The 144,179-nt window shown below is 38.7% G+C and overlaps 3 protein-coding genes, 1 long non-coding RNA gene and 1 pseudogene across 6 annotated transcripts in view; 1 reads left to right on the plus strand and 4 right to left on the minus strand.

Moving 5' to 3' along the window:
- Window positions 1–29,746: 29,746 nt before the first annotated feature.
- On the minus strand, window positions 29,747–41,322 carry C4H7orf25 (chromosome 4 C7orf25 homolog). Its single transcript, XM_019715197.3, has 2 exons — window positions 40,984–41,322; window positions 29,747–40,042 (listed from the first exon to the last, which is right to left on the minus strand). Exon 2 carries the CDS (start codon window positions 40,019–40,021, stop codon window positions 38,762–38,764), a length of 1,260 nt encoding a protein of 419 aa, XP_019570756.2. The 5' UTR covers window positions 40,022–40,042; window positions 40,984–41,322; the 3' UTR covers window positions 29,747–38,761.
- Window positions 41,323–42,013: 691 nt separating this feature from the next.
- PSMA2 (proteasome 20S subunit alpha 2) lies at window positions 42,014–63,323 on the minus strand. Of its 3 annotated transcripts, none has more exons than XM_074340519.2 (8): window positions 63,187–63,323; window positions 58,929–59,005; window positions 58,084–58,216; window positions 55,989–56,111; window positions 54,578–54,659; window positions 53,114–53,187; window positions 46,974–47,031; window positions 42,014–42,425 (listed from the first exon to the last, which is right to left on the minus strand). In XM_074340519.2, the coding sequence occupies exons 1-8, from the start codon at window positions 63,285–63,287 to the stop codon at window positions 42,321–42,323; spliced, it is 753 nt and encodes a 250-aa protein (XP_074196620.1). In that variant the 5' UTR covers window positions 63,288–63,323; the 3' UTR covers window positions 42,014–42,320. The 3 variants fall into 3 exon arrangements, with proteins under 3 accessions (XP_074196620.1, XP_074196621.1, XP_019570758.1); XM_074340520.2 differs by lacking the exon at window positions 42,014–42,425 and adding an exon at window positions 42,426–42,458 and having other exon boundaries at window positions 63,187–63,322; XM_019715199.3 differs by lacking the exon at window positions 42,014–42,425 and adding an exon at window positions 46,609–46,885 and having other exon boundaries at window positions 63,187–63,322.
- A 69-nt stretch (window positions 63,324–63,392) lies between these two features.
- On the plus strand, window positions 63,393–76,057 carry MRPL32 (mitochondrial ribosomal protein L32). The gene is made up of 3 exons (XM_019715200.3): window positions 63,393–63,596; window positions 65,009–65,190; window positions 75,520–76,057. Exons 1-3 carry the CDS (start codon window positions 63,467–63,469, stop codon window positions 75,772–75,774), a joined length of 567 nt encoding a protein of 188 aa, XP_019570759.1. The 5' UTR covers window positions 63,393–63,466; the 3' UTR covers window positions 75,775–76,057.
- A 23,906-nt stretch (window positions 76,058–99,963) lies between these two features.
- Window positions 99,964–144,179, minus strand: part of LOC148758379 (uncharacterized) — a 71,241-nt gene continuing 27,025 nt past the window's right edge. Inside the window, exons 2-3 of the long non-coding RNA XR_016021111.1 lie at window positions 109,252–109,471; window positions 99,964–102,660 (exon numbers count right to left, since the gene is read on the minus strand). This is a non-coding gene — a long non-coding RNA (uncharacterized LOC148758379). The remainder of the gene's footprint in view (window positions 102,661–109,251; window positions 109,472–144,179) is intronic.
- LOC109436558 (dihydroxyacetone phosphate acyltransferase-like) lies at window positions 128,947–136,093 on the minus strand (annotated as a pseudogene).

Raw genomic sequence — 144,179 nt, forward strand, 5'->3', positions numbered from 1 at the left:
AAAGTGAGGATGGGGAAAAGGAATAAAATGAATTAATTAAAATAAAACAAGAAAAGGGCCCCACATGGATCAAGAATGAGAATGAACTGAGGAGTATGATTAACACAAGTCTCTGTGTTTTTGGTTAGAAGGACGGGAACAGAAGGAAGGGTAAGCAAGGGCAATGGTATTCGACCCCAAAATACTTGACTCCCACCTCTGTGAGATGGGGCTTTATTTAATATCTCTTACCTTGTTTCTATATCAAGAATGGAGAAATACTCCCTGTACATCATGTTGTGGTTAGTCAGTGACTCAGCCTCTGAACAGCATCTGGCACATGGGCTGGAGTCCAGCGCTAGTTCCTTTCTCTCCTCATACTCCCAGTTCCTGGGTACCTGCCTGGTCCTACCCAGGAAGACTTGGGCGAGCTCCTCCAGGTACAGTCTACTACCAGGGTGTGGGGGGGACTCAATATGAATGGAGTGACATCTGCAGGATGCCCCTTTGCTCCAGGCCTCTGATTGCACTTGAGCAACTAATGGCAGGGATGGCTCTTTATAAGGTCCAATTTGACTGGCATCAAAATCATCTGAGGTAGTTTTGTAAATGAAGATTCCTGGCTGCGGATCCCAAGAATGAGCATGTTTAGCCAACTCTCCAGATAATTTTGATGTACTTTATAATTTGAGAACCAATTATATAGGATGCAAAGGAGACAAAAAAGACTAGAATGACAAACTTTGGGGTTTTTTCATGCAAATGTTTGAAAATGTTAATTTTGCAGTTCATTATTGATAAGAAATATGTTCAGATTAAAATGTCATGTGAAAAGTAACACTGGCCCACAGTCCCTTATCTGAAATTCTGACACTCACAAAGCCCTTAAAACCACATAAAACCAATTTCATGTGGCTGAAAAACTTGGACTGAACTGAGGAGAAACTATTTATATTCTTTACATTCCACACTTAATGTGGCTATTTATCTGCTTTGCTGCTGAAAATTAATGTGTTTTTCTTCTTTAAACAGAGTCCTGCCCCAGATGCCATTAGTGGGTACATAGTACGTGTTATAATGCCTTTTCCTAAAATCCAAAGTATTCTGAAATCCAAAATACATCTGACTGCAAAGATTTGAGGTATGGGATTGTGGCCTGTTCCAGGAGAAGAATAGAGTGCACTAGTATATAACTTCTTGTCCACCATCAGCTGTTCTTGACTAATCCTAGTTCTTTCCACTCCTTCAGAAGGATCTAGGGCTTCGATTATGGAACAGTCCACCTGGAGTTGTGCTTGAGGAGCCCCTGCAGCCCAGGCAGCTTAGGATGTGTTGATTCCTGCATTTGGTTTGCACACTTGTCAGTGACATTGTTTGCTCACTCTCTTCTGCTGAGTCTCCAGAAAGAAAGTAGCTTACTAGAACTTTCCCCACATTTTTCCAGAGTTCATCAAATTTCCTCAGAAGAAAGCTCTTTCTACAAAGCAAACAGAAGAGCCACCAACTTCCCTCCGCTCTGGCCTCATCAGACCCATGAGCAACAGAGGCACTGCCTCTGCATCCTTAGGAAGCAACATCCTGCAAGTCTCGATTTTCATCTCTGTGATAATTCTCCTTATCGTCAGTCCCAGTATGAACAGGCACACCCAGCTCCCTGATCTGAGAGTTATCTACTGAAAACAATATAGATTTGCTCAAACATATCATCTGCCCTTTTAAAAGGTGCAACACCTCCAAAGCAGAATCAGGAGAAGCCAGGCTAAGAAATGAAATAAATGCCCAAACAGAGAAGAACGCAGATTCTACCTAATCTTAAGAAAGACCGTGTGAACTAAAGGAATGAAATGTAGGTGTACAGGATTTGTTTCCAGTACCTCTCAGGAGAGCAGTACGAGCTGTTATAAGTGTCCATTTAACTCAGGTGCCCGTGTTCCTAGCGGACTCCTAAGGTACTTGGGTGTCATCAAGTCCCTGATGACAAGATCAGCAGCTGACAAGAGCATTCTGGATGGCTTGATAGTCATACGCTTGTGGACGAAAACAGAGGTCCTATAGAAAGTAACCTCACATGGTGATTTCATCATAAATCTCTAACTGGGCAGGTCATGGTGGGTTGTCCCACCCCAGGCCTGTAACTTTCCAGGGAAAGGTTTATCTTGTGCTTCTAGCTTAACGCACCTTTGAAATAAGTGCAACCACCTGCAAGAAAGCACATAATTTGTTAACTGTCCTATAATCCAATCCCCACTTTGTGCTTGTAACACATAAGCCTACAGTTGGGCAAAATCATTTAACATTATGAATACACTGTTGAGTATCAATTATTTACTGGGCGGCTGACTGAGAGCTGCGGCCCAGCACCACGTGCCGCTGGCTGGGGAAAAGACCAAAATTCGAAGTATGGTTTCTACGAATGTGTATCACTTTCACTATCGCTTTCGAACCATGGAAAAGTCAAACCATGGTAAATCGTAAAACATCTGTACTTTGTAGATTTTAACTTTTTTTCTCTTCTTCTTTTTCTTTTTCTTTTCACCTCCTAGACCATGCTATGCCTGATTTCTTCACTAATGGATGTGACCAGGATTTTGAATCAAGGTGATTAAACTGGATTGTCCACCACATTCACAGGTGCCTCTTATATATCAGTGGCTGTCTGCATATCTATGGCTGTTTAGATAACTCCCTTCTCTCTCTGAAGCCAAAGAGCATTTCCTCCCTGTCCCACAGCTGCTATCCTCACCTGTCACTATCCTCTCCTTTAGACCTCATACCTAGTTGTAGGGCCAGGCATTCCTAGTCTCCTGAAGGCAGATTTTGGAGAATAGAAAGAGATAAGACAATGAAAAGAGAAAGCGAGAGCAAGCCCCTACTTTCCCCCCATTTTGACCCCCACCACTTCTGTGCTGTTCTCAGGAGTGGCCAGGGGGAGTGGGGGAGGGAAAGAGGAAGGCATATAGAAAAGAGAGAAGCACTCACAGAGAAAACCCTTCTTTGAGCCCCATCATCTCCAGCCTCATCCACCTGCTCCTTGCTCACACCTCTGGGACCCAGGAGCCCAACCCCAGGACTCTCAACCAAGTGTTTGGACATGGAAGTACCGGTCCCCTCTGCCTGGGAGGTATTCTCTGGCTCCCAATTCCAATCTCAAATCACAGTCTACAAATGACCTTTTAGAGCATAGTGCTTAGTAAATAGCTACTATTTACATTCCGCCTTACGTCCTGGTATGCATATATTTATACTTCCATAGTAAGTACAATTGTTTTCTATTATGTATTAAATATAGCTATTTGAGTCCATCAGTGTCATTATTTACATTTGAAGACAAGCTCCATCATTTTAACCATACACTTATTTTAAAAAACAACTCTCTTTGCTATCTACATTTTTATAATGACATTTGGATAATTTTATTGTATTACTGTTACAAATGTTCAAATTAATATATATATACATATATATACACATACCTATATCTATATCTATATATCTATCTATAGATATATATAGTGATCTTCATATATATATATATATGAAATTTACAACAAGAAATTGTATATAATATATTGCATGCAATATATATTTTACATGTATATGAAATATTAAATATCACCCTAAAAGACACAAAAAGACTGGAAGAAAGTTGTTGACAATGGGACTGGAATTATGGGGTATTTTAAAGTCCTTTCTACTTTCAATGATTTCCAAATTTCTTGTTATAACACATATTACTTTTTTAATCAAAAAAATAAACATAACCATATATTTTAATATAGTAATGCCCATTAACTCTGAAATCCTGGCTAAAACAAGTAAAACAAGGGCACTTTTAGGCAAATGTTCTACGCTTGGATTTCAAAAGCAGGGATATCAAATATGACAGGAATTTGGAAATTGTCATTGGAGTAGAAACCTATAATTATGAGACTAAAATAAAGGTCTCTTTCCAGGGGCTATCAGTGGTAGGAAAAAAAAGATCTACCATATTCTTAGAAAAGCAAACATATATATATATATATATATATATATATATATATATATATATATATATACATATATATATATATGTATATATATATATATGATTGATACATATATCAAGTAATAGGAAGTGTCACTTGGTAAAGTCTTACATTCTTGGTCAACTTCCTGATTTAAAGACATACATTTCATCATTTTTGAAGATACATGTAACACAATTCTGTTATGCAAATGTCCCCATCCTCCGTGGTTCTATCTGTTTTCAGCAGAGCTGTATTGTAGCAGACAGTAAGAATGAGAGTGAGCAGGAATAAGGAGAGCTGGTCCCTAGTTTCAATGGCGTGACTAAGGACCCTGTCATTGTGTGTTTGTCACTCATTGGCCAGAGCCTCAGCTTTTCACCTGAAAACTGAGTTCAACAGTACTGAGCACCTCAGTGTGCTGTCACAAGTGTCCTATACCTGTTAAAGGGCACCCTCTGAACTTGCAACCTCTCATGTAGCTGTGACTTCTCTTTCCCTCTCACTGAAAAATGAACCATTTGGAGCATGCAGAGGCCCCAAGGGAGCAGACAGTACTCTCAACTAGCTTTGGGAAGACACTTCCAAACAGAGATTCAAGAAGAGTCATAAAGGGTAACAATGTTTTATGATGCGAGAAATTTTGATGGATGCAAAGGAGAGAGTAGAGGAAAAAGAAATCCATTTGGAGGAATACTTGTTTGTCCCCTTTCCCAAAGAAATGGGCTGTTGAAGGAATAAAGTGAGAGCATTTCACAAAGCAGTCCCCATTAATACCAGTACACACTGACACAGAGTCATCGTGTTTGGGACAACTAGAACACAACAAGCTCCCAGGTGAAGTTCTTAAAGAGGCCACTCAAAGCATCTGGCTACAGCTCCTATTTCCTCTCCATGACTCAGAGACAGCCATCCACAGGCAGGAAACTGAGGGACTTAGGGACATCCTGGCAGTTTCCAGTTCATCTGCAAGTAAAGATCTGTGGCTGCTGTGCCTGGCTCTTCAGACACCTTACTAAGATATTGTGATAAGAAAGCTGCTGGTAGGGAGATCCAGGATATAGGTTGTGTGTATTTTCCCAGGTGTAGGATGGGATTACCACAGAGAAATGTGAAATCTTTCAGTAGAGCACACTGGGCTAGTCATAGCAGGGATATCTGCAACCAAAAGTTTAAAAGGTTTCTATGATGTCTATGATAGAGATAAACTCCACAACAGTGAGACCTTGTAGAAGGTTCAGATACACATTAGGGCCTGGGGATGTTGAAAACAGTATTTTAAGGGAAAACTAAAGTGTTTGTAAACCAAATTTGCTCCCTCACATTTCCTGGCTATCTAGCCCAGATAGCTAATTAATGAGCCATTTCATAATACCAGTCTTCATGTCCTTTTGACTTTCTTTTTGTTTATGTAAAGATGTCTTGAACAATCTCCAGAAGAAGGAAGTTTCTCTGACATAATCAGCATGATCAAGTCAGTCTCAAAAGCTAAGTCACAAAAAGATTGGATTGAATAGATAACAGAAACTTAAGCAAGGAAACCAAAAATTATTTTAGTAGAATGATAAATTTTTTCTCCATTTAGAATTTCCACAGAATTTTTTAAATTAAAGTTTATTGGGGTGACAATCATTAGTAAAGTTACAAAGATTTCAGATGTACAATTCTGTAATACATCATCTATATATCACATTGTGTGTTCACCACCCAGTCAATTCTCCTTCCATTACCATATATTTGATCCCTTTTACCCTCATCAACCACCCCCCGCCCCCCTTACCCTCTGGTAACCACTAAACTGTTGTCTGTGTCCATGAGTTTTTGTTTCTTCATTTGTTTGTCTTTTGTTGTTTTCAGTTTTAAATACCACATATCAGTGAAATCATATGGTTCTTGACTTTTTCTGTCTGACTTAATTTCGCTTAGCATTATAATCTCAAGATCCATCCCTGTTGTTGCAAATGGTACTATTTCATCTTTTCTTATGGCCAAAGAGTAGTCCATTGTGTATATATACCACAATTTCTTTATCCATTCATCTATCAAAGAACACTTTGGTTGTTTCCATGTCTTGGCCACTGTAAATAAAGCTGCAATGAACATTGGAGCACATGTCTTTATGGATAAATGTTTTCAGAATTTTTCAGTAGATACCCAGGAGAGGGATTGCTGGGTCATATGGTAATTCTATTCTTAATTTTTAGAGGAACCTCAAAAAATCATCTGCATTCCCACCAACGTGTATGAGGGTTCCTTTTCCTCCACAGCCTTTTCGACACTTGTTACTATTTATCTTGCTCATCATAGCCAGTGTAACTGGTGTGAGGTGATATCTCATTGTGGTTTTTATTTGCATTTCTCTGATAATTAGTGATGTTGAGCATTTTTTCATATGTGTATTTGCCATTTGTATGTCCTCTTTGGAGAAATATCTCTTCAGGTCCTCTGTCCATGTTTTAATCGGATTGTGTGTTTTTTGCTGTTGAGTTGTATGAGTTCCTTATACATTTTGGATATTAGCCCCTTATTGGAGGCATTGTTTGCAAAAATCCTCTCCCACTCTGTTGGTTGCCTCTTTATTTTGTCGATGGTTTCTTTTGTTGTGCAGAAGATTTTAAGTTTGATGTACTCCCATTCATTTGTTTTAGCTTTTACTCCCTGTGCCTTTGAAATCAAATTCATAAAATCCTCTTTGAACCCAAGGTCCATAAGTTTAGTACCTATGTTTTTTTCTTCTATGCATTTTATTGTTTCAGGTCTTATTTTTAGGTTTTTCGTCCATTTTGAGTTAATTTTTGTACATGGTGACAGACAGCAGTCTAGTTTCATCCTTTTGCATGTGGCTTTCCAATTCTCCGAGCACCATTTGTTGAAGAGGCTGTCTTTCCTCCATTGTATGTTTTTTACTTCTTTGTCAAAAATTATCTGTCCATATTTATATGGGTTTATTTCTGGGTTCTCAATTCTATTCCACTGGTCTGTGTGTCTGCTTTTCTGCCATTACCAGAGTGTTTTGATTCTTCTTGTCCTGTTGTACAAACTGAAGTCAGGGAGAGTGATACCTCCAGCATTGTTCTTTTTTCTTTGCATTGATTTGGCTATTTGGGGTCTTTTATGGTTCCAAACAAATCTAATGATTTTTTGTCCTACTTCCTTTAAAAATGCCATTGGGATTTTGATGGGAATTGCATTAAATCTGTACATTGCTTTGGGTAATATGGCCATTTTAACTATGTTGATTCTTCCAATCCATGAGCACGGAGTGTCTTTCCATTTCTTTATGTTTTCTTCAATTTCTTTTAAAGGTATCTTACAGTTTTCAGTATATATGTCTTTCACATCCTTGGTTAAGTTTATTCCTAGGTATTTTATTCTTTCTGTTGCAATTGCAAAATGAATTGTTTTTTTAATTTGTTTTTCTGAGATTTCATTGTTAGTATATAGGAATGCAATGGACTTTTGTACATTGATTTTGTAGCCAGCAACTTTACTGTATTTGTTGATTGTTTCTAATAGCTTTTTGGTGGAGTCTTGGGGTTTTCTATATATAGCATCATGTCATCTGCGAAGAGTGATAATTTAACTTCTTCATTCCCCATTTGGATGCCTTTTATTTCTTTCTTTTGCCTGCCTGCTCTTGCTAGGATTTCCAATACTATGTTTAAAAGCGTAGCTGATAGGGAACAGCCCTATATGTTCCTCAATGTAGAGCAAAAGGCTTCAGTTTTTCACCAGTAATTATATTAGCTGAGAGTTTGTCATATATGGTCTTTATTATGTTAAGGTATTTTCATTCTATACCCATTTTATGAACTGTTTTAAACATAAATGATTCTTGTACCTTGTCAAACGCTTTTTCTGCATCAATTGATATGATCATATGATTTTTGTCCTTTATCTTGTTTATGTGGTGTATCACATTGATTGATTTGCATATGTTGAGCCATGCTTGTACCTCTGGGATGAACCCCACTTGGCCGTGAAGTATAATGTTTTTAATGTGTGTTGCATTCGATTTGCTAGAATTCTGTTTAGGATATTTGCATCTGTATTCATCAGAGATATTGGTCTGTAATTTCTTTTTCTTGTGTTATCCTTACCAGGTTTTGGTATCAGGGTAATGTTGGCCTCATAAAATGAGTTAGGGAGTACTGCCTCTTCTTCAATTTTTTGAAAGAGTTTGAGTAAGACAGGTGTTATATCCTCTTTGAATGTTTGGCAGAATTCACTAGTGAAGTCATCTGGTCCCAGACTTCTGCTTTTGGGAAGGTTTTGGATGACTGATTCAATTTCGTTACTGTTGATCACTCTATTTAGATTTCCAGTTCTTCATAATTCAGCCTAGGAAGGCTAAGTGTTTCTAAGAACTTGTCCATTTCTTCTGGGTTATTGAATTTTGTCACAGATAGTCCTTCACAGTATTCTTGGATGAGCCTCTGTATTTCTGTGGCATCTGTGATAACTTCCCCTCTTTCATTTCTGATTTTGTTTATTTGTGTCCTTTCTCTTTTTATCTTAGTGAGTCTAGCCAAGGGTTTGTCAATTTTATTACTGTTTTCAAAGAACCAGTTCTTTGTTCCAATTAATTTTTTCTATTGTCTTGTTCTTCTCTGTGTCATTTAGTTCTGCCCTGATTTTTATTATTTCCTTCCTTCTACTGACTTTGGGTTTCATTTGTTCTTTTTCTAGTTCTTTAAGGTATAACGTGAAGTTGTTTACCTGGGATTTTTCTTGTTTCTTGAGTTAGGCCTGTAATTATATGAATTTCCCCCTTAAAACTGCTTTTGCTGCATCTCAAAAATTTTGGTAGGATGTATTTTCATTGTCATTTTTTTCTATGTATCTTTTGCTCTCTCCTCTTATTTCTTCTTTGACTCAGTTGTTCTTTAAAAGTGTGTTGTTTAAATAAAGGACAAAAATCATATGATTATATCAATTGATGCAGAAAAAGCATTTGACAAGATACAACATCCATTTATGATTAAAACACTTAATAAAATGGGTATAGAAGGAAAATACCTTAACATAATAAAGGCCATATATGACAAGCCCTCTGCTAATCTCATAATTAATGGAGAAAAACTGAAGCCCTTTGCTCTACATTCAGGAACACTACAGGGATGTCCCCTATCACCTCTGCTTTTCAACATAGTGTTGGAAGTCCTTGCCAGAGCAATCAGGCAAGAGAAAGAAATAAAAGGCATCCAAATTGGGAATGAAGAAGTTAAATTATCACTCTTTGCAGATGACATGATGCTATATATAGAAAACCCTAAAGACTCCACCAAAAAGCTATTAGAAACAATCAACGAATACAGTCAAGTTGCCGGCTACAAAATCAACGCACAAAAGTCCATTGCCTTCCTATATACTAACAATGAAATCTCAGAAAAAGAAATACAAAAAACAATTCCTTTTGCAATTGCAGCAAAAAGAATAAAATACCTAGGAATAAACTTAGCCAAGGATGTGAAAGACCTATATGCTGAAAACTATAAGACATTTTTGAAAGAAATTGAAGAAGACACAAAGAAATGGAGACATTCTGTGCTCATGGATTGGAAGAATCAACATAGTTAAAATGGCCATATTACCCAAAGCAATATACAGATTCAATGCAATCCCCATCAAAATCCCAATGGCATATTTTAAAGAAATAGAACAAAAAATCATCAGATTTGTTTGGAACCACAAAAGACCCCGAATAGCCAAAGCAAACTTAAGAAAAAAGAACAATAATGGAGGTATCACACTTCCTGACTTTGGCTTGTACTACAGGGCCACAATAATCAAAACAGCATGGTATTGGCAGAAAAACAGACACATAGACCAATGGAATAGAATTGAGAACCCAGAAATAAAACCACGTAAATATGGACAGATAATTTTTGACAAAGAAGCTAAAAACATACAATGGAGCAAAGACAGCCTCTTCAATAAATGGTGCTGGGAGAATTGGATAGCCACGTGCAAAAGAATGAGACTGGACTGCTATTTGTCACCATGTACCAAAGATAATTCAAAATGGATCAAAGACTTAAGCATAAGACCTGACACAATAAACTGCATAGAAGAAAACATAGGTACTAAACTTATGGACCTTGGATTCAAAGAGCATTTTATGAACTTGACTCCAAAGGCAATGGAAGTAAAAGCTAAAATAAACGAATAGGACTATATGAAACTTAAAAGCTTCTGCACAGCGAAAGAAACCATTGACAAAATGAAGAGGCAACCAACTGAATGGGAGAAGATTTTTGCAAACAGTGCCTCCGATAAGGGGCTAGTATCCAGAATATACAAGGAACTCATGCAACTCAACAACAAAAAAACAAACAACCCAATTGAAAAATGGGCAGAGGACTTGAAGAGACATTTCTCCAAAGAGGACATACAAATGGCAAATAGACATATGAAAAAATGCTCAACATCACTAATCATCAGAGAAATGCAAATCAAAACCACAATGAGATATCACCTCACCCCAGTCAGAATGGCTATCATCAACAAGACAAATAATAACAAATGTTGGAGAGGCTGTGGAGAAAAAGGAACCCTCATACACTGTTGGTGGGAATGCAGACTGGTGCAGCCGTTATGGAAGGCAGTGTGGAGGGTCCTCAAAGAATTACGAATAGAATTGCCATATGACCCAGCAATCCCTCTCCTGGGTATCTACCCCAAAAATCTGAAAACATTTAGAGATAAAGACACGTGTGCTCCAATGTTCATTGCAGCTTTGTTTACAGTGGCCAAGACATGGAAACAACCAAAATGTCCTTCGATAGATGAATGGATAAAGAAGTTGTGGTATATATACACAATGGAATACTATTCGGCAGTAAGAAAAGATGATATAGGAACATTTGTGACAACATGGATGGATCTTGAGAGAGTAATGCTGAGCGAAATAAGTCAGACAGAAAAAGCAGAGAACCATGTGATTTCACTGATATGTGGTATATAAACCAAAAACAACAAAAGAACAAGACAAACAAATGAGAAACAGAAACTCATAGACACAGACAATAGTTTAGTGGTTGCCAGAGGGTAAGGGGGGCGGGGGGTGGGGGGTGGGAGTTGAGGGTAAGGGGGATCGAATATATGGTGATGGAAGGAGAACTGACTCTGGGTGTTGAACACACAATGGGATTTATAGATGATGTAATACAGAATTGTACACCTGAAATCTATGTAATTTTACTAACAATTGTCACCCCAATAAATTTAATAAAATAAAATTAGAAAAAAAAAAGTGTGTTGTTTAATCTCCACATATTTGTGTTTTTTCCTGCTTGATTTTTGCAGTTGATATCCAATTTCAAAGCCTTATGTTCAGAGACTATTCTTGGCATGATGTCAATATTCTTAAATTTGTGGCAGCTAGTTTTATGTCCCAATATATGGCCTATCTTTGAGAATGTTCCACGTATAGTAGAATAGAATATATAGTCTGATGTTCCAGAATGAAGTGCTCTATAAATGTCAATTATGTCCATTTCATCTAATGTGTCATTTAGGGCTGCTGTTACGTTATTTATTTTCTGTTTGGATGATCTATCCATAGCTGTCAATGATGTATTTAAGTCCCCTAGTATAATTGTGTTTTGGTCAATTTCTCCCTTTAGTTTCTGTTAGTAGTTGCTTGGTATATTTCAGAGCTCCCTGATTGGGGGCATATATATTGATGACTGTTATTTCTTCTTGTTGCATAGTCCTATGTATCATTATGAAATGTCCATCTTTGTCTCTTATTATCTTTTTTAATCCTGAAGTCTGTTTCATCTGATATCAGAATGATTACACCTGCTTTTCTCTGGATACTATTTGCTTGGAGTGTCTGTTTCCACTCTTTCACTTTGAGTCTATATTTGTCCTTGTAGCTGAGATGTGTCTCGTGGAGGCAGCGTAAGTTTGGGTTTACTTTTTTGATCCAATAATCTACTCTGTGGCCTTTAATGGGTGAGTTCAGTCCATTTACATTTAGGGTTATTATCGATATATGAGGATTTCCTGTTATACTATCTTTTGTTTCCTGGTAGGACTGTGTTTCCATTGTTTCTTTGACTTTTTGTTGCTGTCTATTATTTATTTCACTATGCTTGTATTCTATGATTTTCCCTGTTTCTTCTTTTATTATATTACATATTTCAGTTCTGGATTTTTTTTTTTTTTTGAGTGGTTACCATTAAGTTTACATAAAAGAAAGCTTCATATTTTGAGTGCCCCATTTTCTTCAGCATACTTACTTTCTCCATTCCTTTATGCTGGTTCAGCCTTTTACTCTCCTCCCTTTTATGTTTTTGTTGTAACAAATTATCCCTACTTATGCTGTGAGTTGATATCTGTACTGCAGTGGCAAGTTTTCTTTTTCCTCTTTTTCTTTAAGTATTTTTTTTTTCTTCTTTACCCTGTATGTTATGTTTAAGCATATAGTGTCTTATTTGGTGTAGGGGTTGCCATTTCCTGCTACTGTCTGTCAGTTTGTAATACTACTAATGGTTTTGTATTCTTTTGCTTTTTTTGTTTCAGGTTGAATAACCTCCTTCAGTATTTCTTGTACTGCAGGTCATGTGTTAGAAAATTTCCCCAGCTTCTTTATGTCTGGAAAAGTCTTTATTCCACAAAGCTATCTAAAGGATATCTTCGCTGGATGTATTATTCTTGGCTCATAGTTTCTCTCTTTCAATAGTTTGAATATTTGAGTCCACTCCCTCATGGCTTGTACAGTTTCTGCTAAAATCTGATGATTACCTAATGGGCTTTCCTTTATAGGTTACCGTCTTCTTTTCCCTGGCTGCCTTGAAGATTCTTTCTTTGTCGTTAATTTTTGACAGGCTTCAATACAATATGCCTTGGAGAAGGCCTGCTGGGATTGAGGTAATTAAGTGTTCTATTAGCTTCTTGGATTCGAGGATCCAGTTCTTTCCACATGTTTGGGAAGTTCTCGTCGACTATTTGTTTGAACATACTCGCTGTTCCCTTCTCCCTTGTTTCTCCACACCAGTGAGTATGCCCATTATTCTCATATTGGTCTTTCTGATGGAGTCAGAAAGTTCTTGTAGAGTTCTTTCATTTCTTTTAACTCTCAAGAATCACTCTTCTTCCATCTGTGTTATTTCCAGATTTCTATCTTCGATGTCAAATTTCTTTCCTCCATCTGGTCACCTATATTACGTAAGCTGGCTATTTTCTCTTCATTTCTTTTTTTTTACTTTTAAAGTTTATTGGGGAGACAATTGTTAGTAAAACTACATAGATTTCAGGTGTACAATTCTGTATTATATCATCTATAAATCCCATTGTGTGTTCACCACCCAGAGTCAGTTCTCCTTCCATCACCATATATTTGATCCCCCTTACACTCATCTTCCACCCCCATCCCCCCTTACCCTCTGATAAACACTAAACTATTGTCTGTGTCTATGAGTTTTCGTTTCTCATTCATTTGTCTTGTTCTTTTGTTGTTTTTGGTTTATATACCACATATCAGTGAAATCACATGGTTCTCTGCTTTTTCTGTCTGACTTATTTCGCTCAGCATTATACTCTCAAGATCCATCCATGTTGTCACAAATGTTCCCGTATCATCTTTTCTTACCGCCGAATAGTATTCCATTGTGTATATATACCACAACTTCTTTATCCATTCATCTATTGAAGGACATTTTGGTTGTTTCCATGTCTTGGCCACCATTAATAAAGCTGTAATGAAAGTTGGAGCACACGTGTCTTTATGTATAAATGTTTTCAGATTTTTGGGGTAGATACCCAGGAGAGGGATTGCTGGGTCATATGGTAATTCTGTTTGTAATTTTTTGAGGAACCTCCACACTGCCTTCCATAGTGGCTGCACCAGTCTGCATTCCCACAAACAGTGCATAAGAGTTCCTTTTTCTCCACAACCTTTCCAACACTTGTGATTGTTTGTTTTGTTGATGATAGCCATTCTAACAGGGGTGAGGGGGATATGTCATTGTGGTTTTTATTTGCATTTCCCTGATGATTAGTGATGTTCAGCATTTTTTCATGTGTCTATCTGCCATTTGTATGTCTTCTTTGGAGAAATGTCTCTTCAGGTCGTCTGCCATTTTTCAATTGGGTTGTTTGTTTTTTTGTTGTTGAGTTGCATGAGTTCCTTGTGTACTTTGGATATTAGCCCTTTATCGGAGGCACTGTTTGCAAAAATCTTCTCCCATTCAGTTGGTGGCTTCTTTATTTTGTCAATGGTTTCTTTTGCTGTGCAGAAGCTTTTAAGTTTCATATAGTCCCATTCATTTATTTTAGCTTTTACTTCTTTTGCCTTTGGAGTCAAATTCATAAAAGTCTCTTTGAACCCAAGGTCCATAAGTTTAGTACTTATGTTTTCTTCTATGCAATTTATTGTGTCAGGTCTTATGCATAAGTCTTTGATCCATTTTGAATTAATTTTTGTACATGGCAACAGATAGCAGTCCAGTTTCATTCTTTTCAACGTGGCTATCCAGTTCTGCCAGCACCATTTATCGAAGAGGATGTCTTTTCTCCACTGTATGTTTTTTTCTTCTTTGTCAAAAATTATCTGTCCATATTTATGTGGTTTTATTTCTGGGTTCTCAATTCTATTCCATTGGTCTATGTGTCTGTTTTTCTGCCAGTACCATGCTGTTTTGATTATTGTAGCCCTGTAGTACAAGCTAAAGTCAGGGAGTGTGATATCTACAGTATTGTTCTTTTTTCTTAAGATTTCTTTGGCTATTCGGGGTCTTTTGTGGTTCCAAACAAATCTGATGATTTTTTGTTCTATTTCTTTAAAATATGCCATTGGGATTTTGATGGGGATTGCATTAAATCTGTATATTGCTTTCGGTAATATGGCCATTTTAACTATGTAGATTCCTCCAATCCATGCGCACGGAATGTCTTTCCATTTCTTTGTGTCTTCTTCAATTTCTTTCAAAAAAGTCTTATAGTTTTCAGCATATAGGTCTTTCACATCCTTGGTTAAGTTTATTCCTAGGTATTTTATTCTTTTTGCTGCAATTGCAAAAGGAATTGTTTTTTGTATTTCTTTTTCTGAGATTTCATTGTTCGTATATAGGAGTGCAATGGGCTTTTGTACGTTGATTTTTGTGGCAGGCAACTTTACTGTGTTTGTTGGTTGTTTCTAATGGCTTTTTGGTGGAGTCTTTAAGGTTTTCTATATATAGCATGATGTCATCTGAAAAGAGTGACAATTTAACTTCTTAATTCCTCATTTGGAAGCCTTTTATTTCTCTCTCTTGCCTGATTCTCTGGCAAGGACTTCCAAAATATGTTGAAAAGCAGAGGTGATAGGGGACAGCCCTGTCATGTTTCTGAACGTAGAGCAAAGGGCTTCAGTTTTTCACCATTAATTATGAGGTTAGCTGAGCGTTTGTCATATATGGCCTTTATTATGTTAGGGCATTTTCCTTCTATACCTATTTATTAAGTGTTTTAATCATAAATGGATGTTGTATCTTGTCACATGCTTTTTCTACGTCAATTGATATAATTATATGATTTTTGCCCTTTATTTTGTTTATGTGATGTATCACATTGATGGATTTGCGGATGTTGAACCATCCTTGTGCGCTGGGGATGAACCACACTTGGTCGTGATGAATAATCTTTTTAATGCATTGTTTTATTCGATTTGCTAGAATTTTGTTTAGGATTTTTACATCTGTATTCATCAGAGATATTGGTCTGTAGTATTTTTTTTTTGTGTTGTCATTACCAGGTATTGGTATCAGGGTAATGTTGGCTTCATAAAATGAGTTAGGGAGTACTGTCTCTTCTTCTTTTTTTTTGAAGAGTTTGAGCAGGATTGGTATTAGATCCACTTTAAAAGTTTGGCAGAATTCACTAGTGAAGCCATCTGGTCCCGGACTTTTGCTTTGGGTAAGGCTGTGTCTCCACTATTTCTTTGCCTTTTGTTGTTGTCTATTATTTCTGTGTGGTGGTATTCTGTGATGTTTCCCTCTGTTTCTTCTTTCATTACAGTATATATTTCAGTTCTGGATTTCTTTTTTGACTGGTTACCCTTAAGTTTATGTAAAAGTAAGTTTGATATTTAGAGTATTCCATTATCTTCAGCACGCTTACTTTCTCCATTCCCATATTCCGGTTCAGGCCTTTACTCTCCCCCTTTTTGAGTTTTGGTTGCCACAAATTGTCCCTGTTGATGGTGGTCGAATAGCCTCCTTTAGTATTTCTTGTAGTGCAGATCGTGTATTAGAAATTCCCTCAGCTTCTGTATGTCTGGAAAGGTCTTTATTCCTCCTTCATATTTAAAGGATATCTTTGCTGGATATATTATTCTTGGCTCATGATTTCTCTCTTTCAATAGTTTGAATATTTGGTTCCATTCCCTCCTGCCTTGTAGAGTTTCTGCTGAAAAATCTGATGATAATATAATGGGCTTTCCTTTGTAAGTTACCGTCTTGTTTTCCTTGGCTGCCTTGAGGATCTTTCTTTGTCGTTGATTTTAGACAGCTTCAATACAATATGCCTTGGAGAAGGCCTGTTGGGATTGAGGTAACTAGGTGTTCTATTTGCTTCTTGGATTCGAGGATCCAGTTCTGTCCACAAATTTGGAAAGTTCTCATCGACAATTTGTTTGAATATATTCTCTGTTCCCCTCTCTCTTTCTTCTCCTTCTGGTATGCCCATTATTCTTATATTGCTCTTTCTGATGGAGTCAGAAAGTTCTTGTTGAGTTCTTTCATTTCTTTTAAGTCTCAAGTCTCTTTCTTCTTCCATCTGTGTCATTTCCAGGTTTCTATCTTCGATGTCACTGATTCTTTCCTCCATCTGGTCAACTCTACTACCTAAGCTGGTTATTTCATTCTTAATTTCTTCTATTGAGGTCTTAATCTCCAGAAATTCTATTTGGTTCTTTTTTAAAATTTCAATCTGTTTCATAAAATGCTCATGCTGTTCTTTGATTGAGTTTCTGAGTTCATTTAACTGCCTATCTGTGTTTTCTTGTATCTCGTTGAGTTTTTTCAGAACTGCAATCTTGAATTCTCTGTCACTTAAGTCACTCATTTCTGTATCTTTAAGTGCCTTCTCTGGAGATTTTTCACTTTCTTTCTGAGCAATTTTGTTGCGTTGGTTATTCATGGCAATTACTTGTTTACTATTTCTCTTCCTAGACATCTACAGTAGTGACTTCTGCAACAGGTTGATAGGAAGATTTCTTTCTTTTGTCTTGCAGTACTTGTTGGTAGAATGTTTTATTTTTTCTCCAACTGCAGCCTATTTTTCTTCTCTCACACAGTAGTGCTGTGTTTTCTCTGCACTATTCCACCTTCTCACACAATGGGGTGATTCCCTGGGAGACGGGCTTCTCCTCTGTTAATAGTTCGTCTAGGTCACAGGGCGCAGTGTCCCGGGGGGTATGCGGAGAGCTTTTGATGTTCCAAAGCTCTTCCAGCTCCTGATTCAGAGCCCGTATGTTACAGCAGTACTGTTTACTCCTGCAGGGATCTGCCCAGATAGGTGGGGCCAGGGGCGGGGTGAGTTGTGAGAGGTGGCCCAGAGCAATGGCGGCGACCACCACCACAGCTGATCCTGCTTCCACAGCTCCGTCCCCTTTGCCGGAAGTAGTTGGGCTGTGAATTTGTGTCTGCGGTCCACAGTTCTCAAAACAGCAAATTTTTTGTTGTTTTGATGTGACACTGCTACTGTTTCGCTTCTAGCACTGGGCAGGTGGGGGCGGGGCGAGCTCTGGGAGGGTAGGGAGGGGGCGGCTAGTCTCAGTGCCTAAGGCTCCGTTCTCTGCTCGGCAGTGTGGGCTTAAACCACCATTTTCACCCTTTTTCCCTCAGTCTTTTCTCCGAGGTCTCTGCCGTGAGCGTTAGGTTCAGCCGTGTTATATGCTGTCCCCTCAGCCCTGTGGGCCATAAGTGGAGCCCTAGCAGTCCGTGTTCTTCCCTCTCCTGCAGCTGCGGTAGTTCCGGGAAGCAGCGGGCTCGGAGCACTGAGCTATGTCTGCGTCCTGCGCCCGCGCGGCTCCGTCTCTGCGCACTTCTCCCTTTCCTCCTCCCCCCACTCGCGCAAATCTCCCACCTGTAGGTGATTTCAGTCAGTAGTGGGCCTCTTCGTCTTGCCTGTCTGCTGTGCAGGGAGTCCTTTGTGGAGTTTTTGTTGTTCGATTCTTTGTAAATTCCAGGGGAGCTTTACAGAGGCTCACCTCACTCCGCCATTTTTCCGGAACTCCACATTTGACATTTTCATAATTAAAATATTGGAGGAAAGTAGCAGTTTTTATTGAGTATCGATATACTAAGCATTGGGGATAGCAGTGCCATCCAAGCCAATATGCTGTCTTTATCAGTGTCGTGCGGGGTGGCCCCCGGGGTCTCTGATCCCGCTCCCCTCATAAGAACGCAGGATGTGGCCAGGTCCAAAAGGAACACCCATGGAGCCATAGCTAGGGAAGTCATACCCAGTATGGTCTCACTGGAGGCTGGGTTCACAGGACGTACAATCTGCTCTCTGCTTTTCTGCCAACCGACCGACGACTCTCCTCCACTCTCCTCGACTCTGCTCCTCTACTCTCCTTGACTCTCTTCCATAGCCACAGCAGTTATATTAGTGGCCAATGGCTCAATAGTTACAGCTGACGGCCAACCAGCCACAGCTGACGGCCATCTACCACCCGAGCCAGCACCCCTCCATATGAGGCCGAGAGCCTGGAAACTGATCTTTGGGGCTCTGTCCCCACACATTTCTACCATTCTGCTTCTAGCACTGGAAGGGTGGGAGGGGTTGGCTAGACTCCATGCCTAAGGCTTCCATCCTTTGCTCAGCAGTGAGGACTTAAACAGCCATTTTCACCCTTCTTTCCTCAGTCTTTGCACTGAGGTCTCTGCTGTGAGCATTGGGTTCAGCTCTGTTATATGCTGATCCCTCAGGCAGAACTGTGGGCTATAAGGGGAGCACTAGCAGTCTGAATTCTTTCCTCTCCCATGGCTGCTGTAGCTCTGGAGTGCAGGGAGCTCAGAGCAACGAGCTCCAGTCGGCTACTGCACCTGCGTAGCATGTATCTCCCCATTTCCCACTTCCCTCCTCCCCGCTCACCCAATTTGCCCACCTTTAGATGATTTCAGTTGTGCGTCTCTTAGTCTTGCCTGTCTACTGCACCAGGAGTCCTTTGTGCAATTACAGTTGTTCAATTTGTTGTAAATTGCAGGGAGATTTCAAGAGGCTCACCTCACACTGCCATTTGTATAATGTAATCTCTCTTATTCACCCAGATTTTTAAAAATGTGCTTGACATAGCAGACACTCTGATTTTAACTTCCTGTCTAGTAAAGTGAAAAATATTTAATTATCATACAAATGTCTATTTATTAATATTATAAGTCTTATGGAAAATATATTGCTACTTTGAAACTGGACCACACTATTTTTAAATCCTTAATGGTATTCTAAAACTTCAAGGAAGAAAACTAATAAAACTTTCAGAAGTGTGCATCCACAGATTCTAAGGGTGATGGTGGGATTTCTTTTCAGAAAGTCCCTTGTTTTGTCTTTGTTCAGGCTTCATTATCTTAGAGATAAAAGGCATATAGGCAGTGACTTCAGTTATCACCATATAATGGTGAATCCCTCCAAAAATATTCTATTTACAACATGCAAAAATGCCCTGTAAAAAAGGAAATGTACGATTCTACAGGACAATAAAAAAATAAAAAACAAGCAAACATTTGTTTCCTTTGAAGAGGTTGTCCCTTTGCCCTAGGATGCCTGAAGACAGGTTTTTGGACTTGACATGATTAGGGCCCAAGATATACACATTTAATTTGGGGGGAGAAGGAAGGAAGCAAATTCTAAAGCAATATTTATAGTGTTTTTAATGATAATGTAGCATCTTTGATGAACATAACTAGAAGGATGTATAACCAAATGGCTCATAGAGAAAATCCTTGAGGGTGAGACTAAGGGGGTCTTATTTTACATATGTCTATAAAGCTTCCATTTTTAAACTTTTATAAAAACAGCAGTCATGGGGGTAAACATGTTTAATTTGGCTTTATTTTGAGGCACTCTACACTACGGGTATTGGAAATAGTTTGAGTTTGATTTTTTCATTTCAAAGTGCAGACTTACCCATACAAATGAAACCAGCAGAGGAATCTGCCCAGCAACCACTTATGCAAGAAAAGCTTGGCCCTTGTGGAAGTGCAAAAGGTGGGCACTGTACAGTGAGAGGAGTGTGCTGTAGGGCTCACTCCACCATGCCTCTACTCCCCCAGTCCTGCTGTAAACATCCCTTCATCCATCAGGCCCATGGGACAACTGTGAAGATGGAGGGAGCACTGAGTTAGGAAAGGGGCAGGAGTGCTTTGCCAGCCTGCCTTGATTAATAAAATTCATTAACCTGGGAATGTTCACAGTCTGCCCAATTCTTGCCTGCCTAAGAGAGTCATGGATTATTAGCCTCTGCTCCCCATTTTATTCCTTTATCCAACATTCCCAATCCACTCCCACACAGTTTCCCCACATCTAAATGGGGAAAGTCTGCCCCAGTTCCTAGGTAATGGCAGCAAAAAGAGGAAAAGCAGTTAGAGAAAGAAGGGGAGCTCTGAGACCGAGAAAGAATGGGGTGGGGTAGGGAGAGCCACATGGAGAAAGGGTAGAATTTAGGAGGATGAGGACGGTATGTGGGGAATGAAAGACTGTAGATTGAGGGTGTGTAAAAGAATGGAAAGTATCATAAAGAGATAGTCAAAGTGCTTCTGGGGTTGAAGAACTGAATCCCCTCGACGTCCTTGCTCATGATTTCTGCCTATTGGAATGTGTTCAGTGTGCCTCTGAGGCTTGGCCATTGGGCCACGGAGGTGACAAGAACTCAGGAAGGGCATGAGGTGTCTGGCACACAGGAAAATGAGCCCATGGTCCTGGGAAGGTGGCCCAATTGATGCAGATGAGAAAATCCTCTGAGGGCTGGGAAGGATCCAAACCCTGGGAATGGTACTAAGTCAGGAGAAATTATTAACTGGATTTGGAAAGAAATATCCAATTTAGAGAAGTGGGAATGGAGAGTGAGTTCAGACAATACACATCATCTATCACTTTCATACCTCTATCTTCTGGACACATCCTCCCAGACAGGATAAATTTGGAGGTCGATCCCCCATGCCCCACTAAGGAAAGGTGGAAGGAAGGGTGGATGATTAATGATTGCCTGGGCTGACTTAAGTCACAGACATTTACGAGTGAAACACAATATTGACTATCAGCTGCTGAAGCAAGATAATTCACGGCAGCAATTCTTCTTGCCTACATTTGCTCTCTTTAATATCTAGCCCAGAACCTGAATTGAGTTTCTCCCAATTTGGAATTTTTTATTTCCTAGTCACAGTGAACCCTTCAGTGAAGCTGATATTTTCAGAGCAAATGAATTTATGTTTGAGTCCTTAAAAAAAATATAGTGCTTTCACATTGTAGTTGACTTTTGGCGGCCAGACATCCTAGCTCTCTATAAACCATATTTTAGAATATTGTAATGAGCATTTTCTACATTACCAAGTAGTGAACACTGTTAGGGTGGTTTCTCAGTGTCTGAAAATAGGTGGTTGCCCTTAATTCTTAAAATATTACACTTGGGCTTTGGACTTAGAAGACCCGAGCTTCAGGTTCCACTAACTCGGGCAAGTTACTTACCTCTGACCATTAATTCCCATCTATGAAAAGCATATAAGAATAACAATTCACAGAGCTTTTGTCCGGACTAAATGAGATAATGGACAGAGAAGTGTCTGACACTGATCCACTATTCCAAACACGGTTCCAAACAATCCTTTTTGTTTTCTTCCCTTTCACATTCTTAATTTGCTTTGAAAACCTGTTTTCCCCCATCAACAATGCAATAACTCTAGATGAGCATTTTGGAATCATAGGTAATTTTAAATTATTAGTGTATGTATTAATTAGAGTTAATTATTATAATTATTGTAATCAGTATTAAATTGCATGATAATGATTACTATCTTCTTTTCAATATACCCACATAAAATCAGATGCCTTTGTTCAGTCCCTGGTCTGACCATAATTTTACCAATAGTCTATCCTAAACCTATTAAACCATTACAATGATTCTCAGTCCTCCTTCTGGCTTTCATTCCTCATCTGCCTTTGGACCACATATGTAGACTGCACCTTCCTGAGATGGATTATGTAGATTTGTCATATCCTCTTTTTATTAACACTTTTTTTTCAAGTTAAAATGTGCAGAAGCAGAAAGAGTATGAAGGTGGTAGAGCTAAGTCAACAGTCATGACAACTCTCTCCCCCTTGGCCACTGGTGTCTCCCCAAGTAGCCACTCCCATGAAAGTCTTGGCAAAAGAAAGCTTGTGGAATCATAGCTTTGATTTTTATGTTGAAAAAAATTATTTTTGTCAGTGTAATTTACAAGTAATTTTATTTTAAATTAAAAAATTTTAGCTGAAATCAAGACTATGATACTATGGCCATTATCAAAGATTCAAAACTAAAAGGTTTATGCCCAGTTTTCAACATTGTATAGATTTCATAAGTGCTGAAAATTAGTTTCTACAGGAAAACTGCATAGTTTAAAATTGGCTCCTGCTGTCTTTGAATTCTGCCCCACCTGTCATTGGTCTGAAAAATAAGGGGAGAGAGCAGGCCCTACTCACTGAGCCTGTGACATGACTGGCTCCTTTGCATGCATTAGCTCATGTAACTCTCCCCACTCCTCTGGGCTTTGATTACCATTCTCACCTACACCTGAGGAGACAGTCAAAAAGGGAAAGATTCAACAAGGAGGAGGAGATCACACCATTCGCAGGAGGTGCCGTCAGATCAATTTCTTAACATGCTCCTACCAACTTTCAGGACCCTCAGCCTCCCTCATTCAGGGTAACTGCTGCTCGACCCAGTGCCTCCAACAGCAGCACCCACCAGGATGCCCTGATCCTCTGGCCTGCTCCACCCTCAGGCTTTTCTGTAATTGCTATCACGCCAGCTCACCTATCCTCAATCACACCTTCATACTTCACTAGAGCCCTTCCATGTGGGAACTACCTGAAACTTCCAGATTTTTCTGTGGTTATGGAACTGGAGGAATCTGGACTTTTACTTACAATGTCCTTTCACATTTGCAGCAACATTTCAAAATGAGTGGAGAAAACTAACACCGAAGGACAACTAATAAAAATTAATAAAACTAATACTGAAGCTTCATTCTACTCTGCACATTTTCAAAACCTTGCAAAATGCTGAAATATATTTTGAGCTTTTCAGGTTTACCAGGTCTGTTTTAAATAAAATCAGTAAAAGGGATGGATCATTAAGTGTAAACTTTATTTCTCTTTACTGGCTTATATTTTGCTATGTTGATTCTGAAGTTGAAAACTTTTTTTTGTTCTATACTTTCAACATGAGAGTTCATTAATAAGAGAATTTGTTCAATATGACTTTGTCTTCCTTAATGAAAAGATTCTTTCTGAATGAAGAGTTACTCTATGTGTTGCTGGCATGCAACAGTCCCATCCCTGGCTAAGCATAGAACACTTCAGTAAACTAAAGCATTATCTGGATAGATCTGAGCAAGAAAAAGCTAGGGTAGTAAGGGAAATTATTTTAGAAATTTAACTATGTTGGGGTGACTGTCATGTATTTCTGTTGATTTCTAGATACAGGAGAGATTATTTCCCTTCCTAGGACACATTCAAATGTAAGTGCTGGTTTTATGGAAAAGCAATGCCTTGCTTGATTTAACATATCAATTCCTTACAAGATACAAATTTGGTGAACTAATTACTTTTCAGACCTGGTTATCTGATCACTTGTGTCAGTATTTACAGGCCAAGAACAATTCTTATAAAAGAAGAGTATGCTCTTCAACACAGAAAATGAAAATGGCCCTCATTAAAAATTTGTAGGACCCCTATTCTGTGAGGTGCGTAATCATGTAGTACCATTCTCAAACCTCACAAGGTCTTCTACTTGACATGTCTGAATTGTTGCCAAAATTATTACCAGGTGTTAAGGAAAGGGAATAATTGTTTTAGGATTTAAAGAAATTATCAGAAGGAATTGGAATTCTCAAAATAGAAGGTAGTTGAGGTGCAAAATAAAATACTAGAGGGTCAAGTGATGCAAAAGAAAGGGTTCAAAATTTCATGCATGTGCACACCCATGTATGTAGCATATATAGTATATATAATAGAGATGGATAAATCATTCCAGAAAGATAATTTATTTAGTACATTCTCTTTGTAGGATAGGCCCAAAAAGGATATTTTTCTTTTCACTGATATTGCTAATATTAATATTATTGTTGCTGTTATCATTATCTTCATCTTCTAAAGTAGTCCTACTGACTGAGAATGCTTCCTTTTCATCCACCGTCTGAGGAGAGGAAGGCTCACCAGCCTTTTCTTAAGAGCTGGTGATTTAGGAAATACAACCCTCTGCCCACATTTAACCCCCACTTCACACATGCAAACACACACACAACTCAATCAAGAATTTTACCCTTAATCTTGAAATTATGGACAATTGTTTTCCTTAGCAGAGATTTTCTTTTGAAGAAATTTACTTACAAAGTTTTGTTGTTATTTTTTTATTTGAAGGTAATAAAAACTGCAAAATTACTACATACCTGTGTACATGTGTATAATTGCATATCTGCATTGTAGGTGTGTGCTGTCTTTGCTATACAGCTCACTGGTAGATACAACGGTCATCAAAGACATGAGACAAAATGATCAATTTGAAATTAATTTCAGTTTTGATTTGTAGCCATTTTGTATGACTTCTAAACCCTTCTGTTTACATCGCCCAAGGTGAAGGAGAAAAAAAATCCTTTTTAATGAAATAAAATACTTAATATTAAAAGTGTTTATCTCCAGGGCTAATCTTAATATCAAAATTGGAATATATTTTATACAGATGTCTGTACTGCTTTCTTCTTAAGAAGATCCAAAGATTCAATCAAAACACTGGAAAGGGATTGAAAATAATAGATCATATCCAAAGAGGTCCTTTCAATTTATGAGAAGATAATACTATCTTTTTGACATTCAATATTGTTTTATATTAGTTTTGAGGTGTACAGCATAGTGGCTAAACATTTATGTAATTTAAAAAGTGATCCCCCTTGAGAAGATAATACTCTTGAAAACTGCATAGAGTTCAGATAAATAAACCATGGTGAGACTGGTAGGAGGAGTGGAGACAGAAACAGTCTGGCCCCAAACCTCCGTGTGGTGGTTGAGAACCAAGAGAGATATCTTGGTCATAAAGGTTTCTCCTGGAGGAGAGAGAGACCCAGCCCCAGCCAGCTTTCCCTGCCCAGAGAACTGATGCTGGGAAGAGGAACCCCCACAACATCTGGCTGTGAAAAACAGTGGGGATTCTGACCATTTGTGTGGGATGGAAGGCTGCAGTAAACCCAGGCATCCTCTTAAACAACCCGCACACAGACTCTTTCACTCACAGGCACTCACCTTAGGCTCCAGCAGAGGGACAGCAACTCAGGGACATCAGAGGCATATGGGGAAAAGACTGAGATATGTGGCTTCATAGCGAGGGCTGGAGGACAGTCACCATTTTCCCTGTGTGGGACCCTGTTCCTGTACAGCCAGCAGGTTGGTGTCATCTTTCCTATGTTGAGCCCTCTCCCTCCAGCCAAATATGAATCTGATAGGCCTGGTGAGCTCCACTGCTCCACCTTGCTGACTTCATGAGACCCTGCTCCACCCATGTCACCCACTACCACTGGCACTTTCTCCAAAAGCAGCCAGCCCCACTTCCATTGCATGCAATCTTGAAAAACACTTGGATTCTGCAGGACCTACATGGCTGGCAGCTGGCCTCCATGTGCTCTGAGACTTTTGCTGAGTAGCTTCAGACTCAGCACTGGCACCAAACCAGAGTCTACATTATCCTATTGATCACAACTTTTCCCACACTAGTGACTCCCTATGATCCTGCCTCACTCAATTCATGTACCACACAAGGCTTTATCGGGAAACTTAAGAAAGCTGGAAGGTGGCAACAGGCCTCAGAGTGTCCTGGAATTTTGCAGACCTACCCCAGACCCAGCAATGCTGGCAACCATCTTCAGTTCACACCATGGCCTCTTTCACACCCCTCCATGGTTAGCATAGGCAGCAAACAACCACAGATCACTTTGTACCTCCTACCAGGTAGTCCTCGGCCAGTCACTGGCAGTGGGTGAACTGAACATGCACTGTAAACCCCTCCAAAGAAGCCCCAGAACCAACATACTTGGAGGTTGGCTTCAGACCACTGCAAAGCACCACCAAATTAGCCCTACAGGTTGCATACACAAAGGGCAGTCTCAACAGGCACCAGAGCCCACTGGGGCAAATACCATTCAGTGGAGTAAACCCGTCATATAGCAGCCTATAAGCTGTGGATGTGGCCAAACCCCACAGCCAGTCAGCCTGAAGGTCAATCCCGCCCACTGACAGGCAAAAAGCAATCAAGGCTCAATTATAACATGAGGGCACACACAACTCACACAAGGGACACTCCTGGAGTACCCAGTGTAGGTGACCAGGGAGACTATGCCACTGGATCCCACAAGGCACCTATGACAAGAGGCCACCTGACCAAGACTGGGACACATAACAGATCTACTTAATACATAGAAACAAACAGAGAGACAATCAAAATGAGGAAGCAAAGAAATCCATCCCAAATAAAAGAACAAGAGAAAATTCCAGAAAAAAAAACTTAAAAAAATGGAGGCAAGCAACCTACCAGATACAGAGTTCAAAACAAAGATTATAAGGATGCTCAAGGAACTTAATAACAACTTCAACAAAGAGATAACAAGCACAAAAATGGACATAGAAATAATAAAAAAAATAGAAGACTAAAATAACTGAAATGAAGAATGCACTAGAAAGAATCACCAGCAGACTAGATGAAGCAGAGGATTGAATCAGCGATTTAGAAGACAAGGTAGCAGAAAACGCCCAATTGGAACAGCAAAAATAAAACAGAATCCAAAAATGAGAGGATAGTTTAAGAGAACTCTCTGGGACAACATTAAGAGTAACAACATTTGTATAAGAGGGGTACCAGAAGGAGAAGAGGGAAAGCAAGAGATTGAGAACCTATTTGAAGAAATAACAACTATAACGTTCCTAACTTGGAGAAAGAAATAGACATACAAGTTGGGGAAGCAGAGAGAGTCCTAAACAAAATTAACACAAACAGGCCCACACCATGACGTATTAAAATTAGAATAGCAAAGCTTAAAGACAAAGAGAATTCTACAAGCAGCAAAAGAAAGGCAACCAGTAACTTATAAGAGAGCTCCCATAAGATTGTCAGTTGATTTCTTAGCAGACACTTTGCAGGCCAGAAGGAATTGGCACAAAATAGTCAATGTAATCATATGCAAGGACCTGTAACCAAGATTACTCTATCCAGCAAAGCTATCATTTAGAATCAAAGGATAGCTAAAAAGCTTCTCAGACAAGAAAAAGCTAAAGGAGTTCATCACCACCAAACCAGTATTACAAGGAATGTCAGAGGGTCATCTTTAAGATGGAAAAAAATATATCAAAATTATGAATAATAAAATGGCAAAAGCTACATATCTATCAACAATTACTTTCAATGTAAATAGATTAAATGTTCCACTCAAGACATAGCAGAGCTGAATGGATAAGAAAACAAAACCCTTACATATGCTGCCTACAAGAGACTCATTTCAGATTGAAAGACACACACACAGACAAAAAGTAAAGGGATGGAAAAAGATATTTCTTGAAAATGGAAAAAAAAAAAAAAGAAGCTGGGGTAGCAATACTTATACCAGACAAAATAGACTTTAAATAAAGCCTCTAACAAGAGACAAAGACCCAGTAATCCCACTTCAGGGTATTTATCTAAGGAAACCCAAAATGCTACTTTGAGGGGATGTGTGCATCCATATGTTCATTGTAGCATTGTTTACAATAGCCAAGATGTGGAGGCTGTCTGGTTGTATGTCAATGAAAGAATGGATAAAGAGGAGGTGGTACATATATACGATGGAATATTGCTTCACCATGGAAGGGAATGTGTCCTTGCCATCTGCGGTGGCATGGATGGACCTGGAGGATACTGTGCTGAGTGGAGTGTAAAACAGAGAAAGACAGATACAATGTGATTTCACTTATATGTGGAATCTAAAGAACAAAATAAATGAACAAAACAGAAACAAACTCATAGATACAGAGAACATATTGATGGTTGCCAGATGGGAGGGTGGTTGGGAATGGGTGAAAAGGGGGAAGGGATTAAGAAATACAAATTGGTTGTTACATAGTAGTCATGAAGATTTAGGGGCTAGCATAAGGTATATAGTCAATGATATTGTAATAATCGTATTGTGTTAGATGGGTACTAGATTTGTCGGGGTGGTAGATGGGAGGGGTTGGGGGCAGGGTGAAAAAGTTGAAGGGATTGAGAAGCACAAACTGGTAGTAACAGAATAGTGATGAGGACATAAAGTAAAGCACAAGGAATATAGTCAATAACATGGTAATATCTATGTATAGTGCCAGGTGGGTACTGAACTAATCAGGGAGGGGGGGATCTCTTCTTAAATTATATAAATGTCTAACCATATGTTGTACACCTAAAATTAGTATAAAATAATACTGAATGTCAACTGTAACTGAAAAATTTTAAAAAGGGGTGAAAGGTAAAGCAAAATAAGAGGTCTGAATTTCCAGGTATAAAACAAATAAGTCATGGGGATGTAATGTACAGCATAGAAAATATAGTCAACAATATTGTGATAACATAGGACAGTGTCAGATGGTTGCTGGACTTACCATGGTGATCACTTCTTTAGGTATATAAATGTTGAATAACTATGATGTATACCTGAAATTAATATAATAGTGTATGTTAGCTGTATTTTAATAAAAATTCTTTTAAAAAATGAAGTACTAATTTAGGGTAGGGCATGGAAGAATCTTGAAAACACTATGCTAACTGAAAGAAGCTGGTCACAAAGGACCACATATGATAGGATTCCATTCATATGAAAGTCTACAATAGGGAAATGTATAGAGACAGAAAGTAGATCAGTGGTTACTTAGGGCTGGAGTGGGGGCTAAAGCGCTGCTAGAGGGCACAGGGTTTCTTACTGAGGTGATGAAAATGTTCTATAATTGACTGTGGTGATGGTTGCTCTGTGTGACTATACTAAAATCCATTGAATTATACACTTTAAATGGGTGAATTATACGGTATATGAATTATATTTCAATAAAGCTTTTTTTAAACTGCATAGAATTCAGTAATGAAGAAAAAATAGGAGCATCATTCATCTAGGTCCAGTGGAAATGCTCTTTAAATACTCTTGACAGTTTAGCAGAATACAAATCTTGAACACTTATGAAAAGAACTCATTTATATTGCAGTAGACTTAAAATTAAGTTGTTGAGGTACATCTAAAATGCTATTTTATTAGTACAATATAGAAACACAAAATAAATTTTTGTTCATGAGGCTGTTATAAAATTAAATGAAAAAGAGAAAAAAGACTGATACTCATTTTCTTATCCTGGAAAATATTTCATGGTTCTGACTTCATATTATATCCAAAGTGTATAATGTATATATAAAACATGTGCACAGCAAAATAAAAACCAAATAAACACCAGAAAGATACATAAGGGAATTTTTTTTAAGTAATTTTGGATGGAGAAAGGCTTTCTAAGCATGACACAAAACCTAGGAGCCATAATGAAAAAAACAAATACCAACATATTTTATTATATAAAAACGTAAGACTTTTGTGTAACAAAAGAACACAGCATTGAAAGACCAAAGATAAACAATGTATTTAACAGGAAAAGGTTTGCATCCTTGTGATAAATTAAAAATGGTTACAAATTCTTTAGCATCCCTTCTATCAATGCTGGGCCCACCATCCCCTCCCACTGAAGTGAGTTTGGGCTGCTTTAATTGCTGGAATAGAGATGATGCTGTGCTCATTTCTGGGCCCAGCTGAGCCTTAAGAGACTGCAGGTTTTCACTTCTTGTCTCCTGGAACACTCTCACATAAAACACCTGCTAGTGACACTACATGGACAGGAAGAAGGATCCAGCTGAGCAGAACCTTCCAGTTATTCCTGCCAAGGTGAGAGATGGCCATGTGAGTGGAGTCATCTGGGAACCTCTAGACATGCCAATTTCCAGTAAGTAGTACTGAGTGACCCCAGGCAATGCCACTTGGAACAGACAAATCACCCAGCCAAGCCCTGCTTGAATTCCTAACCTACAGCAGCATGAGATGTAATAAAATCGTGGGTATAATATAAAATTGGGTAATATAATATAACATAATACCGGAGCTAATAGTCCAGCTAGGTCTTATTTTGGGGGAAACATGGTACCATGTAAAATTCTGGAAGAGGCAAAATGATGAAAGCAGTAAAAAGATCAGTGGTTGTGGGAGAGAAGGAGAGAGGTGAATAGATGAGGCATACAGTATTGTTAGGGCAGTGAAAATACTGTGATACCGTAATAATAGATATATGTCATTACACACTTGTCCAAACCCATAGAATGTACAACACCAAGAGTGAACAGTATGTAAACTATTCACTCTGGGTTATTATGATGTGTCAATGTAGGTAGGGTCATCAAGTACACCACATGGTAACAAATATACAACTTTAGTGGGAGATGTTGATAATGGGGGAGGCTATGCATGTGGGAGGCAGAAAGTATATGGGAGATCTTCTTACTTTATTAATCTTTTTACCTTTATCCTCTCAACTTTGCTGTGACACTTAAAACTGCTCTAAATGTATAAAATCTTATTAAAAATAAATAAAATAAAATGAATTATAACAAAAAGAAAAATAGTGCAATTGATTTGCATACATTTGAACATATAGTAATTCATGAGTCTAATATGGTGTTTACAAAATAATCTCCCTCCAAACAATTTATTGCTGTTAGAGACAAGAAATTAAGGATATATCCTGCTATTCCAGAAGGAACTGTATTTCAGAGTAAAATGGCCTCATCTCAGAGGTCCTCTTCCAGCTCCTTTTCTTTATGGAAGAATGACAGCTAATCAACGTAAAGGAAATGATAGACAAGGAAATCATCAGTTTGTCACTCTCAATGAAATAATTGATTCAGTCCATAATAATCAATGCATGCTAAAATTATTATGTGAAAGGTCAATGGGGAACTGAATATTCACATCAGTTCAAATGTATTATTTCATAGTTAACTTACTAGTTCCAAAGCGGGTAAAAACACATAACTTTACAATGGAGAGCTCTGGCTGACACCACCTTGTTCAGGAAATAGTACTTAACATTAATAGTGGTGAAACAACAACTATTATATGACCCCTGGTGTAAGGCAAAATGAAGAATACAGTATCACGTATAAAATATTCTGGTTCCAAATATTTAATCAGAATTGAATCTAGCCTTTATATCTCATTTCCAGTTTACAGGAAATACAATTTGCCACGAGAAACAATCAAAGAAATCAAGAATATAACATTTTCTGTAAGACAACTGTCCTGCTATGTTCAAAAGTCAAGTCATAAAAGAAGAGTGGGATAATGCTTTATATTAAAATAGAAATAAGAAACATTAAACAGAACTGCATTGAATGGTGTTTGATTGGATCTTGGTTAGACAGATCCCATGATATCAAAATATGGACTGGGCATTAGATGATGCTCAGAATTCTTTGTTAGGTTTGCTCATGAAATCATGGTTGTATAAAAAATGTTCTTTTTAGAGCTGAATACTGAGTGATGTATAGGTAAAATAGCATGGTGTCTGTAATTCATTATAAAACATCTCAGCCAAAAGAAAACCTAGATAAAAGCACTAAGGCAAAATAATAACACTTTTTAAACCTAGGTGATGGGTGCATGAGTGAGTGCTGATATGCTATTCTAATTGCTTTTCTGTATGTTTGAAAAATGTATTTATGGCTTCTCTCCTATTCTATCTATTCTCTCTTTTTGGAACAAATGAACCTTAATGTCAGTTAGAAATATTTCAACCACATGTAATGGAAAAGCTAACTACAGCGGCTTAAATAAATTAGGGTTTTATTTTCTCAGATAGCAAGAAGTCCTGAGGGAAGCAAATGTCAGCCCCAAAGTCTGTGAGGCTCCCTTGGCGTTTTTCTCATCCGCATAAAATCACTTCTTTCAGAATGACAAAATGGTGATTTTCCCCAATTCTAGCGTTTCCTTTACACTTATTAGCTATCATTCTTCCTATGACAAGCCTCACCATCCCCGACATTAAATCAGGAAGATGGTGCAGAAAAGGAGGAGGCATCACTAACAGACTTCCCTTGTGTCTGACTGGCAAGCAACTTGGCCACTTTTGGCTAAATGCAAGACTGAGAGAGAGGACATGAGAGTTCCCAGTCCCTAAAGGATAGGCAGGCAAAGGAATTGACCACTGGGACCAGGCTCCCTGTGTGAACCTATGCTGTCTGCTGTGCCCTTTGTTAAAACTAACTATTTGGTTTCCAGGTCTCAGCCTCTCGGATTTTCATCACTTTACTTCTTTGTTGAATTTGGAAAACTTATTAAGATCTATATTTCAATTTAGAATTTTTTCTTTAGTTTTATCTAATTGACTTTTTGAAAGTTTTATTTTTGCGCTTTTAATTTTAATGAGAGTTTTTCTATTTCTAGAAGTCCTGTTTTGCCTGTATTCTTTCCTTATCCTCTTTAATAATTTTTTATTTATGTGGAGAGGGAAATACCATTTTCCCATTCTGATCTCCATGATGGCAGGGTTCATTCTCTCACAGTACACACCTGGGCCCTTCTCTGTTTCTGAGAACATGTGGTATGATAAAAAAAATACAGTGAATGTTTAAATTTTTAAAAATTATTACAGTAAAAGACACATTGCCAGTAATCCCCCTCAGAATACTCCCCATCACTTTGAACACACTTATCCCATTGTTCTTGCCATCTTCTGAAGCAGTTCTGGAAGTCCTCTTTTGTGAGTGTCCTTAGTTGCACTGTCGTAGTTGCCTCGATGCCCTGAATCATTTTGACTTTGGGGAAGAGCCAGAAGTGGCACAGTACAAGATCCAGTGAATAAGGTGGAAGAGGACACACCATGTTTTTATTTGAAAGAAATTGCTGTAAACCAGAAGCAATGTGTGACTCAGAGCATTGTCATGATGGAGGATGATTTACAGCACACTTTAAAACACACCTTCTCTGAACCTGACTGACTGCACCAAACAAGTTGAAACTTGTCACACACTGTTACTAAGGTTAGACGTGCCACTTCCCATATTGAAGACCTCTCCCTTTCTGTTGGATGGCACTTGGCAGCAGCATTCACTGTATTTTGTTATCTCAACGAAAGGGCTCTGTGTCACACGTCACTTCTGGTATGGCAATTTCTGTCAAATGAAAATATTACATGTGTCTTCATCCATCTTATTCACCAGATCTGGCACCATGCAACTTCTGGTTCTTCCCCAAATTCAAAATGACCACCACAGGTAAATGTTCTGAATCGATTCAGGACATCAAGGCAGCCACAACAGCACAACTAAAGACCCTCACAAAAGAGGACTTCTAGAACTGCTTCAGAAAGTGGCAAGAATGATGGGATAAATGTGTTTGAAGTAAAGAGAGTATTTTGAGGGGGATTAATGGCAATGTGTCTTTTACTATAATAATTTTGTTTTGTTAAACAAGCACAGTATTGTCTGATCACATCTCGTATATTCATTTGATTCTTAAATTTGACAGGACCACTGGGATGCTTGGCTTATCGCTGTCCTTTCCCTGTAGGCACAAGATTCCACCACCCCTCCCACAGTGAGGAGTTCTCTGCAGGGGACCAGCTCTCCCTATCTTATGCCCAGCACTACTGGTGACTGGTGGGTAGCGTCTGCCTGATTCTGGGGATCAGCCCACTTGCTGCAGATATGAAACACATCATCTGTCTTAGCTATGTGCAATGTTTTCTCACACGTGGTATTTTAGCCTCCACCTGCCTCTTTGAATCATTCCTCTTTTTTTCAGAACATTATTGAACATGTCAAATACCTCAACACTTACTTTATATTATTTATCAGATTGTTTTACTAGTATCTCAAATTATAGAGGAATTTTTGTCTGACTAACTCTGGTGGCAGAAAGTTTTCTCATATGTTTTTATAGTTTTTCATGGAAATCTCATCCAAGCAAAGCTTTGTTTTCCACTGGACTCTGTGAGACTTGGGAAATGAAATGTCCCCAAGTCCAGAATGATACTGCGTATGTTTTGGTCAGGTCTCTGAGGGATTGTACTTTCCTGGGACAAATTTTTTTAGTAATTTCACATCTCTGGGTCTTCCCCAGGATGCTACTAATAGAATTGGGACTCTAAATTTATGTAGAGCACAGGCTGGACTTTGATTTGTCTCAGACTTACTTTCTTCCACTCAGAGACACTAGAGTCAAATTTCCTGGCTGTCTCTTGGGGCAATGTTCACAAGATCCTCTTTCATGGGGGCTGCAGCCCTTCATGCAGGGGTCTTGGAATTACCTCTTCACCTCAAGTAGGCCCCATGCCTCTGATTCTATCCCAGCATGGAGGTTAATCCCCACATTCCAGATGTTAAAGTTGGGGAGTCATCTCTGCCTTTTATACTCTTGGGAACCAAATTGCCACAGGGTAAGGTGTTCTCAGCCTGGGATCTATTTTATCTAGGATGTTTGTGTTTCTATTTTCCAAAATGTTAAGGCAGCTTTCTTTATCTTGTCAGGTTTTCCTATCAGTTATGCTTATATTTCATAAAATGATTCTGAAGACATTTCCAATACAGTGATGAACTGAGACAACCAGCTGCTATTATAAGAATTGATAGGCTGCAGGCTCTAGTCCTTCACCTAGGGGTACATCCTGTCCTCAAGCAGGAGCGGAGCGAAGTTCTCGTCTTAAGAGTTGGGGAGGGGGGCCTGTGGGGACAGAGCCCCAGAAAGCAGTTTCCAGGCTCTCGGCCTCACATAGAAAGGTGCTGGCTCAGGTAGTAAATGGCCATCACCTGTGATTGGATGGCCATCAGCTGTGGCTAGTTGGCCGTCAGCTGTAACCAGTGAGCCATTGGCCACTAATATAACTGCTGAGGCTGCACTAGCAGAAAATAGGGGCTAGCAAGAAGATGGTGGCTGGGCCTGGAAGCAGCGGCGCAGTGAGGGTTGCGAACAGTGTGGCTCCTGCTTCCTGTGTCTCCAACCCAGCCGCCAGCGAGAATATAATAGTTCGACTCCCCTACCTATGGCTCCGTGGGTGTTCCTTTTTGGCTTCACCATGTCCTGCGTTCTTATGTGGGGAGCAGGAGCAGAGATCCCGCATGACACCCCGCAGGCCGCCTTGCATGACAAATGGCGCAGCGAGCAGGGTGCCCCACATGATAAATGGCGCAGTGAGCAGGGTGCCCCACATGACAGGGCCCAAACAGAATACCATTTACCATGTTAAATATTTCCACCCTACTTAAGGTGTTGTGCTCCATATGACTTTTTAGAGCACGGGGATTATTTGTATTCAAAAGTAAGCAAAAGCTTACATAATGAAGTTCACTGGACCTGGACATTTTTGGGAGGTCATTATTTAACTACTGTACTTTTTTCAATGACTATTGGTTATTTAGGTTTTCTATTTCTTCTCCAATTCTAATTCATATTTTCTAAGAAAATCATCCATTTTGAGATTGCCAAACTTATCAAAATAGTATATAGCTGTAGTATATTTCCCTATAATTAATTAGTCTCCTCCAAACCTGTTTTGGTCTTGCAGCTTTTCTGCTTTGTGGGTTTTCTGCTTTCTTGAGAATACTTTTGACTTGTCTTTTCTCATATGGATGGCATTTATTGTCAATCCTTGCCCCTTATTTAAAGTGGTTCAGTTTCACGTAATTTATACTGTTTGTCCTATTTGATAACCCAAATTTATACTGCTGATTTTTTTAAAGGTTTTTTTAATTATTATTATTTCCAAGTCAAGTTGTGCTTTCAATCTTAGTTGTGGAGGGCACAGCTCAGCTCCAGGTCCAGTTGCCACTGTTAGTTGCAAGGGGGTGCAGCCCACCATCCCTTGCAGGAATCGAGGAGTTGAACCGGCAACCTTGTGCTCATTGGCCCATGTGGGAATAGAACTGGCGCCCTTTGGAGTTAGGAGCATGAAGCTCCAACTACCTGAGCCACTGGGCGGGTCCCTATATTGCTGAATTTTTTAATGGCAAAAATTATAAAGTTGTTTTTTACTTTCTTCTAAATAATATGCTTTTACTTTTCCTTACCACTTCTAAGTCCTAGTCCTAACCATAATTTTTACATTACATATCTTTACTTTTCATATTTTTTTCGACATTTGCTTTGCTTTACATGATTCAACTTGACAGTTTTTTAATTGGTGTTTAACTGAACACTTCTAATCTCATTGTTTTAAATTACTTCCCTCATTTTTAAATTTTTATATTATCTTTTTAATCAGCTAGAATAGGTCTTTAGGGTATGTATAGGTCATGTGTTTCTGTGATTTTCTAGATATGGCATTATTGTTTTACATTCCAGGGTCAAGTGCTTGCATTGATTGTTAGAATTTGTAGTCACCAAATGTCTGGAAAAAGAACACTTGTTGGGAGACCAAAGCTCTGGCCACTTCAGAAAGCAGTTTCTTCAAAGAGTGCTACATAGCTGCACATGTTCTAATTGGCAAAGATTCCAAGTTCTTAAGTGTCAATTCATAGTAGGCAGGAACAGGAATCTACCTTTTTCCGGCTACTCCTTGAAAGCTCAGCCCCTCATACTGACTGGCACATGATGGGCACTCAAAAAAATGTGTACTGAATGAATAAATACCACCTTGAATGTCAATTCCACTTTGAATAAATCCAGCATAAACTCATGATTTTACATTCCATCATCACTGGTCTAGTCAAGGCCATTATATATAGTCCCATCTTTCCTTCGATTCTTTTCATACTACAGGTTTTTGTTATTTTCCTGAGATCTCTTCATGGCCCACCCTTTCTTAAAAATTGCCAATCGCTCTCTAATGCCAAACTCTTCAGAAAACCTCTACTTTCCTGGCTTCACCTTCAGTTTTGCAAATTGTCCACATGAGCCTGGACTCGAAACAGGCCCTCATACTCACTTCTGTACCTTTCCAATACCACTCACACCCTGTACACATCTTGTAAAATCTCACGCTAAGAACCCTCAAACGTCACTTCCTCTGATTTCCTGATCCCATAGTAAGAATTATACCCTTACTGTTGCGATAGTATTTTAAACATAATTATTTTAAAGAGTTTAGTACATTATACTTCAGTTATTTACCTCCATTTCAGACTAAGGATTTCTTAGAGCAAACATCATTTAGTTATTTCATAACAAACTATTACAATATTCAGTACTTATAGTACCAAGTAATTAATAGTACTTTAACAGGTTCTCTAAAATGACTAAGTAATTTTTAACACTAGAAAATTTCAGTGGCAAAACCAAGTTAAGTATACCTCTCTACACTACAATAGAACTCCAATCACAGCCTTTCCCCCTAGGAAATGAGTTGAGTAATAAAATCTCTCCTACGAGAAACTTAAAGAGAAATTTTGCATTTCATTTCAGAATGTTCACGGACCCCAATAATCAAATTCCCCCTCCCCATCAAACAGGATGATTGGAAATTTCCCTTCTCACAAAATAGGAGTTGGCACAGTAGAAAGAGGTCAGGCTTTGGGGACACAAAATCATCTAACACTGGCTCCTACACTTGGCTTCAGCCCTAAGGCTCAATTTCCCAATTTTTAAAATGTGGTGAATATACATCTACTTTTCTAATTTGTTTGCTTTGTTACAAATTACTAAAGCACCTAGCACAACATGGATATAACTTCTTTTTAATTACAATGGTGTCATTCAACAGGCATGGAATCTCCCTGCCAGTATTTCACAAAAGTGAGATCATGCAGTTGCACTTGCCACTTGCAAAAGAAGAGGAAAGGTAGGATTCATAATTCAAATATTTATAGTATGGGGACTATTTGTACTTAAAAGTAAAATCTGAGTTCTTTTGAAATGTTTTATATAATTATTTTTCAATTTGCTCAAATTAATATTTTACCTTATGTGTCCTGGGTTTATAGTAGTACAATTGTTGGCTATCTTTCTTTTCACAAAGGTGTATCAACAGATCCATGGGACTCACATGATCAGAATTCATTTACTTTATTCTATATTATGTACTGTTTGTAAACATACCCATAGACTGCACCTAACACATAGCAATCAATAAGTTTGTCATTAATAGCCTTAACTTTAGAATCTAAAATTATAAACTATTACTTCCCAGCCTCAACCCATTATCAACTGATAAACCAATATAATAAAAAAACAATCTTCAGTTTTCTCCAGGTATTTAATGTAAGGTGCAGTGTAGCCATATTCTATGAAATGCGATTATGGTAGGTGGGTTGTAGCCCTCCTGAACCAAACAAGCATTGTGATACTGCTGAAAGCCTTACACAGATGTACTTATTCTTAATTGCGATAATGTAGACAGATAGTTTCTTGTGCTTTTTCTACTCTAGGAAGTTATACACTTTATACATGAGAAACACAGTCAACTCTACTGGTTTGAATTCTAAGTTATTTTTACTACAGACTTTTTTTTCCAATTAAGATAGGAAAACCCAGCCTTTGGTATAAATAACTTATTTTCATGACACTATTTAAAGGATATCATTAGTGTTCAGTTATGTAGTCTTTGGGTAAGGGGGAGGCTAGAGCCTCTTTGCTCTCAGTAAGTGCTCTGGGTTGATGGATAAACACACTAAATTTAACACCCTGGTTGTTGGCAGCTCTGACAAAACCACTATTGGCAGTCATTGTGATTGCTTTTAGGGTGTCCCCTGTTCCGAAAATCGTTAATGAGCGACTATTGACTTTTGAACTGGCCACTAGTCTCAAGGCACGCTCAGAAGGCTCATCTGGCACCACATTAATTCGCTTAATTAGCATAGTGGCCCTCTCTCTCTCACCAGGTCCTCCTAAAGTATCTAGAATTGACTGAAAATCCTTGACAGCTGATTCACAAGCAAACAGCTCCTTGTCCTTCATAAATGCCTCCAGCTGTGGTAGAACCTGCTCTTTCCTCTCTTGCTCTGCTTGTTCTGTGAGCACTTTTTCTTTAAAGATAAAGTGGCAACCTCCATAGCTGAGGGCAGATACATAGGTAATTAAAGTAGTGATGTCCAGATTTACTCTTTTGCACACATCCACCTTAATCTCTGTTGGAAACGCAACACTCGCTAATATATTTTCGCGGTCAACTCTAGTCACCTGCAAAAGCTCAGGGCCCTCATCATCTGATTCACTCTCACTCGGTTGGAGCTCTTCAGGGTGATCTAACAGAGAGTTAACTGCTACGATGTCTCCTCTCACAGATACGCCCATTTCTTTCAGCTTCTCTGCCATAGGGCTGGAAACACTGTTATAAAAGGCAAAGATGATGTGAGGATTGCTATACTGTACTGGCTGCTGGTGACTAGCCTGAAGGAAGTCTTCAGCTTGCTCGATGATGCTTTTATCACCATACTGGCCCCTGCCCAGCCAAATGTTGTGCAGAGCTTCAGCCTTTCGGCCAATTGCTTTCACCCAAGTGTGGCCCCCATTTGCAACAACATCCACTACAAGGCTCTGTTTTTCCCCCAAGGTATCTAGGTAACCAAAAACATGGAGAACACTAACGACTTCTTCCAGGTTCTCTGCGGAGTCCACTATGGCTCTCAGGTGCGTTAGATTAGTGCTCTGTAAATGGGATTCCTTAATAGCTACTTTCCCAGCTTCTACTTTCTGTAAGAATTTTAGTTCAGCCTTCAACTTGCTGCACAGCTTTGCACCACCTTCAATGCCACCTTTTCTCGATCTAGAAAGTGATTCTGCTCTCTTGATTAGTTCCTTGGCTATGGCGATTCGTTCACAGAGCATGGAGTGTGCAGACATGCTGACAGCATTATTCCTTTCCTATAAAAAGACAAGGCAAATTGAAACAGTCCCCAAAAATTATGGCAGTCAATTCTTCACTGAGAATTACAAAACTTCAATCTAGCAACAAAGTGCATGGAGGCTGACTGTAGGAATCTGGGCTTCTGCATGTCTGATTTTGGATTGACTCCCTCCTTTGACAGCTAAGGAAAGGATGATACCTACACTTCTGAATTCTTAGGTGTACTGGACTCTGACACACTTTAGACATTCATTTCTTCAGCTTGGGGTCATGGGGTCCACAGCATAATCCAGTTCAGGATTAAATGCAGGAGGTCAGCAATCTATTACCTAAGGAATTCATTATCAGCAGCCCCACTCTTTGGTTGTAGAGAATTTTTAATAAAAGCTCGGAAAGTCAAGATAAAGTGATTAAAATAAAAATATCCACACAGACTAGCTGGTTAGCAAAATGTCTCACGCAAGATTCTCTCCACGAAAGTGAGTACACTCAATCTTTCTAACCTTCCCTCCACGAATGAGTTTCTTTTAAGGTGATTATCCAGGGGAACACGGTACACCCACCAAGGAATTAATACTACCTCGTTCCTGAATTTGACGTCAACTAGCATATTCTAAAGCCCGAAGGAGCCCACTAAATTGGCTCCTGCTCCCAATGCAAAGCAAACCATAAGATCAGATGAAGTCTAAGGTGCAGCCCGCGGCGCCCCGGAGGTCGGCCGGGCCTTTACGGCGGACGTCGGGCCCTTGGGCCCTGCGCGGTCCACCTGCACCGCCCAGCCAGGCACGCTTGGGTTCAAACAGCTGCGCGGCCGGGGCCAGGCAGCGGAAGCTACGACAGGAGGAGGGCCAGCGGGCCCGAAAGGAGCTCCCCTCTCCTCCCGGCCTTCCCAGTTCCCTCCCGGCCTCGAAGGGCCGCTCGGCGGCTCCCTTCTCCCGTCCCTCCGCCGGCTCCTCACCCGCAGCGCCAAGGACCGCGAGAGCGAGCAGCGGCACGTGCGCGCGCCAGGCTGGGACCCGCCAGGAAACTTCACGGAGCAGCCCCACCCGACTCGGGCCTCCGCTGCCGCTGCTCCGCGGGCGAGAGCCTCTCCGCCTACGGCTCCTCCGTGTCACGTGGACCCTCGCCGGGTGACGCCGAATCGTGATTCCCAGGCGGCAGCGCGGCCTCCCGAGCGGGACTGACGCTAGCGCGGTGGCCATGTTTGTTGATGGCACCTGGCTTCTCTGGTGCCAGTTGTAGTATGAGCTTGGAGGCGCACAGCCGCCTGGCCCCAGGAAAGACGCAAGGGGTATTTCGCAGGCTGGACCTCACTCCCACTGGGGCGCCGACAGCTCCATCTCCAGGGGCCCAGGCAGGCTGACCGCCCCACCCTCCCCACCCCCGCGCCCTAGCACCTAATTAGGGTTGGACCTTGCCTGGGTGGGAGTCGGTGCGTTTTGGTGGAGAAAATCTCCGGGTTGAGTCCTATTCCCTTACTCTGGCCAAGTACACCGTTTTGTTATCAAGCTCAAACCCCTCGAGTGCCAGGCAATGGTTGTTTTAGAAGAACTTTTTGGCTCATTTTAACAGAAAAGTAAACAGGCTGCAGAGGCTTGTCAGGTTACACACCTGGTTAAGTGCTGGAGCTGGGATTTCTGACTCCAAGCCAAAGCACTTTCCATTTCACCATCCTGGGCTCTACATAGAAAGTGTATTACAGACATGAGCTGCCTTTCTCAAGAAGACAAATGATCAATCGGGTGGCTTCTAAGGGTCTGGGATATTTATATTAGCCTAGTAGAGTGCCCAAAGTCACCCAGAAAAGTTAGGGCTTTGAAAAAGGCTAATTTTAAAAATTAAGAGGATTTCAAATTAAAATCAATCCTATGTATGCCTGCTTCTTCCCCACACTTTAAAGGACACTAAGGAAATAAAAAGGGAATAAACCCCCCAAAACAAAATGAACGAGATGACTGCACATGACACTTCTGGAAGTCAAAGAGCAATGACTATTATTGTTACTATATTGCAGGCATTGTCCGAAGAGCTTTTCACATAGAAATTGTGGGGACAGTCCCAGAGAGCAGTTTCCAGGCTCTCGGCCTTATGTGGAAAGGTACTGGTTCGGTTATTAGATGGCCATCAGCTGTAATCAGATGGCCATCTGGCTTGGCCGGGTGGCCATCAGCTGTTACCAGTTAGCCACTAATATAACTGCCATGGCTACGCAAGGTTGGTTGGTTGATTAGCAGAGAAGCGGATGGTGGGTTCCCCATTGTGTGGAGCCTGCTTCCTGTATCTCCAACTCAGCCATCAGCGACAATATACTGGTATGAACCCTGGATCCATGGCTCTGTTGGTATTCTTTTTTGGACTCACCATATCCTGTGTTCTTGTGTGGGGAGTGGGACCAGAGACCTGCATGACAGAAATTTATTCGATCTTCTTAACCTAAAAGGTAGATATATTTTACAGTTCAGTACGCCAGAGAGGTTATTTGAAGCTAGGCAGCATGTCTGCAGATGGAGGAATTAGTGAAGAAAACTGCATTGATTCACAGAGCAGAACCCCAGAAAGGCTTTGGAACTTCCATGTAGACAGATGCCTGGAAGGCAGAGGGAGGGGTGCAGTGAGGCTGGATTGAAAATGGGTATTGCTTCAAAGTCTGTATAAGGAACAAATACTCAACTCTTCTTTCCTGTCTAGTGCAGCTGGGCTGCTACCCATCATTCCCCAAGCAGAGGAGTAGTTTGATAACCATAGGGAATCAGAGGGGCTCTAGACAAATTATAAGAGTGAGTTTTCCTGTTGCATGGTGAGATGTTATTGGCCCCTTCTCTGCCCCTCTCACAATGTTGGCACTCCTCTCCAATTCTTCCTCAAACCCTACTTTTCTCTGGAGATGCTGAGCAAATGAAAAACCATAGACAAATGATTTATCAGAAATGCTGATATTCAGCATCCCCCAGATTTCCAACTCACAAACAGCACTTCCAAACATTTTTGTTTAGAATTTGAAGAAAACTAAGCAGAACAAAATGCTTCTTAAAGATATTCCTTACTAGCATCCTCAGATTAAAGACAATTCAGCCATGAATCAAGAGGAATTTTTTTAAAGGGGAAATGACAGAGTGCAGGAAAGATATGGTATCCCAAATCTTAAAACATCAATGGAAGAGTAGGAAGAATGCATAAAAACCTACTAAAAAGTAGAAAAGGTGAAAAATATGGCAACAACAAAAGGGTCCAGCATCTAATTTGTAAGAGTTTTAGAAATAAAAACAAAGAAAATGAAGAGGAAATTTCTCAATACTAGAACATTTACCCAAACTGAAAGTACCAGTTTCTACAGTGAAAGGGCCTGCGGAATGCTCAGCACAATGAATGTTAAGAAACCCACACAAAGGCACATCACTGACATTTCAGAACACTGTAGATAAAGGAAATGATCCTAAGAGCTGCAAAGGGGGAAAAAAGGTATAAACAAGATTTGGCATCACACATATACAACAGCATTAGGCTTCTCATCAGCAACACTGGCATCTAGAGGGGAGTAGAGTAAGGTTTTCAAAATGAGATATTTCTAAACTAGAATTTTAAAACCCAGCCAATCAAGAAAGAGGATATAGTTTCAAACATGCAACAAGCTTGGATTAAAGCAGAAGATAGAGGGTCCCGAGAAAGTTTCTGGAATGGTACTGGAGGCATGGGGTTGGAGGCTGGGCTACAACGGTTACATTACCTGATATCTGACCATGAGAATAACAGTATACAGAGATTTTACACTACTTTTGGGGAAAACTGGCAAGAATTTGTGACAGCTACACAGATAACAAAGCAAACAAAAAAGCGAGTCAGTATTGCCTCCAGCAAAATTATTCAGGAAATGTAATCAGGGTACTCACACAGCTGTAACAAAAACTTTTTAAACACTGATTTAATTAAATTGAGGCAGAGGGGATGTGAGGGTGGCCTAAGAGTTCAAAATTCTCATCTTGCAGCCCAGTATGTATAGTGGCTAAACTTCAGGAATGCGAAAATACACACATAAGCCTACTATTTTGATGTGTGGAAAGTACCTAATGGAATACCTATAAAAGTTAAGTGATGAAATTCAGGGACATGGCCTTTGATGAAGTGTTAAAGTTATCTAACTTTTAAAATATGTTCATACTTAGGAAGCTACATATGTGTGGCAGTTGGTATTGCTCATTCTTTAATAAACTCTTTGAGAGTCAATGGAGTCTGAATTGAAGAAATCATGTGAGGTTGTGACATTAATACAGGACCAGTGGACTGGGTTTCAGGAAATTATAATTCTAAACCAAGGTAGCTACCAACTCTTCTAAGTTCCTGGGCAATTCACTAAATATCTCAAGTTTGTGTTTCTTTACCAGGACTCAAGAGTTTGCCTCCAATGGCTAGGAGATACCTGATAAAGAGGTTAGGTTAAGGACTAAGATTTGGTGATTTTAGTCCATGAACGTAACTGAACAATAGATGAAAACTCTTTGATTGCCCTTATCCCCTAATCAATACCCAGTCAAACGGCACTCAATAATTGTAAAGATCAGTATTAGTCTTCTTCCTTCTTTTCCTTTTCTTTGTGAATTTTAAACATTCCCATGTTTCATTGCTAATAATTGTTTTGCAAACTTAAATTGGTGGTTCAGTGAAGAACTGGAAAAGAGAAAGTAGAAGCAAAATTTTTAAGATACAAATTGAACCAAAAATAGAGGGACTATCAAAATTAGAAGCATTATGATATTTAAGATTAAAAGAAGCTAGAATCTACAGGCTATAAATGACTAGTTTTGGAACATTTAGGGATGCAGAGAACGGGCTGCTAAACCAAAGAACTAAGACACAAAGGGCTTATTTCTAAGGTCAATGAAAAGAATAAACTGAGAACAGAAGCGTTCTAATCAGCTTCAGTTGAACTGGGCTTCCACGTTTTAGTGGAGCAAGAGGCAGAGAATAGACTCTCAACACCAATCTGCTTCAGCTAATTTTTCCTCCGTTTATACTGTTAAGCATTCAGTTTTTTGTGCTTTCCTTTTGTCCTAAATATAAATGCCTTTACTTTTACCTTCTTTGATTTGTAGAATTATAGCATTCCTGTTTTTTAATATTGGACAAGAGAGAGCAAATTCAAACACAGTTAAAACTTAAGAGTATTTAACCATCAACCTTGCCAGACCTTTCACTTGGATTATCAAATTTAGTCCTTAGAAAACTTGGAGATAATTACATGTAGTTACTTAGTCATTAAGTGGGAAAGATGAGACTTAACTCTAAAAACCATTCCTTTTGACCACCATCTTCTTTTTCTAGTGTGCTGGATTCACAATATACCAATAACCCATAAGGAGAGATTACTAGGTGAGGCCTGCAGGACAAACACCTTGAAGTAAGGAATTGGCATCTCCCATAATAATGCCTCTGCCACCTATGATAGGTGTGTTCTAGGGATGGTGGGTGGAACTGGGAATCCTGACAAAAATGCTCGAAGAAAAGGCTCTTTTCCCCTAACTTCAGCTAAACTTTAATCAAAATTTTTTGAGCTACATTTAAATCATGAAAATGTCTACTATCTCTCTGTTGGTAAGAATAACGATTCATAAACCCTCCTGATGTTCTGTGAGCCAGACTAATGACATTATTTCTCTTATCCTAAGATGCTTTAAAAAAAAAAAAACAAAGAAAACTACACTATGCCTTTCAATATAATGAAAACAGAGTTCGGATACTCTATTATTTACTTGCTTGTATGGACCTTAATTTGCAGTGAAGGTTCTGATTACTCTGAGATTACATGAATGAGGGAGTCTTAACCATAGTTTTGATACTTAAGTATTAGTACTTTATTTCTAGCACACATGTTAATCCTTGAGTTAAAAAGGTCTAGCAGAGGCTCAGTCTTTTGGGAAGGATTCTGCGGAGCCTGCCGGCATAATAAAGCTGAACTTCCTAAAAATAAATAAATAAATAAATAAAATAAAAAGGTCTACCAGAATCTAAGGAGCTCTTTTTAAATACTTTCACTTACTTGTGATAGAGAAACCAACACACCATATTTTTTTTTTTAAGGAAGGCGCAGCTCACAGTGGCCCACGTGGGGATCAAACCAGCAGCCTTGGTGCTGCTAGCACCACTCTCCAACCAACGGAACTTACTGGCCACCCCAACACACCATTTTTTATTGGCTTACATTATGTAAGTGTCTACTAAAGGCTACATGGCTTAGCTCTCTTCAAAGCTCTAGTTCTATCTCACAGAACATGCTAGGGTTTCAATGATATACACTTAATGGTGCCTAAAAACATCTGTGCTTCCTACCTTCCCATATGAATTCATGAGTCTGCAGATTGTCTCAGCTCTAAAAGGAATGACATTTACCAAAATAAGCATTTTGCTTTACTGAAGCATAGACAGCATGTGATAGTAAAGAAGGTAACAAGATTTCACTTAACCAAAATTGCATGAAGACTATAGAGTGATTTCACCATTCTGTTTTGTAATGTAGTTTCCAGAAACCAACTGTGATAAAAAACAGAAAATAACTATTTTAAAATTTTACTAATTTCTAAAAAGCTAGAAGTTGGATTTAAGAGTTTATTATGATTTGTGTCATTTTAAAAACATCGATCCATTAAACCATGTAGAAATAAGTATGCAAAAGTCTGCAAAACAAAACAAACTTTAAACATGTTTAGGTATACAGATTATCTGAAATTCCAGATTTTTCAGTCACTTCATTATTATGCAATGGCAGCCAAGTAATCCTTAACTTCAGTTGGAGTTAGCCTCCTAAATCCAGCTTCATTGCAGATTCCAACTTCTATGTTATCTTCTGTCATTTGCCCTTCGAAGCTTTCCTATTGAAGAGGGAGGGGAAAAAAAGCCCATTTTCCAAGCAGTTAATTACAAATCATTACGAATCCAATTGTTAGATATTGAACTAACCTTCAGGGTTAATATGGCTGTATGAATGGCATCTTCAAGTTCTAGATCTTCGTTGTATCTAAGAATTTTTTGGGAAAAAAAAAGATTTATGGCCCTGTATTTACATTATTTATGATTATTTAAACAAACTGATGACAACAGCTTAACACTTTTAAAAAATTTAAAGCACTCTTAAAAACACTAAGTTACAGATTAATTCTTTAAGTCACCTAATTGCGATAGCTGTCCGCAAATAAGAAATAGAAAATTGTTTAGTGTGCATTCCCAACATTAGGAAGAGTATAACCCCAACATGAGTTTACTTTAGGAAACTTCTTTAAGTATAAGTGGTTTATTATAATCAGAATGTGGTGGCAGTATTATAGTAATTTTTAAAATCAAAGCAGAGAAAACAGAACTTTGCTATAATTTGTTCTTAGAAGTTATAATTCCATGTGAAATATTTTGAAGACTCATGAATACTGTGTTTCCCAGAAAAGAAGACCTAGTTGGACAATCAGCTCTAATGCGTCTTTTGAAGCAAAAATTAATACACGACCCGGTCTTCATGTACTATAATACCGGATCTTTGGTATGATATGATACATGATATATAATACCGGGTGGTATATGAATTTTTTCTTCAAAAGACGCATTAGAGCTGATTTTTGGGGAAACACAGTAACAAGTAAAAGGAAAGTGCTTTAAGATCCTAAAATTATTTAAGTTTACCAATCAATCCCAGGTCTAAGGTTTTTAATAATCTTAACATTAATATTATGTTGAAATGTACTGAGAAGGTCCATCTGCTGGTTCAAGTCAATTACAAAGTTTTCCCATTCAAAATGTAGGACGTTTCTTGGCGGACTACAATAATGCTGAGTCCAGAATACAGCTGGGAAAGGGAAAGCAGTTTGTTGTGCCAGGACGGTGACAGCAGGTTTTTACATAGTGCTCCTCTTTTCAACAAGCATATACATCATATTATTTAATCTACTATCAATACCAGGTATGTGGCTTCACAACTTCTTTTGGAATTGTCATGATGTAAACTGTTACTACTTAAATCATATAAAAATTTTCCTCACAAATGTTTTCTCCAAGTCCAATTGTTTGTTTTTTTTTTGATAGGAAAACCGAAGTAAAAACTAAACACAGGAAACAACCATAAGAATGTAGAAAGAGAAATTCTTAAGAAATAAACAAAAGACGTCATCAAAATGGCGGCATGAGGTGAGCCCCTGTAAATCTCCCCTGGAATTTACAACTAATCGAACAACTTTAACTCCACAAAGGACTCCCTGGCACAGCAGACAGGCAAGAGGAAGACGCCCACTACTGAAATCCCCTAAAGGTGGGCAAATTGTGCGAGCGGGTGAGGAGGGAAGGGAGAAGTGCCGAGATGGAGCCACGCAGGCACAGGACGCAGACCTAATACAGTGCTCCGAACTTGCTGCATCCGGGAACTACCGCAGCTGTGGGAGAGGGAAGAACTCGGACTGCTGGGGCTCCACTTATGGCCCACAGGGCTGAGGGGGGCAGCATATCACACGGCTGAACCCAACACTCATAGCAGAGACCTCGGAGAAAAGACTGACGGAAGACTGAAAACGGTGGTTTAAGCCCTCACTGCGGAGCAGAGAACAAAAGACTTAGGCACGGACACTAGCCGCCCCCTCCGGACCCTCCCAGAGCTCGCCCCGCCCCCACCTGCCCAGTGCTAGAAGAGAAACAGTAGCAGTGCCAGATCAACAGAACAGAATATTTGCTGTTCTGAGAACTGTGGACCGCAGACACAGATTCACAGCACAACTAGTTCCGGCAAAGGGGAGGGAGGTGGGGAAGATGGACTGGCTGTGATGGTGGTCACCACCATTGCTCTGGGCCACCTCTCACAACTCACCCCGCCCCTGGCCCCAAGTATCTGGGAACATCCCTGTAGGAGTAAACAGAACAGCTGAAACATAAGGGCTCTGAATCTGGTGCAGGAAGAGATTTGGACCTTCAAAAGGTCTCCGCATACCGACACGGACACTGTACCCTGTGACCCAGGCGAACTAACAGAGGAGAAGCCCGTCTCCCAGGGAATCCCCCCATTGTATGAGAAGCTGGAACACTGCAGAGAAAACATAGCACTACCGTGTGACAGAAAAAAAAGGCTGCAGTCAGAGAGAAAATAAAAATTCTACCAACAAGTACTGGAAAACAGAAAGACCTCTTCCTATCAACCTGTTGCAGAAGCCACTCTTGTAGATGCCTAGGAGGAGAAATACTAAATCAGTAATTGCCATAATAACCAAGGCAACAAAACACCTCAGAAAGAAAGTGAAAAGTCTCCAGAAAAGAAACTTAAGGATATGGAAAGATGTGACTTAAATGACAGAGAATTCAAGATTGCAGTTCTGAAAAAACTCAACGAGATACAAGAAAACACAGATAGGCAGTTAAATGAACTCAGAAACACAATCGAAAAACAACATGAGCATTTTACGAAAGAGACTGAAATTTCAAAAAAGAACCAAATAGAATTTCTGGAGATTAAACACTCAATAGAAGAAATTAAGAATGAAATAGTCAGCTTAAGTAGTAGAGTTGACCAGATGGAGGAACAATCAGTGACATCAAAGATAGAAACCTGGAAATGACACAGATGGAAGAAAAAAGAGACTTGAGACTTAAAAGAAATGAAAGAACTCTACAAGAACTTTCTGACTCCATCAGAAAGAGCAATATAAGAATAATGGGCATACCAGAAGGAGAAGAAAGAGAGAAGGGAACAGAGAATATATTCAAACAAATTGTCGATGAGAACTTCCCAAACTTGTGGAAAGAACTGGATCCTCGAATCCAAGAAGCAAATAGAACACCTAATTACCTCAATCCCAACAGGCCTTCTACATGGCACATTGTATTGAAGCTGTCTAAAATCAACGACAAAGAAAGAATCCTCGAGGCAGCCAGGGAAAAGAAGATGGTAACCTACAAAGGAAAGCCCATTAGATCATGATCAGATTTATCAGTACAAACTCTACAAGCCAGGAGGGAGTGGAAACAAATATTCAAACTATTGAGAGAAATTATGAGCCAAGAATAACATAACCAGCAAAGATACCCTTTAGATATGAAGGAGGAATAAAGACCTTCCCAGACATATAGAAGCTGAGGCAATTTCCTAATACACGACCTGCACTACAAGAAATACTAAAGGAGGCTATTCGACCACCATCAACAGGGACAATCTGTGGCACCCAAACCTAAAAAGAGGGAGAGTAAAACCATGAACAGGAATATGGGAATGGAGAAAGTAAGCATGCTGAAGAAAATGGAATACTCTAAATATCAAACTTTCTTTTACATAAACTTAAGGGTAACCACTCAATAAAAAATCCAGAACTGAAATATATACTGTAACAAAAGAAGAAACAGGGAAACATCATAGAATACCACCACACAGAAATAACAGACAACAAAAAGGCAAAGAAACAATGGAGACACAGCCTTACCAGAAAACGAAAGATAGAATGACAGGAAATCCTCAAATATCAATAATCACCCTAAATGTAAATGGACTGAACTCACCAATAAAAAGACACAGAGTAGGAGATTGGATCAAAAAACTAAACGCAACCAACCATATGCTGTCTCCAAGAGACACATCACAGCTACAAGGACAAGCATAGACTCAAAGTGAAAGGGTGGAAATTGACACTCCAGGCAAATGGTACCAGAGAAAATCAGGTGTAGCCATACTGATATCAGATGAAACAGACTTCAGGGTGAAAAAGGTAACAAGAGACAAAGACGGACATTTCATAATGGTAAAGGGGACTATACAACAAGAAGACCTAACAGTCATCAATATATATGCCCCCAATCAGGGAGCTCTGAAATATACCAAGCAACTACTAACAGAATTAAAGGAAGAAATTGACCAAAACCCAATTATACTAGGGGACTTAAATACATCATTTACAGCTATGGATAGATCTTCCAAACAGTAAATAAATAACGAAATAGCAGCCCTAAATGACACATTAGAAGAAATGGACATAATTGACATATATAAAGCACTTCATCCTAAAACATCAGACTATACATTTTTTTCTAGTGCACAAGGAACATTCTTAAGGATAGACCATATATTGGGACATAAAATCAGCCTCAGCAAATTTAAGAAGATTAAATGATACCATGCATGTTCTCTGATCACAAGGCTTTGAAATTGGATATCAACTGTAAAAAGAAAGCAGGATAAAACACAAGTACATGGAGATTAAACAACATACTTTTAAAGAATGACCGGGTCAAAGAAGAAATTAGAGGAGAGATAAAAAAATACATAGAAACAAATAACAATGAAAATACATCCTACCAAAATTCTTGGGATGCAGCAAAAGCAGTTTTAAGAGGGAAATTTATATCATTACTGGCCTATCTCAAGAAACAAGAAAAATCCCAAATAAATAACCTCATGTAACACCTTAAAGAACTAGAAAAAGAGGAACAAATGAAACCAAAGGTCAGCAGAAGAAAGGAAATGACAAAAATCAGAGCAGAACTAAATGAAATAGAGAACAAAAGACAATAGAAAAAATTAACGTGACAAAGAGCTGGTTCTTTGAAAACAAAATTGACAAATCCTTGTCTAGATTCACTAAGACAAAAAGAGAGAAGACACTAATTAACAAAATCAGAAATGAAAAAGGGGAAGTTATCACGGACGCCACAGAAATACAAAGGATCATACAAGAATACTACGAAGGACTATACGCCACCAAATTCAATAACCTAAAAGAAATGGACAAGTTCTTAGAAACACATAGCCTTTCTAGGCTGAACCAAGAACAACTGGAAAATCAAAACAGACCGATCACCAGTAACTAAATTGAATCAGTCATCCAAAACCTCCCCAAAAGCAAGGGAATAAAAACTAAAATAAACGAATGGGACTACATGAAACGTAAAAGCTTCTGCACAGCAAAAGAAACCATCGACAAAATAAAGAGGCAACCAACTGAATGGGAGAGGATTTTTGCGAACAGTGCCTCCAATAAGGGGATAATATCCAAAATATACAAGGAGGCAGAGGACCTGAAGAGAGATTTCTCCAAAGAGGACATACAAATGGCAAATACACATATGAAAAAATGCTCAACATCACGAATCGTCAGAGAAATGCAAATCAAAACCACAATGAGATATCACCTCACCCTAGTCAGAATGGCTATCATCAAGACAAACAGTAACAAATGTTGGAGAGGCGGTGGAAAAAAAGGAACCCTCATATACTGTTGGTGGGAATGCAGACTGGTGCAGCCGCAAAGGAAGACAGTGTGGAGGTTCCTTAAAAAATTACGAATAGAATTACCATATGACCCAGCAATTACTCTCCTCGGTATCTACCCAAAATATCTGAAAACATTTACACATAAAGACACATGTGCTCCAGTGTTCATTGCAGCTTTGTTTACGGTGGCCAAGACATGGAAACAACCAAAATGTCCTTCGATAGATGAATGGATAAAGAAGTTGTGGTATATATACACAATGGAATACTATTCGGCGGTAAGAAAAGATATAGGAACATTTGTGACAACATGGGTGGATCTTGACAGTACAATGCTAAGCGAAATAAGTCAGACAGAAAAAGCAGAGAACCACATGATTTCACTGATATGTGGTATATAAACCAAAAACAAAGGAACAAGACAAACAAATGAGAAACAAAAACTCATAGACACAAATAGTAGTTTAGTGGTTACCACAGGGTAAGGGGGGTTGGGGCTGGGAGATGAGGGTAAGGGGGATCAAATATATGGTGATGGAAGGAGAACTGACTCTGGGTGGTGAGCACTCAATGGGATTTATAGATGATGTAATACAGAATTGTACACCTGAAATCTATGTAACTTTACTAACAATTGTCACCCCAATAAATTTAAAAAAATAAATGTCATCCTTATCTCAAAAAGAAATAAACAATATTACCACTTAGTATGTTGAAGGCTAGGGAGCCAGAGTAGAGCTTTTTTCATTTGTTTTATTTGTAACAAGACTCGACACAGAGCAATACAACAAATTTGTTTGGACTCATGATATCAATTATTTAAAGAGCTGAAAACCATAAAGTTTGCTAACAAATCTAATTATGATGAGCCTACCTTTTCTCAAGGAAAGTTTTCCCATTTACATAGTTCTTTCCCATTGCTGTGGCTTTCCAGGCAAAGTAAGCTCCCTAATCAAGAAAGGAAGAGGAAAAATTGTATTTGAAATCATTAATTTAATTATACTGTCTTGTCATTTATTTTTCAGCTGTATAATTTGTGTCTAACTTCTAAGGTTACAAAATAGGTTATTTTTTTAAAAAGATAAGAGGGATAAATAACAAAAAGTTATGAAGAAACTTTTGAAAGTTATGGAGAAGTTTATCTTGATTGTAATGACAGTTTTCTTGGGTATTTACATACATCAATACTCATCAAATTGTACACTTCAAATATGTACAATTTATTGCTCACAATTTATGTAAAAAACCCAGTTAAAGGAAACTGAGGTTAAGTTAAAGCAAGTAATTACAAATAACATTTTAGCTACTAGGACTGAAGAGCTCTAAAAAACTGTCATATGTTACCTGAAAAATGGTGCTAAATTCTTCATCACTGGTGAATCAATTAAAAATTGATCGCCATGCGTTAAAAACATTAAAAAGCTTTGCTATTTTGTAATCTAATGTTAAATGAAAGCAGCAATATGTCATGATCTCCTCTGTTGAAAATATACATACTCATGCATGCACACACACAAAAATATCAAACATTTTAAAGGAAACAACTGCGTTTTAGATATAACAGAGGAAAAAAGGGCAAAAGATGACATCTGGATTCTAGTGATGATGGCTTTGACTACCCACTGGAAAGGAAGGTAAGAGGATTGGTCATCTAGCTTCAGAAACTCAGAGATGTGGTCGATTTCCCAAAATACTTAATTTTCCCAATATAAGTAACAAACTATTTTTCTTTTTCTTTTCAGATTACAGGATTAGATCATAAGATCTAAAGTGAGTGAACCTGCAATTATCTAATAATCCATAAAATACGAAAGATCAGTTCCTCATCATGATTTTCTTCTTCTGGTCCTCCTCACAGCAGATAAGACAGAGTGGAGAAGCAGCACCCTTTATGAACACCTCCTAGCTCAGAGACCAATTTCAGACATTTACATCAGTGTTTGTGCAGATGAGTCACACTCAAGTCAGCCCCAAGATTAAACAGGTGGCAAAGAATACAACAGAACCCCCTAGACCCGTATCTTTTACTACAATATTTCTTAAAGTAACAATTCTACAGATTTAAAGATTTGGTAACTATTTCAACAAATCACTCAACTATGTGAAGATAAAGAACAAGACAAAACAGAGAGGGCAGAACTAACGTAGCTTCCTTATCAGAAGACTGAATTATAAACTCTTCAAATGTGTAAATAAATACACACTACTTCCTATTTTCTAAAACCCAAGTGAAAAAGACAAAATACTGCTAAATTTTAAACTTCTTATGGTTATTGTTTTTATCAGACATTCAAAAAGTACTTCAACAAACCCCTCAAATACACCTGATGATACTTACAGATGGATCTGATTGAAATAAATATGGGCGTCCCTCATTCCAACCACAAATTAGTAAAGAAACTCCAAATGGACGAACACCACTAAAGAAAGGAAAATGAAAATCACTTGGCATCATCATGGTATTAAAGTCAATCTAAGTCAGAATTTATTAATACTCTCAAGTAAAGCAAATTATCAAGTAAACCAAATTACATTTGTAAGTTCCTTAAAAAGTATTTAACATCTTTCTGAACAAATCAATTCAAAATGAATTCTCTTTGTGGCACCAAGGAACAGTAGTCAAATCATTTCAGTAAATGGAGTGACATAAACATTGGGGTTAATAAGTAAGGAGTAACATTTAGTACCCTAACAAAAGAGAACTTTAAACAAGTGTAGCTGTTCCAACTGGCTGTGCATGTCAGCAACTAACTACTTTTATACCACCTCATTCATGTTCACACCCAAACTCAAGAGAATTAAAATGAACATGGATGTGTCCAAAAGTTTGTGCTTTCATCGTGTGCTTATGATCAGGAAGATAAATTTGGAAGCATCAAGGAGGTTTGCTTCTAAAGGAGTTTATAAGCTTTTTTATAAGGAGTTTGCTTATAAAGGAGTGTTTATCACTCGCAAAAGAACTTTATTTAGAAGCTACTTTCTGTTGCTTTCTCTTATTATATAAACAGCAAAAAAACAGTCGAATTTTTCTGCAAGAAAATATTCTAGCTCCAGCTGAGAAATTACCGTTTATTTTGTTGTGTATAATGTGCTCCCGTGTATGTGCACCCACGTTTTTGGCCCAAGCTTTCAGGGAAAAAAAATATCTTTCGTTTTAATTTTTTAATTCAAATTTTAATTTGTTTTTAATTTGTTTACATTTAGGTACTTGTTTTTTTGCATTATAAAGGAATTTTAGCATTAATTTCCTAACATATTATGGCACAAGAAATTTTATGTAACAAATAATTACAAAACACAAGAATAGATAGAAGGTACAAGAAATTTTATGTACCGGTAACAAATTTACGGTATTTACACATCATAGAAGGCCAACAATTCTTCATTGTTGCAAGTTCGTCATAAGTTCAACAAAACTGATTATCACATTCCAGGGTATTATTTTGCATATGGATATCGTTACTGATTTCTAGAGTTACACTTTTAACTCATTAGCAGAAATAAAAGAATTAAAAACATTTATATATAGAATACTACCCATGTATAATGTGCATCTTTATTTTTCCCTCACAAATTTGGGGGAAAAAGTGCACATTATACATGACAAAATATGGTGTTCATCATAGTGATTTTTTCTACTCGTTAAGCAAATACAGGAATAGGAAGTCCTCTTTTTTTATACAACTACTCTTCAAAAATGATTTCTTTTTCCAATTCATACCACAGTTCAAGCAATAAAATCAACTTACCCTGACTGGGTATATTCTTGCATCACCGAAGCTACTCTCTGTACCAGCTGAGCTGTGGGAATGGGTTCTTGGTAAACAAGATAGTATTGCTGAGCCAGTTTTCGAGCTCTGTGCACAAGCACTCTAGCAAACAAGGGAGAAATAAGATTCAATTAAATTTAAGATGCTCTACTACCTAAACACTCATTCTCCTTCTAAAGGCATATTCCTACAAGCACAAGTTTTACACGTATTTAATAGTGGCTGTCAGCTCAAAGCCAGTCTTGCTCTTACATGATTAGAGTTAATTTATAAGAAAATATCAGAACATCACAGAGGAGCTGAGCCATAGGAGATGGATAAGGACAAGGCAAAAAGAAAATTAGGGACTAGGGGTACCAGTCAGCTTAACAGTAACAGATTTAGTTACACAAGAGCTTTATCTCCCTCCAAAGTTTCAAGATTGTGCGCCTCATCCCAAGGGCAGTCATACTATCGTTTTATATTTCAGTCTCACACACACACACACTTTCAAGCATTTTTTTCTCACTCTGCCTCAATCTTTGCCACAGACTACACTTTAACAAGTCCCCTTCAGAGATTAAGGAACAGCAAGAAACTACTAATAACTTTAAAAATGTAAAATTTATCAAAAGAATATACTACATAGCAATCAAACATATCAGCATGTCAAACAGGACTTACCTTTACATGCTCAGGTACTACTGATCTGAACCATGCACATTATCCCCGGCACAGTACTCAGATCCTACCCCCTCAGTTTATCCTGTCTGTGGTAGCACACTGCAACATCCCTTCTATACAGCAGTCACAGGGTCCACTGTAGTGAAGCCTGATCACATTTCAGCAACACTATTGCTCTGAAACTTATTAAAGTGAAATTCTTGCTCTACCACACAAAATCAAGACTGGAGTAATAATATGCCTTTTCTTATTAAATGACGAACACAGAAGGCTGTCAGAATCTTTCAACTTGATGGTACCCTGATGTAACAGGATTACTCTCTCTTCCTGTATTACAGTATACAGTATTCTGAGGTTTAAAGAAAGTGATGAGACTAAGATGATGATTAAATTATTTTCAGAATAAATATAGCGCCTTTATCTATATATCAAAGGAGTGAACAGATGAGTATCAGATCCTGAATGGCTGCTATATGCAGCAACTTTCAGTGGACTTTGAGAATTTTGTCCCTTTACTAAAAAATAAGTATGAGGAGATGCTTTCTTTTGCTGCCTGATTTTTTTTTTCCCCAAAGATTTTATTGGGGAAGGGGAACAGGACTTTAATTGGGGAACAGTGTGTACTTCCAGGACTTTTTTTCCAAGTCAAGTTGTTGTCCTTTCAATCTTAGTTGTGGAGGGTGCCATTCAGCTTCAAGTTGTTGTCCTTTCAGGCTTAGTTGTGGAGGGCGCAGCTCAGCTCCAGGTCCAGTTGCCGTTGCTAGTTGCAGGGGGCGCAACCCACCATCCCTTGTGGGAGCCAAACCGGCAACTTCATGGTTGAGAGGACACGCGCCAACCCACTGAGCCATCTGGGAGCTCAGCGGCAGCTCAGGTCAAAGTGCCGTATTCAATCTTAGTTGCAGGGGGCGCTTCCCACCATCCATTGCGGGATTCGAGGAATCGAACTGGCAACCTTGTGGTTTAGAGCCCACTGGCCCATGTGGGAATCGAATCGGCAGCCTTTGGAGTTAGGAACATAGAGCTCTAACTGCCTGAGCCACTGGGCCGGCCCTGCCTGATGACTTTTTACCTATTATAACTTGCATTGCTTTTGTTTTTAAAATGCATTAGATAACACCAGTGCCCTTGAAGCCCAGCCCTCGGATGGGAGAAGAGGGACTGTGCTCAGAAGTCTATCTCCTCTTTTACACCCGAGTGGCACTGAGTATCTTCCTTAATTAAAGTAACCCTCAGTCTGTCATATACAGAAAAACTAAATTCAGCTGCCAGGGATGCCACTGCTAGACAAAAGTGGGGAGTTGGAAGATTAAAGGAGAAACATTCTTTGACTTTTCTCCTCAAATATAGATTATGAGCAATTCATGAGATTGCTCATTGCTGTGAGAAAACAATCAATAGTATAACGTACCTGTAATCTGGGCCCATGCCACTATACACCAAGCCTATATGTTTGGTAATTGGTTCCACTTTGTGTACACTTCGCTCATCATACAGAATGGATTTCTGTTTCTTCTCAGTTGCTAATACCACACCATTTGAAGCTTAAAAAAAAAAAAGAGAGAGAGGGACGTAAATGTTTAATCATTTAAAGACTGTTTCAACACTTTTCTAATTATGGCTACATTTCACCCATTTCCTCTTATTTATAAAACTTTTTCTTCTGGATTTCTGTATTAAAATCACCTTAGGAGCAGTAATTATTCCCTCATCAGTCATCTATATGCACTAAGAAATCCCTATAGCTAAAAGTGTTAGCAACTTTTCTTAAAGTACTCCAGGATACCTAAGAGTCCATATGTTTCAAAATAATGAAATTCTGCCTATTTGGTCTACTATTCTTATAATCTGAAATTTGAAATCAATGATAGAGACTTTTTTTAAAGGGTATCTTAAGATTTTTTTATAATTAACTTTTCTAAATTACAGAAAGACTAAAAACTACCAAAGAATAGTGATATATAATCAATGGAAAAATAAAAGAATACTGAATTATCTGAATGTGAAAGACTATTATAGATTATCACAATAGATAAAGGAGCTACATTTATTCTGAAAAAAAATTAATCACCTTCTTCATCTCATTACTTTCTTTAAACTTCAGAATACTGTAAATTAACAAAAAATTGTTCAAAATTATGCTGCTACATAATATATTTAATAAATTAATTTTTATAAATTAATTACTAATTAATTTAACAAGTACATTAGCATAACTATTAACAGGCACTGGAAATCAGTGAAGCATTTAATTACCTTTAATTCCCACTGAAGGGGCTCCTCCAGCTACAGCAGCCAAAGCATATTCAATCTGGACAAGTTTACCAGATGGGCTTAAAAAGAAACAAAAATATTTGCTAAATTCACACATCCTCAAATATTTATTATAGAAACATCTCTGAGAGAGGGCAGATATGTAGGTCAAATCCATTAATCAAAAACAAAGAAACAGCTGGCCTTTGAAATTTATCATGAAGTTGTACAGAAACTACATTTACCAAGTGACTTGAACATATTCATAGTGAAGTACTAATCTCCTTCCTTCGGTTGTTTTTTTCTGGTCTGCCACTTAAAGCAATATTACTGTTGCCTTTCAGCATTTACCTCAACCTCGTGACTTTGGGCAAATTATTTAACCTGTTTCTCAGTTTTCTCATTTGTAAAATAGGGATAACAGTACTGTAGAAGTTATCTGTGAAGATTTTGCTCCTGCTACAAAATCAGCAGCAAGTAAACACCAAAACAGTAATGTTATTAAGAACATGTACAAGGTCTGACAATTAAGTTCACGAACTCATCCTAGAAAAAATGCTACATACTTCACTGCTGAATACCACTGTCACCTTCGAAGTCCTCCCCTTGGGAAGCTATGCCCCGACACCAGTGCCTAGTCCCTTCAAAGAAATTTTGGAACTCTTTCTGGAATGGCCATCAGAGCTAATGTTGTACTACTCTTGATGTCCTGAATGTCATCAAAATGTCTTCCTTTCAATATTTCCTTTATCTTTGGGTAAAGAAGTCATTTGGGGCCAGATCAGGTGAGTAAGGAGGATGTTCCAATTCCAACAGTTATTTGTTTACTGTCTAAAAACTCCCTCACAAACAGTGCCTTGTGAGCTGGTGCATTGTCATGCAAGAGCCATGAATTGTTGGCAAAAAGTTCAGGTTGTCTAACTTTTTTACACAGCTTTTTCAGTACTTCCAAATAGTAAACTTGGTTAAGCGTTTGTCCAGTTGGTACAAATTCATAATGAATAATCCTTCTGATACCAAAAAAGGTTACCAACATCATTGCAACAAGTTCATGAACTTAATTGTCTGACCTGGTATGTGTCTATTAAATACCAAACATTTTACATTTTAGAAAGGAGACATGGCTAAGACATTAAGACCTAAATATCAGTCATAACAAAGTACTTTCTATATAGTATAACACTATTTCTAGAAGTCATGAGCTGGTTATACTTAACACATCTGGTTCCATGGGTTTGGTAGCCAAATACTAGCCCCAAGATGGATTTTTATGTCATACTTTATTTCGATCCAGTTGTTGAGTTACAATCATCATAAATGTCACTGACCAATTTTCTTCTTTTATAAAGTCCTTGAGTGATAATTTGTCCAAAATAACACAGCTAGGTGCCTATCTCCAGTCTACTACTGAAAAGATAACCTTCAGTTTCAAAAGGTCCTCTGTTTTATCTTCATACAATTATGGATACTGTCACTCAAATCTCAACTTGCATCATCCCACCTTGTTCCAGACACACAAACTACTCTTAGAATTCAAAAACCCCTTGACAAGCTAATCCCTCTGTTGGGAATGCTGTCACCATTGCCTGGTGAACTCTTCCTTATCACCCTTTTAATCCTTGGTAGAAATGTCATGTCCTCAGGGAAAGTTGCCCTGACCACCCAGACTAGGTTGAATTCCATACACTCATGCCTATGGTGTCCTGTATTTTCTCTTTGGCTAAGATTCATCATCATACTTGAATTATTTTTTACAATATTTGTCTTCCTCAACAAAGTGTAAGTTCTGTTCAGTTAGTATTCCAACACATACCCTAGTACTTGAAGTCCATAACCATTTGGCTGATAGACACACATCTAGACTTATTTAAGAAATAAGCCTAGAGGTGGTAGTTTAGAGACTCTTAAATGACAAAATTTGCTGACTTGGGCAGAATAACAATAGGGATTTAAAGTTAAAAATTAGGCTGTGCTTGTTTTCCTTTAATGGTCACTATTTCAATAATCTTAACATCCATCCAGCTTTCAATTATTGTTCAATACCTAGTTCAAATACCTCTGGGGAACATGTTAAAGGCTCAGGTAAATTTAAAGTTACTTTTTCTCTGTTCCTATAATAACCATCACCTGTATACACACATTTATCATTGCCTCTTTCTGTATAAAAACTCACTTATCTGTGAGCTCACTGAGCAATCAACCATCTTTGTATTCATTCATGCCACTACCCCCTTCCAAAACACCTGCATCTCTACCTGGGATAACTGAAATAGCCTTCTAACTAGTTTTCCTCTCTTCCACCCTTACTTCCATCACCCCCAGCAAGAGTTACTTTTGTACTATGTTACCCTCCACTTAAATCCTATAATAACTTCTTGGTTCACTTAAAATAAAAACTCCTTACTCTGGCCTATAAGGCCCTAAAAGATTAGACCTGACTCACGCCCACTCTGCTATATTTAGCACACTGGCCTTATACCAAATCCTTTAAGAGTTCAAGCTCTTTCCCAACTTTAAGACTTTCAAACATGTTCTTCTCTCCATCTACAACTCTTTCTACCCCTAAATCTTCAAATAGTTGGCTCCTTTCCATCTTCCAATCTCAAAAATCACCAAGCACTGGCTTTTCCTGACTGTGACTACCCAATCTAAAGTTATGTTCCTTCTTTCACCTTCTTTTTATAAAAATTCTTAAGGGAAAAACATTTTTTCAGAATGCAACTGTAGGCACCAATCTGTTTACTCATTAATTTACTGTCAATATACCCAACCGAATGTAATACACAAGAACACCTTTTTATCCTATAGTATAGTCTCTTGTCACCATCACCAATAGTGTAATTCTGATTACAATAGGCTAGAAACAAATGTGTTTTTTTTAACCTAAAACATGTTTGAAAAGAAAGAGTTTAATAAAGATTCAGTCCCTGATGATATATGGTTATGTTCCAGCTCCACTAGGATTACACTTTCTCAAAGATAAAGGACCAGGTTTAACTTCGTTCACAGATATGAATAGTGGCTTCTTGGCAAATATTGTTCTTTATCATTGTAAGTGATGAGACCCTTTATTACAGAATTAACTTCATTCAAAGGGTAAAAAAAATAATCTCATTTAATTATTGAAAACTGTGAAAAGCAACAAGAGCAAGGAAAGCATTTTAGTATTTCAAGAAAACACCACTGGTAATGAAAAGTGTATTAATTTTGTGATCAGAAAGAGCCCAGTTTGAATGTTAACTCAGCTATTCTTGTGTGATCTTACACACGTTTTTGTTTTTTTTATTTGTCCTAGCTGTAGTTAGATAATCTGTGAGATGCTGAGACAACGTTTATCACACATGGTAGTGGAAAAAAATGAAGTAGGTTAAGTTGCACACACACAGAAAGTACTCAACAAATTAGATCCTCCCTCCCGTCAGCTGTCAGTCAGGAACACATTTTAACTAAACGGGGCACTACTGATCGATAAGAAAACCGTCAAACTCAATCCTTCCCTCGTCGATTTATTAAATACTTCGGTGATGGTTTTCTTACATTAGGAACGATGATTCATCTTAACTGCATTTTGGAAAATACACTTAGTTGAATCCCTTGTTCTAAAACAGATAAGCCTACAATCTTTTTAAAAGTAAACATGTCCCCTTCTCCCTAAAATGGCCAAAACGCAAATGTCGCCTAGTAGTTTGGTGCCCACAATACTAGGTGACAGAAAACTTAGCGCTTTCATTTTCCGTCCTTTAGCTTCTAATAGGGGCACCGAAGAAATCGAAAACGGGAGGTTTCGGAAGACACTACTACCAAACGGAAACCAACTAAAGCTCAGACCAAATTGTAAAGTTGAGGTTTTCCAAGAAAAAGAGACTCCACAGACTTGACCAAGAATCCGAGTTCCAGAAGCTTCCGAGTCAGGCCTACCAGGATCCGGAAGGAAAATCTGAGTTTTTAACGGAATACCCGGACACAGCTAATCCAAAATTGCCTTCTCCTCTAATTTCCAAAGGGAAAACAAATCCTTGGCTGAGGACTGTACCGGTCCGCAACCCCAAGGTCCCCACGGGGCCCGCGACCTGGGTTCCCGCGGCCTCCCGGGACCGCTGCTCCCCAGGCGGGCCCGGCAAGTGACTTTGCAGAATCGCATCCCCACCCCTATTCCCAACTGTGCCCTCCGAAAGCACCAGAGACCAGGACGTAAAAAACCTGGTCGTCGACGATCCTGCAACCTCAGCTAACGTGGAGGTTCTCGGGGATCCCCCCATACCTGAACGTAGTCAGCGAAAAGCTGTAACCGCGCTCCGCCATCTTTACACCGAGAGCAAAGCCAAACCACACACCTGCGCACTGCGGGCAGCTTCTTTTCATTGCCCGCCCCGCGCCTTCCTTTCTCTCCCTCTGATTGGAGGAGCCTGAGAGCCGCTCCGGGGCCATGCTGGCCCCTGTAGTTCCAAGCGATGGGTTTGCCCGACTCTGCGTCTGTGCGCACGCTCGGGGTGAGGGCGGGATTCAGCAGCCGAGGTAAGAGCGGTCTTAGGGAAAAGAAAATGGCGGCGGCCATGCTGTTGCTGGTGTTTCCTCCGTGGCCGACAGCCCCGGGACTCCTCAGGAACTGTTGGGAGCGACTGCGGCGGAAAATGCAGCAGAGCCGGCCAGGCTTTCCCTGTCTTCCGTGGGGTGCGTAAAGAAGACCGCCGTGGAGAGGGGGTGGATGAGGGAACCCCGGGCAGCGTGGCGGACGCAGCCCTCCCGCATTCCAGTCTGCAGCAGGGGACTTTGTCAGGGACATTCACTTACTTAGAAACAAGAGAAGCTGTGTTTTCTGCCCCCTGTACTCAAAAAATAAAAAAAATAAAATTCTGTCACATTCGTCCACTGAATGTTACCAAAGGGCATTAGCTCAGCATCAAGGGCCGCCACCCTGAGTCCTTTTATCTTTCCTTTTCAGTCCTCCCACACCTTAAAGCAGTTTGTCGTTTTCTGTGATGCTCGAGCTCTGTGCAGTTGAATCCTATCCCCGTGTTTCCCCCAGAAGCTAATTTGAATTGGCAGTGTCTTGTGCTCGCTTCGGCACCACATATACCGAATTGGTAATGTCTTGAATATTAAAATTGTCATTGCTTTGATATTTACATTCTATTCCATTTCAGTGTCCTGAACATGATAGTACCCAGGCAGTCTGAACGGAGAACTCACTATATGTCAAAGCCTATATGTGCTTCCTGGGGTAATCTTCACAACAATCCCATTAGGTTTCTCCACTTTTCAACTGAACAAGTAGGCTGAGAAAGGTTCCAAAGTCACACACTCCTTTCAAAACCTGTTCTGTTAACCACTAGTCTTTGCTTAGAAATGCTTCTAGATATATTGAAAAGGAATTTTGTGTGTTTTTAAGACTTCCTAAAATCCAAAGAAGTATTTCAAGTCTGAGTAGTTGCAAAGAGAGGGTACGGGAATCTCTTTGATTTTACAGTTTAGAAAAACAAGTGAAACGTCGATGGTCACATAAATAAATATAATTCGAAAACTGGTGAGCTAGTTCTTTGTCTTAGAGAACAGACAGGACTAAAGAGGAAATTTTATGAAGAACTAAGCGACTTCAAAGGCCTGCCAGGTTATATGACAAAGGAGCTGACTTAATTTGAATATAACAAAAAAGTACCAGTTATCTCAGTGTGGGTCAGAAGTGCATTTTGGGAATCTCAAGCTCAGATTTACTGGTAAAATAGTTAGGTATACTGCCCATCAACTGGATGTGGACAATTGAGTGGTCTTCCTTTCGTTTATTATTACCTTTTCTCTGTCTCCCCCCAGTTCCATTTTTCATAAAATGAGAAACTCTTGTTATAATTTCACTGATTCATTTCAGCTGGTGCCCCTAAAAAAAAAAAGAAAATTGTCTTTAAAATTGGTTTGTGTATGAGCTTTAGTATATTTTAATAACTAAGGTTTCTTGTTAAATGTCTATTGAATGCGACATTGTCTATAAATGTTTTCATGTCACTGTTGATTGTTAAAGAGAATGATATCTGTAAATAGTCATTTAGTAGCTGGAAACCGATTTTGAATCTCCATGTTTTATTTTATAGGACCAGCATTAGCAGTCCAAGGTCCAGCTACAATTACAGAACCAGCAAATGATAATAATGGAAGTAAGGAGATTTCCAGCCTTTTGGATAGTATCTTTTGGATGGCTGCTCCCAAAAACAGACGCAGCATTGAAGTTAACCGGTGTAGGAGAAGAAACCCTCAGAAGCTCATTAAAGTTAAGGTAATGTGTTGATTTTTGTGGGTGTGCTTTTTGTCATGACTATCACTGCATATTTTCTTGGTATACTCATATAACCTATGGGTAAATTATTCTTAATCTTTTATGTCTATTTTTTTCTGGCCTGAATAAAATATAGTATTCTCAGTATGTGTGTGTGTGTGTGTGTGTGTGTGTGTGTGTGTGTGTGTCTAAATAATAGGAACACAGTCAAAGAAGGAGTTTGGAGTTTGCGTAGAGGACTGGTTTGTGAAGAGACTACGTGACTTTTTCATTGTGAGCTGTGCCAGTCCTGAGCTGTGTGATTTTGAACCATAAATGGATAAACCTCTTAACTGTGGCAGAACCTAAAATTAAAGTTAGAAGCAGTAGGTATATTGGATCTTGGGTTTTACTGGCCTTTACATATTTATTCTATTCTTTACTGTGTCCAATAAAATACTGTGAAGGAAAAATCCATAGATAAGTAATAAATACTATTAAGTGCCAATCTTGTATCTAAGTGCTTTATGTGAATTGTCTCATCAAATCCTCACAACCACCCTCCAAAGTAAACATTGCTTTGCTCATTTTTTAGGATGAAGAAACTGAAGCAAAAAATTTGCATGTGGGGGCACAACTGTTAAGTGGTGGAGCCAGGATTTGAGCCCTGGCAGTCTAATTCTTGAGCTCAAATTCTTCTCTTGGATTTGTGTGTGTGCGTGTGTGTGTGTGTGTGTGTGTTCCTATCCTCAGACAATTCCAGATCTCCACTGTCTTCATTGGATGCATGGATACACTGTCTTCATTGATCTAGGAAACAAAAAGTATAGTGTTTATGACATTTGATCTGTTAAATTATGGCTTTACCAGCCATGATTTGAACTACTGTATACTCCATGGCATTCCTCAGCAGCAGTGCAGTGCAGATGAAAACTCCAGAAAAGAGAACTTACTTTGATACGCTTCCACCTTCAGTATTGAACCAAATCCGTAACTTAAGCCAAGAAATATTACTGAGTCATGGTTGGTACTGGACTTAAAATCTGGAACTGAAAAATACTCTTTAATTAAAACAACAATAATTCACACAATTGGTTGAGAGAATTTAAGATTGTAGGGATGAGATCTCTTGCACCAATCTATTCTATTACATGATTTCCCTGACTGTGTTGATTCTGAGGGAAAAGAATAGCACTTAGCCCATGCATTCATTTTCTTCATTGAATTGTTTTCTGCTACATAGAGCATATTATGCTGGGTGCTTTGTCAGAAAAAGAGTACCAACTGATTGTGGGTATCTTTCCCATACCTCCACTTGAACATGCAATACAGTTTCCGGTGTAGCAGAGTAAAGTGAAAAATTGGTAAGGCAAGTAATTTCCAAGGTTCTTTCTTTGTTCCTTTCAGACACTAAAATTCTCATTTGCCTCACAAATGTATGTATATTAATCTTATGATGTATTTGGATGTAATCTTATGATGTAATCTTATGATGTATTTCTTTAATGCTGCTGTTTACTGTTTTTTCTTTATAAATATTTTTTATTTTATTAAATTTATTGGGGTGACATTAATTAATAAGATTATGTAAGTTTCAGCTGTACAATTCTATAATATATCATCTGTATATGGCATTATGTCTTCATTACCCAAAGTCAAGTCTCCTTCCATCGACATGTATTTGACCCCCTTGACCCTCTTCTACCTCCCTCCACCCCCTTTGCCTGCTGGTAACTACCATTTTGTCTGTGTCTATGTGTTGGTTGTTTATTTGTTTTATTTGTTCATTTGCTGCTTTCTGTTTTATATCCCACTTACGAGTGCAATATGGTTCTTTTTTCTGATTTATTTTGCTTAGCATGATATTCTCAAGATCCATTGATGCTGCAGATGGCAGTATTTCATCTTTTCCTATAGCTATTGTTTTGGATCTTATATTTAGTAGTAGTCCATTATATATACAAGGTCTGACAATTAGCCATTGACAATTAGGTTCACGAACTTGTTGCAACAATGTTGCTAACCTTTTTTGATATCAGAGGGATTATTCATTATGAATTTGTACCAACTGGACAAACAGTTAATCACGTTTACTATTTGGAAGTGCCGAAAAGGCTGCGTGAAAAAGTTAGACGACCTGAACATTTTGCCAACAATTCATGATAATGCACCAATTCACACAGCACTGTCTCTGAGGGAGTGTTTAGCCAGTAGTAAACAAATAACTGTATTGGAACACCCTGCTCATCTCATATGGCCCCCGATGACTTTTTTCTTTACCCAAAGATAAAGAAAATATTGAAAGGAAGACATTTTGATGACATTCAGTACATCAAGGGTAATACGATGACAGCTCTGATGGCCAGTCCAGAAAATTGCTTTGAAGGGTGGACTAGGAGCTGGCATCGGTGCATAGCTTCCCAAGGGGAGTACTTTGAAGGTGACTGTAGTGATATTCAGCAATGAGGTTTGTAGCAGTTTTTCTAGGATGAGTTCACAAACTTAATTGTCCAACCTCGTATATACTACATCTTTATCCAATCATCCATTGAGCGACACAGGTTATTTCCATATGTTGGCCACCCGTGAGTAATGCTACAATAAACATAGGGGTACATATATCTTTATGGATAAATATTTTCAGATAGATGTCTAGATGAGGGATTGCTGGGTTATATGGTAGCTCTTAATTGTTTGAGGAAACTCCATACTGTTTTCCATAGTGGCTGTACCAATTTATATTCCCATCACAGTGCATGAGAGTTCGTTTTTCTCCACATGTTCTCCAACACTTATTATTATTTGTCTTGTTGATGATAGCCATTCTAACAGGTGTGAGGTGGTATGTCAGTGTGGTTTTGATTTGCATTTCCCTAACAGCTAGTGAAGTTAAGCATCTTTTCATATATCTGTTTACCATTAATATGTCTTAGGAGAAATGTCTGTTCAGGTCTTTTGCCTATTTTTTAATTGGATTGTTTGTTGTTGGTTTTTTTGTTGAGTTATATGAGTTCTTTATGTATTTTGGGTATTAACCCCTTATCGGAGGTGTTTTCAAAGATCTCCCATTCGGTTGGTTGCCTATTTGTTTTGTTGATGGTTTCCTTCGCTGTGCAAAAGCTTTTTAGCTTGATAAAGTCCATTCAATAATTTTTGCTTTTATTTCCCTTGCTTGCCTTTGAGATCAAATTCATGAAATCCTCTCTGAGACCAAGGTCCATAAGTTTAGTACGTATGCTTTCTTCCATGTATTTTAGTGTTTTGGATCTTATATTTAGATCTTTGATCCATTTTGACTTAATTTTTGTGTATGGTTTCGAATAGCAACCTAATTTGATTCTTTTGTACGTGACTTTCCAAATTTCTCACTACCATTTATTGAAGAGGCTTTCTTTTTTTCATTGTATGTTTTTGGTTCCTTTGTCAAAAATTAGTTGTCTAGAAACGTGGGTTTATTTCTGGTCTCTCAGTTCTGTTCCATCGGTCTGTGTGTCTGTTTTCCCCATGTCATACTATTTTGATCATTATAGCTTTGTAGTATAATTTGAAGTCAGGCAGTGTGATACCTCCAGCTTTGTGGGTTTGTTCCCCGCCCCCCCCACCCCACGATAGCTTTAGCTATTTGGGGTCTTTTGTAATTCCATACAAATCTGATTATTTTGTTTGTTTGTTTTATTTCTTTAAAAGATGCCATTGGGATTTTGATGGGGATTGCATTAAATCTGTATGTTGCTTTGGGTGATATGGCCATTTTTACTATGTTCATGATTCCAACCCGTGAACATGGAATACATTTCCATTTCTTTGTGTTTTCAATTTCTTTCGATAATCTCTTATAGTTTTCAGTGTATACGTCCTTCACATACTTTGTTAAGTTTATTCCTAAGTATTTTATTCTTTTTGTTGCAATTGCAAATGGAATTGTTTTTTCTTTTTCTAAAATTTCATTTTTAGTATATAGGAATGCAATGGATTTTTGTACATTGATTTTGTATCCTGCAATCTTACTGTGTTTATTATTTCTGATAGGTTTTTGGTGGAGTCTTTAGGGCTTTCTACATAAAGAGTGATGTTGTCTGCAAAAAGTAACAATTTTGTTTCTTCATTCCCAGTTTGGATGCCTTTTCAATCTATCTCTTGCCTGATTGTTCCGGCTAAGAGTTCTAGTACTATGTTGAATAACAATAGTGAGACTGGGCATCATCATCTTGTTACTGATCTTAGAGGAAAAGCTTTCAGTTTTTCACCATTGAGTATGATATTAGCTGAGGATTTGTCACATATGGCCTTTATTATGTTGAGGTACTTTTTTTCTATACCCATTTTATTGAGTGTTTTAATCATAAATGGATGTTGTATTTTGTCAAATGCTTTTTCTGCATCTATTGATAGAATCATATGATTTTTATCCTTTATTTTGTTAATGTGGTGTATCACATTGATCAACTTGCATATGTTGAACCATCCTTGTGCCCTTGAAATGAACCCCACTCGGTGGTGATGTCTATCTTTTTAATATATTGTTGTATAAGATTTGCTAGTGTTTTGTTTAGGATTTTTGTATTCTTCAGAGATATTGGTCAGTAATTTTCTTTTTGGGAGAATTGTCCTCGCTGAGTTTTGGTATCAGGGTAATGTTAGCCTTATCAAATAAGTTAGGAAGTATTACCTCTTCAGTTATGGAAGAATTTGAGAAGGATAGGTCTTCAGTTCTCTTAGAATGTTTGGTAGGATTCACTGGTGAAGCCATCTGGTCCTGGACTTTTACTTATGGGGAGGTTTTTCATGATTGTTTCAATTTCCTTACTGTTGATGGTCTATTTAGATTTTCCAGTTCTTCGTGATTCAGTCTAGGAAGGTTATATATATCTAAGAACTTCTCCATCTCTTCTAGGTTATCAAATTTGGTGGTTTATAGTCTTTCATATTATTGTATAGTCCTTTGTGTTTCTGTGGTGTCCTTTGTAACTTCTCTTTCATTTCTGATTTTGTTTATTTGAATCTTTTCTCTCTTTTCCTTAGTGAGTCTAGCAAGAGGTTTGTCAATTTATTAATCTTTTCAAACAACCAGTTGTTTGTTACATTAATTTTTTTCTGTTATCTCTTTGTTCTCCATTTAGCTTAATTCTGCTCTAAATTTTATCATTTCCTTCTTTCTACTGACTTGGTGCATTGTTCTCTTTTTCTAGTTCTTTAGGTGAAATGTTAGATTGTTTGAGATTTTTCTTGTTTCTTGAAGTAGAACTACAGTGCTACTGTATTTCCCCAAAAATAAGACCTAGCCGGACAATCAGCTCTAATGCGTCTTTTGGAGCAAAAATGAATACAAGGCCCAGTTTTATTTTACTATACGACCAGGTTTTATATAATATAAATATAAGACTGGGTCTTAAATTAGTTTTTTCTCCAAAAGATGCATTAGAGCTGATTGTCCGGCTAGGTCTTATTTTCAGGGAAACATGGTATAAACTTTCTTCACATTACTGCTTTTGCTGCCTTTCCCAAAATTTTGATATGTTATATTTTCATTCTCATTTGTCTCTATGTATCTCTTCTTGGCCCAGTCATTGTTTAGTAGCATGTTGTTTAATCCACATATATGTGGTTTTTCCACTTTCTTTTTGTAGTTGATCTCAAGTTTCTAAGCACTGTGTTTGGAGTATATGCTTGGTATTATTTCAGTCTTCTTAAATTTGTTCAGGCTAGTTTTGTGCCCCAACATATGGTCTGTCCTTGAGATTGTTCCATGTATACTAGAGAAGAATGTATATTCTGGTGTTCTGTGATGAAAATCTGTGTAAGTTTCTCATGTCCATTTAGTGTAATGTGTCCATTAAGGTTGATATTTCTTTATTTTCTGTTTGGATGATCATTACCTTCAATGTGATATTTAGGTCGCCTACTATAATCGTATTTTTGTCAGTTTCTCTCTTTAGTTCTTTTAGTAGTTGCTTTGTGTATTTTGGCGCTCCCTAATTGGGATATATGAGATGTGATCAAACAATACAGTGAATGTTTAAATAAAAAAGAATTTATTACAGTAAAAGACACATTGGCGTTCATCCCCCTCAAAATATTCCCCCTCGCTTCAAACACACTTATCCCATCGTTCTTGCCACTTTCCGAAGCAGTTCTGGAAGTCCTCTTTTGTGTCTTTAGTTGCCCTGTTGTGGCTGCCTCAATGTCCTGAATCATTTGACTTTGGGGAAGAGCCAGAAGTCGCAAGGTGCCAGATCCAGTGAATAAGGTGGATGAGAACATACCGTAATGTTTTTATTTGATAGAAATTGCCATATACCAGAAGCGATGTGTGACACAGCATTGTCATGATGGAGAATAATTTTATGTCACACTTTAAAACACACCTTCTCTGAACTGTAGCTTACACCTGACTGACTGCACCGAACAAGTTGAAACTTGTCACACACTGTTACTAAGGCTCTACACGCCTCATCCCATATTGAAAATCTCTGATTTTCCGTTGAATGGCACTTGGCAGCAGCATTCACTGTATTGTTTGATCACAACGGGAAGGCTTCGTGTCACACATCGGTTCTGATACTGCAGTTTCTGTCAAAGAAAAACATTACAGGATGTCCTCATCCATCTTATTCACCATATCTGGCACTGTGCAACTTCTGGCTCGTCCCCTAAGTCAAAATGACCATGAAAGGTAAACATTTTGAATTGACTCAGGACATTGAGGCTGCTATGACAACACAACTAAAGACATGAAAGAGGACTTCCAGAACTGCTTCAGAAAGTGGCAAGGACAATGGGATGTGTTTGAAGTGGGGGGGGGGGGGTGTTGAGGGGAATTAGTAGCAATGTGTTTTTTACTGTAATAATTTCTTTTTTAAATTTAAACATTCACCCTATTTCTTGATCACACCGTGTATATTGGTAAGTCTTCTTGGAGTATTGTCCTTTATCATTATAAAATGTTCATCTTTGCCTAGTGTTACCTTTTTTTATCTTAAAATCTAATTTGGCTGATGTAAGTATGGCTACATCCACTTTTTTCTGGATGACATTTGCTTGAAGTTTAATTTTTCAACTCTTCAATTTGAGTCTGTAGTTTTCTTTGCAGCTAAGATGTGTCCTCTGAAGGCAGCATATAGTACAGTTGTGTTTTTTCATCCTCATGACTACTCTGTGTCTTTTGATTGGTCAGTTCAGTCCGTTTACATTTAGGGTGATTATTGATATATGAGGATTGCCTATATCCATTTTATCTTTTGTTTTCTGATAGCTCTGTTTCTCTATTGTTACTTTTTTCCCTTATGTTTTTGTCTGTTATTTTACTTTGGTGGTATTCTATGATTTTTTTTTCCCCTCTGTTTCCTCATTTTTATTTTATTTTTTTTAACAGGACTTTATTGGGGAACAATGTGTACTTCCAGGCCTTTTTTTCCAAGTCAAGTTGTTGTCCTTTCAGTCTTAGTTGTGGAGGCCGCAGCTCAGCTCCAGGTCCAGTTGCCGTTGTTAGTTGCAGGGGGCGCGGCCCACCATCCCTTGCGGGACTCCAGGAGTTGAACCGGCTACCTTGTGGTTGAGAGCCCACTGGCCCATGTGGTAATCAAACCGGCAGCCTTCGGAGTTAGGAGCCTGAGCCACTGGGCCAGCCCCTGTTGCCTCATTTTTTTATGTTATGTGTCTCAGTTCTATATTTTTTTGTGTGGTTACCACTGAGTGTATGTAAAAGAAAGTTTTATATCTATAGTAGTCCTTTTTTTTCTGATTGCATTTTATCTTCATTCACCTGTGCAAGTTCTGTCGGTTACCCTCTCCCCTTTTATGTTCCCCTCATCCCCTTCTGTCATAAATTAACCCTTTTTGTGCTGTGTTCATTTTTGCATTGCAGTAGCTGTTGTCTTCTTCTTTTTTTTTTTTTTTAAGTACTTTTTCCTGCTCTAATCTTTATGTTATACTTAAGAGTTAATACCCTATTCTGAACAAGAGTTGCTTCTGTCTCTCTGTGAGTACTCTTACTCAGTTTTGTGTCTTTTTGTTTCAGGTAGAAGAGCATTTGTCAGCATTTCTTGTAATGCAGGTGTTGTAGTGGTAAAGTCCCTCAACTTCTGTATGTCTGGAAAAGCCTTTATTTCTCCTTTATGTCTAAGGGATAACTTGGCTGGTGATTTCTGTCTTTCAATACTTTGAATATTTGGTTCCACATTATATTAAAGCTGTCAGAAATGAATGACTGAAAGAATTCCCAAGGCAGTCAGGGAAAAGAAGATGGTAACTTATAAAGGATTCCTTCTAAAAAAATCCAATGATAATCTAATAGTGTTTTCTTTATAAGTTACCATCTTCTTTTCCCTGACTGCCTTGAGAATTCTTCAATTTCATTAATTTCTGACAGCTTTAATATAATGTGCCTTGGATAAGGCTTTTTTGGATAGAGATAATTAGTTGTTCTGTTAGCTTCTTGGATTTGCGGATCCAGTTCTTTGGGAAGTTCTTGATTATTTGTCTGAATAGGCATTCTGTTCCCTTCGCCCTCTCTTCTTCTTTTATATTCGGTATCCTTATATTGCTCTTTTTGATGGAGTCAGAAAGTTCTTACAGAGTTCTTTCATTTCTTTTTAACTCTCAAGTCTCTCTCCCAGCTGAGTCATTTCTAGATTTCTATCTTCAATATCACTAATCTTCCATCTGGTCTGCTATATTCCCTAGGTTCATTCTTCATCTCACTTACTGAGTTTTTCAGCTCCAGAATTTCTGTTTTTTTGTGGGTTTTTTTTTTTTATAGTTTCAATCTTTTTGGTAAAGTATTATTTTTGTTCATTGATTTTATTTCTGAAATCATTCATCTGCTTTTATGATTTTACTTCTATCTTGTTGAGTTTTTTCAGACCTGCAATCTTGAGTTCTCTGTCATTTAAATCACTTTATTTCCATGTCATTAAGTTTATTTTCTGGAGCTTGTTTATTTTCTTTCTCCCTGTTGAGGTGGGTATCCTCTCTATGATAAGGTCATCTTGGTCTCAAGGCACTACCCCCATGGGGGAATGTGCTGAGTGATGGGGCTCTGGACCTGTGCAATCCTCGCAGTGCTTCCTGTGACAAGATACTGCCAGCAGTGTTATACTATCTGAAGTGTCCCATATCCCTCCACTGGGCTCCACTGCAATAGGTAGGGGCTGGGTGGGTGGGTGGGGAAGCTAGTTAATGTGTTTGTGGCTTTGCTCTTCTCCTGGTAATGGCAGCCCCAGGCATCAACTGCCATACCTCTGTATCTCCATCCCTGGCAGTGGGTTGAGTCGCAATGTGCGCCTGTGGCTCAGGAAGAAATGTTTCTGCCCATCCAGTCCTCAGAGTTGCCAAGGGTGTGCGCTGTTACCACAACACCTCCACTACCACAGCGTCTACTGGGGCTGCTGTGAGCTCTTGGAAGCTGTGCATCTGTGGCCTTGATTTCTGCCTGGTGATTGCTGTTGCTAGACCACAGCTGCCATTCCTTTGTGTTCCATCTCTGCCCATTGTTGGGCTTAGCCAATGTGTGCTGAGCACCCAGGCAGGAATGTTGACTCTATCCCTCTGTTCCTTAGTGCTGCAGAGTTTGCTGTATAACCCGACACTTTCCCTGCTACCCAGTCTGCTCGGGCCTGGGGTGGTAGTGAGCTCCTGGCTGTGTCTTTGGCACTAGTCTCTGTTCTTCCCCATTCCCGCCTGCCCTGTTTCTTCCAATACACCCACCTTCATATGTTTCAGTGCAAGGATCTCTCAGACGTGCTTGTATGTTAAGAAGGAAATCCTTTGTTGAATTATAGCTGTCCAACTTGTATAATAACTTCAACGGGAGAGACCTCGAGGTCCCCTTACACTGCCATGCTGCTTACATTATTCCTATTTTTCTTCAAATTTCAAGTCTGGTATTAAACATGTCAGAAAAACTTTAAAAGTTGTAATTGTCTCATTAAAGTTGGGTAGACATGTATAAAAACTCATCAAAATACCCTCAGATTGTAATAAAACGGAAGTTTTACATTAAGGAATAATCAAAATTCATGTATAATCTTGTTTTTCCCAGGACAGATTGAAAGGAAAGTGAATTCCTTTTTGTTAGAGGTTTAGTGTTTGAAGATGGGGGAGTAGGGCACATTAAATGGCTGCTGTGTAAATTCAAAGTCAGTAGACCAGAATTCTGGCCCCAGCTTTTCTACTAATTTAAATTCGATGTTGTTTGCATGCAGTTTTCCTATTAAACTGAGGTTGAACTAGATGGTATATGACCTCACGCAGCATGAATATTCTAAGAAAATTCAAATACATGTAATCATCACTCCTGTCAGTAATTATTTGTTCATTTTTTTGCCTTTTGTTTATTTGTTTGTTTTAAAGAGCAACATAGACGTTTGTCCTGAATGTGGTCACCTGAAACAGAAACATGTCCTTTGTGGCTACTGCTATGAGAAGGTGTGCAAGGAGACTGCAGAAATCAGACGACAGATAGGGAAAACAGAAGGGGGCCCTTTTAAGGCTCCTACCGTAGAGACCATGGTGCTGTATGCGGGAGAGACACCATCTGAACAAGATCAGGGCAAGAGGATCATTGAACAAGCCAGGAAGCGACCGTCCTGGTTCACCCAGAATTGACACCAGAGATGTTTAAAGAGGATAAGTTAACATAAAACATTTCTCTTGAGAGGAAGAATCTTTGTTTTTAATATTTTGTGCTTGTTTTAAAATCATCAATATAACTTAAAACGTTCTTCATGAGTAGTTAGTTTTGTGTGGATAATTTGAAGAATGTATCAGGAGTAAAGTCTGAAAATGTTTGTTTATGCAAAGGCAGTGGATTTATATGTCTGTTTCTATTATAAGTTTTTAAGTAAACTAAATTTTCAAGGCCAGAACAATAAAACTAATTTAAAATTCATACCAAAAGTTATATTTGACTCTGCTTTTGTTTGGTTGCTAGTGGTTTTACTTACACAAGAATACTTACACAAACACCTGGAAATAGGTTATTATTTGAATTCTGGTTATTGTTTTGTAAGATGGTAGTTGTAACAATAAGAAAAAGTTTGTTCTGGATTTTTTTTGTGTGTGTGTGTTAACCAACTAACATTGCATTTGGTGGAATTTGTATGGGACATACTATGTTAATTTACTTAGAATAGTTCTTGATATTTTACATTAAATCAAAATGACATTCAGAATGCATTAAATGGCTTAAATGAGATTTGCAATTTAGTGTTTTGGGAGAGACCCTTTTAAAAGGAGACATGAGTGAATTCAGTAGTAATACACAGAAAGTGTGCTAAGGATGTGGCCTTTACATATTCCTTTGAGTATGTCCTTTTAGTTTATTTTACATTTTATCATGATCTCTTAAATGCTATGTGTAGGTAACTTGAGGTAACATCAATGATTCAGGAAAGCTAAGGCTAACAGGTCCATGCCTGAGTCTACCCCCTGCCTACCAAGCCTCTCAGTTGTGGGTCTTACCAGGTGGCAGAGGACTGCTTGCAGGTAGACCTAGTGAGAGTATGCGGGCAGGGTCACTTTTCTGTTTGCTGTTCATGGACAGATGAGCGGTAGGAAATGCATCCTCAAATTAGATAGCAAAACCAGATGTTTAGTTTATGTCAAGCCATGTCATAAAGGAGAGTGCCTAGCACTATTTTTGAAGAGGTTGTCCCCTCAGTTATAACACATTTTATCACTATACCTCCAGTTTTTACTATCAGAAAGCATCAAGAGTGAATTCTTAGGTTGGTGCAAAAGTAATTGCGGGTTTTGCAATTTAACCTGTTAAACCGAAATTACTTTTGCACCAACCTAATAAATCATTTATGCAACTGATTGATATTGATTCACACACGTTCTAAACATTAGAAACGAACTCATCTTTTCTTAACCCCTACAACACATCAAGATGTTGAAACATTTACTAGGCACTTTTGGAAGGAGGGATTCACGTTACGTTTATTTGGAAGAGGTGGGTGAGGAGATACATGTCACCTCTGAACTTGGTAACACTTCCCAACATCTTCCTGTCTTTAACAAGTTCTGGGCAGATCAAGTGAAAATCTAGTGTCTGATTATTCTATCTCCTTGCCAGTGTCCTCATTGTAACCTTAATCATCTCTTTCCTGACCTGTTACAGTGTACTTTCCAATTATTAGTTTCCAGTCTTCTCATGTTTCTAATTTCCTTTAATAGTTTTATATTATCAAAATAATCATTGTAGTTAATGAAGCAATGCAAAGTACATAAGCAGAAAGTTAATCATTTGTTTACACCACACCTACCACATCCCCACGATATATATGCTTCTAAATGCCACACTACCCCACCATATTCTGATCATATCACCCCTGATCAAAACCAGGCTCCCAATTAAACCCTCTCTTGTGTCCTCATGATCTGTCCATGTCTTTGCCCATCTTCTACCACAGTGTAATAATTACACACTCCACCCCTCAGACTGTTAAAGTCATTACCAAATGTAGCAGACATTGTTGTGCACCTTCTCAGCATGCATTACTCTAGCACTATCTTCACTTGGCTTCACTTTTTCCTCCTACCTTACTGAGTTCTCCGTCTTAGACTCCCTTCTCCCAGCTTCTTAACTTTGGAGTTTCCAAGTCTCCATCCTTGGTGATCTCATCCAGTCTTACGGCTTTAAAAAGCAACTACATTTTGAGGCCTTTCAATCTGGTATTTCTAGCCTGGGCCTTTCCCCTGAAATCGAGGCTCATATTCAGCTATCTACTTGCCATCTCCAGTTGAATAACAGACAACTTAAACTCAGCATCTCCAACTCAGAATCTCTTCTCTCCCAGTCCTATTCCCCCACTCCCCAGTCTTCTCCATTTCAGTTTATGGCAGCTCCATTCTTCTCATTGCTCAGCCCCCAAACCTACCTTAAGCAAATTCACAAATTCCCATTCGTTCCACATTTAAAATATACTTAGAATCTCATCACCACCTGCACAGCTACGACCAGATCACAATCCCCCCACCCCCCTGTTGTCTAGAATACCAAACTACTCCACTACTGTTCTTCCTGCTGTCACCTTCGTGTCCTATATTCTATTCCTAGCACAGTAGCTGAATCCTTTCAAAACAGTCATGTCTCCACCCTTCAAATTCCTATATTCAAAACCCTAAGGTGAAACATGCAGATACATGCATGAGGATTTTTACTTTATACAGTATATATTCCTTATGAATAAACAGTTTTGGTAAATTAGAAATATTTTAGGTGTCCTATGGTGATCCCATTTAAAGAAATTGTGATACTCTTAAAAATACGATTTCTTTTTTCATTTTGTATGGTGTGACTTTTAAATTCAAGATTTCTTTAAAGAAAGAAAGAGTAGAGGCCTTTCCAACATTCCTGGTATGGGGATCACTTTAAGCGTCACCGCAGAGAACTAGATCCTATTCCGGCCCCCACTTTCCCATATGCAGTTGTTAGGTTTCAGGAGCAGGATTAGTCTCTCAGTATTTCTAAATCTGTGCTAAGGAACTCTCTGTGTATGATTAGTTTTTCTTTTGCTGGCGCACACACAAAAATAGCTGACCTCCCCCTCTTCCCTCCCCCCTCCCCCTCTCCCCCCTCCCCTCTCCCCCCCTCCCCTCTCCCCTCTCCCGTGAGGAGCAGCGTCATCCGGTGTCCTATACTGGTGCGTAACATTTTAACTGGCTGCATCATATGTCCAGCTGCGGACTTCATTCGTTTGTACAGCAGAGGGCAACCGAGAGCCAGTCAGTCCCTGGTGCTCCAGCCCACTCTTCACCCAGCTTTTTTTACCTTGTTGGAAAAACTTTCTGCAATGGCCATGCCTTTGTGTACCACACTCCCTCTTCTCTTGTCCCGTTGACCTCCTGTGCCTTCCCCTTCTCCACGTTTGTGGACTTGCCAGTGAGTAGTGCAAGGACGGTAGCAAAGCTAGAAGGCCAACATGTTCTGGTCTCCTGGACCCTGTCATTCAAGCTCAGAGCCACCTTAACAGTTCCAGCCTTGAAACCAAACCCGAGAAGTGCCATCATCACCCCGCATCCCGGGCTGCTTCACTAGGGGGCAGCAGCTGAACTGCACTGATTCCTCCAAGAATGTAATCACTGGGCAGGTCCCACAATACTGGGAACATTTAGTCTGTTTCTACCAAAGGCATCTGCCCGTGGAGAGCAGACCGCATTACTGCAGAGGACAAAGGGCAGTGTGCAGCGCTGAGCGAAGGTGCTCGGCTTACCCCTCTGCTTGTGCTTCTGCTTTGCTCTCTCGCTGGGGGCTCTCCTTCACTCTCTTCTTTCCCCAACCCTCACCTTTGGGGTGCACGCAGCCTCCTTAATTATCAAGTCCTTTCGGAGAGCTTTTTGCAAGTTAAAAGCCCAAAATGTAACTGCTTTGTACTTAACCCTTCAAAATTCTCAAATATTGACGTTTCAGAGACTAAAAAGAAGTACGGATTTTCTCATTGACATTCCTCTAACCTGTAGTTCTCAACCAGGGGCGATTCCGGCCAGGGACAGGAAATGTCTCAAGACATTTTTGGTAGTCACAGTTGGGTGGGGGGAGTGCTACTAGCTTCCAGTGGGTAGAAAACAGCGATGATGTTAAACATTTCCCCATCAGATTCAATAACAAATTTTATTTTGAATAAAATATGTGGCATGAAAATATTTTAATTTTCTAAAAGTCTCACTTCCATCTTTTCTTTTCCATACTTTAAACTCTCAGGATGATCTTCAGGTTTAAGCCTCCGGGTCTAATTTTCCTGTTGATCTCCAGACCTATAGATCCAAATATACCCGAGATTTCCATTATCATGTCACATCATAGCCTAACAGCTCTTCCAAATCTTTCCCCCTAAATATTTCCTTCTCTCGTAGCCTGGCTTGGTTCACTTACTCATTCAATAGATATCTATTGTATCTAATATTCCATCCAACTATAGCACACCTACACTTGGCTAATTGACATTTCAGGATTAGCACATGGAAAATAGAACTCTTGATCACATGCCACCCCACCCCCACCAGCCAAATCTGTACCTGACCCAAATCGACCTTGATAAAACTCATCACCTCCTGTGAAGTGGCTCCAGCAAAACCCTAGTCATTCTCCATTTCTTTCTTTCCTTCTTATCCCTCATACAATTCATAAGCAGCTCCTGTTGACTTTACCTCTATATCTGAGTCCTGAGTGGCAATTGATTTGGAGCCATAGACAGGGATGCTACAAGGAAAATGCCCTTTGGAGGGACAAGAATGTATCTAGGGAGAGGGGCCAACAATTTCAGGCAGTCATCTAGACCAGAGATGATATAACACAGACCAGGATGCTGGCAGTGGACATAGAAAGAACTAGAAGTAAATTGAGATATGTTTCAGAAGCAGAGTAGATGAGACTTGGTGATTAAAATCACAGTTGATTCCCAGGTTTCTAGCTTGAGCAACACAGAAGTGTGACTAGGTAAGGTCAGGTTATGGGGGAAAATCAAGATACCCATTTTGGACAAGTTATATTTGAAATATTTATTGGACACCTAAACTGAGATGGCAAAGAGGCTAATGGACATGTATGTAAATTTGGAATCAGTCGGCAGATAGAGTGTATTTAAAGCCATGGAAATGAATAGGAATATCCAGGGCTAGTACTCAAGAGAGAAAAGAGAATGCTAAACTGAAGAGGAAAGCAAGAGATTGTCCTGTCACAGATTCCAAAAGAGGGAGTCATTCATTCTGTCAAATGCCTGGGATGAGGAGAAAAAGGATCCAATGATTATGGCAAATAGAATTGATTTGTGACATGACAAAAGCAATTTCGTTTGAGTGTTGGTGGCAGAAGCCAGATTGGAGTGGGCTGACAAACTGAGGAAGTGGAGGCAGTGTTCCTAGATAGTTCTTTCCAAAAGATTTCCTCTGCAGCAGAGTAGAGAAATGAGACAATAGCTAGAGGAGAAGAGGAGCTTAAGGAGTGTATGTGTTGCAAACTAAGATCATGTATGTATTTATGCTACAGGGGAATTACTGGATAATTCCCCTGGAACATAAATACATGAGACTGTTGACGAAATAGTAACAAAAGAGAGAGACAGACCAACAGACAGACAGAGCTGTCTTTAATGAATTGAGAGGACTTCCTCTTATTAGACAGATGCATCCTCTAACTTAACACCTGAAGGTTAAACCAGGAGGAAGATCTGGGACAATGCTGCACCAAGTTTACATCAAATAAATGGTTTTGCTCATTAAAAATAATGAGCAGAGAGTAGGTATAGTATATATGGGGAGAAACTAAAAATAGGTTTTGAAAAACAAATGACAGTATCAGCCTAACCTTTTTGAATCCCCAGGCTGGTAGCCAGATGTATAATAATTTTCTTTTTTAGAATTTCTCACTTTGATTTTATTTTTATGATTACAGGCTTATTTCATGTTCCCAGATCAACAAAATAATTTCAACTTTTCTACGATTTGATTTTTTTACATGCAATTCTTTAATCCATCCTGAATTAATTTTGATATGGGCAGACTCTAACATGATTTTTGCCCCTCAGGTACATCAATGATTTCCTTAATACTATTTAACATTCACACACATTTACATTATAAATTCTTACGTATGCTAGGGGCTGCCTCGGGCTATGCTTTCCCATTATCTGTCTTTCTGTTCATGACCATTTAATTATTGCAACATTATAATGCATTTTACTACATGATAAAGGAAGCATCTTCTCATTACTCTTCTTTCTGTGTCAAAAAATATAACTCTGTTTTTCAAAGTGGACTTTAGAATCACTCGGTCTAGTTCCAGTTTCACTGGTATTTTGCTTGGGACAATGTTAATCCTAAAACTTAATGCAGTTAGCATATTTAGTCTTTAAACATACACTGCGATGTGGTATTTTTTTCTATATTTATTCCAGTTCTATTTCCTAGCTTTAATTAAATGTCCTTGATTTTCCTCAAACTATTGGCAGTGGAGAGGAGATTCTGTCCTATTAGCCAGAATGGCTTCCACCTCCATCAAGCATGCCCTATTTACTAAAGTAACACTACGAGCCAGTAGAAATCTGAGAAGCCTGCTTCATTTTCATACTTTTCTGGAACACGCCTAGAAACCTGCATCTCCGAATTTGCCCTCACAGCAGCCCAATCTATAATTTTGTTTTTCCTGCCATTAGATTTAGATGAAGCAAATAATTCTATTTGATCCAATGTATTGACAATTTAATGGCTAGTGTTATATGTTGTGTGTTGTTCAGAAGGTTTAATGGTTATTTTTGCTTATACAGTCTTCCAGAATATGAAGTGCTTATGCAATCTACCAGTACACTTAGGGACACCTAAGTGTTACTGTTTGAATTACCCTAGGATGTGGTTTATAGGGGAGTAAAAATGAGCAATTGGAAAGACAAATTCTCAAAGCTTTTTAAAAAATTATTACTTCCAGTTAACTTCCTCATTCAAAACTTATTAGTCTTTATATTAAACTCAAAATCATTTTTCTTCAATACGATAGGTGGCATTTATTAAACACCTATTATACATCAGATATTTTGCATGTTGTAAATAATCTTTAAAATAACATTGTAGAGCAGATATTAATAATCACAGCTACTGTTAGTTGAGTGTGTACAGTACATGAGGCACAGTGCTGAGTGTTTTATATAGATTACTTATTAAATGTTTATATGGCACTTATTGTTGTGAAATTTTAATTGACATTTTTTTCTGTGATATTTGCTTGTACCTTTCAGCTTTCATCTGCTTCAGAGGGCCAGAGCATTTTATTTAGTTTCTCAAGGAAGAGAGGAGAGAGAGATTGAAAAGCAAAGCTTTAAAAAATCCTGGCCTTTAGGGGAGAAAGCAATCTTGGGGAAATTACTGGGGAAGGCACATGTTTATTAGTAAATACAATTCTCTGCGCCAAGGACTACATAAAAATGCACGGGCAGAGGAGGGAAGATAGGAGTCTGAGAAAGTTTCCTGTTCCTAGTCCTGAGTCAAAGTCAACCCCTGGAGAGCAGACTGGAGTCTTGCTTTTTGAGTGCAGCCCCAGGGAGGCAGAGAGACTCCAGGGAAGAAGCAGCCTGTGGCGTTCTTTTGGCTGGCAAGGCCCTTTGCGATATTATAGAGCGGTGCAGAACCCAAACTGTCTGTCTTGATGGGTCTGCAGATGGAAACAAAGGGTGACTATCCAGGTTGGAAGTTGTGTCTGTCATCTAGAGAAATGGAGCCTCACAGTAGAACTGAAGCAACCCGATGAGGTAGACCTGGTGCAGAGGCAAAGTCTTGCCAATGTAAAACCAGCAAAGAGGTGAGGATTTGAGCCCAACCTAATTATAAATCCTAAATCCCAGGGGCTTTGTCACTATGATAAACTGCTTTGGGGTTTATAGATGGCAAGCAAGACACACACTTGCCCACAGTCCAGAGCTCCTGGGGGGTCTGGTACCTGAAGCCAGCCTGGGCTCTTTCTTCCATGTGCCTTGTTGCTTCCATAGCACTGGCATGCGTGAATCTTAAAGCTGCAGTTTTTAACTCCATAGAATAAATGTTGGTCAGCTTCCCAGGTGACATGGATATTTATAGTAGAATAGGTTGTGAGAGCTAAAAGGAAATGATTTGGTCCAATGGCTTTATGTTAGAGCTCGGGAAGTTTAGACCTAGACTTAAACAAGACCATAAAGCTATTGAATGTTAGAGGTGGGTCTAACTGCTTACCTGGGCTGTAATCCGAATCATACTTGCCTGTTATAAGATTCACTCTTTTAACAATATAAATGCCAAGATTCACTAAAAATTGAGATAGTAACATTCTTATTATATCATCTGGATGTAACAATACTTTTTCCCCGTGATTACAGTACTAATTTGTACAAAGAGTAGGAACTATAATAGTCCCTAGCATTAGGATTTTTATTTGTTTAATTATATGATTTTCTCCTAGCACTAGGATTACCATATAATTTGTCATCCAAACAAAGTTGCTTTTGAAAGAGAAATGGAGGGATATGTTAATTATTATACTAGGACAACAGTGATAAATAGGGACTGTCTCAGGCCAACCGTACCTACCACCCTACCTCCCAAACCCCCATTGCACCCAGATCCCATGATGGAGGAGCTGTTCAGTTCACATAAGATGCCAGGGCAGGGGTCTGATTAGTTTAGGGAATTTAAGATCACCTCCTCATCCATAAAGGCAAAATTGGTTCAAGGATGGTCAGGACTGACCCTATCAGATCCTGGCATTCTCCTGGATACAGAGATTCTGCATGTGACCCAATGAGGTTCAAATAGGAGTTCTCAGAGAGAACATCCGGGAAAAAGTTCTGGTTCCTTTGGAATAGCTTTGAGAAGAGATCTCCTCTTTCCTCTTATACATTGTTTGCAGATGTGAGGCCTGGAATGCTACAGTAAGTACTTTCTCACCTCTCTTTCTGTCTGTTTCTCCATGTCACCATGTCTTTCTCTGTCATCTCTCACTCTATGCACATCTGTTTCTGTGTCTTTTTATTTATCTTATTATTGACACAGGTTAGTTAACATGTTAGAAAGACAAGAAAGTCCCTGGTGGAATAAACAAAAGGCAGCCATATTCTGAAACTCCAGGTTCTAAAGTAGCTCATGCATTCAGGACAAAAATGTAACGGGTGCCCTGAGGTTAATAAGTTATCTCGTAAATCTCTTTTGGCCAGACAAATTTTGTTAATCCCTCCAGCATGGGCAAATAGAACAAACCTGATAGATGAATTCAATTAGAAGGCGCCAGCTCCCTTCTCCAAGCAGGCAAGGGAAGATATGAAAATGAGAGCTTTTGCTTCAGTCATTCCCTCCTGCTCGACCCTTTGCTTTTAATAAACTTTCCTCTTTGGCAACCCTTCGCCTCTCCTTGGTACGTGCTTCCATTGTTCGGTTTGACGAGACACGATCCCGGCACTCACAGAAATTTCCAACATCGTTATTTACGTCTCTTTCACAAAAACGATCCCGGCACTCAGAAATTTCCTACATCGTTATTTACGTATCTTTCACAAAAATTTTCACAACCTTAGTGTCTATGAAATAATTATAAACCAGTAGTCTTTTATTCAATTCATAATAACCATGTCTATTCTAAAAACTATCAATAAAATAAAACTGACAAATGAAACTACAAAAATAAATTTTGTTTTTAAATAAAAATTTAATTGAAGAATTAAGTCTTGATAAAATATAGATCTTAAATTTTTTATTGGGAAAAAATGGACTTGGTACAAAGAATGGCTGCAACAAAATACCACACAGTGTCAGAAGATACAATTTGATAGAAACAAAGTCAAATATATCAAACATTTATTGTAAAATACTAATGGAAAATAATTTCTATTAAAATTATTTTAGTAAAATAAAAATAAATATGCAAGTAATTGACAATGGTTTGACCATACTCTGTAGGAGTGCTGTCCAATGTAAATAGCCACAAGTCACATGTGTCTATTTAACTATAATAATGACTAATAATAAATTAATAATAATGAATCAAAATATAATTAAATTAATGATTCACTTTCTCAGTTGCAATAGCCACATTTCAAGTCCTCAATAGCCATGTGTGGCTACTGGCTATCATATTGAATAGTGCAGATGCAGAATATTTCCATCATCTCAGAAAGGCCTGTTTGACAACACTGCTTTACTGAAAATTGATCAAGGAATTAAATGGAGTTAATGGAGTTCACTCTGAACACTACTCTCTCAGCTATCTTCAAACTGTCAAAATATTGTATTCATTTCTCTGTTTTATACATAAGAAAATATTAGTTAAGTGAATGACTAACTTAATTTACAGATCCCCTAATATGTGAAAATGCATTTCACTGTGACATCACCAACACTGAATACATTTTACAGATGTGTTTCTATTTTATTATGCTTTCTTCCAATGAATAAATTTCTGTATGTATTTATAAATTTTAACCTTTTGTTTGTTCAATTCATTGATCAGAGTCTTGCCTTTATTACTTCATAAATATTCAGTAATCCAAACCATAATAATATTAGCCAATCTAATTATATTTTTTACCTGCTGTCATAGATTAGGAGTAATGTGTTAAACCTTTCCATGACAATTGAGTTTCTGAAGCTCTCTCCTTGTATTTGAACATTTAAAAATTTCTTATGATAATATGCTACTTTTCATATGGATATTTAGGGAACCACTATTTATATTTTGAAAAAGATTTTCAAACATACATAAAAGTAAAAACAAAAAGTATAATAACTCCCCCATATGCCAAGCATAAATATTTTACTATACTTATTTCATCCTTCCTTTTTTCTTTTCTTTTTTTCTTAAAATATTTCAAGCAAATCACAGACATTTTATCATTTTACCCTTATAAATATGTGTACAATAGCCAAAATGCTATCACACCTAACACAACATACAATTCCTTGTTATCCTCAAATACCCAATCCAAATTAAAATTTCTCTTGTCTTAAAAATATCTTTTATAATTGGGTTGGTTGAGTTAGGAAGCAAACAAACCCACACAATACATCTGATCATTAGATCTCTTCTGTGTTGCTAATTTTAAGTGGCTCTCACCCCCATCTTCTTCATGACTTGGTTTGTTGACCAGTTGGATGTTCAGTGGAACATCTCACAATTTGAACTTTTATGTTTACTCCTTTATGATGTTATTTAGCTTGTTCCTCTGTCCTCCTCCGTGTAAACAGTTAACTCTAAAGCTTGATTAGATGCAGATTAATTATTTGACACAATAAATACATAGCTTTTCTGTGTCCTCCTTAACACATTACATCAGAAGGCACATAATGTGCAGTTGACCTGTTCTTAGTGATAAGAAGTCTGGTCAGTGAGTTCAAGTGGTGACAGTCTGATCCATCCACCATCAAGTTCTCCATTAACTTTTTATCTAAGGGTTTCATCTATTGGTGATTTTTGTCTGAATCAATTATTTCATTAGGACTTATAAAATTATGGGTTTCTAATGTTATTATTCACTCATGTTTACTAATTGGAATTATCCTGTAAACAAACAAACTTCACCTGATCAATGAAAGTAAATATTGGTCTAACAGGAAAGGCAAGATATATATGGAATTCCTTCACTTTACTGCCCAATTTTCAGAATATGGAGTTGGTGCCCAAGTTATCAACAATAGTGACTAGTCTTTTTTTTTTTTTTTTTTTTTTTGGTTTCAGGTGTCTGAAACAACATAATGATTAGACATTTACACACTTCATAAAGTGATAAACCCAACAAGTCTACAACTCATCTGACACTGGTATATAGCTATTACAATACCATTGACTATATTCCTTATGCTGTACTTTAAATACCATAAAAATATATATTTATATAGTTGACATTCAATATTATTTTATATTAGTTTCAGGTGTAGAGCGCATTGGTCAGGCATTTATATAATTCAAGAAGGAACCCCCCTGATAAGTCTAGTACCCATCTGACACCATACATAGATTTTACAACATTATTGAATATTCCACCTACTTTATTTCACATCCCCATGACTATTTTGTGACTACCAATTTGTACTTCCTAATCTTTTCACCTTTCTCACCCAGCCCCCAAACCCACCTCCCATCTAGCAACCATCAGTTTCTCCTCTGTATCTCTGAGTGTGTTTCTGTTTTTCCTGTTCATTTATCCTGTTCTTTAATTTCCACATATAAGTGAGATCATACGATATTTGTCTTTGTCAGTCAGACTTATTTCATTTAGCAAAATATCCTCTAGATCCATCCATGTTGTTAAAAAGGGTAAGATTTCATTCTTTTTATGGCAGGGTAATACTCTACTGTATAAATGCACCACAATTTCTTTATCCAGTTGTCTATTGATGGGCATTTCAGTTGTTTCCATGTCTTGGCTATTGTGAATAGAGCTGCAGTAAACATAGGGGTGCATACATTTTTTGGGAATTAGTGTTTTGGATTTCTTTGGATACATACCCAGGAGTGGAATTGCTGGGTCATAAGATAATTCTATTTTTAATTTTTTGAGGAACATCCATACTGTTTTGCATAGTGGTTGTACCAGTTTACAACCTCACCAACAGTACGCAAGGGTTCCCTTTTCTCCACATCCTTGCCAAAACTTGTTTGTTGATTTATTGATGAAAACCATTCTGACAGGAGTGAGGTGATATCTCACTGTAGTTTTTATTTGCATTTCTCTGATAATTAGTGAACTTGAGCATCTTTTCTCATGTCTATTGGCCATCTGTCTATTGGACTCTTTGGAGAAAAGTGTATTGAGGTCCTCTGCCCATTTCTAATTGGATTGTTTTTCTGGTATTGAGTTATATGAGGTTTTTTAAAAATAAATTTTGGATATTAGCCCCTTATCAGATGTATCATCGGAAAATATCTACTCCCGTTTAGTAGGTTGTCTTCTTGGTTCTTTTATGGTTCCCTTTGCTAATACCATGCTATTTTGATTGTTCCCCTATAGTACAAGCTAAAGTCAGGGAGTATGATACCTCCAGAATTGTTCTTTTTTCTTAAGGTTGCTTTGGCTATTGGGGTCTTTTATGGTTCCAAACAAATCTTGATGGTTTTTTGTTCTATTTCTTTAAGAAATGCCATTGGGATTTTCATGGGAATTGCATTAAATCTGTATATTGCTTTGGGTAATATGGACATATTAACTATTTTTTTGCAATCCATGAGCATGGAATGTCTTTCCATTTCTTTGTGTCTTCTTCAATTTCTTTTAAAAATGTCTTATAGTTTTCAGCATATAGGACTTTCACATCCTTGGTTAAGTTTATTCCTAGGTATTTTGTTCTTTTTGCTGCAATTGCAAAAGGAATCGCTTTTCAAAATTATTTTTCTGAGATTTCATTGTTAATATATAGGAATCCAATGGACTTTTGTACGTTGATTTTGTAGCTGGCAACTTTACTGTATTCGTTGGTTGTTTCTGATAGCTTTTTGGTGGCGTCTTTAGGGTTTTCTATATATAGCATCATGTCATCTGCAAAGAGTGACAATTTAACTTTTTCATTTCCAATTTGGATGCATTTTATTCTTTCTCTTACCTAATTGCTCTGGTGAGGACTTCCAACACTATGTTGAAAAGCAGAGGTGATAGGGGACAGCCCTGTCGTGTTCCTGAACGTAGAGCAAAGGGCTTCAGTTTATCACTGTTAATTAAGAGATTAGCTGAGGGTTTGTCATATATGACCTTTATTATGTTAAGATATTTTCCTTCTACACCTATTTTATAAACTGTTTTAATCAGAAATGAATGTTGTATCTTGTCAAAAGCTTTTTCTGCATCAATTGATATAATCATATGATTTTTGTCCTTTATTTTGTTTATGTGATGTATCACATTGATGGATTTGCGTATGTTGAACCATCCTTGTGCCCCGGGGATGAACCCCACTTGGTCGTGATGAATAATCTTTTTAATGTATTGTTGCATTTGATTTCGTATAATTTTGTTTAGGATTTTTGCATCTGTACTCATCAGAAATATTGGTCTGTAGTTTTCTTTTTTTCTGTTATCCTTACCAGGTTTTGGTATCAGGGTAATGTTGGCCTCATAAAATGAGTTGGGGAGTACTGTCTCTTCTTCAATGTTTTGGAAGAGTTTGATCAGGATTGGTATTAGATCCTCTATGAAAGCTTGGTAGAATTCACTAGTGAAACCATTGGGTGCTGGACTTTTGTTTTGGGGAAGGTTTTGGATGACTGATTCAATTTTGTTACTGGTGATCAGTCTATTTAGATTTTCCAATTCTTCATGGTTCAGTCTAGGAAGGCTATATGTTTCTAAGAACTTGTCCATTTCTTCTAGGTTGTTGAATTTAGTGGCATATTGTCCTTCATAGTATTCTTGGATGATCCTTTGTATTTCTGTAGCATCCGTGATAACTTCCTGTCTTTTATTTCTGATTTTGTTTATTAGTGTCTTTTCTCTTTTTATCTTAGTGAGTCTAGCCAACGGTTTGTCAATTTTGTTAATCTTTTCAAAGAACCAGCTCTTTGTCACATTAATTTCTTCTATTGTCTTTTTATTCTTTATTGCATTTAGTTCTGATCAGATTTTTGTTATTTCCTTTCTTCTGCTGACCTTGGGTTTCATGTGTTCTTCTTTTTTGGTTCTTTAGGATTATGTTCAGTTCGTTGAGGTCATTTATTTGGGATTTTCCTTGTTTCTTCATATAGGCAGGTAATAATATAAATTTCCCTCTTAAAAATGTTTTTGTTGCATCCCAAAAAATTTGGTAGGATGTATTTTCATTCTCATTTGTTTCTATGTATGTTTTGCTCTCTCCTCTAATTTCTTCTTTGACCCAGTCATTCTTTACAAGTATGTGTGTGTTGTTTAATCTCCACGTATTTGTGGTTTTTCCTGCTTTCTTTTTGCAGTTGATGTCCAATTTCAAAGCCTTGTGATCAGAGAATATGCTTGGTATGATTTCAATCTTCTTAAATTTGCTGGGACTAGTTTTATGTCCCAATATATGGTCTATACTTGACAATGTTCCATGTACACTAGAAAAAAATGTATAGTCTGATGTTTTAGGATGAAGTACTCTATAAATGTCAGTTGTGTCCATTTCATTTAATGTTTCATTTAGGGCTGCTATTTAGTTATTTATTTTCTGTTTGGATGATCTATCCATAGCTGTCAATGATGTATTTAGGTCCCCTAGTGTAATTGTGTTTTGGTCAATTTCTCTCTTTAGTTCTGTTAGTAGTTGCTTGGCATATTTCAGTGCTCCCTGATAGGGGGCATAAATATTGAGGACTGTTACATCTTGTTGTTGTGTAGTCCCCTTTACCATTATGAAATGTCCATCTTTGTCTCTTGTTACTTTTTTATCCTGAATTCTGCTTCATCTGATATTGGTATGGTTATAACTGCTTTTCTCTGAATACCATTTGCTTGGAGTGTGAATTTTTAACCCTTTCACTGTGAGTCTATTATTTGTCCTTGTAGCTGAGATGTGTCTCTTGGAGGCAGCATATGGTTGGGTTTAGTTTTTTGATCCAATCTGCTACTCTGTGCCTTTTTATTTTTTAGTTCAGTCCATTTACATTTAGGGTGGTTATGATTTGTGAGGCTTTCCTATCATTCTATCTTTAGTTTTCTGGTAAGGCAGTGTCCCCATTGTTTCTTTGTCTTTTTGCTGTGTCTATTGTTTCTTTGTGGTGGTATTCTATTATTTTTCCCTTTGTTTCTTCTTTTGTTACAGTAACATTTCAATTCTGGATTTTTTTTTCTTTTTTGAGCGGTTACCATTAAGTTTATGTAAAAGAAAGTTTGATATTTAGAGTATTCCATTTTCTTCAGCACGCTTACTTTCTCCATTCCCATATTCCAATTCAGGCCTTTACTCTCCCCCTTTTTATGTGTTGGTTGCCACAAATTGTCTCTGTTGATGGTGGTCAAATAGCCTCCTTTAGTATTTCTTATAGTACAGGTCGTGTGTTAGAAAATTCCCTCAGCTTCTGTATGTCTGGGAAGGTCTTTATTCCCTCTTCATATCTAAAGGATATTGTTGCTGGGTATATAATTCTTGGTTCATAATTTCTCTCTTTTAATAGTTTGAATATTTGGCTCCACTTCCTTCTGGCTTGTAGAGTTTCTGCTAAAAAAAATCTGATTATATTCCTTTGGGCTTTCCTTTGTAGGTTACCGTCTTCTTTTCCCTGACTGCCTTGAGGATTCTTTGTCATTGATTTTTGACAGCTTCAATACAATGTGCCTTGGAGAAGGCCTGTTGGGGATGAGGTAAGTAGGTGTTCTATTTGCTTCTTGGATTCGAGGATCCAGTTCTGTCCACAAGTTTGGGAAGTTCTCATCGACAATTTGTTGAATATATTCTCTGTTCCCTTCTCTCTTTCTTCTCCTTGTGGTATTCCCATTATTCTTATATTGCTCTTTCTGAAGGAGCCAGAAAGTTCTTGTAGAGTTCTTCCATTTCTTTTAAGTCTCAAGTCTCTTTCTTCTTCGATTCGTGTCATTTCCAGGTTTCTATCTTCAATGTCACTGATTCTGGTCAACTGGTCAAGTCTATTACCTAAGCTGGCTATTTCATTCTTCATTTCTTCTATTGAGTTCTTAATCTCCAGAAATTCTATTTGGTTCTTTTTCAAAATTTCAATCTGTTTGGTAAAATGCTCATGTTGTTCTTTGATTGTGTTTCTGAGTTCATTAAACTGCCTTTCTATGTTTTTTTGCATCTCGTAGAGTTTTTTCAGAACTGCAATCTTGAATTCTCTGTAATTTAAGTTACATATTTCTGTATCTAAGTTTATTTTCTGGAGACTTTTCATTTTCTATCTGAGATGTCTTGTTGCCTTGGCTATTCACAGAAATTAATGATTTATTATTTCTCTTCCTAGACATCTGCAGGAGTGCGTTCTGCAACAAGTCAATAGGAAGCAGTCTTTCTTTTCCAGTAGGTGTTGCTAGAATGTTTTATTTTCTCTCCTACTGCAGCCTTTTATTCTCTCTCACACTGTAGTGTTATGTTTTCTGTGCACTATTCCAACCTTTCACACAATGTTGGGATTCCCTGGAAGGCAGGCTTCTCCTCTGTGAACAATTTGCCTGGGTCATAGGGTGCCTCGTCTATGTGGGGATGCAGAGATCTTTTGAAGTTCCAAAGCTCTTCCTATACCAGATTCAGAGCCTGTGTGTTTCAGCAGCTCTGTTTACTCCTGCAGGGATCCTCCCAGATAGGTAGGGACAGAGGTGGGGTGGGTTGTGAGAGATGACCCAGAGCAATGGCAGCCTGGGACTGTGAAGAGTTTGCCTGGGTCATAGGGTGCCTCGTCCATGTGGGGATGCGGAGAGCTTTTGAAGTTCCAAAGCTCTTCCTGTACCAGATTCAGAGCCTGTGTGTTTCAGCAGCTCTGTTTACTCCTGCATGGATCCTCCCAGATAGGTGGGGACACGGGTGGGGTGGGTAGTGAGAGGTGACCCAGAGCAATGGCAGCGACCACCACCACAGCCGGTCCTGCTTCCACAGCTCCCTCCCCTTTGCCAGAACTAGTTGGGCTGCGAATCTGTATCTATGGACCACAGTTCTCAGAACTGCAAATATTCTGTTCTTTTTATCTGACACTGCTACTGTCCGCTTCTAGCACTGGGCAAGTAGGGGCGGGGTGAGCTCTGGGAGGGTAGGGAGGGTGGCGGCTAGTCTTATTGCTTAAGGCTTCTGTTCTCTGTGGCAGTGAGGGTTTAAACCACCATTTTCAGCCTTCCCTCAGTCTTTTCTCCGAGGTCTCTGCCGTGAGTGCTAGGTTCAGTCATGTTATATGCTGTCCCCTCTGCCCTGTGGGCCATAAGCGGAGCCCTATCAGTCCAAGTTCTTCCCTCTCCCACAGCTGCAGTAGTTCCGGGATGCAGTGAGCTCAGAGCACTGAGCTAAGTCTGTGCCCACGGGGCTCCATCTCCCCACTTCTCCCTTCCGTCCTCCCCCTCTCCCACTCACACAGTTTGCCCACTTTTAGGTTATTTCAGTAGTGTACCTCTTAGTCTTGCCTGTCTGCTGCACAGAGTCCTTTGTGGAGTTATAGTTGTTCAATTTTTTGTAAGTTCTGGGGGAGATTTCAAGAGGTTCACCTTATGCTGCCATTTTTATGACATACTCTTCTAGGAGTTTTATGGTTTTGGCTCTTACATGTAAGTCTTTAATCCATTTTGAGTTTATTCTTGTATATGAATACAAGAATATGTATGTGAATGAGTATTCTTGTATATGAATACGCTCAAAATGTATTCTTTTTCTTTTTTTTTTTTTTAAAGATTTTATTGGGGAAGGGGAACAGGACTTTATTGGGGAATAGTGTGTACTTCCAGGACTTTTTTTTTTCCAAGTGAAATTGTTGTCCTTTCAATCCTAGTTGTGGAGGGTGCCATTCAGCTTCAAGTTGTTGTCCTTTCAATCTTTGTTGTGGAGAGGCAGCTCAGCTCCAGGTCCAGTTGCCGTTGCTAGTTACAGGGGGCGCAGCCCACCATCCCATGCGGTAGTCGAACCCGCAACCTTGTGGTTGAGAGGACGCGCATTTCAACACACTGAGTCATCTGGGAGCTCAGCGGCAGCTCAGCTCAAGGTGCTGTGTTCAATTATCTTAGTTGCAGGGGGCGCTGCCCACCATCCCTTGCAAGACTCCAGGAATCGAACTGGCAACCTTGTGGTTGAGAGCCCACTGGCCCATGTGGGAATTGAACCAGCAGCCTTCAGAGTTAGGAGCACGGAGCTCTAACCGCCTGAGCCACCGGGCCAGCCCTGTATTCATATTTTGAGTGAAACCAGTTTAGTTTCAATTTTTTGCATGTGTCTGTCCAGTTTTCCCAGCACAATGTATTAAATAGACTCTCTTTATTCCAATGTAAATTGTTGCATACTTTGTCATACATACATACATTAAATGGATTTATTTCTGGGCTCTCTATTCTGTTCCAGTGATCTATGTGTCTGTTTTTATGCCAGAACCATGCTGTTTTGATTATAATGGCCTTTAAGTTAATTTGGTATTAGATAACATGATAATTTCAGCTTTGTTCTTTTTTCTCAGAATTGCCGTGGCTATTTGAAGTCTTTTATTGATAAATGTAAAATTTAAGATTATTTGTTTTAGCTCTGAGAAAAATGCCATTAGTATTTTGATATATATTACATTAAATCTATATATTGCTTTGGGTATTATGGTCACAGGCAAGGCTGAAATTGACTTGCATAGGAGCCCCTCCCAAGAGACACCAGAAACAACATACCTAGAGGCCAGCTTCAGACCCCACCAGAGCACTATCTGGTGGCCACAAGTCCTGTCAATTTGCTCCTTTGTGTCTCCCAAATCCCTTAACTCCTTTCTGTTCCCAGGTTGGCACCACATTGGATCACACTTTATCTTTCCTGGGACTCAGAATTCACTTCTCTGTTTGGTTCTCTCTCTCTCTCTCTCTCTCTCTCTCTCTCTCTCTCTCTCTCTCTGTCTCTCTCTCTCTCTCTCTCTCTCTCTCTCTCTCTCTCTCTCTCTCTCACCTAATTTCTAATATCTAGCGTTCTGATTAAGAAATTCATGCATTAAAAACTTTCCAGTCTGACATTCAAGGGTTTCCACAATATGGTGCCCACCTGCATTTGAATTGTGACTTTTGAAAGCCACCTTGTCCATAAAGCCTTTCTTGACAACACTCATCAACAGATACAAACTACTCTATCACTTATTAAAAATATATATTTTGTTTTAAATTAGTTTCAAACTTCCAGAAAAGTTGCAAAGATAGTTCAGAGAGTTCCCACACACTTGCACCCAGTTTCCTCTGTTGTTAACAATTTGTATTAGTGCAGTGCATTGTCACAGTTAGTACACCAATACTGATACTATTATTAACTGAAGTCTATGCGTTATTCAGACTTCCTAGTTTTGCCTAATACCCTTTTTTGTTCCATGATCCTGTTTAGGATACCACATTGTACTTAGTCATCATGTCTCCTTAGGTTCTGTGATGGTTAACTTTGTGGGGAAACATTCTGGGTGTTTTTAAGGTTTTGTTTGTTTGTTTTTCTCAAACCTGGGAGCAAACCATATGGGTGTTTCTGTGAGGATGGTTTTGAATGCAATTAACATTTAAATCACTAGACTAGGTAAAGCAGATTGCTCTCCACACTGCGGGTGGATCTCGTCCAATCATTTGAAGGCTGGAATGGACCAAAAAGCCGCCCCTCCCCCAAATAAGACATAATTTCTCCTGCTTGATGGCCTTTGAACTGGTATATCGGATCTTCCTGGTCCTACATCTGTCTGCCAGTGTTTAGACTTCAACTGAGATATACATTGGCTCTGCAAAATAAATTATATCTATATCTATCTCTATATCTATCTATAATCTGTCTATATTATGGTGTTTTAATCTGTTTAGGCTGCTATAACAAAATACCACAGACTGGACTGGGTGACTTATAAAAGACAGAAATTTATTTCTTACAGTTCTAGGGTCTGGGAATTCTGAAATCAAGATATCAGCATGGTTGTGTGGTTTTGTGATTGTGTTCTCATGAACCTCTTCCTGGTTCATATAGCTGGTGCCTTCTTGCTGTGTCCTCACATGGTGGAAGGAGTGAAAGATCTGTGGAGTATCTGTTATAGGGGCACTAATCCCATTTATGAGGTCTCCATCCTCAGAAGACCTTCATTTTTAGGGATTTGGATTTTAATATATGAATTTGGAGAGAACTGTTTTCTAGAGAATCCTGATTAATACAGGCTCCTCTTGGCTGTGACTGTTTCTAAGACTTTCCTTCTTTCTGATGACATTTGAAGACTATAATGCCACTAAAATTCAGTTTATCTAATGTTTTTTTCATGGATAGACTGGAATTATGGGTCCAAAGAGGAAGACTGCAAAGATGAAATGCCTTTCTTATCACACATTAAATAGCACTGCATCAAGTGTATGTTTCTCAATATGAGATCTCACTGGTATTGTGTGCTTTGATCACCTCCCTGGATGAGGTAATTTTTGCCAGGATTCCTCCACAGTCAACTTACTTTTTTTCCTCTTTCCATATTCTACTCTTTGAAAGCAAGTCACTAAGCACACCCACATTCAAAGGGTAGGAATTAGGCTATATCCCCTTGGGGGAAGAGCCTACATAAAGTATTTGGAATTATTCTTTATGTGACATTTGTCTCTTTTTTCCCACTTATTTACTTATTCAAACATTTATTTATGTGAGCATAGACTCATGGATATTTATTTTATGCTTTGGATTATAATCCAATATTATTTATTTTGCTACTAAAATTGTTCCCGCTTTGGCCATTGGGCACTCCTTCAAGTTGGCTTCTTACTCTATTCCGTTTGGAAAATACTATGTTGCATTTCATCCGGTCCTTTTCTGTATATATGACTAAGCCTCACTATTAATTTGTGTATTCATCTTTGTTCTCTTCAAAGCCAATACCAAACCTTGCATGTATTCATTTGTTCATTCGTTCATACAACTAATATCTCCCATCATGTGCTGTACACTGTGATGACTGAGCGCTCTGCAGTGACAAATAAATATAAACATGCACAGTCTCCAGTCTCAAAGAGTTTATTATCTAGTGGAATATTAAAAATGCACACAGAGAAATATGTATTATTAAAAATTGTAACTAGTGCTATGAAAGGAGACACTAAGATATAAGGAGAGAACATGATGGGGGAATCTACTTTAGGAAAAAGCTTTTCTGAACACATGAGACATAAGCTGAGACTCAAAGAATGAGTGAGAGTTATGTGGGGCATAAGTCATAGAAGAAAATTTCAGGCACAGGGAAGGTATAAGTTTCCCAAAGTAAAAAGGAACTTTGAGAATAAATACTTAAAAAATATTTTTCAAACTGAATTGCCATAATGTAAGTTTTATTTTAAATGGCATGACCCACTGTTTTTTTAATCAGTACATGAGAATCGTTGTCATGCTCTCTATGAGTCAGGATGATTAACACCAGTCACTAAGACAATCCATAATGTATTTGTGGCATACCACAATAAAAGGACTATATCTCATGCATGTCACAGTCTAAAAGACAGTTTAGTCAGTCAGCTCTCTGGGATGATTCTCCAGAGTGCTTCTTCTTCAAGTGGCAAACACAAGCATCCTGTTTCCTTCCATTGTGTGGCTCCCGATAACAGAATATTCACTTCCAGCTTTGGAGAGAGAGGTGAGGGGATTAAAGGATCTCATAGGAGATTTTAGGGGCAAGCCTGAAGGTGCTTAGATCCCTTTTCCACACACCGCATTGTCTAGAACGACTCACATGACCCCATTTAGAAGTGAGGGGCCTGGGAAATACAGTACTATAAGAAAAGAAATGGAAGAGCCAACACACAGCATTGTATCTGCTTCATGTCTTGCAGTGCGACTTGTGTAGAGAGACTTGAGCAACACTGCTGTAAAAATACTTCAAAATACTTTGAAGAGGCAGTTGTATTCATTGCAAGCTGTTATAATTTTGTCTTTTAAGGATGGAGTGGAACCATTTTCCTTTCACCCTGAATATTTTCCCTGAAACTTTCTCTGGTTTCAGGGCCTCCAAGCCTCTAGTCATTTCTCACTAGTCAGGCTTCCCACAGTGCCTATTCACCATGTCCTCAAGGTTGAGTCTCACAGGGACACAACTCAGCTATTTCTTTTAGAAGGGCTAGTGAATCATTCCCTTTAGCAAATATATAATGCACTCTGACCTCTGCAACTGTTCCACCATGTCTCCTGCTGAGCCAGAAGCGGGAAGGCCAGAGAGCGTGAATAATTTATTGCAAGCAACCACCACTATTTATCCCAGGCTTAATGGTGGGAGTCAGACACAGAAAATAGCTCTGCCAGCTATATATGAGAAAGATTAGTGGCTTTACAGTCAGAAGAATGAACTTGACATCAGGCTCCTCTACCTACTGAGTGACCTTGGGCAAGTCATCAATGCTAAAAATGCATTAAGCTCCTGTCGTTAGCCAACTATATAAAGGTGGAGGTTTGAAAGGTAAATTATGGGCAATCAAGGAACTTACAGCAATATGGTATGGGAAATGTTCTCCCATTCCCCCATGTGTCTACCTTGGCCTATAGAGGAAGGGTCTTCTGTCCCCTTAGCCTTGTAGGCACTGCTAACTTCAACAGCTGGAAGCTTCTGCTACTGCCTTCACCCATCAAAATGATGCCTCACAAAGAACCTGTTCCTTTACATTGCTGACTTCCAGTCAAGTTTTACAAGGTTGAGTCTAATTGGGGACACCCAGATCATAGGCCTGTGGTTTAGTTGTAAAGGAGGATAGGTGTTGTCACGCAGCAGCCTAACTGTCCCCTCGTGTGTATCCCTAAAGAAAGAAGAGCCTGTGAGACGGATCCTTTCAGGGACTTTGCTTCACCTTTGTGCTTATACCTCATGTCTCTCTGTTTGGCCCCAGAAGATGGTTGGTCAGCCAATAACGTGTAAGATTCCCCATGGAGGGAAAAATCCAAGCCAGGCACAGCTATGCAGGGACCACCAGAAGAACTCACAGGGTCGACAGAGGTGGGCAAAGCCCGCCACATGCCCCCGGCTAAGGAGAGCTTCTGCCTATGTGGCTATATTCCTTCCCACAACCTGCTTGAGAAGTGAGTCAATGATGTGATAACATCAGTTCTCCTTCTATTCTTATCAATAAGTTTCAGCATAAAGGTTTTGTCCCTGGGGAGGCACATACCACAATTATTAAGACATCATAGGACTTTCAGTTCCGGCTGTTTGCAGGCAAGGGTGATTGGTTTGAATCAGTTTTTTGGTATGATGTATGAGACTCACAGACCGTGGAGAAAACAATGCTACTTCCTTGTGTGTTCATCAATAAAAGCCACAACGTGGCCCGATTCGGGGCTCTCAGTCCTTTGAGGCTGGGAGACCCTTGGCCTATTGCACAAATTTCTTGATTTCTGTTTCTTTCTTAAAGCTTCGCCGCCCCTTCTCGTTCTCTCACTGCCTGTGTTCCGCTGGACTCAACAGACAGGAAAGGGGGATGCAAATTTAAATTAAAAAAAAATTTCCAAATGCAAAGGGGCATTTAAAATGTGCCAGGCAGAAAATATGGCATGTAAAAAGATTTCTAAATGGCATTATAAGGACCATTTGATGTTGGAGACCACGCTTTTGTTTTAGCATGATTGTATAAATCACTTCTAGCTGTGCTGAGCAAAGCCAGGTAAGAATATAAAAAAGGGATACTTAGTTTGATCCTGGGTTTGGATCAAACCCAGGATATTGGGATATTGGGATAGTTAAATCAGAAGGACAAGGCTACTAGGATGACAAGTGTCCTAGAAAGAGACAGATGAAGTAATGGAGTTCTCAATGAATTTGAAAAGCAACAGTGAGAAAATAGTTTCCTGGAATTTAGGATTACAGGCATTGTGCAGTTCTGGGTAATCATCTAGTGCAGGAATGTGGATAAGATTCACCCCTGTTGCACGGTGTTGGGAAGGGTTCCAGTGACCTGTCAAGGCCAAGGGAAAGAATGATATGACCAATTTGTAAAGATCTCAGGACGTTGGCATCTTGGCGGTGGTGCCACGTGTTTGCCATCCCTGATGCAGAGTATGGTGATAAGAACGGTGGCTAGTGAGGAATGATGGCAGAGACAACATGGAGTTCAGAGAACACATATTATAGGCTGATCACATGTTAGGGTGATCAGGAGTTCTGCAGCACAGAGGTAGGGTTAGGTGACCAGATCTCAAAGGTGGAGGGGGTTAGGCCTGTTCGATGAAGAGGAAGTAACAATGCAGAGCTGGGAGAATGTGATTCTGCCCAGACATGGACATGGGGACAATATTCTTTAAAGGGGGTGAAGATAAAGGAAGGTTTATTAGGATGGAATGAGGGATTCCAGAAAATGATGGGGAAAGGCAGGTCAGAATTTGGAAGAATTATGGGAGAAGACAGTAGTAAGTGAGAAGTTAGATGATAAGAGAGGTTTACATTGTGGGTTGCTGGTGGCCAAAGGTGGGAGGATTCTGAGCAGATGCAGAGGAACACACGAGACACACGAGTTCTCTCAGAGACTGTGATAAAGATTTGTTCCCTGTGGAGCTGACATTTGAGCCTCACCTTCCCTGCTTACACAGCCAGGATAAGAATGATCCCAATCTGAGAGGACCCCAGTCTGGACAACTGAGTGTCATGGTGCCAGGAGAGTATTCATCACATCATACACTTCTGTGAAAATGTTGGTTATATTTTCTGGTTCTGTTGTGCAGGATACAATTGAGGAGATTTTCACAGTCATAGAATGCTTTTCTTGAGTGTCCCTCAGCTCTCTGTCTCTTCTTTCCTTATAGCAAGATGCCAGAGTAACTTGCAATCTTCCTTGATGTCAATAAAGTCACCATTTGTGCTCTTGTGACTCTTCTGTGCTCTGCAGACCCCACAGTGGTTCTACTCATCATGGCTACTATATCCAGAAGGGCCCCTGGTGGCCTCACTTTGGTCTCTGAACATGATCCTCATTGTTCATTCGTAGTTTCTCCTACACTTTAACATTCACCTTTCAGTGTAAACATACTTGTTGTTGTTAGGCTATAAAATAGGACAGATCTTGCTTTAGTTTTCTGGCATCTGAGACAGAGCACCCTCTGAGATAGAGCTCCTTCACTTGACTCCTTTAATTTATTTCCATAACCTTTTCCCTAAGAATTAGACCCAAGTCCCTCAGGGACTGTTAAGAAGACTCCTGAGTGATAACCTATGGTTCTTCACACAAAGCTTTCTATTCCTGGGACAAATTTTTCAGGCAAATGCAAAGGGAAGTAAGGTGTTCTGATGAGAGGATGCTATTAGAGGAAAGTCTTGTATGGGTAGTTTCTATGGGGAGTGGAGTCCACAACAAAAGAAATATAATGAAGTGCTGGAAAGTACTCAAGGGCAACACCTCATTAGAGAGTGAGGGTTACAGTGTCAGTCTCTCAGAAATTAGATATTCTTTCTGATGCAGAGCTAATCAGATCACTGGTGATGGGTTTATAATAACTAAAACCACAAAGACTGGATATAAAATCATGCCAGCACCATAGTCAGGATACTGAAAAGTTCCCATACACCCTCAAAATGTCTTCTTTATGGTCAGCCCCTCCTCCAACCCTTAACCCCTAACAACCACTGATCTTTTCTCTATCCCTATAGTTTTGCCTTTTCCAGTATGCCATATAAACCTAATCATGCAGTATGTAGGCTTTTGAGTCTGGGCTTCTTTCACTTTGTAGTATGCATGTAAGATTTTCATCAATGTCATTGAATAGTTCTTCTTGTTCTTCTTTTTTGTTGTTTTTAACAGGACTTTTATTGGGGAACATTGTGTACTTCCAGGACTTTTTCTCAGTCAAGTTGTTGTCCTTTCAATCTTAGTTGTGGAGGGCCCAGCCCAGCTCCAGGTCCAGTCGCCGTTACACAGCCCACCATCCCTTGTGGGACTCGAGGAATCAAATGGCAACCTTGTGGTTGAGAGGACTTCCTCCAACCGACTGAGCCATCTGGGAGCTCAGCAGCAGCTCAGCTCAAGGTGCCATGTTCAATCTTAGTTGCAGGGGGCAGAGCCCACCATCCCTTGCAGGAGTCGAGGAATCGAACTGGAAACCTCGTGGTTGAGAGCTCACTGGCCCATGTGGGAATCGAACCGGCAGCGTTGGCATTAGGAGCACAGAGCTCCAACCACCTGAGCCACTGGGCCAGCCCCTAGTTCTTCTTTTTTATTGTTGAATAATATGCCATTGTATGGATCTACTAAATTTGTTTATCCATTCCCCAGTTGTGGGACAGGGAGGAAAGTAATTGCAGCCATTTTGGCAAACAATATCACAATTGACTCAAAATAAACACTGTTGTGTATTCTTTGCACAAAAAAAATCAAATAAATGTGGATAGAATAATAAAATGATTCTTCAGGTAGTCTTCACTTAACTTCAACAATTTTTCAAGATTTATTCTCATCTGCTAACCTAAAAATAAAAAATAAAAAAAAACTTTCAAAGTTAGAGGCAACAAGCATTTATTTGAGATCAGTAATATCTATTTGGGACACACTGATTCAGGCAAAAGCCCAACCAATGTTCCAGTTAGGAAACAAAGGCAATGGGTATTCATGAGAAAAGGAAGGGAACAATTACATCAATAGAAGAAAGGTATTTCTATTGCTGCACATTACATGACATAGTGATGTTAATTTTATTTTCAGTCTGGTAGTCATAATATCCTTGCAAAAAGTTCTTTGAGACACAATGTTGTTTTTAGGCCCTGTCCAAGTGTTAATTTGCCCTGTTTTATTAATAACATTCTAAGGTATGAAGCACAAGATGTGCAAGGCAGTTCCTCTGACGTGGCAGTTCCAGTTCCATTTTAAAGTGACTTCACTTATATTATTTTTAACACATCTATCCATTTTTGCTTTTTCTTTTCTTTGCTGAATTATTTTAAAGAAAATCCTAAATGTGTAGTGAACTACCTAGGGGTTATTCAATTTTCATCTTCAAAAGTTATAGATATTTTTCAAATAGTCTCCATGGATGAGCAAACTTTTTCTTTAAAGAGCCAGGTAGTAACTGTTTTTGACTTTGTGAGCTCTATGGCCTTTGTTATAGTTACTCAGTCTCTGCTGTTATGAAGAGAAAGTAACCATAGATAGTACATTCATGAAAGATTATGGCTGTGTTCTACTAAAACTTTATTTACAAAAACAGGCATCAGGCCATAGTTTGTCAAACCCAAGCTAATATCCAGTCCATAATCATATTTCCCAGATTGCCTCAAAAATGTCTTTTTACTGTTTAATGATTCTGACACCAGTTCTGAACTGCGAGGGTATTTCCCACACCAAGAAGCAATTCTGCAACACCAGCTGGGTGTCTTATAATTCAACTCAATTTTGACAATATCTACTCAGAGATAATATCAGATTTTACAGGTTAAAGGCTCAATCTGATAAGACTGCCCTTCACTTCAGATGCCAATTCCAAATCCAGTTTGCTACCTGCACATGTGACCAAGTGGCTATAGGTTGAGGTTCCAATTAACCCGTCCTTGAGTTGGATTAATTTTTTAGAGTGGCTCACAGAACTCAGGAAACATTTTATTCACTAGATTATGGTTTATTATAAAAGGATTTAACTCAGGAAGAACCAGATGGAAGAGGTGCATAGGGCAAGGCACAAAAGCTTCCATGCCCTCTCTGAGTGCACCACTCTCCCCGCATCTCCAGGTGTTCATCAACTGGAAGCTCTCTGATCCTTGTCCTTTTGAATTTTTATGGAGACTTTATTACATAGGTATGATTGATTAAATCATTGGTCATTGATGATTGAACTCAATCTTTAGCCCATTTCCCCTTCCTGGAGGTTGGAGGTGGGATGGGACTGAAAGTTCCCACAGTCTAATCACATTGTTGGTTTCCCTGGCGACCAGCCCCCATCCTTATGTGACCTATGGGATTTCCAAAAGTCATCTCATTAATATAACTTTATTGTTTTTAATCACTTAGGAAATTCCAATGGTTTTAGGAGCTCTATGCCAGAAATTGGGAAGAAGACCAAATATATGAGATCTGACAATTAAGTTTGAGAACTTGTTGTAATGATGTTGTTAACCTTTTTTGATATCAGAGGGATTACTCATCATGAATTTGTACCAACTGAACAAACAGTTAAACAAGTTTATTATTTGGAAGTGCTGAAAAAGCTGCTTGAAAAAGTTAGACAACCTGAACTTTTTGCCAACAATTCATCACAACAATGTACCAGCTCACACAGCACTGTCTGTGAGGGAGTTTTAGCCAGTAAACAAATAACTGTATTGGAACACCTTCCCTACTCACCTGATCTGGCCCCCAATGACTTCTTTCTTTACCTGAAGATAAAGGAAATATTGAAAGGAAGACATTTTGATGACATTCAAGACATCAAGGGTAATACGACGACAGCTCTGATGGCCGTTCCAGAAAAAGAGTTCCAAAATTGCTTCAAAGGGTGAACTAGGTGCTGGCGTTGGTGCATAGCTTCCCAAGGGGAGTACTTCGAAGGAGACTGTAGTGATATTCAGCAATGAGGTATGTAGCACTTTTTCTAGGATGAGTTTATGAACTTAATTGTCTGACCTTGTGTAGTTCTTATTATAAATCACAATTTTTCACATTTTTTAAAGTTCAAATCAGGACCCACACAAGATTTTTAATACATACATTTTAAATGATTTTAAAATTCTTAATGATAAAGTTGATTTGTTTATTTCAACCCAGAAAATGGAAGCCACCCCAGTGCTTGGTCCAAGTCACAAATCTAAACCTAAGTTAGCCCACACATATAGAATTTACCTCAGTGAAGAAAATCTAACACATACAAGTCACAATCTTCCAACTCTGCTTTAGCTAGCTTACCTTACCTTAGAAAATAGGGCCTGTTAGTCTTATAAGGAAATCCCCAACCTCCAGGCCAATCATATCCTGCTTCCTCATTGCCTCTTCAAACTTTTATTATTGGACCCAACTAGGCCTAATTACTCGGTAGTCTTCAGCCAAAAGACACTCTGAGATGATTTTATGAGAACGAACTTTATTATGAGCAGGCAAGCAAGGACACACTGGGGGTCATTTCCCAAAGCAGGGTATCCTCAAACAAAGGAGCAGATTCATCTTTATTCCGGGAAATCATGTGTAAACATGTCAGTTCAGTTCCTGCATTGGATGGTGGGCTATGCCCCCTGCAACTAAGATTGAAAACAAACGGCAACTGGACTTGGAGCTGAGCTGCGCCCTCCACAACTAGTTTGAAGGACAACGACTTGGAGCTGATGGGCCCTGGAGAAGCACACTGTTTTCCAGTATTCACCAATAAAATTTATTTTAGAAAAGAAAAAGAAAAGAAAATATGCCTATATATATATATATATATATATATATATATATATATATATATATATATATATTGCTTGTTCAAAAATGGCAGAAAATCTACACCCCTGGGAAGAGATTCTAGTGTCTTGTGTTATAATGAAGGTATAATGAGAAAAGTTCGTGAGGGGGTCACTAGAGGGCCCTCCAGGCCGCTTTGACCAACCTCAGGAAGTTTCAGCCGGGTCAACCTGGTTCTGCAAAACCTGGTTCTGGGCTTGTTCCTGAAAACCAGATCTGACATCATCAATGTCAAGGGGCACAGGTACGCAAGAGAGTTTAACTAATTAAGTCTCAGCCTGTCTGTTAAACCCTTAGCAAATTACAGGATATGGTTACACAACCCTTAGAGCATGCAGGGTGATCTAAATGGATTTACAGGTTAATCTAAACAAAGTTATGAATTCTGAAATAAAAGTTAGTCTGTGCTGGGCTACCTGCTGGGAGATTTTATATGCATATATATTCTCTATAAAACTTGCTCTTGCTCAAAATCCCTAGGAAGAGCGCTCCATTGCTTGTGAGGCATCGCACTGCCCCAGTCCCAGGATTGTCTTCCCTTGAATAAAGGACTTCAAACTTATTACTAAATTGTTTTAGTTTTGTCATTTGACACTAGCATAATAACTTAAGTACCCATATTTTTCCAGTGAATATTATTTCTGCTATTCACAGACTTTCTTTCTTGAAAAAACTATTTATAAAATAAACAATATGTATTTATCACTGCGAAATTAGAGAAAAACAATAAGCAAAAAGTAAAACATAAGTCCCTTGTTAACGTAAAAATAAAAAGCCAAAGTGAGAAGTAACAAGTGTTTATTTGAGGTTTAAAAAAATTGCAAAAAAAATTGGTAAGCACTGATTCAGACAGAAACAAAAATAGTGTTCAGATTATGGGGTGAAGCCAAGGGTTTTTTATGACAAAAGGAAGGGAAATAATTATATGAATAGAAGGAAGGAATTTCTATTGGTGCTAATAAGCCAAAAAAGAAATTTCTATAGGTACAAATAAGCCAAACTATTCCTTAGCTACACATGGTGGTGCTAATTCTAATCTCCTTAATTTTTTAGTCCTCATAGTCAGGATGTCTGCCTTCCTGTCAGCGTTACAAACTATTGTTTGGAATACAATGTGCTTTATGCCCAGTTCAAAGGTTATTTTGTCCTGTTCAAATATTTCAAAGCTTTGAGCGAGACATGAAAGGCAGTTCCTCTGAGATGGCAGCTCCGAGTCCACGTTTCACACCTTCATACTCCTATCCATCAGAAATAACTGAAACCGGAGGTCGAGCCTAGAACTCGGGCTGCCTGCGTCGCTCAGCCATAGACCGACACAGGAGCTGGGTCATAAAATAAGTGTTTATGATCAGAGCACCGGTGGTCTGAGAAGGCAGTGGCCTATCACCTCCCAAAACTGCCTTAACATTCTCAGACCAGCCTGGGATATTTAAGGGAAAATCTGTGCATTCCTCCAGGGCTATGTGAGGGTTCCGGGAGTCTATGTCTGTGTGGAGCTTTCCCTCTGGTGATGTGGCTCTCCAATGTGGTCATCAACCCAGGAGCAGTGATGACAGTAACCTGGAAAGAATGCTAGGTCATAGTAATTGTGATCAGTAAGCATGGGGTATTAACCGTAAGTTTCAGGGTACTTTTCTAAAACAGGGAACTGGGTGTGACAGGGGACATTCTGAGCTCAAGCTGCAGGAGGATGATTTATTGTTAAGCAATATAGGTAGGTCAAGGAAAGGTGAGGCCAGGGATGTGGAGAAGCCTCTACTGTGGGGGTGCCAACCGAGCCCTGCTTCATAACCATATTAATATTTTGGTGTATACACTTTTAAGTGTAGATCTGTTGATGTTGAGTTACATACAAATATAAATCCATAGTAATTTTTTAAATTAATAAAAGATCCATCTGTATGTTATTTTATAACTTGCTTGTTTCACTTCTAATGTTATAACATAAACATCTTTTCATGTTAGTAAAGATCCTTCCGCAACTTCTGTGGATGATTCTGTGAGAGAGTGCTCCATCATTTACTTAAGTTTATTTACCTTATGCTTTTGAAATTAGCTGGAGGGAATTAAAAACCCTGAGTGCAGCTCATGACTGAAAACAAACAAAAAATCTTTAATATTGAGAGTTAGAAGAGCTGGGCTTAAACACATTTGCTGACAGATTCTCAGGCATCAGGTGATCAGGGACTCAAAGGGACACAACTGGCCCTCTTTACCATCCCCAATAGGTACTGTTGTCATGCCTTTGGTCAGGGTTCTTCATAGGCCCTGCTTTGGGTCAACCACAGAAGACCACTTTATGGTTCTCGGAGTTTTTAATGAATATCCTGGGTAGATTGCCTAAGGTTCTATAAATCAATAAGAAGTTTCAAGACAAGGGAGGAAAAGTCTGCACTTTCTAAATATTATAACTCACTGGCTCTGAGTCTCAATCACTGACTGGTAATTTGACAATGTCTACAATTCTTTGTCGATCTCTCCCTCAAAAGATGGAGCTCTATTCTTCTCTCCTTTAGCGTGAGTGGGGCTTAGAGATTCACTTCTAACAAATGAAATGTGGCAGATGTGACAGCAGGTGACTTCTGGAACTAATTATCAAAGGCATCAAAGCTTCCTCTTTGTTCTCCTGAATCACTCACTCTGGGGAAGGCCAGCTGCCATGTCGTGAGCAGCCCTATGGAGAGATCTATGTAGTAAGGAACTGAGGCCTCCTGCCAACAGCCATGTGAGTGAGCCATGTTAGAGGTGGGTTCTCTAGCCCTGGCCAAACCTTCAGATCACTGGTCACCATCTTAACTGCACCATCAGGAGAGTCCCTGAGCCATAATCTCCCAGCTAAGAGCTCTCAGATTCTATACCCTGTGAGATAATTAATGTCTATTGTTTTAAGCCACTAAATTTTGGAACAATTTGTTACACAGCAATTGATAACTAATGCACCAATGAAGAAGTTTTTTTCAGGGGAAAACAAAGAAATAGGGTAGGTCTGCACTGATGGGGTTAGGCGAGGGTCCAAGAGAGGAGGGAAATGGAAAGTGGTATTTCACTGGAAGAACCACTCAAGAACACCACCATGGCTGAGTCAATTTCTAAATCGGGGTTTCCCCTGCACCTCTTAGTTCCTTAGACTGCATTTTCTTCATAACCCAAAGATGATCAGATTCTCAGTTCTGGGGGACTGATGGTAATACCAATAACTCTCACTTACTAAGTATTTACTCTATGCACAGCATTGTTCTAAGTACATTATTTGTATGAAGTCATTAAATCTTCACCACAATCCTCTGAAATAGGTTACAGGTGTGGGAACTGAGATGCAGAAAAGTTAAGTCATTTCGTCCATATCACAGACAGAATGGGTAGGTCCCAAGTCCAGGCAGACTGGCTCAGAAACCACACGCAACGACAGCTCAATGCTGCAAACAAGACTAATCTATAAGAAGAATGACAATTTATTAAGTAGTGATTATTAAAAGGTAAGGACTCCCATTTCCAGTGATCTAAAGACTTTTTTGTAACTTAGGGCAACTTTTTCTCAGGAACAAGATACTGCATATCCACAAAAGAACATGCAAACTGGGTCCCAAATCCAAGGAGTGGTAAAATTGCTCTTCCCTGCACTAGAGCTCACCTTTCCAGGGACTGGGCAGTTTATGTCCACCAAGTCAAGGGTCTTTCCCTGGGGAACCAAGCTTCTTTTCATGCGTATCTCCCTTCGATGCTGCTACCACCTTCTCTTCTTGGGTGTCTAGGAGTAAAGCTCTCCTCTTGATGAGTGAAGATTAGACAGTTCTTGGAGTTGTAGAGGTGCCCTCTGTGGGATCTGAGACCTGAGGTTGGACATACAGAACCTTGAAGAGGTGAGACAGAGTCAGATTACTCACAACCTTAAATGCCAGCCTGACAAGTTCAGCCTTTATTCTACAGGCAACTATTTTTTTCCAATAACAATCTTTCATATTTTTTTCAAAATGTAAAGGCTCTTGATAATACCGTGTATGAGGCACATGAGGGAGTAATCAATACATGCTTTAGAGGAGGAATTATTTTTATTGCAAAGGATGTCTTTAGTTCATATACTTGATATGTGGGTTTGGAGCAGGGAAGTTCAAAAAATGTAGTCATGGGGTGTGGGGAGAAGAAGGATGTAGGAATAAGGGAAGAGAAAAAAGAGAGGAACTAAATTTATGACATAAGCAAAGACTCAAACTTAAGATTAGCATGACACACAGATGCCAAAAGAGGCTTGGCTCACATTTTCAGACTAATCTCACGTTAATATGTCCAAAATTGAACCCTTGATTTCTTCCTCCCTCTCTCTGATCTTCTCTTCCTTCAGGTTTCCCACTTTTAGTAAACACCAGCTTTATTCATCTAGCTACACATCCCCAATTCTTGGAGTGATCCTTGCCTCCTCTCTGTGTTACCGCATATCCAATCTTGCAGCAAAGCCTGTTGGCTTCACCTTGAAAGTATAGCATGTCCCTAACCTGCCTGTCTCCTGCCACCACCCCATCCTGGTCCAAGTCCCCATTGTCTTTCATTTGGTTATTGTGATAACTCATAACTTGTTTCCTGGTTTATACTGTTATCTCTATAGTCCATTCTCCTCACTGCAGTTGGAGCAATCTTTTTAAAACAAGGTCAGATTATGTCCCCTCTGCTTAAAACTCTCCAATGGCATCCAAGCTTTATCAGAATGAAATTTAGTCTGTTGTTTTTGGCCCACAAAATCTTACGTAAATCTATCCATCAACAATCTACTTTCTGCCACTTTCCCTATTGCTGCTCTCTGTGCTCCAGATTTTGTGTTCTTTCTGTTCCTTCAGCATGCCAACAACCCTGCTCCATCCTGGGGTTCTCAAGATGTGTTGTTCCCTCTGCTTGGAAGGCTGCCCCATAGCTGTGTAGCTTGCTCTTCCACTCAATCAGTTCTGTGCTCCTGGTCACCTTCTTAGAGAGGCCTTCCCTGATTGCTGCAGCCTCAAGTCCCTTCCCTGTCCCACATGCCCTTTCCCCTTCCCTGGATGCATTACAAATAGACTGTTCATTGGACTGTTATCCTTCTTGCTCTTTATTTGTTAGCCACCTGAGGGCAAAAATTTTTCTATTATCTCACTGTTGTTCCCTCATGCCTCCACTGGTATCTGGAATTTACAAGGCACTTGATGAAGTTGTCTGAATGAATGAAGTAATGAATGTAATCATTTTGTGCTGTGAACCACAAGGAATATAGTGATGCAAGATAATGAAGTCACATAATAAGTCAGCATAATAGTTATTCTTTTAACTCCCTGATTGATGTTGGAAAATGAAAATTTCTGGATGATACACTAAAACTACTGATTGCTATTCATCACAATTCTTGTAATAATCAACTCAATAAACTATGGGATGTATATTATATATCTAATTGAATGTATGCAAACCAGGCATGTAATGACACAAATGTACAATTTATGGGCTGTAGTTAATGCAGAAAAAATGTAGTAGCTAAAGACAAGGGAGACAATGATTCATTCTCTACACTAACAGGTCTGCACATCATTGTGAGGAGAGAGGAGATGAAATCCAATGGATTTCATTTCTGGCAAAAAAAGAGAAGAGAATGAAATGGAGAGGGCATGAATGACAACATTTAAATCTGTACCTATATGTTTTGCCTTCTTGCTGTAACCTAAGGTTATAAATCAAGATAATAAAATCAGATAAGCATATTGCCTTAATTTTCCCACAGGAGAGGTAAAGGAAGAGGGAAGGAAGTATCAAAACAAAGGCTTTCTGGCAGAAACTTCTCTTTACTTTTCATTTTATTTCCTGGCATTCAAAGACAACAATGTATGAGAGGTTACAAAGGAGATGGATCCTGGTATCAGATAATAATGGAAGCCTAGGAGAGGCCACAAAGAGAAATTATCTTTTGGAGTAAAAGTCCAGAAGGTTTCTAAATAATGCTGCAAAATCCTCTGCACAGGCCCTTTGTGCTCAAAACACAAGTATCTGGAGTGTACTTCCTGGCTCTTAGACAGGAATAAATATTCCTAATGACTTCACATTTAGAGGTTTTGACAGAAGAGTCAGAAATTTAACCAAAGTTGGAGGGAATTAGTCTCCAGGTTAACAAATTCCTTGCTAAAATCTACCCCAAACTTCAGAGTTCTACTGCTAAAAGAGAAGTCATTCTAGATACTTGGCCTTTCCCCCCTTCCTTTATTAAAATGATACAGATGTAAAAAAAAAAAAAAAAAAATCCCAGGACATTCCTTATAATAACAGCAGGCCCCTAACCCTAGAGATCTCCAGGGTATATTTCATGTCACTTTTATCTGTAATGAGAAATTGCAGGTAAATGAATAGTACAGGTGATCTCATAGATTCCTTTAAAATGGAAAATTTTAAGCTCCTATAAAGTCAAAAAGTTACTCCATAAAACTAATTTAAGCAAAATAACTTCCATCTGCAACTTTTTCCAACATTCCCAAAGAAGAGTAAAACCCACAGCAGAGCTGTCCTTGGTCCTGCCTTGGCTTCCCCTGAGTAAAGGTCATACCAAAGAGCCCGTAAGCTGATTGAGACTCTGAGAACAAGCAAAGGAAGAAGCCAGGGCTTAATACTGGCTCTTTGGTACAAGCTGGAGAGTCCACTTCAGAGCAGTCAGGAGTTATCTCCTCCTGTTTCAAGAGCAACAACAGAGGATCCATAAACAGAAGTCCCTCTCCCATTCACAGCCAGCAGGGGCTGATGGTGCTGTGACAAGCATACCGTGGGGTGAGGTCAGGGGCTACCTGAGTCGCTCTCTCCCTTGCTCATAATTTAGTGATCATCAGCCTCAGTTTTCATATCTGTCAAATGTGGACAATTAAATAACGTGTAATGTAGTTCAACTGGTGCCTACTGCATAGCAGGTGTTCAGTAAATGCCTGTTTTTGTTTTTGTTTTGTTTTGTTTTTTATCTCCCTATTAATTCTACTTAGATACAGGATGAAAGATCCTGTGGATTTGGCAAAGTGAAGATGCCTCCAACAGATCATGAAGCACACTCCTAGTTGTGCCATAAAAAGATACTAATAGGGAGATTTAAAAGAGGAGAGAGACATCAGCTAGAGGAATCAGACCTTCCAGAATGTACTATTCCAGAAAGTAGCTCAGGGTCCATCTTCCTCATCAATCATTCATTCATTTACATTCTCTTACTTCCCAAACTCAAACATCAGCTTTCATCTTTGATCCCACTCCACCTTTACTCCTCCAAGCATTTGATCCTCAAATTTCCTTTATGGACCGTGGATTGCCTAACTGCTCCGTTCTCTGATTTCAGGTAGCATTTTCCTGCTTCCAGCCCCCAATCTGAGAGACCCAACCTCACTCTGGCCACTTGGCCCACTACCATACTCCCTTTAGAGAGTAATCTCTTCCAGTGGTTAGATATAGGAGATTAAAAATATTAAGTACAATAGAGCAAAAGATAGGTTTCAATCCCCAAATCATAAATTTACCTTTGTATATGCTGCTGTGGCATGTGGGTATAAGATCTAGAGTGTAATCACCATATTAGATATTTGAATGATTTCCACTTTTTTTTTTTTTTTAAAGATTCTATTGGGGAAGGGAAATAGGACTTTATTGGGGAACAGTGTGTACTTCCAGGACTTTTTTCCAAGTCAAGTTATTGTCCTTTCAATCTTAGTTGTGGAGGGTGTAGCTCAGCTCCAGGTCCAGTTGTCGTTACCAGTTGCAAGGGGTGCAGCCCACCATCCCTTGAGGGAGTAGAACTGGCAACCTTGTGGTTGAGAGGACTTGTTCCAACCAACTGAGCCATTCAGGAGGCAGCTCAGCTCAAGGTGCCGTGTTCAATCTTAGTTGCAGGGGGCACTGCCCACCATCCCTTGCGGGACTCAAGGAATTGAACTGACAACCTTGTGGTTGAGAGCCCACTGGCCCATGTGGGAATCAAACTGGCAGCCTTTGGAGTTAGGAGCATGGAGCTCTAACCGCCTGAGTACTGGGCTGGCCCCTCCACTTTTATAACTAAGACTTAAAGATGGGATTTGAAATCATTATTATCTTCGAGTGCTTCAGATTTTTTAAAAGGCATTCTATTAGAATCTGGTAGTGTTAGCTGAGGCATGAACTAATTTTGGATCATATGCAGAAAATGTCTTTTTGAGGAACTGATATCATTACAACTCAAACATGCAAAATTGTATCAAGCCAGCAATCTTTCAACTGTTTAAATTTTAAAAATCAATTCTATTCTCAAGAACTGTGAGAAGGATAAAGAAACAAAGAGTAACCTTGCCTTGTTAAGAAATTGCTGCTCAACCCTGGATGTGGTGATGAGTACAGGAAAAAAACCTCCCTGGATGAAAGTGTTACATTATTTACAATACTGCACATGCAGTGGAAGTATGTATGAAATGTTTCTTTGTTTGTTTGTTTTAAGCCTAAAGAAACTTAATGTAAGACTTTAGGGGCTCTCTCCACTGAATATCAAGGAAATTTCAACTTTGTAAATAAATCTCTATACCGAGAATCAAATATTTGTTGAATTAAGAGCCCCAGAGAACTGTCTCTCTCACTGGGTTGTGTCCCTTCCCCCTGCTTTATTCTAAAATTGAATATATTCCAAATCTGAGTCTTGAATCTCTGGTCCTCTCATCAAAGCATCCCAACTTAATGTCCAATTTACTATTTTGGTTCCATCTTCAGATTAATCATCCTCCTGACCTCCAGGTCAACCTTTCCAATTTCTTTTTGAACTTGAATGGCACACCAAACTCAATGTTTACCATTGGGAATCTCTTACTAAAACCACAGTTCTTTCCTGGATCTGCCCTCTTGCATAACACCAGAATTTTGACTCATTTAACATTTTTGGTGGAAAGGGAGGCACTGCTAACTTCAGTCCTCTTGGGAGATTCTTTCCCATAAATCCACTGATCCCTTGCTCTGGCCATTTCTAGATCAGACCACTGGAAGCCCCAAGGCAAAAGCCATGGCCCAAACCCCTTCTGACTATTTCATGCCTGCTTTTCAATTCTCAGAGTATAAATAAATCTCAGAGACCTCAACTTTCCAGTGACTGAACGTTACATGCATTGGTTTTAATGTCTTTTTCAAAAGGGAGAATTCTAAAATATATACTCCTGGAAATAAAAAAAAAGCAACAGTATTTGGCCTACAGTGAAGTATCCCCAAATATAAATTTTTTGAAGACTATGAGTACTTTCCCAAAGTATCTTCTTTTCAAAGTTACTTTTGGTTTCCCTAGGATAATTCCTACGTTGAGGGAAAAACTGGTCTCTTTATGTCATAATTGGTACAAGATCTAACTAACATTTAGGGTTTTTCTAATCTCAGCTATTAAGTATACTTCTCATTGTTTTTCATTAAAATTTTTACATTATTAGCCCTATCTGGTTGTGAACTGAGCTAGTGTTACATGAGAATATATACTTGAATGCTGTAAGCCCTGGGTTGAATTCCAGCAAATACACACTTAACACTCAGAAACTCTTAGTAGTAAATGGGAAATATTTTTTGAAACAGAATCTTTAAGACATACTTACGGACAAGAAATTGCAGTCTAAACCACAACTCCTTTTCCTTTTTAACATCTTTAAATACATACGATACGATTGTAAGTGAAACCACTTGCTTTCATCTAGTGTTAGCTGGAAAATTTTCTTGATTGTAAGTCAAGAAGAAGAGAATGTTACAGATTCAAGATTCATGTGTCGGATGCTTCAAAGGCTAATATCCAAAATGTCAGAGTTTGGAGTAAGAAAATGTTTATTGATCCAGAAGTCTCCAGCTGGAGAAGATGGGGGCCCTTAACTTTTCCGCAAATCTATCTTAAGAGAGCCCTGAATTCTGGCTTCTTTTATGTCAAGGGAAGGGAGGAGGAGCGGGCCTGAGGTGAGTTAGGACTGCAGACTTCTAGGCTCTGAGAGAGACCAAAGGAAGAGCACAATACATGTAAATCTTTTTGTTTCTGGTTGGTTCATTGACCCCTGCTGATCTGAGACCAGTCTTGAGGCACGTGCAAGTCTTTGATAAAAAGTCATTATTTTGTCCGTATTTGTCCACCTCTTCAAGAGAGTCACCTTCATTCAGGGGCTGTTTTTGTAACTTACTTAAACCTCTAACAGAATTTCTCTAATTAACTAGCATATGGGAGAAATGCAGGATGGAATTACCGTAGAGTCAGAAAGAGGAGCATTTCACTTTGTTACAAGAACATTAAACATTGAATAAAAAAATGAATGTTACTTTATTTACATCAAACTTAGAAGTGTTTTAAGGGGAGGGAGTGACTAAAGCATCGATACTTCAATGGTTTCTTTTTTTGGCCTTAGACTATTTTGACATCAAAGAAGAAATTCATAATAAATTTTACATTGTATGAATCCACATTTAACAGGATTGAAGCTACTGAAAAACAAAACTGTGCAAAGATATTGAAAACAGATTTTGATCAGCTACACACTTTTATGACTTATCTAAGAATATGTAGAATTAAATAGTCAAGCACATAATCAGTATTCCTAACAATTCACCCACAAGGACATATTTCTATTGATAAGAAACCTTCTCCCCTCAAATAAAATGAATTGCCCCCATGAATTATGAAGAGGCTGCCTCCATGTGCAGTTCCTTAATAGTATCTGACAAGGCTGCTGCTCCAAAAGGCACTTCCTAATGCATTTGCTCCTGAATTAGTAATAGGTTTTCAGCTTCAATGTGTTTCCCCTCAATGTTCAGCCTTTCATTGTATAAGGAGGCTGAGTAGAGACATATGACTAACGTGGCTCCCCTCTTCTTTATTTCTTCATTTTTTAAAAGAATGTGACCAAAAGATGCAACTTGGGTTTATAATGATCTGTGTTGAAACATCTACAGTGTTTTAGTATGATAGGAAATGTTTTTAGTCTCCCTCAAAATCTTGCTTTGAGTTTCCTTTAACATTAACTAGGCTTGCAAAACCTATTCACCAAAACTTCTCCTGCTCAGGCTCCTCTCCTGCCTCAGAATTCGCTCATTTGTTTTCGAAAAACATCCACAGGAATATGAGAGAGAAAATCTGATTCTTTATATAATTTGGAGGGGGATAAAAGTATTGGCTAATAACAAAACAGATTTTAGAGCCTGAAAACTGAATATTGTCATTAGGCTGTTCTCAGCCAACCCTATAATAATGCCACAAGAAGGACCCTGTATATCACCTTTGGAATGAAAAAAATTGGGGATGCTTCTACTCCACACTTGAGATTCTGACTGAGTAAGCCTGAAATGTAGCATAAACGTTCAACTAAGGAATCCTATTAAAAAAAAAAAGAAGAAGAAGAAGAAGAAGAAGAAGAGGAAGAGGAAGAGGAAGAGGAAGAGGAAGAGGAAGAGGAAGAGGAAGAAGAAGAAGAAGAAGAAGAAGAAGAAGAAGAAGAAGGAGAAGAAGAAGAAGAAGAAGAAGAAGAAGAAGAAGAAGAAGAAGAAGAAGAAGAAGAAGAAGACATATTGGCAAATTCCAGAAGAAAAAATTGTTCTCCTTCTTTCAAAATAAAAGCTATAGGATGACATTCTGAAGCAAGGAATTATTAAGAATGGTTTGGATCAGGGTCCTCTGCTTATACAACCACTACTTTTTTTTTTTTTTTTTTTAATATTTTATTGGGGAAGGGGAACAGGACTTCATTGGGGAACAGTGTGTACCTCCAGGACTTTTTTTTTCCAAGTCAATTTGTTGTCCTTTGAATCTTAGTTGTGGAGGGCGCAGCACAGCTCCAGATCCAGTTGCCGTTGCTAGCTGCAGGGGGCGCAGGACTCCCTTTGAGGGAGTCAGACCGGCAACCTTGTGGTTGAGAGCTGGGGCCCCAACAACTGAGCCATCCGGGAGCTTAGTGGCAGCTCAGCTCAAGGTGCCGTGTTCAACCTTAGTTGTAGGGGGCAGAGCCCACCATCCATTGTGGGACTTGAGTTGAACCGGCAATCTTGTGGTTGAGAGCCCACTGTCCTATGTGGGAATCGAACCGGCAGCCTTTGGAGTTAGGGTCATGGAACTCCAACCACCTGAGTCACCGGGCCGGCCCTACAACTACTACTTTTTATCTTTAAATTAAAATTCACCATAAATCTCTCAGTAAACTTTCCCATCTCTTAATCTTTCTTTTCTTCTCCTCTATCTTTTAATTAATAAACTGTGGGGACAGAGCCCCAGAAAGTAGTTTACAGGTTCTTGGCCTCACGTGGAAAGGTGCTGGCTCAGGTGGTGGATGGCCGTGGGCTGTGGCTGGTTGGCTGTCGGCTGTGGCCGGTTGGCCAATTGGTCGCTAGTATAACTGCTGCGGCTATGGAGGAGAGCCGAGGACTGCCGGACTGCGAGGACTGCTGAGGAGAGCCGAGGATTGCTGAGGAGAGCCGAGGAGAGCGAAAGAGAGAGGAAGAGAGTAGAGGAACAGAGTGGAGGAGAGTTGTCGGTCAGTTGGCGGAAAGGCTGACGGCAGGTCGCACATCAGGTGGGCCCAGCCTCCAGTGAGACCATAGTGGTATGACTCCCCTACCTATGGCTCCGTGGGTGTTCCTTTTTGGCCTCACCATATCCTGCGTTCTTGTGTGAGGAGCGGGAGCAGAGACCCCGCAGGCCGCCCCGCCTGAAAAATGGCGCAGGGAACAGGGTCTCCCACACGATATAAACTCAAATCTGTTTAGTTTTATATTTAGCTTTCCCCCATTCTGTAGGTTCAGCAATGTAGATGTTGTAACTGGACTCCATGCTATTTTCCCTTCTTTTCTGTTTTATATTTTCTAGGTTTTGAGTATCATTGTTGATTTCATATTAATGATTTGGAATGTCTATTTTTCTAATATGTCTAAATAAGCCCCAGAAGCTTTCACTACTCTGTGATTCTCTGGAAATTTTTACAGAAAAGAAAATTTAAAAATAAAAAAGGAGGGAGTATCTCTGCTAGGTGCTGAGGGTTAAGCTACCATCACCTCCCTATTTGCCCCTAGAAACTAGAGAGAGGTGATCCATAGTCTTGTGTATGATATTAGAGCAAAGCTGTGAACTTAGGCACCTACCCAAGACTAGAGTGAACTAGTGAGAGCTCACAAGGCCACCAAAAGCTGAAGAATAAATGTCTCCCGTGTTACTTCAACCTTCATTTCAAAGAATGGTGAAAAAGGAAAATAATTTCTCAGAAACACTGGTTTCCGCTGTTTCTATTAAATTTATCTGTACCATGGGAAATTATTTGACAAACTAAAAAGTCTGGAGCTCTGAGGCCCTAAAATATTTCCTTTTGATTGTCAGCATAAGTCACCCAAAGGATGTTTATTTTAGATGTAGATTTCTAAAAATTAGTGATAACTGGCCTGCCATAAATGGTGGACCCTACTAAGAGAAGAAGCTTTTTTTCATTACTTTCATTTTATTTTATATTTCTCTTTCCTTTTTCTAAAACAGTTTACTTGAATCTTGCCAGGAGGACTCTTAAACATCTGATTATCAAGTTAATAAGGACCAAAATCAGATTAATTTTTTGAAACATCACTTGAATAACATAAACTCCTTTTCTCCTTTGAACCCCTAAACAGAATTCTCCAGAGTGAGCTCCATGCTATTTGTAAAATCACTCCATGGGCAACCCTCTCACTTACCGTTGTGCCCAGCACATATTTGCTCTCCAGGGTCTGCTGGCTTGTTTCTTTATGGGTCTCTTTGCTGACTTGGCTCCTATTTTTGTTTACCTTGGATCTACTTTCTCTTATATCCATATACCTAAAGTAGAAATGTAAAATTCCTGATAAATATAATGCCCAGGAGAGAAGAAAAAATCTTTAATGGGAACTTTTAGAAAATATGGAAAATCCAGAATCTGTTGGTACGTTATTATTATATTTTTCACTTTCATTAACTGACTTTTAATTCAAACCATGTTGATATATTTTATGTATCATTGTAAACCACCTTAAATAAATTTGGAGACAAGGTAAGAAAAAAATGTAATTATAAGTGCAAACCTGTAGTACTTGGTACACACCTGACACTGACCTAAAAACTTTCTATACATTAACTCTTTCACCTTTCAATTGCCTCATGAATAAGTTGCTAGTGGTATCACGCCCCACTTTTTCTTTTTCTTTTTTAACAGATGAGGCAGTGCAGGCATAGTGTTAAATATCTCAAACATATCACACAGCTAGGAAATAGCAGGGCCAGAATTTGGACCTGGGCCATCTAGCTATGGCATTCATATCCTAATTTCTAAGCCACAGTCCCAATGCACAAATATATTACTGGCCTAGTTAACAGCAGAACTCAGACCTGGAACTTATATTTTTTTGACTGATTATCAAAAGCTGTGATGTATTTTTAGTAAACTAAATTAATTGTCAAAATCTCAGCAGGATATTTTCTTTTCTCTTTTTTTTCTTTTCTTTTTTTTTTTTAGAGAGATGAAAAAGCTGACTCTAAAATGACTATGGAAATGCAAAGGACCTAGAAAAAGAACAAAAGTAGAGGACCTACACTATCTGATGTCATGCATTACTATAAAGCTATAGTAAACAAAACAGTATGGATTTGGCCAATACCACTGTAGTCTAATTTGTCCATTTTTTTCTTTTATAGTTTGTGCTTTTTATGTCCTATCTAAGAAATATTTGCTTATCACAAAGTTGCAAATATTTTTTATTATGTTTTCTTTTGGAAGTTTTATACTTTAGCTTTCATGTTTAAATAATATTCTACTCCTCGACTTTATAAGTTTAGTTGTTATTGATTGACTTTCTGGTAATCAAATACCAAAATTTAGGCCTTCCAGCCCTCCAATCCTTCTCCACTATCCCCACACTTTCCCTCCTTCCTTCTCTCAATATAGTTTAATACACTATTTAGTTAAATCTATTTATAAGTAATTATCTTTCTTTCACAGTTGAGCCATATACTATGCTTTCATTTCCTTTGTCGTATATGTTTGGTTTTCCTGGAGTTAATAATTACCTTATGTTTTCATTTGTGTAATTTTCTATATACTATTGTTAAATCTTGCCAGATTCACCTGAACAGCTCTAAAATTCCTCAATTCATTTGCCAGTCACCAATCAGGAAATCTACCAGGTCCTGGATTTTTTAAAACACCTTCCCCAGACACTTTGCTCCCTCCTACTCCCTCCTGAGTTTTCCTGTCTTGATGTACTGCTGGTGGCCTGGCTCTTCATCCTCTTCCTGAAATTTTTCTCACTCTACCACCTTAAATCCTCTCTCTTCTGCATCATCTGATCTTGCTAACTCATTTTAAAAAGCATAGGGTTTCAGTTTCTTTCTGAGCAAGAATACAGGGAAGCAAGTTGAGACCTCACACATCCAAAAGTCTTTATTCTACCCTCATACTTGATTGACAATGTATAGAAATAGAAGTTGGTAATAATGTTCAAGAAACTTGAAGGCTTCCAGTATTGCTGTAGTTAAGCACAACATCACTCTTATCCCTGATCCATTTTATAAGCCCATTTTGTTGTTTGTTTGTGGTTTGCTTCCAAGAAACTTTATGATAGTCTGTTTACCTCTTGTGTTCTAAAATTTCACAGTAATATGCCTTGGTGTGGGCTATTTCATGGGGCCCTTTGTTATCTAAAAAACCAGATCCTCCCCCTCTGGAAAACTGTTTTATTGTTTCTTTGCTAATATGTTCTCATCCACTTTCTCTTTTTTCTGTTTTTGAACCTACTAACCATTTTTACAATATATTCAAGGTTGGTCCTGTATCTTATTTCTTTTCTGATTTCTATCTCTGTCTTTCCAGGAAATATAATGGAAAGTTCCTAAACGTTTTTTAAATTTTGGAAATCATATTTCTATTTTCTAAGAATTTTTTTTATTCTGTGATTTTTTCCTTTTTTAAACTTTCTAAAAAATTATAAAACAACACTTGAAAGTAAATTTATAAATAATAAACATACACCTTAATGAATTATTATAAAATGAATCCCCTATACCTACCAGTCTAGGTAAGAAATAAACATTGTTAGCCACCCCAGCAACATAATACTTCTCCCCAGATACAATTCCCTTAAATGTAACCACTGTCCTGACATTGACAGTAGCCATTTTCTTGCTTTCTTTACAGTTACACCATCCCATTATGAATTCCTTAAAACTACAGATTAGTTTTGACCCTTTTTAGAAACAATACATAACTTGAATCAAAAATAGCCTTTTGTTCAACATTATGTTTGAGAAATTCATTCATGTGGCACATAAGTTCATATTCATTCTTTATGGCATTCTGTTGTATAAATATGCTACAATGTATGAATCCTTTGACTGTTGATGAATATTTATAGTAGGCATATTCCTAACATAATTTCTAGGAACACAATTTCTAGGTCATAGAGTTGGCATATCCTAACTTGAGTAGAAAATATCAAAATGTTTGCCAATATGGTCTCCCAATTGCACTCCACCCAGCAGTGTGAGAGAGTTCCAATTGCTTTTCACCAACTCTTAGACTTACCTATCTTTCTAATTATAGCCATCCTAGGAGTGCGAAATGGTAACATTGTGGTTTTAATGTTTATTTTCCTGATGACAAATGATGTTGTGATTTACAGTTTTTTGTTCACATTTAAGTTAAAATTCACCAAGAATTGATATTGTAGATGGTGTGTGGGCAAGATCAAGTTTTCTCCTTTTTTAACATGAGGATATTCAATTATCCCAGAGCCATTAATTGAAATCTGTCTTTTTCCCCCTGCTCTTAGTGCTACGTTCATTATAAATAAAGTTTGTGTGTATATGCTTCTGTTTCTGGGCCTTTGATCCTGTCACATAGATCTGTTTCTCTTTCTATGAACCAATTGCACTCTTTCTTAATCACCACAACTTTATTACGTCTTGATATTCAGTGGAGCAAGTATTCCCAAATTTGACTTGCCATTTCATGTCAATTTTGAAATCTGCTTGTCAAATTTCACCCATGTATACACACACAGAAACAATATCTTTAGATTTTTATTGGGTTTCCATTGAATCTATATACTCATATCAATTTGGGTGATATATTTGCAATATTGAGTCTTCCATTTCATGGACACAATTTGTATCTCTATTTATTTAGGTTTTATTAATCTTTCTCAATAAGGTATTACTAAATTTTTGCTTAGAAGTCTTGTAAATAATTTAAATAGACTAATTCCTAATTATTTTGATACTGTTTAAATAATATCTTTTTAAATTTTCATTTTTCTATGAGGTTGTTAGTATATGGTGTTGCTATAATATCTATATATATATTCAAATCTGGGCTGCTAGTGTAAGAAAATACAATTATTTTCCCTAGCTATAGGAAAGCAGAGCGTTCCTATGAAACTTTTCATAAGCTAAAACAGTGAAAAGTGAAGAGTATCTCCCACTTTCTTAAAGTTTGCTTTATGCCACTTTGTTTTTATGAAATACCAATTACATTAGTACCTGTTTTCGCTAACCCAAAGAAATCTAAAGAGGAAAGACCAACATTTAGTAATAGCTTTATTCAATTACTTAATTATTTAATCTGAAGAGGATTTTTGCTTTTATAAATAAAGCTATTACTGTATCCAGCCATCTTCCTAAACTCATTATTGATTCTAATAATTTTTCTATAGATGGTTTTGGACTTTCTACATATCCAACCATACCATTAAGTATACTATTAATTGTAGGTGTTTGTAGATATTCTTTACCAAATTGAGTTCCCTTCTATTTTAGTGCACTAAGAATTTTTATTATAACAAAATGTTGAATTTTGCAAAATTTTTTTCATGTGTTATATTAATCAGCCATTGTCACAAAGTGCTGTTTAACAAAACTCTGTGGCTTGTGACAACTGAATCACTTATCCAGACTGGGCTGTAATAATCTCAGCACCAGACCATGAGTTGGGCTCAAGTCTGTTCCTCATATTTCTCGTTCTTCTGGGAACAGCCAGCTACCTGGAGACATATTCTTAGCATAATGATGGCAGAAGAACAGGAGGGCAAGTCCACTGTTCAAGCACCTTTTAAGTCTTCTTGTGTCACATCTACTAATATCAAAGCAAGTCACAAAGCCAAGTCCACAATGTGGCAAAGGCAAGAATGTAGATGTAAACTAATTACTATAGACAAGTAAAGGATTGAGAGCAATAAATAAATCTACCATATTTATTTATTGAGATTATTACATGATTTTTTTCTTTATTTTGCTACTATGACAAATTACATTGATTGATTTTTCTAATGTTCAATTATCTTTGTATTCTTAGAAAAACCAAAGTTAGTTTTGATGTATTATACTTTTTATATTTCACTGAATTTGGCTTGCTAATATTGTATTTAGGGTTTTTGCATTAATGGACATAAGTGACATAAGCTTATGATTTTCCTTTCTCGTATATCCTTATCAAGTTTTGGTAATATAGATATCTTTACCTAATAAAATGAATTGGAGACTATTTCCTCTTTTCCCATATGCTGAAAGAGTTTATGTAAAATTGGAATTATCCCATCCATAAATATTTGCAATAATTTGAAGTCATATGGCCCTTGTAACTTGTCATAATATTTACATTTCATGTTCAATTTCATTAATAGTTACAGAATTGTTCAGATTTCTATTTCTTCTTGTTTCTGTTCTTTTAAGACGGAACTTTATTAAGTTTATTGGGGTGATAGTGCTTAATAAGGTTATACTCATATCATTCATTAAAGCCCATTGTCTAAACTGTACCTTCTTGGTTTTAGATTATAAAATTAAGGATGTTAGTGCAGTTTTCTGAGTATTACCAGTAATATGTCATTTTTCACACTAGGAAAAAAAACTGATGGTCTCTTATGCTATGCCAATCAAGACAGGAAGGAAGAAATGGTAGAGTGGTAGCTGATTGCATGGGTTTGAATATTTAACTGAGTTTTGTTCAAATTTCTAGGCCCCACTATTTTTGGACTTTGGGGAATTACACATCTTTAAAAACAGAGGATTGTTTTGTTTTGTTTTGTTGTGTGTTTTGTTTTTTTTAAAAGATGTGGGCAATAAGAATAATTTCCACTTCATGGATATTTGTAAATATTAAAAGAGGAAGTGCAGGTAAAGGATTTAGTATGGTGTCAGACATATAATCAGAATTTAATAATGGGCAAGGGCTATTACAACACAATTGTGGTTCGAAAGTTTTACTGGATAGGCCCCTATAAAGGTTAATAAAATGGAAATAAGTAGAAAGAATAGAGGATGGTTATGGTAGAAACAAAGATTTATTGAAGATTACTGAACACTAAACATGACACTTGTTACATAGCTTAATCATTTAAGTCCTGAAACAATTCTATGAGTTGTGCAGGGTCCCACTTCCCAAACAAGATGGAAAATAAGGGAATCACATGAAGATGGAACTGGAATTGAGATTCCTGTTTGCCTGACTCCAATGTCTATTCTTGCCCTTTATAGCACACACGGTGCTAAAGCCAGATGCTAAACTGACCTGAAGTCATCTGTGATTTGTATTCTATTTCTGGTTATTTCATTAATGTTATTATGTGTAAAGTATAAAATTAGTCCCTCCTTCTTTCTCTAATCATCCTTAAGGAGGGTTAACAATAATTGGCCTTCCTTTCTCATGGGATATTAAAGACAATTATTTCATGAGTTATTTCAGAGGGCAAGTCCCGAGATGAAAAGAATAATCAAATTTTAGAACTGAAAGTGGCTTTTGAGATCAACTGGGAGAGCTTGTTCATTCAACAAATGAGGAGACCCAGACTTAAAGAAGAAAGTGCTTGCCCATATTCTGACAATGAGTTATTTGGAGGGTACTTGGCTTCCCTGCTAGTAAGGCTTAGATTGAGGCAAGGAACATTGAGGCTGAGGGCAATGGGTTATGCCTACTTGAAGCTCAATGACACAACCACTCATGTTCAGGCATCTTTACCTCCTGCCTGGGATGAGAGGACAGAGGCAGCTTAGCTCCCTTCTGGGGCACATACATCTGGTCAACTTCAATATTTTCCAGTTGATTCTTGCAAACTTTCCTTAATCTTACCCATAGCTAATCAAAGTAGTTTCTAATATTTACCATGGACTTACTATGAAGTATTTACAATATAAAATGATTTAGTACATAGTGAGTCTGTTATTTTCATTAACTTTCCCTTATCCTCGCATAGTTCCCTTGGCTAGCAGAGGTTAGGTAATTGGGATTCCAATGCATTCTCAAAATTACAGAAGACACACGTGCACAATCAGAAGATTGGTAGTATAATGGATATGTTGAAAGGGCACAAGACAAAAAGCCTATCCTAATGATACTCCAAACCAGATATGTGTCTTGCTTTCCAAGATCTACACCTCTATTTTTTGTTGAAAAATAAAATCAGTAATCTTGTTAATACTTTCAACAGATGCTCATTCAACTTTTAGCTTTGAAAAACAGCCAATCAGTCTTATTGATGAACACAATGGAAAGGGATATGATTTCATTGGTCAGTTGTGGGTGAGAAAAGAAAGAGTGCCCCCCAACTCTGCCTCTCCATGTAAGATATGTTGTACACAGTGTAGGGTGGGTGGGTGGAGGGGTGAGAGGGTAATTAAGTTTCTCATTTTGCCCTTATTAGATAATGAACAGGTGCCACGCTATGCACACATTAGCAGAATACAATAAACACAAGTTGCTGACTTGGCTTATTGTGGTGAATGCAGGAAAATGAAAACAGGACCATTACAATGGGTGCTATATTTAAAGATGAGGGGAACTGTGAAGCAATATTTGCTACATTTTTTTCTTATTTTCAGTTTTACAAATTTGAGCCTAATTTACCCAAGCATACACAAACCCTATCATTAAACACTAGGAAAACATCTTTTAAAAATTCATTTCTCTTTTGAAGAATGTTTTTAATTCTGGATTGGCCTTTCTGGTGGAATTCACCAGATCCTTACTGTCAACAATCAAGGCATGTGATTGCCTCACACAGGACCCCTCAGCAGAGACGTTAGGAAAGTGGACAAACAGTCTCTTTGTTTCTACCATTAGCCCCTTAAATGGACTATGTTGATGTTTTCCAAAAGCATGGGAGAGAAAGGAACAATTTAGGAACAAAGGGAGTTAAAAGTGAAGTCCAAGACCTTGCAAAAACAGGGAAGTCACCTTTGAGAGGCTGGTCACACAATATGGTGACTGTCAAGATCCTTTCTACCCCACAGTGGTGGCCTGAGTCCTATTTCTTAGCACCTTCTGTTAAGATTCTCTGGTTGAGAAGAAAGAAAAGTAGTTCATCAGAATTTTTTCTGCTTCATCAGAAAAAAATTAGGAGATACAACACTGAACATTGAAATTGAAAATTTTTCTGAAGTCATAGGAATTAATGAGAACTTTACAAGTTACCTAAAAGCCATGCATGCATCTGTTTAGGGGAAATGAGGCATTAAGATGAATGAAATAGAAAGAAATTATTTGGTACCTTCTTTATATATAAGAACTCCCAGGTCATTTTAAAAGGAAAGCTTTTGCTCTCTTCTTAATCACACACTCTCTTCTTTTACTTGTTCTTTAACATCCTAAAACCTTCCTTTTCCCCCTTAAATGCAATTATGGGGACAGAACCAGGAGTGCAGTTTCCAGGCTCTCGGCCTCACGTGGAAAGGTGCTCACTCGGGTAGTAAATGGCCATCAACTGTGATTGGATGGCCATCAGCTGTGGCTAGTTGGCCGTCAGCTGTAACCAGTGAGCCATTGGCCACTAATATAACTGTTGTGGCTATGCTAACAAAAAATGGGGGCTAGCAAGAAGATGGTGGCTGAGCTAACAAGAGCGGATTGCAGAGAGGCGGATGCCGCCAGCGAGAATATAGTGATATGACTCCCCTACTTATGGCTCTGTGGGTGTTCCTTTTTGGCCTCACCGTATTCTGCGTTCTTATGTGGGGAGCAGGAGCAGAGACCCCACAGGCCACCCTGCATGACAACAATGCTGTCTATAGCTTTCAGAGGTGAAAAAAGAAATTGGAAGCTTATGAGGAGATTTCAGTGACCAATGGAACAACTCTAAGAAATGCCATTCATGTGACCGGTTTAGTCACTGCCTCTCAACCAATATTGGAGGGTCAATAAATGTAGCTCAAAATTCTTGACATTCACCTAACTCTTGACCTAACCATGTTCTCAGGCAAGAGGGTTGAAAGGGGCCTTGCATTAGTCACACAAGTGTCTCCACATCAAGTCAGCCCAATGGCTGGCCTCAGGCTGGCACTATGACCCACATAGTAGACATCTACTATTTTTGCCAGCCAAGCATCTATCTCCCACTAAGAAATAGGTATTTACCAAGATTGCAACCTGAGATCAAAAGCCAAGGTAGTAGTTACAACTGCTCTGGAAAAATCAGTCACAGGAGGACTGAGATGTTCCATTAAACAATTTACTGGGAAAATCCCACTTCATATCTTCCAACCTATTGAAAGTGTTACCGGGTTAAGGTCTGGCTGCTTGTTGCCTCATGAGCCAAAAATCAAGGTTGGTGGAAAGAAAAGCAGGTTTATTCCCAAATGCCAGCATTCAGGGAAAGCAGTGGACTCCTGTCACAAAGATGACCTTCCTCAGTCTCCACTTGGCCAAAAGCTTTTATAGCCATACCAGGAGAGGCAGAACAAAGGAGAGGGGGATGTGGTTAAGCAGTTCTGGGTGCCAAGATCTGAAAAAAAAAAAGGAGTTTCTCAGAACCTGGTTTATCTCAGAGGTAAAACTATCTCTGTTTCTGTTGAAGGGGGGAAATCTCTGGTTGTTAACGAAACAGGTGTCCAAAGCTGTAACTTCAAGTGGACTGCAATCCTGAGTAAACAAGTAGTTAAGGTTACTTGTCCTGTAGTAAATTAGTGAGGCAGGCATTCGGCCTTAGCCTTAAGTAAACAAACACTGAAATGCTGGTTACTCCAAAGGAGCCAATAATCTTCAAGGATTCTGTGGGGCACAACAGTTTGCATGGGGAGCCTAAAGGTCAATATGTAGTACGCTGCCACATTTCTTTCCCACAACTTGTAAAGTAGACAGATTTTCTTTTTCTAAACATGTTTCCAAAAGACTGCTTTATTTTAAAACACAGAGTTGGATACAAATGTCTTTTTAACCATTGTGGTGGAGATGATTACACTAATTGCTTAAGTTGGTCATCTGTTCCTTTACTGGGCCCACCACCTCAAAATTTTAGGGAGTATGAGAAGAAAGATGGGTCTCTTCCTTTACATCCCTGTTTGTTGTAATAAGAGTGCTTGGATGATAATAATTAAATGACCAAACTTTCCATAACTTTTTGACAATTACTAAAGTGTTGCAGTTGCTGGTTTTCATACTGGTGTCTTACAGCCAAGCATTTCTTCTAATTTTGTTGTGGCAGGTTCACTCACATTAAATATATAGACATTATCTACCTTCTTCTCTTCTACCAACCTAGCCTCACCAAAGCTGAGGCATTTTTCTGTACATCAGAAGGTAATACAACATACTGAGAGGCACCTTGATCAAGAAGGTGACCTGTGAATGTTCTTACTCTAGCCAAGTACTGCTTCTCAGTGAAGTAGTCTTCTTGTTCCTCTAAGGGGTGTCGTGCGGGAGACCCTGCTTGCTGCGCCATTTGTCGTGCGGGGCAGCCTGCAGGGTCTCTGGTCCCGCTCCCCACATAAGAACGCAGGATATGGTGAGGCCAAAAACGAACACCCACGGAGCCATAGGTAGGGGAGTCATACCACTATGGTCTCACTGGAGGCTGGGCCCACCGGACGCACAACCTGCCGTCAGCCTTTCCGCCAACCGACCGACGACTCTCCTCCACTCTCCTCGACTCTGTTCCTCTACTCTCTTCTGCTCTCCTCGGCTCCTTGGCAATCCTCGGCTCTCCTCGGCAATCCTCGGCTCTCCTCGGCTCTCCTCCGTAGCCGCAGCAGTTATACTAGCCGCCAATCGGCTAACCGGCCACAGCCGACGGCCAATCAGCCACAGCTGACGGCCATCCACTACCCGAGCCAGCACCTTTCCACGTGAGGCCGAGAGCCTGTAAACTACTTTCTGGGGCTCTGTCCCCACAGGAGTATTTGCAAATTATCTGATAACATTCCATAAAAGGTTTAAAGAGTCCTATTAAAAATTCTAACACAGTAGTTCCTTTCTCTGTAATTCAGATGTCCCTTATTGTTAATTGAATGGTCTCTTTTACAAAGCAGGCAACAGCCTTCTTCAAAATCCTTTAATAGATTCTTGGAAGGAAGATGAACTCATCTGAAAAGACACTGCATAGAAAGTGAAAACAGCTGTGGATATCCTTTTTCCTGAACGCAGGTGTCATCTGCAATGCCAGACCTACTCAAGAGAGATGGACAAAAATGTTGAGTACTGGTTCCTGTGAGCCGAGCATACATGAAGAATGATGGGCTGGCTGATGAGGCCACTAGCTGCCTCCCAAACTCCAGAGTCCACTTTCAGGACTGCTGGGCTTTAGCAAGTGTCAAGAGGGGTCTTGGCTCCCGCTCCCAACATTAGAACACAGGATATGGTGAGGCCAAAAAGGAACACCCACGGAGCCATAGATAGGGGAGTTATACCACTATGGTCTCGCTGGTGACGGGGTTGGAGACACAGGAAGCAGGAGGCACATGATGCACAATCTGCCATCTGTTTCTTTACCAACCAACCAACCAACCAACCAACCAATGTAGCCACAGCAGTTATATCAGTGGCTAATAGCTAACTGGTAACAGCTGATGGCCAACTAGTCACAGCTGATGGCCATCTACTACCTGAGCCAGCACCTTTCCACGTGAGGCTGAGAGCCTGGAAACTGCTCTCTGGGACTCTGTCCTCACAGCAAGGCTGGTGATGCTGCAACGTGGAAGAATGCTGGGCTGGATAACTTCCTCAGCAGGCTCATTACTGGGCCAAGAGTGGAACAGCCTGAATGCCTGGGCTAAGCTTTTCATCCATGAAGTCTTTTTCACCAGAATGTTGAAGTACACGGATAGCTTGTTCTGAAGCAGAACAGCAACTACCATGGCCCATGGGCTCAGCACCAGGTTCTGCATCTGCAGAAGCTGCATCTTGTAGGCAACCTCAGTGACAAAGGTCCACAAGTCCTCTGATTATTTCTCAGGAATATATCTTGAAACCAAGTTATATGGGCTCCAGCCCATCCTCCAAGCTGCCAGAGATCAAAGTGATGCAGTGTCTCCAACAAATATGTGTATATTGCCAAATTTTCCTGAAACAATCCTCCTGGCTTTTAGCAATCCAGTTGTAGATTCTTTTGCCTTAGGAACCCCTTAAAGCTCAAATACATAAAGACCTTCTTCCAATATCTTACCATAATTGATGCTAATTGGAACAAGGTAGGTATCAAAAACTTCTCTCTTGAAAAATGGTTCCATCACAATATTTAGAAGACCAAAGTTAGGAGTCAGTGTCTTGACAGAGCTGCTTCTTGTTCCTTTGAGGAAAAATTCAACAGGAGCATAACCAGCCAATAACATGGTTTTTACCTGTTCAGAGAAGACAATCCAGGAGAGTTTATTGCCACCAAAGGTGCACCACATGAAGTGGCCCGACATCCGCAGCAGCTCCCCCATCATTTTCCTTCCTAGGAAGTCCATTCCTGCTGCTATGATTGGCACAGGTAAATCATAGTTGTAGAGAAGAAAAGAAAACATCAGAAAGTCAATGTATCTCCGATGACTAAGCAGCAGAACAACTGGATGCTCCTGGATGGCCCATTGTAGTTTCTCAATATCTTCTCTATTTACACACACTTTTGAGAAAATTTGTTTAAATATTTTGCTCAGGGCGAAAACAAAAAATCGGATGGCTCTCAGATGCAGTTTGTGGCTCATTTCATCCAAGATCTCACAAGCTTCCTTTCGGAAGATATCCACAGACTGGAAGGATTCCTTGGAAAGCTGTTTAATAATGTACTAAACCTCTTCAGAACTGAGAACACTGCATTTAATGTCACTTGGCTTGCACGGAGTAATTTCCTTATAGACAAAAGGTGTGTAGCATTTCATTGCAAATTTCAAGTCACTAACATGCCTCTTCTCCTCTAAAATATCTTCAAACTCAAACCATTGAGATCATTCGAGTAAAGGAGCATGACAGTGCTGGGACTGGTGTAGCCAACTAAGAATCCAGAGTTAGATGAACTGGAAGAGCCCATGGTGGGTGCTGTGCGCCGCAGGGCCGAAAGTTGATTAAGTAGGAGATAAGATCTATGACTTAATGAAGGGCTGCAAATCCACTGCTCTGAGGCACTGGATGCCCTGCAGTTCTTACTCACGTTGTTTGGGGAGGGGCAAAATATGGAGAATGAAGAGGACTTGCTGGGGATGTATAACTGTAATACCCAACCATTAAAGTTCTGTTCTTCAAGGAATATCGGTCCATTAGTTTATTGACCTCCTTGAGAAACAACAGCCTTTCCAGTCCCACAGATCTCCTCACTTTGGAAGTGGAAAGGAAGAGTTTGGAGAGTTGGTTTGGCGTTAACAGATGCCTATCTACATCATGGGCACACACATATACTCTCACACATACTGTTTTCCTTGCTTACAGCCGTGGCTTCCTTCCTTTCATTAAAAACCTGAGACTGGGCGTTGGGGTACTTATATAAAAATATTGTCACAAAGGTACAATGGGAAACAGGACAAAGTGCTGTTTCAGAAGCCAAAAAAGATACAACTTTCTAATTATAAGAAGCCATCCAAAGTTGAATGTGGCCAGATTTCCTCTGGACACGTCCATCCTGAATGTAGGGCACTGAATTTGGAAGTGAGAACATGGTGACCTCTGACACAGGCATTTTAGTGGAGTACCAAGGAGAAAGTCAGGTGGAGATGGATTGGAGAGTAAAACAAATGGATCTACTGAGTATAGGTTTCATTTAGCTCAAGATTGAGAACAAGGTTTTAATAGGAAAACAATAAGAAAGGGAATTTCAACACATGAACACATCATGCAGGTATGTAAAAGGCTTTTTCTATTTAAAGTTTTTTTTTGTTGATTTGATATGAATTTAATATTCTCTCTTGGGAGTAATCACTTTTAAGCCTCGTTTTTAATTGTGGAATGAAGGATAATAGGATAGGGAAAAAATTCTAGAGCTCCTAAAATTATACTTTTTTAAATTAAATGTACTGGAATGACATTGGTTAACAACATTATATACGTTTCAAGTGTACAAATGTATAGTACACCATCTGCATATTGCATTGTGTTCTGACCACCCAAAGTCTGGTCTCCCACTGTTATCACATATTTGACCTCTTTTACCCTCTTCATCCCCACCCCCCACTATCTTTCTTTCCCTCTGGTAACCACTCTTCTGTTGTCGGTGTCTACAAGTTTGCTAGCTGCTTTCTGTTTTATATCCTATGTACGAGATCTGACAATTAAGTTTGTGAACTTGTTGCAACGATGTTGCTAACCTTTTTTTTTTTAAATCTCAGAGGGATTATTCATTATGAATTTGTACCAACTGGACAAACACTTAACCAAGTTTACCATTTGGAAGTGCTGAAAAGGCTGTGTGAAAAAGTTAGGAAACTTGAACTTTTTGCCAACAATTCATGGCTCTTGCATCATGACAATGCACCAGCTCAAAAGGCACTGTCTGTGAGGGAGTTTTTAGCCAGTAAACAAATAAACTGTATTGAAACACCCTCGCTAGTCACTTGATCTGGCACCCGATGACCTCTTTCTTTACCTGAAGATAAAGGAACTATTGAAAGGAAGGCATTTTAATGACATTCAGGACATTAAGTTAATACAATGACAGCTCTGATGGCCATTCCAGAAAAAGAATTAATTACAAAATTGCTTTGAAGGGTGGACTAGGTGCCAGCATTGGTGCATAACTTCCCAAGGGTAGTAGTTCAAAGGTGACTGTAGTGATATTTAGCAATGAGGTATGTAGCACTTTTTTCTAGGATGAGTTCACGAACATAATTGTCCGACCTTGTATATGTGAAATCACATGATTCTTATCTTTTTCTATCTAACTTATTTTGCTTAGCATGATATTCTCAAGATCCATCCCTGTTGTCACAAATGGCAGTACTTTATCCTTTCTTATGCCTGAGTCATATTCCATTGTATACATGTACCACATCTTCTTTATCCGTTTGTCTATGGATGCACACTTAGGTTGCTTCCATATCTTGGCTACCGTGAATAATGCTGCAATGAACATTGGGATACATATATTCTTACAGATAAATGTTTTCAGATTTTATGGTTAGATATCCAGAAGAGGGATTGCTGGGTCATATAATAGCTATAGTCTTAATTTTTTGAGGAACACCCATACTGTTTTCCATAGTGGCTGCAAGAATTTACATTCCCACCAGCAGTGTATGAGGATTCCATTTGCTGCACAGCCTCTCCCACACTTGTTATTTCTTGTCTTGTTGATAATAACCATTCTAATTGTGTGAGGTGGTATCTCAGTGTGATTTTGATTCACATTTCTCTATCAGCTAGTAAAATTGAGCATTGTTTCATATATCTGTTGGCCATTTGTATGTCTTCTTGGTAGAAGTGTCTGTTCAGATCCCCTGACCATTTTTAAATTGGCTTATTTGTGTTTTTTTGTTGTTGAGTTGTATAAGTTCTTTATATATATTGAATGCTAGTCCCTTATTGGAGGTATTGTTTGCAAATATCTTCTCCCATTCAGTTGGTTGACTTTTTGTTTTCTTGATGGTTTATTTTAATGTGCAGAAGCTTTTAATTTGATATAATCCCATTCATTTACTTTTGCTTTTCCTTCCCTTGGCTTTGGAATCAAATTCATAAAATCCTCTCTCAGACACCAACGTCCATAATTTTAGTACCTAAGCTATCTTCTATGTACATTATTGTTTGGATCCTATAGTTAGGTCTTGGATTCACTTTAAGTTAATTTCTGTATATGATGTCAAATAGCAATCTAGTTTCATTCTTTTGCATGTATCTTTCCAATTTTCATGGCATCACTTATTGAAGAGACTTTCTTTTCTCTGTTGAATGTATGTTTTGGGTTCCTTTGTCGAAAATGATTTGCCCATATACATGTGGACTTATGTCTGGGCTCTCAATTCTATTCATAGATCACATACGAGAATAAACTAAAAATCAATTAAAGACTTAAATGTAAGACACAAAACCATAAAACTCCTAGAAGAAAACATAGATGGAAAACTTTTTTACATTACTCTTAGTAATATGAGGTCTGACAATTAAGTTCGCAAGCTCATGCTAGAAAAAGTGCTACATTATCTCATTGCTGAATATCATTACAGTTACCTTTGAAGTGCTACCCTTGGGAAGCTATGCACTAATGCCAGCACTTACTCCATCCTTCAAAGCAATTTTGGAACTCTTTTTCTGGAATGGTCATCAGAGCTGTCATCGTATTACCCTTGATGTCCTGAATGTCATCAAAATGTCTTCCTTTCAATATTTCCTTTGTCTTCGGGTAAAGAAAGAAGTCATTGGGGTCAGATCAGGTGAGTAGGGAGGGTGTTCCAATACAGTTATTTGTTTACTGGCTAAAAACTCCCTCACAGACCGTGCCTTTTGAGCTGGTGCATCGTCGTGATGCAAGAGCCATGAACTGGTGAAAAATTCTGGTCATTTTCGTCTAACTTTTTCACACAGCCTTTTTAGCACTTCCAAATAGTAAGCTTAATGAACTGTTTGTCCATTTGGTACAAATTCATAATGAATAATCCTTTTGAGATCAAAAAGGGATAACAACATCGTTTTGACTCTTGATTTGGACTGACAGAAATTTTTGGCCGTGGAGAATTGGCTGACTTCCATTGTGCATTTTGACACTTTGTTTCAGGGTCGTATTGCTATGCTTATGTTTCATCACAAGTGATAACACAACCTAAAACATCATCTTGCCTCTGCAAAAGATCTTGGCAAACTTTGACTCTCCTTTGTTTTTGTTCATCAGTGAGTTCCTTCAGGACCATTTTTCCACACACCTTCTCATGCCAAGATTTCCAGAGAATATTTTCTGAACTGTTTCTCTATTGATGTTTACTTGGTCTGCTATACTTCTTGCAGTCAGCTGACAATTTTGATGAACAATTCGATGAATTTTTGCAGTGCTTCTAGCAGTTCTGCTCGTTAGTGGCTTTTCTGACCTCTCTTCATTAGTGACACATTCTCTCACCTCAGAAGAACGTTTAATACATTTGTACCTGAATAGATATTTCTCTAAAGGACATACAGATGGCCAATAGACATAAGTAAAAGAGCTCAATATCATTAATCATTATGGAAATGCAAATTAAAATCACAATGAGATACCACCTCACACCCCATCAGAATGACTATCATCAATAAATCAATAAACAACAAATGTTGATGAGAGAAGGGGACATTTGTGCACTGTTGGTGGGATTTCAAATTGGTGCAGCCACTGTGGAAAACAATACGGAACTCCTTCAAAAATTAAACATAGAACTACCATAGGACCATATGACCCAGTAATCCCACCTCTGGATTTTTATCTAAAGAAATAGAAAACACAATTCAAGAATATATATGTACCCCTATGTTTATAACAGCATTATTACAGCAGCCAAGATATGGAAGCAACCTAAGTGTCCATTAATAGACAATTGGGAATTGTCATCAAAATGGCGGCGTGAGGTGAGCCTCTGGAAATCTCCCCTGGGATTCACAACAAATTGAAAAACTGTAATGCCACAAAGGACTCCCTGCACAGCAGACAGGCAAGACGAAGAGTCTCTCTACTGAATTCACCTAAAAGTGGGCAAATCGCACGAAAAGGGGAGGGGGGAAGGGAGAAGTGCGGAGCCGTAGCGGCGCGGGCCCAGGACGCAGACCTAGCTCAGTGCTCCAAGCTCGCTGCATTCCAGAACCACTGCAGCTGTGGGAGAGGGAAGAATTCAGACTGCTAGGGATCCATTTATGGCCCACAAGGTTGAGGGGACAGCATATAACACGGCTGAAACCAACGGTCACGGCAGAGACCTCGGAGCAAAGACTGAGGGAAGAAGACTAAAAATGGTGGTTTAAGCCCTCACTGCCGCAGAGAATGGAAGCCTTAGGCAATGAGACTACCCGCTCCCTCTTTACCCTCCCAGAGCTCTCCCTGCCCCCACCTTCCCAGTGCTAGAAGTGGAAGAGTAGCAGTGTCAGATCAAAAGAACAGAATATTTGCATGTTCTGAAAACTGTGGTCTGCAGACATATATTTGCAGCCCAACAAGTTCTGGCAAAGGGGACAGATCTGTGGAAACTGGACCGGCTGTGGTGGTGGCCGCCTCCATTGCTCTGGGCCAATTCTCACAACTCATCCCGCACCTCTCCCCACCTATCTGGGCAGATCCCTGCAAGAGTAAACAGAACTGCTAAAACACATGGGCTCTGAATCTGGTGCAGGAAGAGCTTTGAAACTTCAAAAGCTCCCCACAACCCCACATGGAGGCGGTGCCCTATGACCGAGGTGAACTGTTAACAGAGGAGAAACCCACCTTCCAGGGAATCGCCCCGTTGTGTAAAAGGCTGGAATAGTGCAGAGAAAACATAACACTATAGTGTGTGAGAGAGAAAAAGGCGGCACTCAGAGAAAAAATAAAACATTCTACCAACACGTACTGGAAAACAAAAGAGAGACCACTTCCTATCAACCTGTTGCAAACCCACTCCTATAGATGTCTTGGAAGAGAAATAATAAATCATTAATTGCCATGAATAACCAAGGCAACAAGACAGCTCACAAAGAAAGTGAAAAGTCTCCAGAAAAAGAACTTAAAGGTACAGAAATATGTGACTTAAATAACAGAGTATTCAAGATTGCAGTTCTGAAAAAACTAAATGAGATGCAAGAAAACACAGAAAGACAGTATAATGAACTCAGAAACACAATCAAAGAACAACATGAACATTTTACCAAAGACATTGAAATTTTACAAAAGAACCAAATAGAATTTCTAGAGATTAAGAACTCAATAGAAGAAATTAAGAAAGAAATAGTCAGCTTAGGTAGTAGAGTTGACCAGATGGAGGAAAGAATCAGTGACATCGAAGACAGAAACCTGAAAATGACATGGATGGAAGAAGAGAGAGACTTGAGACTTAAAAAAAAATGAAAGAACTCTACAAGAATTTTCTGACTCCATCAGAAAGAGCAATATAAGAATAATGGGTATACCAGAAGGGGAAGAAAAGGAGAAGGGAACACAGAGTATATTCAAACAAATAGTTGATGAGAACGTCCCAAACCTGTGGAAAGAGCTGGATCCTCGAATCGCAGAAGCAAATAGAACACCTAATTACCTCAATCCCAACAGGCCTTCTCCAAGGCGCGTTGTATTGAAGCTGTCAAAAATCAATGACAAAGAAAGAATCCTCAAGGCAGCCAGGGAAAAGAAGACGGCAACCTACAAAGGAAAGCCCATTACATTATCATCAGACTTTTCAGCACAAACTCTACAAGCCAGGAGAGAGTAGAACCAAATATTCAAACTATTGAAAGAGAAAAATTATGAGCCCAATATAATATACCCAGCAAAGAGATCCTTTAAATATGAAGGAGGAATAAAGACCTTTCCAGACATACAGAAGCTGAGGGAATTTTCTAATACACTAACTGCACTACAAGAAATACTAAAGGAGGCTATTCGACCACCATCAACAGGGACAATTTGTGGCAACCAAAACATAAAAAGGGGGAGAGTAAAGGCCTGAACCGGAATATGGGAATGGAGAAAGTAGGCATGCTGAAAAAAATGGAGCACTCTAAATATGAAAATTTCTTTTACATGAATTTAAAGGTAAACACTCAAAAAAATCTAGAACTGAAATATATCCTGTAACAAAGGAGAAACAGAGGGAAACATCATAGAATACCACCACACAGAAACAATAACAACAAAAAGGCAAAGAAACAATGGAGACACATTCTTATCAAAAAATTAAAGATAGAATGATAGGAAAGCTTCACATATCAATAATCACCCTGATATATTGATTAGGTAAGTGGCCTGAACTCACCAATAAAAAGGCACAGAGTAGCAAATTGGATCAAAAAAATAAACCCAACCAACCATATGCTGTCTCCAAGAGACACATCTCAGCTACAAGGACAAGCATAGACTCAAAGTGAAAGGGTGGAAATTGACACTCCAAGCAAATGGTATCCAGAGAAAATCAGGTGTGGCTATACTGATATCAGATGAAACAGACATCACAGGGGAAAAGCTAACAAGAGACAAAAATGGACATTTCATAATAGTAAAGGAGATTATACAACACGAAGACATAACAGTTATCAATATTTATGACCCCAATCAGGGAGCACCGAAATATACCAAGCAACTACTAACAGAACCAAAGGGAGAAATTGACCAAAACACAATTATACTAGGGGACCTAAATACATCATTGACAGCTATGGATAGATCATCTCAACACAAAATAAGTAATGACATAGCAGCCCTAAATGACACATTAGATGAAACGGACATAGCTGACATTTATAGAGCACTTCACCCTAAAACATCAGGCTATATTTTTTTTTTTTAGTGTACATGGAACATTCTCAAGGATAGACCATATATTGGGGCATAAAACTAATCTCAGCAAATTTAAGAAGATTGAAATCATATGAAGCATATTCTCTGGTCACAAGGCTTTGAAATTGGATATCAACTGCAAAAAAGAAAGCAGGAAAAACCACAAATACATGGGGATTAAGCATCATACTTTTAAAAAACGACAGGGTCAAAGAAGAAATTAGAGGAGAGAGCAAAAGATACATAGAAACAAACGAGAATGAAAATGCATCCTACCAAACGTTTGAGGATGCAGTGAAAGCAGTTTTAAGAGGGAAATTTATCTCATTACAGGCCTATCTCAAGAAACAAGAAAAATCCCAAATAAATAACCTCATGTTACACTTTAAAGAACTAGAAAAAGAAGAACAAATGAAACCCAAGGTCAGCAAGAGAAAGGAAACAATAAAAATCAGAGCAGAACTAAATGAAATAGAGAACAAAAGGACAATAGAAAAAATTAATGTGACAAAGAGCTGGTTGTTTGAAAACATTAACAAAAGTGAGAAACCCTTGGCTAGACTCACTAAGATAAAAAGAGAGAAGACACTAATAAACAAAATCAGAAATGAAAAACGGGAAGTTATCACGGATTCCACAGAAATACAAAGCATCATCCAAGAATACTATGAAGGACTATATGCCACCAAATTCAATAACCTAGAAGAAATGGACAAGTTCTTAGAAACATATAGCCTTCCTTGGCTGAACCACGAAGAACAGGAAAATCTAAACAGACCAATCACCAGTAACGAAATTGAATCAGTCATCCAAAACCTTCCCAAAAGCAAAAGTCCGGGACCAGATGGCTTCACTAGTGAATTCTACCAAACCTTCAAAGAGGATCTAATACCAATTCTGCACAAACTCTTCCAAAAAATTGAAGAAGAGACAGTACTCCCTAACTCATTTTATGAGGCCAACATTACCCTGATACCAAAACCTGGTAAGGACAACACAAGAAAAGTGAACTACAGACTAATATCTCTGATGAATAAAGATGCAAAAATCGTAAACAAAGTTCTAGCAAATCAAATGCAGCAATGCATTAAAAAGATTATTCATCACAACTAAGTGGGGTTCATCCCAAGGGCACAGGGTTGGTCAATACATGTAAATCCATCAATGTGATACATCACATAAACAAAATAAAGGACAAAAATCATATGATTATATAAATTGATGCAGAAAAAACATTTGACAAGATACAACATCCATTTATGATTAAAACACTTAATAAATAGGTATAGAAGGAAAATTACCTTAACATAATAAAGGCCATATGTGACAAACCCTCAGCTAATTACATAATTAATGGTAAAAAACTGAAGCCCTTTGTTCTACGTTCAGGAACACAACACAGCTTTCCCCTATCACCTCTGCTTTTCAACTTAGTGTCCGAAGTCCTCGCCAGAGCAATCAGGCAAGAGAAAGAAGTATTAGGCATCCAAATGAGGAATGAAGAAGTTAAATTGTCACTCTTTTCAGATGACATCATGCTATATATACAAAACCCTAAAGACTCCACCAAAAAGCTATTAGAAAAAATCAACCAATACAGTCAAGTTGCTGGTTACAAAATCAACGTACAAAATCCGTTGCATTCCTATATAATAACAATGAAATCTCAGAAAAAGCAATAAAAAACCAATTCATTTTGCAATTGCAGAAAAGTGAACAAAATACCTAGGAATAAACTTACCAAGGATGTGAAAGACCTATATGCTGAAAACTATAACACTTTTTTGAAAGAAATTGAAGAAGACACAAAGAAATGGAAAGACATTCCATGCTCATGGATTGAAAGAATCAACATAGTTAAAATGGCCATATTACCCAAAGCAATATACAGATTTAATGCAATCCCTATCAAAATCCCAATGGCATTTTTTAAAGAAAAAGAACAAAAAATCATCAGATTTGTTTGGAACCACAACAGACTCTGAACAGCCAAAGCAATCTTAAGAAAAAAGAACAATGCTGGAGGTATCACACTCCCTGACTTCAGCTTGTACTACAGGGCAACAATAATCAAAACAGCATGGTATTGGCAGAAAAATAGACATGTAGACCAATGGATTAGAACTGAGAACTCAGAAATAAAACCACATAAATATGGACAGATAATTTTTGACAAAGAAGCAAAAAACTTACAATGGAGAAAAGAAAGCCTCTTCAATAAATGGTGCTGGGAGAATTGGAAAGCCACGTGCAAAAGAATGAAACTGGACTGCTATCTGTCACCATGTACCTAAATTAATTCACAATGGAGCAAAAACTTAAACATAAGACCTGAAACAATAAACTGCATAGAAGAAAACATAGGTACTAAAATTATGGAACTTGGGTTCAAAGAACATTTTATGAATTTGATTCCAAAGGCAAGGGAAGTAAAAGCTAAAATAAATGAATGGAACTATATCAAACTTAAAATCTTCTGCACAGCAAAAGAAACCATCGACAAAATAAAGAGGCAACCAACTGAATGGGAGAGGATTTTTGTGAACAGTGCCTCCAATAAGGGGCTAATATCCAAATTATACAAGGAACGCATGAAAGTCAACAACAAAAAAACAAGCAACCCAATTGAAAAATGGGCAGAGGAACTGAAGAGACATTTCTCCAAAGAGGACATACAACTGGCAAATAGACATATGAAAAAATGCTCAACATCACTAGTCATCAGAGAAATGCAAATAAAAACCACAATGAGATATCACCTCACCCCAGTCAGAATGGCTATCATCAACAAGACAAATAGTAAGAAGTGTCGGAGAGGCTGTGGAGAAAAAGGAACCCTCATACACTGTTGGTGGGAATGCAGACTGGTGCAGCCGCTATGGAAGGCAGTGTGGAGGTTCCTCAGAAAATTACAAATAGAATTACCGTATGACCCAGCAATCCCTCTCCTGGGTTTCTACCCAAAAACCTGAAAGCATTTATCCATAAAGACACGTGTGCTCCAATGTTCATTGCAGGTTTATTTATGGTGGCCAAGACATGGAAACAACCAAAATGTCCTTTGATAGATGAATGGATAAAGAAGTTGTGGTATATATACACAATGGAATACTATTTGGCAGTAAGAAAAGATGAAATAGGACCATTTGTGACAATATGGTTGGATCTTGAGATTATAATGCTAAGTGAAATAAGTCAAACAGAAAAAGCAGAGAACCATATGATTTCACTGACATGTGGTGTATAAACCAAAAACAACAAAAGAACAAAGCAAACAAATAAGAAACAGTAACTCATAGACACAGACAATAGTTTAGTGGTTACCATAGGGTAAGTGGGGAAGGGGGTGGTAGATGAGGGTAAAGGGGTTCAAATATATGGTGATGGAAGGAGAACTGACTCTGGGTAGTGAACACACAATGAGATTTATAGATGATGTAATACAGAATTGTACACCTGAAATCTATGTAAGTTTACTAACAATTGTGACCCCAGTGAAATTTAATTTAAAAAATAGACCATTGGATAAAGAAGATGTGATACATATATGCAATGGAATATTACTTAGCCATAAAAATAAAAAAAGGAAATTTTGCCATTGGTGACAACATGGATGAAAGTAGAGGGTATTATGCTAAGTAAAATAGCCAGAGAGACACAAATACCATAGAATTTCCCTTATATGTGGAATCTAATAAACAAAATAAATGACCAAACAAAACGGAAACAATCTCATAGATATAGCGTTTCACTGAAAAGACCTAACCGGAAAATAAGCCCTAGCATTATTTTTCAGGATGACATCTCCTGAATATAAGCTCTAATTCATCTTTTGGAGCACAGCTTAATATAAGACCCAGTCTTATTTTTGGGAAACACGGTACAGAGAACAAACTGATTGTAGCCAGATGGGAGGGGGACTGAGAGGGTTGGTGAAAAATGGATAGTTACAAAATATTCACAAGGATGTAAACTACAGCATATGAATATAGTCAATAATACTATAATAACTATGTATGGTGTCAGATGGGTACTACGCTTGTAGGAGTGATCACTTCAAGAGTTATTTAAGTGTCTAAATATTATGTTGTACACCTGAAGCTAATATAATATTATGTCAAATGTAATTGGACAATAAAGCAAAAATTTTATAAGTTTTAAATTGCACACCATTCTGAGTAGCATGATGAAACCTCATGTCTTTATACTCTATGCTCTGGACATGAACAACCATATGAATTCTCCCTGCCATCTAGTCATTTAGTAGCCTTCCAGGTTATCAAATCTACTGTCATGGCATATCAGTGCTTATGTTCAAGTAACCCTTATAGTAGCCTAATTCCACATCACAATGTCTACATCATTTACTTCACTTCATCTCATCAGATTAGCATTGTATCATCTCACATCATCACAAGAAGAAGAACAATAAAATATTTTGAGAGAGACACTACATTTACAAAACTTTTATTACAGTATATCATTTTAATTGTTCTTTTGATTATTAGTTATTATTGTTAATGTCTTACTCTATCTAATTTATGTTAAGTTTTACCACAGGAAAAAACCATAGTGTATATAGTGTTCAGTACTAACTGAGGTTTCAGGTACCTTTCATAGACAAAGGAGGACTAATGTAGTGAAACACTAAAAGGTCTTTCCATAGTCTGGGCACCTTAGTGTCTAATAATTAGTCTCCCCAGGGCCCCACATGCCACTCTCTCCTGGGACCTGAGCAACCCTCCCTTTTTCAGCTTCTGGTTATTATAAAAAAGGGAGCTGGTTTACATTCCCCTATCTCTCAGCGATGCTCTTTCAACCCAGCCCTTCCAACATGACTACTATTCCTAAAACTCTACATGCATTTGGAAACCACAGAAAAAGCACAATGCAGAAAACAGGAGTATCACAGTAGCAGCTTGCATTGAGGTAGGTATACTTCCTGCAAATAAAAAATGCAGTTTGGTAATATTGCATGGT

Source organism: Rhinolophus sinicus, chromosome 4, assembly GCF_057876585.1.
Source record: "Rhinolophus sinicus isolate RSI-liver-muscle chromosome 4, RSI-T2T, whole genome shotgun sequence".
Taxonomy (NCBI): Eukaryota; Metazoa; Chordata; class Mammalia; order Chiroptera; family Rhinolophidae; genus Rhinolophus; species Rhinolophus sinicus.

Bases quoted from the DNA above. Each gene is read 5' to 3' on its own strand.
- C4H7orf25 (XM_019715197.3), bottom strand. From the start codon at position 40,021: ATGTCTGCACACTCCATGCTCTGTGAACGAATCGCCATAGCCAAGGAA.
- PSMA2 (XM_019715199.3), bottom strand. From the start codon at position 63,287: ATGAAAAGAAGCTGCCCGCAGTGCGCAGGTGTGTGGTTTGGCTTTGCT. The intron at 59,006-63,186 runs GTATGGGGGGAT...TTTCTTTTTAAG, and splicing joins TTTTCGCTGACTACGTTCAG to CCCATCTGGTAAACTTGTCC. The intron at 46,886-46,973 runs GTTAGTTCAATA...CCTCTTCAATAG, and splicing joins CAGCCATATTAACCCTGAAG to GAAAGCTTCGAAGGGCAAAT.
- MRPL32 (XM_019715200.3), top strand. From the start codon at position 63,467: ATGGCGGCGGCCATGCTGTTGCTGGTGTTTCCTCCGTGGCCGACAGCC. The intron at 63,597-65,008 runs GTGCGTAAAGAA...TTTATTTTATAG, and splicing joins CTTTCCCTGTCTTCCGTGGG to GACCAGCATTAGCAGTCCAA. The intron at 65,191-75,519 runs GTAATGTGTTGA...TTTGTTTTAAAG, and splicing joins AGAAGCTCATTAAAGTTAAG to AGCAACATAGACGTTTGTCC.